Raw genomic sequence first — 144,179 nt, forward strand, 5'->3', positions numbered from 1 at the left:
TTTTCGAGATCCATCTAGATTCCGATTCGTGTTTCCTTGCCGGAGTAGGTTTCGGAAAAAAAAAAGAGTCGGGTAGCCACGCTCCGTTTAGGCCCAAAAATTTTCGAAAACGCATTTTTTGAAAAAAAATCTGGCTATCCTATTTTTAGGTGTTTCTGAGTGTTTTGAGACAGGTGCCATTATAGGAAGTTTTTTTTGACCCGTTTCCAGTTTTTGGGTCCGGGCAGTCGAAAAAAAAAATTTGTCGAAAAAAAAATTTCGTGCCCATCCTGTCAGTTTGACCTAGGAAGAGTTTTGAGACACTCGCAATTATAGTGATTTTTCGCAAAAAAAAAGCAGCGCAAAAAAAAAGAGCGCAAAAAAAAGAGCGAAAAAAGAAAATTTCAGAGTGTGCTTTTCCCTTGTTTACGTGCCGCGCCGTGATTTTGTTGGTGTTCTAGGCTCGCGTCTCTAGCACAGTCTAGCCTAGGACCAGCATAGTACCGTCGTTGAGCGTTTATTCAACTTTGCATCTCTGAATTGATTATTGCTGACCCTTTTTGCTACCATACTATAAGCCTTCCCAGCTCCACATACATCTACATCGTGTGTTTGACTCTCCCTGGTAATCGCTCTATCCAAGCTTTGAGAGTTTTTGACTACAACGGTTGCCGATCACCGCCTGCTGCTGGGTAAGAACTGGTAAGAATTTGAGATTTGCTTGACGGATTTGTGATACACCACCACCACTTCTTAGTAGTCTGTAGGATCATATTCTTGTGTGTTTCTATTGCTGCTAACCATGCCAGGATCACAAGCCGACGAGATTGACTGGGAGAACTTATCGAACAAGGAGCTTCATGATAAGTTTCAGCAAATGATGACTGAACAGGTGCAAGATGTGCTGAACAATTTTGAAGAGGCCATGGAGAAGATTACTGGCCTTGAGAAGACGTTCAAAACAAAGCTCGATAACAGATTTAATGAACTGCTTGCGCGTCTTCCACCACCGGCTGCACCTGTCGCACCTCTGCAACAACAACAACTACGCCCCCTTCCGAATCAGTATGGACGAGCACAGCGTGTTCCTATTGAGCTAGGACAAAATTCTGGTGCCACTGCTACTGCTGTTGGTGCTTCTTTGGCTCCTGCTACTGCTGCTGCTGGTACCCAGGAGGATGATGATTATGTGGGAGATTATGAGGATGAGGTTGATCAAAATCCGAACTACGTGCAGCCACCAGCACCACCACCACCAGGTCGACCTCAGGTATATATTCGTAATGGTAGGCCTGCACCACCACCTCAGGTACAATATCCCGAGGAGAGACGGGTAGCTGCTGCTGTTTGTGCTTTCACTAGTTTTGCATGTGTCTGGTGGTCTGAACATTGTAGATTATATCCTATTCCAACTACTTGGGCTGCTTTGAAAACTGCTATGCGTACGCGTTGGGTTCCACCATATTATCAACGTGAATTGCTTCAAAAATTGCAGCGTTTAAGACAAGGGAAAAATTCTGTAGAAGAATATTATCAGGAATTACAAACTGGCATGATTAGATGTGGTATTGTTGAGGAGAATGAAGCTATGCTTGCACGTTTTCTGGGTGGATTAAATAGAGAGATTCAGACCATTCTAGACTATAAGGAGTATACTAATATCACTCGTTTATTCCATCTTGCTTGTAAAGCTGAACGTGAAGTGGAGGATCGACAAGCATTGGGGCGAACTAACTTTTCTGCAGGCCGACCTTCATCATGGACACCACGTGCATCTTCTACTTCAACTGCACCAGCACCTCCATCCGGTGCCACCTCCAGCCGTGATACAAGAAAACAGGCACAACCACCATTATCTGCCAAGAGCGCACCTGCGGGGCCTGCACAGCGTTCGTCTTCTTCTATGGCATCAACAGGGCACACAAGTGATATTATTTGTCGTCGTTGTAAGGGAGGAGGTCATTATGCGAGAGAATGCAAATCTCCGCGTGTGATGATTGCTACCGCGGATAGTGGATATGAGTCCGCTAGTGACTATGATGAGGAGACTTTGGCTCTTATTACACGTGAAGAACATGGTGGAGATGATTCTGATCATGAGACGCAATACATGGCTCCTGGAGACACTGACAGGTATGAATGTTTAGTTGCTCAACGTGTTTTGAGTGTGCAGGTCACACAAGCTGAGCAAAATCAGAGGCACAATCTGTTCCATACCAAGGGAGTTGTGAAGGAACGTTTTGTGCGCGTCATCATAGACGGAGGTAGTTGCAACAACTTGGCTAGCATGGAGATGGTGGAGAAGCTTTCTCTCACCACAAGACCACATCCACATCCTTACTACATCCAATGGTTCAACAACAGCGGCAAGGTTAAGGTAACATGTATTGTTCGTGTGCATTTTAGTATCTCTACATATGCTGATTATGTTGATTGTGATGTTGTACCTATGCAAGCATGTTCCTTATTACTTGGTAGACCATGGCAATTTGATAAAAATTATGTACACCATGGTAGAAACAATCACTATACTCTTGTTCATAAGGATAAAAATATTACTTTGCTTCCTATGACTCCTGATTCCATTTTGAAAGATGATATTAATAGAGCTAATAAAGCAAAACAGGAGAAGAATAAGAGTGAAAATCAGATTGTGGCAAAAGAATTTGAGCAACAAATGAAGCCTAATAATAAACCATCTAGTGTTGCTTCTGAAATTAAATTGAAAAGTGCATGTTTATTTGCCACCAAATCTGATATTGATGAGCTAGATTTCAGCAAATCTGTTTGCTATGCTTTTGTGTGCAAAGAGGCATTATTTTCATTCGAGGACGTGCCTTCCTCTTTGCCTCCTGCTGTCACTAACATCTTGCAGGAGTTCGCTGACGTTTTTCCACAAGACGTGTGATGAGGACATCAATACAATTGTTACACCCACAGCCCCTGCTGCTATACATACTGGACCAATTACTAGAGCTCGTGCACGCCAACTAAATTACCAGGTACTTTCGTTTCTTGGTAATGATTCTAATGTTCATCAGAATATGATGCTGCCTAAATTGGATACATTTGTTTTGCTTACAAATGAAGGGCCTAGCTTGGAGAAGGATGAACATTGGAGCAAGAACAAGCATGGAGATGATGGCATGCGCAAGGGGAACAAGAACGGAGTTACAAGTGATGATTTCAGGACTTTGAAGCCACCATAATGGGTGCATGAAGCCTTGGACGAAATATACAAGATGCCACTTCATAAATTTCGTCCCGAGGCTATTTTAGGTGCTGCGTCACCTTATTATTGGGCCAGGCCCATGTAATTTAGAAATACATAAGTATAGGCTATTTTTAGAGTCCGTATGTGTGGGGAAACAAGAGATAGGGTTGATTTCGGACCCCTCCACCAAGGGCCACGAAATTCCCCCCTCTTCCTCCATATATACAGCCCTTAGGGCATCGTTTAGATTTTGGGTTTTGTTTAGATTAAAAGTTCGCCATAGCTGCAACTTCGCGTACTTCGTTTGTGTTCAACGACCAGACAAAGGCGTCACAGAACCCCACCTTGATCAATAAAGCTTTCATCTTATATTCGCAATATCCAGATTGCAATCTTAGTTTCTTGCTTGTTCTTCGTTTGCTCGCAGGAAACAGACCCTCGTGGTCAGGTTGATCGTGCTCCGGCGTGGTCAATAACCTCTCGGAGTTGGTTTAGCGATTGCTAAGGCGCGACGTCCTCGCACGTTCGTAGTCGGATCGTCAAAGTCGACTTCCACCAAAGCGAAATCCACCATCTCATCGAAAGACGGGACACCTTTGCCTCTATCAAGTAACAACATAGCCAAGAAAAGATACTCGGTCGGTGCAAAAGGTGCACTTCCCAAGGTTACCAAACAAACGTGCATCACGTAGAGCAATAAAAACAGCACGTAAATGTTCCAAATGTTCTTCCAAAGATCTGCTATAAATCAATATGTCATCAAAGTAAACTACCACAAATCGTCCAATGAAAGCACGTAAAACTTCGTTCATTAATCTCATGAAAGTACTAGGTGCATTAGTTAACCCAAAAGGCATGACTAACCACTCATATAATCCAAACTTAGTTTTAAATGCTGTTTTCCATTCATCTCCCAATTTCATACGAATTTGATGGTAGCCACTACGCAAATCAACTTTGGAGAATATTGTAGAGCCACTCAATTCATCAAGCATATCATCTAGCCTAGGAATAGGATGACGATAACGAATAGTAATATTATTAATGCCTCTACAATCAACACACATACGTGCTGTACCATCCTTTTTCGGCACTAGAATAATAGGAACAGCACAAGGACTAAGGGATTCGCGTATATAACCTTTGTCGAGAAGCTCTTGTACTTGACGCATAATCTCCTTCGTCTCCTCTGGATTGGTACGGTATGGTGCACGGTTTGGCAGTGAAGCACCGGGAATTAAGTCAATCTGATGCTCAATCCCTCGAATAGGCGGTAATCCCGGTGGCACATCTTGTGGAAAAACGTCAGCGAACTCCTGCAAAATGTTAGTGACAGCAGGAGGCAAAGAGGAAGGCACGTCCTCGAATGAAAATAATGCCTCTTTGCACACAAAAGCATAGCAAACAGATTTGCTGAAATCTAGCTCATCAATATCAGATTTGGTGGCAAATAAACATGCACTTTTCAATTGAATTTCAGAAGCAACACTAGATGGTTTATTCTTAGGCTTCATTTGTTGCTCAAATTCTTTTGCCACAATCTGATTTTCACTCTTATTCTTCTCCTGTTGTGCTTTATTAGCTCTATTAATATCATCTTTCAAAATGGAATCAGGAGTCATAGGAAGCAAAGTAATATTTTTATCCTTATGAACAAGAGTATAGTGATTGTTTCTACCATGGTGTACAGAATTTTTATCAAATTGCCATGGTCTACCAAGTAATAAGGAACATGCTTGCATAGGTACCACATCACAATCAACATAATCAGCATATGTAGAGATACTAAAATGCACACGAACAATACGTGTTACCTTAACCTTGCCGCTGTTGTTGAACCATTGGATGTAGTAAGGATGTGGATGTGGTCTTGTGGTGAGAGAAAGCTTCTCCACCATCTCCATGCTAGCCAATAAGAGTGAAAATCAGATTGTGGCAAAAGAATTTGAGCAACAAATGAAGCCTAATAATAAACCATCTAGTGTTGCTTCTGAAATTAAATTGAAAAGTGCATGTTTATTTGCCACCAAATCTGATATTGATGAGCTAGATTTCAGCAAATCTGTTTGCTATGTTTTTGTGTGCAAAGAGGCATTATTTCCATTCGAGGACGTGCCTTCCTCTTTGCCTCCTGCTGTCACTAACATTTTGCAGGAGTTCGCTGACGTTTTTCCACAAGACGTGCCACCGGGATTACCGCCTATTCGAGGGATTGAGCATCAGATTGACTTAATTCCCGGTGCTTCACTGCCAAACCGTGCACCATACCGTACCAATCCAGAGGAGACGAAGGAGATTATGCGTCAAGTACAAGAGCTTCTCGACAAAGGTTATATACGCGAATCCCTTAGTCCTTGTGCTGTTCCTATTATTCTAGTGCCGAAAAAGGATGGTACATCACGTATGTGTGTTGATTGTAGAGGCATTAATAATATTACTATTCGTTATCGTCATCCTATTCCTAGGCTAGATGATATGCTTGATGAATTGAGTGGCTCTACAATATTCTTCAAAGTTGATTTGCGTAGTGGCTACCATCAAATTCGTATGAAATTGGGAGATGAATGGAAAACAGCATTTAAAACTAAGTTTGGATTATATGAGTGGTTAGTCATGCCTTTTGGGTTAACTAATGCACCTAGTACTTTCATGAGATTAATGAACGAAGTTTTACGTGCTTTCATTGGACGATTTGTGGTAGTTTACTTTGATGACATATTGATTTATAGCAGATCTTTGGAAGAACATTTGGAACATTTACGTGATGTTTTTATTGCTCTACGTGATGCACGTTTGTTTGGTAACCTTGGGAAGTGCACCTTTTGCACCAACCGAGTATCTTTTCTTGGCTATGTTGTTACTCCACAGGGAATTGAAGTTGATAAAGCCAAGATTGAAGCTATTGAGAGTTGGCCGCAGCCCAAAACGATCACACAAGTGAGGAGTTTTCTTGGCCTCGCTGGATTCTATAGGCGTTTTGTGAGAGATTTCAGCACCATTGCTGCACCTCTCAACGAGCTTACAAAGAAGGATGTGCCTTTTGTTTGGGGTACCGCACAGGAAGAAGCCTTCACGGTATTGAAAGATAAGTTGACACATGCTCCTTTACTCCAACTTCCTGATTTTAATAAGACTTTTGAGCTTGAATGTGATGCTAGTGGAATTGGATTAGGAGGTGTGTTATTACAAGATGGCAAACCTGTTGCATACTTTTCTGAAAAATTGAGTGGGCCTAGTCTGAATTATTCTACTTATGATAAAGAATTATATGCTCTTGTTCGGACTTTAGAAACATGGCAACATTATTTATGGCCCAAAGAATTTGTTATACATTCTGATCATGAATCATTAAAACATATTAAAAGTCAAGCTAAACTGAATCGTAGACATGCTAAATGGGTTGAATTCATTGAGACTTTCCCTTATGTCATTAAACACAAGAAGGGAAAGGAAAATGTTATTGCTGATGCATTGTCTCGTCGCTATACTATGCTTTCACAACTTGACTTCAAAATATTTGGTTTGGAGACCATCAAAGATCAATATGTGCATGATGCTGATTTTAAAGATGTAATGCATAATTGTAAAGAAGGAAGAATGTGGAACAAGTTTGTTGTTAACGATGGATTTGTGTTTCGTGCTAACAAGCTATGCATTCCAGCTAGCTCCGTTCGTCTTTTGTTGTTGCAGGAGGCGCTTCCATCTTCGGAGAAGGTTAATTTCGATGCTAAACAACGTGCTGAATTGATTTTAAAAATGCATGAGTTAACTAAGGAAAACATTGAGCGCATGAATGCTAAATATAAACTTGCTGGAGATAAGGGTAGAAAACATGTTGTGTTTGCACCTGGAGATCTTGTTTGGTTACATTTGCGTAAGGATAGATTTCCTGATTTGCGCAAATCAAAGTTAATGCCACGTGCTGATGGTCCCTTTAAGGTGTTAGAGAAAATAAATGATAATGCATATAAACTTGAGCTGCCTGCAGATTTTGGGGTTAGTCCCACTTTTAACATTGCAGATTTGAAGCCTTATTTGGGTGAGGAAGATGAACTTCCGTCGAGGACGACTTCATTTCAAGAAGGGGAGGATGATGAGGACATCAATAGAATTGTTACACCCACAGCCCCTGCTGCTATACATACTGGACCAATTACTAGAGCTCGTGCACGCCAACTAAATTACCAGGTACTTTCGTTTCTTGGTAATGATTCTAATGTTCATGAGAATATGATGCTGCCTAAATTGGATACATTTGTTTTGCTTACAAATGAAGGGCCTAGCTTGGAGAAGGATGAACATTGGAGCAAGAACAAGCATGGAGATGATGGCATGCGCAAGGGAAACAAGAACGGAGTTACAAGTGATGATTTCAGGACTTTGAAGCCACCATAATGGGTGCATGAAGCCTTGGACGAAATATACAAGATGCCACTTCATAAATTTCGTCCCGAGGCTATTCTAGGTGCTGCGTCACCTTATTATTGGGCCAGGCCCATGTAATTTCGAAATACATAAGTATAGGCTATTTTTAGAGTCCGTATGTGTGGGGAAACAAGAGATAGGGTTGATTTCGGACCCCTCCACCAAGGGCCACGAAATTCCCCCCTCTTCCTCCATATATACAGCCCTTAGGGCATCGTTTAGACTTTGGGTTTTGTTTAGTTTAAAAGTTCGCCATAGCTGCAACTTCGCGTACTTCGTTTGTGTTCAACGACCAGACAAATGCGTCACAGAACCCCACCTTGATCAATAAAACTTTCATCTTATATTCGCAATATCCAGATTGCAATCTCAGTTTCTTGCTTGTTCTTCGTTTGCTCGCAGGAAACAGACCCTCGTGGTCAGGTTGATCGTGCTCCGGCGTGGTCAATAACCTCTCGGAGTTGGTTTAGCGATTGCTAAGGCGCGACGTCCTCGCACGTTCGTAGTCGGATCGTCAAAGTCGACTGCCACCAAAGCGATATCCATCATCTCATCGAAAGACGAGACACCTTTGCCTCTATCAGCAAGCATAGTAATCAAGTCGTGCAAACTAGTGGAGCGAAGATGCAACACACTAGAGTAAATCATGGCAATCATGTCATGTGAGCAAATAATAGGCATAGGGAATGCACATGACATATCACAAGCACGAACAAAAAGCAAGATGAAAGTATCATCATAGGAATGGTGCACAAAAGCAGCATGGCAAGAACAAGCAATATCTCTACCAACTTTGCAAATACACATACAAGTACTAGAAGCAATCATCATGTGTAATGCCAAGCATGGGTCACAAATGCATGTCAAAGGCATAGGAATGAGCATATCATGCAAAGTGAACATGGCAAGATGGGCATATGATATGTAATGAACAATAACCCATAGCTAAGTGAGGGCCATGTAGAATGAATGCGCGACATCTTTGCGCGAAGAGAGCGGTGGGAAAGACAATCCATGGGATCCCAAATCACCGTTGCTCTCTAGAGCTCGTTTTGTCAACCCGTCGGATTGCGAGGTTGACAAGTATTCATGGGTACCTACACAAAAGAGACACAAACCAAAGAAATTGTGCGCGTGGTAAATGTACACATCATCCATCATGATGTGTATGTGCACATGTGAGTTAGCACAAGATAAGCATCGCTCAAAGAAATTTGATGCATGGTATAAGAACATGTCATCCATCATGAAAGAATAGTTATTGTGTATGACACGATGGGGATGCAAATTGAGCATACAATTATATGGCACATCAATAGGATTTTCATTCATGGGGAGCATACGGTGCACACAAGTATGGGGATCATGCAATGAATGGGATGAATCAAAATCTCCTAAAATGCATGAGGAAACTATGGGGGTCTCCTCATTAGCAATATCACATGGAGAAAATGGACAACATCCAAAACAATGCATATCCGAAGCTATGTGGGCATGGCATGGCATATGAGATAAATGATGCAAAGGTAGCATATCAATATCATCATAAGAAAAACAAATGCCAATAACCATGGGCTTGTCATCTATGCCATAAGTGCAAATTGGGTTTATTTTAATGGCATATGCATAGTCACTATGAAGAGATTGCAAATATGACATATGATTGATCTCATGCATAGCATATGATAAGTCAAGCGGATTAGAAAACATGATGTGACCTAAAGAATTGTCACAAAAAATCCTATGTAACATGGCATCACTTGATAGAGGCAAAGGTGTCCCGTCTTTCGATGAGATGATGGATATCGCTTTGGTGGCAGTCGACTTTGACGATCCGACTACAAACATGCGAGGACATCGCGCCTTAGCAATCGCTAAACCAACTCCGAGAGGTTATTGACCACGCCGGAGCACGATCAACCTGACCACGAGGGTCTGTTTCCTGCAAGCAAACGAAGAACAAGCAAGAAACTGAGATTGCAATCTGGATATTGCGAATATAAGATGAAAGCTTTATTGATCAAGGTGGGGTTCTGTGACGCCTTTGTCTGGTCGTTGAACACAAACGAAGTACGCGAAGTTGCAGCTATGGCGAACTTTTAATCTAAACAAAACCCAAAGTCTAAACGGTGCCCTAAGGGCTGTATATATGGAGGAAGAGAGGGGAATTTCGTGGCCTTTGGTGGAGGGGTCCGAAATCAACCCTATCTCTTGTTTCCCCACACATACGGACTCTAAAAATAGCCTATACTTGATGAGGACATGACTACCTTGGATATGACCAAAAATATTGCATATATGCATATTTGTCAGGTGATTTCTAGTGCAAACTATTCAATAATCTATTTGTGTTATCCAGAACAAAAATACTTCACACACTTTTGTGTTTTGTCTAATTGCAGGTGTATGGGACATTTGTACAATCCACATATGAAGATAAGGAAGAAAGAGATGTTTATTTGCTGTCCAAAAAGTTCTCTCACGTCACTTTTGGCCCAAGAGAAGATAGAGTCCAAGTCTCTCACGTTCTGGATTCAGATACGGACTGCACAGACATACCTGACTCAAAACGCACACAAGTTTTTCATACGGACTCCGAATTGGGTGATTCTTTTTTTGTTGGAAACTAGATTTCGTGCACTTTCCAACCCAGTTGGAATCACCTTCAAATTCGTCCGGAGCGTTGAGTTGTGGACGAAACAATCTGATGCTGCAGCAGAATCCGAGTCAAACTACAAGTCCAAAGGTGTTACATCACCTCCACTTGGGCCCATTGGCCTTGTACGACCTAGATTTAGTTTTAGGCTGTCTTGGGACGTCCTCCCACCTCCTTGGCCGCCACCCCTTGCTCCTATATAAGTAGATCCATCTAGTAGCTTTTCCTTGGGATTAGTTTAGTTAAAAGTTAGCCATTGCAACTTCGTGTACTTCGTTTGTGTCCAACGATCAGACCAAGACCGCTTCCGGATCCCCACCATTATCAATACCTCATATATATTTGCAATATTCAGATTGCTTTATCATATTCTTGCTCGTTCTTCGATTGCTTGCAGGAATAGACCTTCGTGGTCAGGCTGACCGTGCTTCCGGCATCGTCAGTAACCTCAGGAGATTGGTTTAGCGATTGCTAAGGCGCAACATCGTGCACGTTTGTAGTCGGATCGTCAAAGTCGTCTCCACCAAATCGATAGTTATCATCTCATCGAAAGATCGGGACATCCTCGCCTCTATCAAGTGGTATCAGTTTTCAGGTTGCTCGGTGAGAATTTCCAGTTTTTCCTAGATTAGATTTATATTCTTACCTATTGTCCAAGAAAAAGCCACAAAACAAAAGTTAGATCTATTCATCCTTTGTCCTAGCCAGACTGAGCCTTTGCAATTTTCTTTTCATTGTTTGCATTATTGAATTATCGGTTGCATCGCCGTGTCGAGTTGCTGGTCTTAGTGTCTAGTTCCTTTAGAGTTTCGAGTTCTGTTCACATTAGTCACGCAGCCGCTGCATCATTATCCCATCCGCTGTCCACCATCCCATCCACCAATTTCCACCATGTGCTACGCACTGTTTATTGTCATAATCATAGTTGAGGTCACTCACATCTTCGCCTGATCGAATCTGCATCTTATCTAGTTTGTCTTGGAAAGAGGGAGAAAAAGAAGATAAAGAAAAAAAAAAGACAGAAAAAAGGAAAGAAAAAAAAAGAAAAAGAGGGAGAAGAAAAAGAAAAAAAAGCGTGAGAAAAAAAAAGAGAAGAAAAAAAATTGGATCTATCTAGAATCAATCTCGTACCTGAATTCGGATTGGAATCTGTTTTGTGCACTGTTCAATAAAACAGCTTGGCTATTGTTTCACATCATTATCTTTACTGCCGTTGTGATCTTCACTTATATCTTGCTGTCCAGAGCTACTTTGTATCCTTCATTGATGCTGGTTGTGCTACGACGTGACCTCATTAGTGTTCTAGGCTCGCGTCTCTAGTCCGGTCTAGCCTAGGACCAGCACAGTACCGTCGTTGAGCGTTTATTCAACATTGCATCTTTGAATTGATTATTGCTAATCTTTTGCTACCATATCTAGCCAACCCAGCTCCACATATTTCTACACCGTGTATATGTACGCTTCCCTGGCAATCGCTTTACTCAATATTTGGAGTTACTTGACACCGCTGGTTGCCGATCACCGCCTGCTGCATGGTAAGAACTTGTAAGACATTGATATTTGCTTTACTGTGAGCGTTTTACCACCACATCCCAGTAGTTATAGGAACATTATTTTTGGGTTTTGTTTCTTGTTCTACTAATCATGACAGGATCCAGAGTCAATTCATGGGCTTTGTCGATCGCGGGAGACGTGCCACCACCTTTGCAAATACCACAACCGTCACGAGAGGTGCACGAACATCCAAATGCACATGATCAGGTTAATGTATCTATACCACCATTTAATGGCCGTTTTAAACCTGCTTTATATATTGAATGGGAGTTCGACATAAAAAATATATTTGCTTCCCATAATTTCAATGAACATAAAAAGGTTAAGGTTGCGGTTGGTTCTTTCACTGGTTATGCTTTGGTTTGGTGGAGTGAATATTGTCGGTTACACCCTGATTATATACCTACTACTTGGGATGATTTGAAACTTGCCATGCGACATACTTTCGTCCCTGCTTATTATACTCGTGACATGATTAAGAAGTTGCAGCACTTAAAACAAGGTAGTGAAACTGTAACAAAATATTATGAAGATTTACAAACTACCTTGCTGCATTCCTCTTTAGAAGAAAGTGAAGATGATTTTATGGATAGATTTTGGGGAGGATTAAACCGTGATATTCAAGAGATACTAATTCATGAAGAGTGTTATCCTATGGACCATTTGTTTCATCTTGCTTGCAAAGCTGAACAGGAAATAAAACGACGTGTTGGCCACGAGGAGAACAAGCGCACGGTGCACATTCCAAGAGTTGATATGATTGTTCCTTCAACTACTAGGCATACTATGACAACCACATCCGTTGTTGTCAGGACTACATCACCTCCACCATGTGACACATCGCCCCCGAGAGTGGCTACATCATCTGAGTTGATCATAAGAGGTAATGACAAAGGTACTGATCTTCCATCTCTACATGAGAATGATGAATGACTTGTCAATTTGAATGCACCATCTGATGAGCTACCCACTACTTTGATCACACCACCTATTTTAGAGGACTACGTTGATAATTTGACTTTGCCATGTGATCAAACAACTGAAATACCAACAATTTTGAGTGCACCCATTGAAATAACTATTGATGCAAAAGAACCAATGTTTAATCATTTTGATATGACCTCTAATCTTGGTGATGATTCTGTGTTGAATGACTTATTGCATGTTTTCTTATTTAAGCATGTTGTAGCATGTAAATTTGATGCAAGTAAGGTTTATTCACCAATATTGGGATGGTTTAATGATGAACATTGTCAATCTTTTGAAATGAATAAGAGCTTCACTTATATGTGCAAACTGAGTTGCAATATTTTCATGCCTTCTACTTCTTGTGCTAATTTTTTGGCTTTAGATTTTATGAACTATGCAAGTTACTCATCTATTCATGTGTCATATATGCAAAAATCAAGGGAAGTAAAAATGGATGACATATACATATACAACATGTACACCTTGTCTCTTTTGTTAGCCACATTTCAGATTAAGCAACGCCGAGGACGGCTTTATTTTCAAGAAGGGGAGGATGATGAGGACATGACTACCTTGGATATGACCAAAAATATTGCATATATGCATATTTTTCAGGTGATTTCTAGTGCAAACTATTCAATAATCTATTTGTGTTATCCAGAACAAAAATACTTCACACACTTTTGTGTTTTGTCTAATTGCAGGTGTATGGGACATTTGTACAATCCACATATGAAGATAAGGAAGAAAGAGATGTTTATTTGCTGTCCAAAAAGTTCTCTCACGTCACTTTTGGCCCAAGAGAAGATAGAGTCCAAGTCTCTCACGTTCTGGATTCAGATTCGGACTGCACAGACATACCTGACTCAAAACGCACACAAGTTTTTCATACGGACTCCGAATTGGGTGATTCTTTTTTTGTTGGAAACTAGATTTCGTGCACTTTCCAACCCAATTGGAATCACCTTCAAATTCGTCCGGAGCGTTGAGTTGTGGACAAAACAATCCGATGCTGCAGCAGAATCCGAGTCAAACTACAAGTCCAAAGGTGTTACATCACCTCCACTTGGGCCCATTGGCCTTGTACGACCTAGATTTAGTTTTTAGGCTGTCTTGGGACGTCCTCCCACCTCCTTGGCCGCCACCCCTTGCTCCTATATAAGTAGATCCATCTAGTAGCTTTTCCTTGGGATTAGTTTAGTTAAAAGTTAGTCATTGCAACTTCGTGTACTTCGTTTGTGTCCAACGACCAGACCAAGACCGCTTCCGGATCCCCACCATTATCAATACCTCATATATATTTGCAATATTCAGATTGCTTTATCATATTCTTGCTCGTTCTTCGATTGCTTGCAGGAATAGACCTTCGTGGTCAGGCTGACCGTGCTTCCGGCATCGTCAGTAACCTCAGGAGATTGGTTTAGCGATTGCTAAGGCGCAACGTCGTGCACGTTTGTAGTCGGATCGTCAAAGTCGTCTCCACCAAATCGATAGTTATCATCTCATTGAAAGATCGGGACATCCTCGCCTCTATCAATACTTATGTATTTCGAAATTACATGGGCCTGGCCCAATAAAAAGGTGACGCAGCACCTATAATAGCCTCGGGACGAAATTAATGAAGTGGCATCTTGTATATTTCGTCCAAGGCTTCATGCACCCATTATGGTGGCTTCAAAGTCCTGAAATCATCACTTGTAACTCCGTTCTTGTTCCCCTTGCGCATGGCATCATCTCCATGCTTGTTCTTGCTCCAATGTTCATCCTTCTCCAAGCTAGGCCCTTCATTTGTAAGAAAAACAAATGTATCCAATTTAGGCAGCATCATATTCTCATGAACATTAGAATCATTACCAAGAAACGAAAGTACCTGATAATTTAATTGGCGTGCGCGAGCTCTAGTAATTGGTCCCGTATATGTAGCAGTAGGGGCTGTGGGTGTAACAATGGTATTGATGTCCTCATCATCCTCCCCTTCTTGAAATGAAGTCGTCCTCGACGGAAGCTCATCTTCCTCACCCAAATAAGGCTTCAAATCTGCAATGTTAAAAGTGGGACTAACCCCAAAATCTACAGGCAGCTCAAGTTTATATGCATTATCATTTATTTTCTCTAACACCTTAAAGGGACCATCAGCACGTGGCATTAGCTTTGATTTGCGCAAATCAGGAAATCTATCCTTACGCAAATGTAACCAAACAAGATCTCCAGGTGCAAACACAACATGTTTTCTACCCTTATCTCCAGCAAGTTTATATTTAGCATTCATACGCTCAATGTTTTCCTTAGTTAACTCATGCATTTTTAAAATCAATTCAGCACGTTGTTTAGCATCAAAATTAACCTTCTCCGAAGATGGAAGAGGGAACAAATCAATAGGTGCACGAGGTAGGAAACCATACACAACTTCAAAAGGGCACATCTTAGTAGTAGAATGCAATGAACGATTATAAGCAAATTCAATATGAGGCAAGCATTCCTCCCACATTTTCTTATTATTCTTCAAAACAGCCCTAAGCATAGTAGACAACGTTCTATTGACTAGTTCAGTTTGTCCATCAGTTTGGGGGTGACAAGTAGTACTAAAAAGCAGTTTAGTCCCCAACTTAGCCCATAAACATCTCCAAAAGTGGCTAAGAAATTTAGTATCACGATCTGAAACAATAGTATTTGGCACACCATGCAAACGAATAATTTCACGAAAGAACAAATCAGCAACATTAACAGCATCATCGCTTTTATGACATGGTATAAAGTGTGCCATTTTCGAGAATCTATCCACGACAACAAATATGCTATCCCTCCCCTTCTTTGTTCGAGGTAAACCTAAAACAAAGTCCATAGATATATCCTCCCAAGGAACACTAGGTACAGGCAAAGGCATATATAAACCATGAGGATTGAGTCGTGACTTAGCTTTTTGACATGTAGTGCAGCGAGCAATAAAACGCTCAACATCCCGTCTCATCTTTGGCCAAAAGAAATGTGTAGCAAGTACGTCCTCCGTCTTCTTCACGCCAAAGTGTCCCATTAATCCTCCTCCATGCGCCTCCTGCAACAACAAAAGACAAACGGAGCTAGCTGGAATGCATAGCTTGTTAGCACGAAACACAAATCCATCGTTAACGATGAACTTGTTCCACATTCTTCCTTCTTTACAATTCTGCATTACATCTTTAAAATCAGCATCATGCACATATTGATCTTTGATGGTCTCCAAACCAAAAATTTTGAAGTCAAGTTGTGAAAGCATAGTATAGCGGCGAGACAATGCATCAGCAATAACATTTTCTTTTCCCTTCTTGTGTTTAATGACATAAGGAAAAGTCTCAATGAATTCAACCCATTTAGCATGTCTACGATTCAGTTTAGCTTGACTTTTAATATGTTTCAAAGATTCATGATCAGAATGTATAACAAATTCTTTGGGCCATAAATAATGTTGCCATGTTTCTAAAGTCCGAACAAGAGCATATAATTCTTTATCATAAGTAGAATAATTCAGACTAGGCCCACTCAATTTTTCAGAAAAGTATGCAACAGGTTTGCCATCTTGTAATAACACACCGCCTAATCCAATTCCACTAGCATCACATTCAAGCTCAAAAGTCTTATTAAAATCAGGAAGTTGAAGTAAAGGAGCATGTGTCAACTTATCTTTCAATACCGAGAAGGCTTCTTCCTGTGCGGTACCCCAAAGAAAAGGCACATCTTTCTTTGTAAGCTTATTGAGAGGTGCAGCAATGGTGCTAAAATCTCTCACAAAATGCCTATAGAATCCAGCGAGGCCAAGAAAACTCCTCACTTGTGTGACCGTTTTGGGTTGCGGCCAACTCTCAATAGCTCCAATCTTGGCTTTATCAACTTCAATTCCCTGTGGAGTAACAACATAGCCAAGAAAAGATACTCGGTCGGTGCAAAAGGTGCACTTCCCAAGGTTACCAAACAAACGTGCATCACGTAGAGCAATAAAAACAGCACGTAAATGTTCCAAATGTTTTTCCAAAGATCTACTATAAATCAATATGTCATCAAAGTAAACTACCACAAATAGTCCAACGAAAGCACGTAAAACTTCGTTCATTAATCTGATGAAAGTACTAGGTGCATTAGTTAACCCAAAAGGCATGACTAACCACTCATATAATCCAAACTTAGTTTTGAATGCTGTTTTCCATTCATCTCCCAATTTCATACGAATTTGATGGTATCCACTACGCAAATCAACTTTGGAGAATATTGTAGAGCCACTCAATTCATCAAGCATATCATCTAGCCTGGGAATAGGATGACGATAACGAATAGTAATATTATTAATGCCTCTACAATCAACACACATACGTGATGTACCATCCTTTTTCGGCACTAGAATAATAGGAACAACACAAGGACTAAGGGATTCGCGTATATAACCTTTGTCGAGAAGCTCTTGTACTTGACGCATAATCTCCTTCGTCTCCTCTGGATTGGTACGGTATGGAGCACGGTTTGGCAGTGAAGCACCGGGAATTAAGTCAATCTGATGCTCAATCCCTCGAATAGGCGGTAATCCCGGTGGCACGTCTTATGGAAAGACGTCAGCGAACTCCTGCAAAATGTTAGTGACAGCAGGAGGCAAAGAGGAAGGCACGTCCTCGAATGAAAATAATGCCTCTTTGCACACAAAAGCATAGCAAACAGATTTGCTGAAATCTAGCTCATCAATATCAGATTTGGTGGCAAATAAACATGCACTTTTCAATTTAATTTCAGAAGCAACACTAGATGGTTTATTATTAGGCTTCATTTGCTGCTCAAATTCTTTTGCCACAATCTGATTTTCACTCTTATTCGTCTCCTTTTTTGCTTTATTAGCTCTATTAATATCATCTTTCAAAATGGAATCAGGAGTCATAGGAAGCAAAGTAATATTTTTATCCTTATGAACAAGAGTATAGTGATTGTTTCTACCATGGTGTACAGAATTTTTATCAAATTGCCATGGTTTACCAAGTAATAAGGAACATGCTTGCATAGGTACCACATCACAATTAACATAATCAGCATATGTAGAGATACTAAAATGCACACGAACAGTACGTGTTACCTTAACCTTGCCGCTGTTGTTGAACCATTGGATGTAGTAAGTATGTGGATGTGGTCTTGTGGTGAGAGAAAGCTTCTCCACCATCTCCATGCTAGCCAAGTTGTTGCAGCTCCCTCCGTCTATGATGAGCGCACAGAACGTTCCTTAACAACTCTTGATGAGGACATGACTACCTTGGCTATGACCAAAAATATTGCATATATGCATATTTGTCAGGTGATTTCTAGTGCAAACTATTCAATAATCTATTTATGTTATCCAGAACAAAAATACTTGACACACTTTTGTGTTTTGTCTAATTGCAGGTGTATGGGACATTTGTACAATCCACATATGAAGATAAGGAAGAAAGAGATGTTTATTTGCTATCCAAAAAGTTCTCTCACGTCACTTTTGGCCCAAGAGAAGATAGAGTCCAAGTCTCTCACGTTCTGGATTCAGATTCGGACTGCACAAACATACCTGACTCAAAACGCACACAAGTTTTTCATACGGACTCCGAATTGGGTGATTTTTTTTTGTTGGAAACTAGATTTCGTGCACTTTCCAACCCAATTGGAATCACCTTCAAATTCGTCTGGAGCGTTGAGTTGTGGACGAAACAATCTGATGCTGCAGCAGAATCCGAGTCAAACTACAAGTCCAAAGGTGTTACATCACCTCCACTTGGGCCCATTGGCCTTGTACGACCTAGATTTAGTTTTAGGCTGCCTTGGACGTCCTCCCACCTCCTTGGCCGCCACCCCTTGCTCCTATATAAGTAGATCCATCTAGTAGCTTTTCCTTGGGATTTGTTTAGTTAAAAGTTAGCCATTACAACTTCGTGTACTTCGTTTGTGTCCAACGACCAGACCAAGACCGCTTACGGATCCCCATCTTTATCAAAACTTCATATATACTCGCAATATTCAGATTGCTTTTGTCATATTCTTGCTTGTTCTTCGATTGCTTGCAGGAATAGACCTTCGTGGTCAGGTTGATCGTGCTTCCGGCGTGGTCAATAACCTCAGGAGATTGGTTTAGCGATTGCTAAGGCGCAACATCGTGCACGTTTGTAGTCGGATCGTCAAAGTCGTCTCCACCAAATCGATAGTTATCATCTCATGGAAAGATCGGGACACCCCGCCTCTATCAAGTGGTATCAGTTTTCATGTTGCTCGGTGAGAATTTCCAGTTTTTCCTAGATTAGATTTATTTTCTTACCTATTGTCCAAGAAAAAGCCACAAAACAAAAGTTAGATCTATTCATCCTTTGTCCTAGCCAGACTGAGCCTTTGCAATTTTCTTTTCATTGTTTGCATTATTGAATTATCGATTGCATCGCCGTGTCGAGTTGCTGGTCTTAGTGTCTAAGTCCTTTAGAGTTTCGAGTTCTGTTCACATTAGTCACGCAGCCGCTGCATCATTATCCCATCCGCTGTCCACCATCCCATACACCAATTTCCACCACGTGCTACGCACTATTTATTGTCATAATCATAGTTGAGGTCACTCACATCTTCGCCTGATCGAATCTGCATCTTATCTAGTTTGTCTTGGAAAGAGGGAGAAAAAGAATATAAAGAAAAAAAAGAGAGAAAAAAGGAAAGAAAAAAAAAGAAATAGAGGGAGAAGAAAAAGAAAAAAAAAGCGTGAGAAAAAAAGAGAGAAGAAAAAAAATTGGATCTATCTAGAATCAATCTCGTACCTGAATTCGGATTGGAATCTGTTTTGCGCACTGTTCAGTAAAACAGGTGTATCTTCCTGATACGAACTCCGTTTTGGCTCCGTGAGTACTCAAATTGAAGCTAGACACGAGCCGCATCTAAATAGTTGCAGAAGCTTGTTTAATATTTGACACCTCAAAATCGGCTTCTAAATAGGTCTTTTTGCCCTCTGAAGTTCGTGAACACAGCTTGTTCCAATTTTTCAGGCCAGTTTTAGAATTCTTTGACTCCTCATATCAACTCGGAATTGAGTGATTCTTTTTGCATTGGAAAGCTTGAGTTAGTAGCATTCTTTGCAAGAATTTACCAGAAAATTGGCTCAAACTTTTTAAGAGGAAAGTTGGAGAGAGAGTTGTTGTATATCCTGCTTGGCAGTTGTTTTTCATCATTATCTTAACTTATATCTTGCTATCAAGAGCTACTTAGTATGCTTCATTGATGCTAGTTGTGCTACGCCGTGACCTCATTAGTGTTCTAGGCTCGCGTCTCTAGTCCGGTCTAGCCTAGGACCAGCACAGTACCGTCGTTGAGCGTTTATTCAACATTGCATCTTTGAATTGATTATTGCTAATCTTTTGCTACCATATATAGCCAACCCAGCTCCACATATTTCTACACCGTGTATACGTACGCTCCCCTGGCAATCGCTTTACTCAATATTCGGAGTTACTTGACACCGCTGGTTGCCAATCACCGCCTGCTGCATGGTAAGAACTTGTAAGACATTGATATTTGCTTTACTGTGAGCGTTTTACCACCACATCCTAGTAGTTATAGGAACATTATTTTTGGGTTTTGTTTCTTGTTCTACTAATCATGACAGGATCCAGAGTCAATTCATGGGCTTTGTCGATCGCGGGAGACGTGCCACCACCTTTGCAAATACCACAATCGTCACGAGAGGTGCACAAACATCCAAATGCACATGATCAGGTTAATGTATCTATACCACCATTTAATGGCCGTTTTAAACCTGCTTTATATATTGAATGGGAGTTCGACATAAAAAATATATTTGCTTCCCATAATTTTGATGAACATAAAAAGGCTAAGGTTGCGGTTGGTTCTTTCACTGGTTATGCTTTGGTTTGGTGGAGTGAATATTGTCAGTTACACCCTGATTATATACCTACTACTTGGGATGATTTGAAACTTGCCATGCGACATACTTTCGTCCCTGCTTATTATACTCGTGACATGATTAAGAAGTTGCAACACTTAAAACAAGGTTGTGAAACTGTAACAAAATATTATGATGATTTACAAACTACCTTGTTGCATTCCTCTTTAGAAGAAAGTGAAGATGATTTTATGGATAGATTTTGGGGAGGATTAAACCGTGATATTCAAGAGATACTAATTCATGAAGAGTGTTATCCTATGGATCATTTGTTTCATCTTGCTTGCAAAGCTGAACAGGAAATAAAACGACGTGTTGGCCACGAGGAGAACAAGCGCACGGTGCACATTCCAAGAGTTGATATGATTGTTCCTTCAACTACTAGGCATACTATGACAACCACATCCGTTGTTGTCAGGACTACATCACCTCCACCATGTGACACATCGCCCCCGAGAGTGGCTACATCATCTGAGTTGATCATAAGAGGTAATGACAAAGGTACTGATCTTCCATCTCTACATGAGAATGATGAATGCCTTGTCAATTTGAATGCACCATCTGATGAGCTACCCACTACTTTGATCACACCACCTATTTTAGAGGACTACGTTGATAATTTGACTTTGCCAGGTGATCAAACAACTGAAATACCAACAATTTTGAGTGCACCCATTGAATTAACTATTGATGCAAAAGAACCAATGTTTAATCATTTTGATATGACCTATAATCTTGGTGATGATTCTGTGTTGAATGACTTATTGCATGTTTGCTTATTTAAGCATGTTGTAGCATGTAAATTTGATGCAAGTAAGGTTTATTCACCAATGTTGGGATGGTTTAATGATGAACATTGTCAATCTTTTGAAATGAATAAGAGCTTCACTTATATGTGCAAACTGAGTTGCAATATTTTCATGCCTTCTACTTCTTGTGCTAATTTTTTGGCTTTAGATTTTATGAACTATGCAAGTTACTCATCTATTCATGTGTCATATATGCAAAAATCAAGGGAAGTAAAAATGGATGACATATACATATACAACATGTACACCTTGTCTCTTTTGTTAGCCACATTTCAGATTAAGCAACGCCGAGGACGGCTTTATTTTCAAGAAGGGAGGATGATGAGGACATGACTACCTTGGATATGACCAAAAATATTGCATATATGCATATTTGTCAGGTGATTTCTAGTGCAAACTATTCAATAATCTATTTATGTTATCCAGAACAAAAATACTTCACACACTTTTGTGTTTTGTCTAATTGCAGGTGTATGGGACATTTGTACAATCCACATATGAAGATAAGGAAGAAAGAGATGTTTATTTGCTGTCCAAAAAGTTCTCTCACGTCACTTTTGGCCCAAGAGAAGATAGAGTCCAAGTCTCTCACGTTCTGGATTCAGATTCGGACTGCACAGACACACCTGACTCAAAACGGACACAAGTTTTTCATACGGACTCCGAATTGGGTGATTCTTTTTTTGTTGGAAACTAGATTTCGTGCACTTTCCAACCCAATTGGAATCACCTTTAAATTCGTCCGGAGCATTGAGTTGTGGACGAAACAATCTGATGCTGCAGCAGAATCCGAGTCAAACTACAAGTCCAAAGGTGTTACATCACCTCCACTTGGGCCCATTGGCCTTGTACGACCTAGATTTAGTTTTAGGCTGCCTTGGGACGTCCTCCCACCTCCTTGGCCGCCACCCCTTGCTCCTATATAAGTAGATCCATCTAGTAGCTTTTCCTCGGGATTTGTTTAGTTAAAAGTTAGCCATTGCAACTTCGTGTACTTCGTTTGTGTCCAACGACCAGACCAAGACCGCTTACGGATCCCCACCTTTATCAATACTTCATATATACTCGCAATATTCAGATTGCTTTTATCATATTCTTGCTTGTTCTTCGATTGCTTGCAGGAATAGACCTTCGTGGTCAGGTTGATTGTGCTCCGGCGTGGTCAATAACCTCACGGAGTTGGTTTAGCGATTGCTAAGGCGCAACGTCGTGCACGTTTGTAGTCGGATCGTCAAAGTCGTCTCCACCAAATCGATAGTTATCATCTCATCGAAAGATCGGGACACCCCCGCCTCTATCAAGTGGTATCAGTTTTCAGGTTGCTCGGTGAGAATTTCCAGTTTTCCTAGATTAGATTTATTTTCTTACCTATTGTCCAAGAAAAATCCATAAAAAAGAGTTAGATCTATTCATCCTTTGTACCTGATCATGTGCATTTGGATGTTTGTGCACCTCTCGTGACGGTTGTGGTATTTGCAAAGGTGGTGGCACGTCTCCCGCGATCGACAAAGCCCATGAATTGACTCTGGATCCTGTCATGATTAGTAGAACAAGAAACAAGGTAGTGAAACTGTAACAAAATATTATGATGATTTACAAACTACCTTGTTGCATTCCTCTTTAGAAGAAAGTGAAGATGATTTTATGGATAGATTTTGGGGAGGATTAAACCGTGATATTCAAGAGATACTAATTCATGAAGAGTGTTATCCTATGGACCATTTGTTTCATCTTGCTTGCAAAGCTGAACAGGAAATAAAACGACGTGTTGGCCACGAGGAGAACAAGCGCACGGTGCACATTCCAAGAGTTGATATGATTGTTCCTTCAACTACTCGGCATACTATGACAACCACATCCGTTGTTGTCAGGACTACATCACCTCCACCATGTGACACATCGCCCCCGAGAGTGGCTACATCATCTGAGTTGATCATAAGAGGTAATGACAAAGGTACTGATCTTCCATCTCTACATGAGAATGAAGAATGCCTTGTCAATTTGAATGCACCATCTGATGAGCTACCCACTACTTTGATCACACCACCTATTTTAGAGGACTACGTTGATAATTTGACTTTGTCATGTGATCAAACAACTGAAATACCAACAATTTTGAGTGCACCCATTGAATTAACTATTGATGCAAAAGAACCAATGTTTAATCATTTTGATATGACCTCTAATCTTGGTGATGATTCTGTGTTGAATGACTTATTGCATGTTTGCTTATTTAAGCATGTTGTAGCATGTAAATTTGATGCAAGTAAGGTTTATTCACCAATGTTGGGATGGTTTAATGATGAACATTGTCAATCTTTTGAAATGAATAAGAGCTTCACTTATATGTGCAAACTGAGTTGCAATATTTTCATGCCTTCTACTTCTTATGCTAATTTTTTGGCTTTAGATTTTATGAACTGTGCAAGTTACTCATCTATTCATGTGTCATATATGCAAAAATCAAGGGAAGTAAAAATGGATGACATATACATATACAACATGTACACCTTGTCTCCTTTGTTAGCCACATTTCAGATTAAGCAACGCCGAGGACGGCTTTATTTTCAAGAAGGGGAGGATGATGAGGACATGACTACCTTGGATATGACCAAAAATATTGCATATATGCATATTTGTCCGGTGATTTCTAGTGCAAACTATTCAATAATCTATTTATGTTATCCAGAACAAAAATACTTCACACACTTTTGTGTTTTGTCTAATTGCAGGTGTATGGGACATTTGTACAATCCACATATGAAGATAAGGAAGAAAGAGATGTTTATTTGCTATCCAAAAAGTTCTCTCACGTCACTTTTGGCCCAAGAGAAGATAGAGTCCAAGTCTCTCACGTTCTGGATTCAGATTCGGACTGCACAAACATACCTGACTCAAAACGCACACAAGTTTTTCATACGGACTCCGAATTGGGTGATTTTTTTTGTTGGAAACTAGATTTCGTGCACTTTCCAACCCAATTGGAATCACCTTCAAATTCGTCTGGAGCGTTGAGTTGTGGACGAAACAATCTGATGCTGCAGCAGAATCCGAGTCAAACTACAAGTCCAAAGGTGTTACATCACCTCCACTTGGGCCCATTGGCCTTGTACGACCTAGATTTAGTTTTAGGCTGCCTTGGACGTCCTCCCACCTCCTTGGCCGCCACCCCTTGCTCCTATATAAGTAGATCCATCTAGTAGCTTTTCCTTGGGATTTGTTTAGTTAAAAGTTAGCCATTGCAACTTCGTGTACTTCGTTTGTGTCCAACGACCAGACCAAGACCGCTTACGGATCCCCATCTTTATCAAAACTTCATATATACTCGCAATATTCAGATTGCTTTTGTCATATTCTTGCTTGTTCTTCGATTGCTTGCAGGAATAGACCTTCGTGGTCAGGTTGATCGTGCTTCCGGCGTGGTCAATAACCTCAGGAGATTGGTTTAGCGATTGCTAAGGCGCAACGTCGTGCACGTTTGTAGTCCGATCGTCAAAGTCGTCTCCACCAAATCGATAGTTATCATCTCATCGAAAGATCGGGACACCCCGCCTCTATCAACTCCCTTGGTATGGAACAAATTGTGCCTCTGATTTTGCTCAGCTTGTGTGATCTGCACACTCAAAACACGTTGAGCAACTAAACATTCATACCTGTCAGGTCTTCAGGAGCCATGTATTGCGTCTCATGATCAGAATCATCTCCACCATGTTCTTCACGTGTAATTAGAGCCAAAGTCTCCTCATCATAGTCACTAGCAGACTCATATCCACCATCCGCGGTAGCAATCATCACACGCGGAGATTTGCATTCTCTCGCATAATGACCTCCTCCCTTATAACGACGACAAATAATATCACTTGTGTGCCCTGTTGATGCCATGGAAGAAGAAGAACGCTGTGCAGGCCCCGCAGGTGCGCTCTTGGCAGATAATGGTGGTTGTGCCTGTTTTCTTGTATCACGGCTGGAGGTGGCACCGGATGGAGGTGCTGGTGCAGTTGAAGTAGAAGATGCACGTGGTGTCCATGATGAAGGTCGGCCTGCAGAAAAGTTAGTTCGCCCCAATGCTTGTCGGTCCTGCACTTCACGTTCAGCTTTACAAGCAAGATGGAATAAACGAGTGATATTAGTATACTCCTTATAGTCTAGAATGGTCTGAATCTCTCTATTTAATCCACCCAGAAAACGTGCAAGCATAGCTTCATTCTCCTCAACAATACCACATCTAATCATGCCAGTTTGTAATTCCTGATAATATTCTTCTACAGAATTTTTCCCTTGTCTTAAACGCTGCAATTTTTGAAGCAATTCACGTTGATAATATGGTGGAACCCAACGCGTACGCATAGCAGTTTTCAAAGCAGCCCAAGTAGTTGGAATAGGATATAATCTACAATGTTCAGACCACCATACACATGCAAAACTAGTGAAAGCACAAACGGCAGCAGCAACTCGTCTCTCCTGAGGATATTGTAAACATGTAAATCGTTGTTCAGTTTCTAACTCCCAAGTAAGATATATATCAGGAACATATCTACCCTCAAATGGTGGAATATTCAATTTCAGTTTAGGAATATGGACATCATCTCGTACCTGAGGTGGTGGTGCAGGCCTACCATTACGAATATATACCTGAGGTCGACCTGCTGGTGGTGGTACAGGTGGCTGCACGTAGTGTTGATTTTGATCAACCTCATCCTCATAGTCTCCCACATAATCATCCTCCTCCGCATCAGCAGCAGGAGCCACAGAAGTATCAACAGCAGCACCAACAGTTTGGCCAAACGCAAGAGGAACACGGCTTGCTCGGCGGAGGTCTGCTTCGCGACGTGGAGGTAGTCGTTGTTGTTGTTGTTGTTGTTGGAGAGGTGCGTTAGCTGCAGCGGGTGGTGGTGGTGGAAGACGCGCGAGCAATTCATTAAACTTGTTATCGAGCTATGTTTCGAACGTCTTCTCAAAGCTAGTGATCTTCTCCATGGCCTCTTCAAAATTGTTCAGCACATCTTGCACCTGTTCAGTCATCATTTGCTGAAACTTATCATGAAGCTCCTTGTTCGATAAATTCTCCCAGTCAATCTCGTCGGCTTGTGATCCTGGCATGGTTAGCAGCAATAGAAACACATAAGAATATGATCCTACAGACTACGAACAAGTGGTGGTGGTGGGTGTCACAAATCCGTCAAGCAAATCTCAAATTCTTACCAGTTCTTACCCAGCAGCAGGCGGTGATCGGCAACCGTTGTAGTCAAAAACTCTCAAAGCTTGGATAGAGCGAGTACCAGGGAGAGTCAAACGCACGACGTAGATGTATGTGGAGCTGGGAAGGCTTATAATATGGTAGCAAAAAGGGTCAGCAATAATCAATTCAGAGATGCAAAGTTGAATAAACGCTCAACGACGGTACTGTGCTGGTCCTAGGCTAGACTGTGCTAGAGACGCGAGCCTAGAACACTAACAAAATCACGGCGCGGCACGTAAACAAGGGAAAAGCACACTCTGGAATTTTTTTTTTGCTCTTTTTTTTTTCCGAAACCTACTCCGTCAAGGAAACACGAATCGGAATCTAGATGGATCTCGAAAACAAACCTAATATGACAAGAACTCGGATTGGTGGTGGATATATGGTGGCAGATGGCAGCGGTGGGGGTATATGACAGCTGTGGTGGTATATGGATACGGATTCGAAGCGGTGGCGGATAAGCGGTGGTGGTAGATGGCAGGGGTGATGATGATGGTGCGGCGGCGGCGTGACAACTTATGACCAGAACTCGAAACTCTAAAAGACTAGACTCTAAGACCAGCAACTAGACACGACGATGCAACCGCAAATTCAACAAAGCAAAACCCTAAAAAGATTATGCAAAGGCTCAGATTGGTTCGGATATGATGAACTAACCCTAATTTTTTTTGTGGCTTTTTCGTGGACTGTAGGTATGAAGAACAGACTCGATCTAAACTACGAAAAACTGTAAAATCTCACCGAGCAACCTGGAGCTCTGATACCACTTGATAGAGGCAAAGGTGTCCCGTCTTTCGATGAGATGATGGATATCGCTTTGGTGGAAGTCGACTTTGACGATCCGACTACGAACGTGCGAGGACGTCGCGCCTTAGCAATCGCTAAACCAACTCCGAGAGGTTATTGACCACGCCGGAGCACGATCAACCTGACCACGAGGGTCTGTTTCCTGCGAGCAAACGAAGAACAAGCAAGAAACTAAGATTGCAATATGGATATTGCGAATATAAGATGAAAGCTTTATTGATCAAGGTGGGGTTCTGTGACGCCTTTGTCTGGTCGTTGAACACAAACGAAGTACGCGAAGTTGCAGCTATGGCGAACTTTTAATCTAAACAAAACCCAAAGTCTAAACGGTGCCCTAAGGGCTATATATATGGAGGAAGAGAGGGGGAATTTCGTGGCCCTTGGTGGAGGGGTCCGAAATCAACCCTATCTCTTGTTTCCCCACACATACGGACTCTAAAAATAGCCTATACTTATGTATTTCGAAATTACATGGGCCTGGCCCAATAAAAAGGTGATGCAGCACCTATAATAGCCTCGGGACGAAATTTATGAAGTGGCATCTTGTATATTTCGTCCAAGGCTTCATGCACCCATTATGGTGGCTTCAAAGTCCTGAAATCATCACTTGTAACTCCGTTCTTGTTCCCCTTGCGCATGGCATCATCTCCATGCTTGTTCTTGCTCCAATGTTCATCCTTCTCCAAGCTAGGCCCTTCATTTGTAAGCAAAACAAATGTATCCAATTTTGGCAGCATCATATTCTCATGAACATTAGAATCATTACCAAGAAACGAAAGTACCTGATAATTTAATTGGCGTGCGCGAGCTCTAGTAATTGGTCCCGTATATGTAGCAGTAGGGGCTGTGGGTGTAACAATGGTATTGATGTCCTCATCAAGTGTGCTTGCGGTGGAGAAGCCTTGGCCTTCATGAGTTCTTGTTCCGCCTTGAGAGCACCAACGTAGTAGTCGTTGATGGACTTGTAGTTCTCGAGGAAGATTGTCTTGGAGATGTCATTGTGCAATCCCATCATGAAGTGGAACTTCATCCAAATGGGGTCGTCCACGCCGGCTCGTCGCAAGGCATTCTTCATCTCCTTGAAGTACGCGTCGATGGACTTGGATCCTTGGATGGTGTTCTCCAATTGGCGTTGAAGTTGTTCCATGTAGGTTGGAGGCACAAACTCTCGCCGAAAGCTCTCTTCGTCTTGGGCCAACTCATCTCGTAGCTCTCCGAAGGGGTGTGAAGCCACCATGCCAATGCGTAGTCGTGGAAGTTTCTTGTGGCGCACTTCACTTGATCTTCGGGATGAACTTGATGTAGCTTGAGGTAGTCGTCCATCAAATGCTCCCACTCGAGATACTCCTCGGGTTCTTGAGTTCCATAGAAAGGAATCGCTTGGTCGATGTCGAGGTCGTAGTAGCTCGTGGAAGTCGCAGACTTGAGCTTGGGGAGCTTCTCTTGAGCGTAGTCTTGAGGTGCTTGTTGGCGAAGATGCCGAATATCCGAAGGCGAAGATGCCTTGAAGTCGCTTGGCGAAGATGCCAAGGGAGATGGTGAAGTCTTTGAGCGGTTGTTGATGTAGAGCTCTTGACCTTCACATTCTTGTTGGTGATGGTGTCGATGCCGATGTGATCTTGCCTCAGATGGTCGCTCGGAAGGATGTGCTCTTGAGCATCTTCTCGAAGATGAGGAAGATCGCTTGTAGGACTTGATGAGGGCTTTGATCTCCTCCATTTTAGCTTGCATCTTGGCGTCGTAGTTGTTTTTCGTGGCATCGAACTCGTCGTTGTTGTTGTAGACCGAAGGTGAAATGCCTTGCCTATCCATCACAAGACTCGAGGAAAGGTGAGTAGGAAATGAGATAAACAATAGCAAGTTACCTTTTCCCAAAGTTGAGGATGTATCTCATTTCACTCAATGTGAGATGAAAGAATAGTGACTCAATGTGAGATGAAAGAATAGTGGACTTGGTACCAGACTTGTTCACTCACACCTATCAAGTAAAGCTTATGGTGTAGCTCGGTGAGGATAGTGGCACAAATATTTGATGCAAAATGTTAGCAAGAGTCAATAATGTTGAAAGAGATTCACAAATTCGCAAGTGAAACAAGTAGACCAATAGCAATATGTGGCACACGGAAACACACACACGGATAGATAAATGGGGTCGTGCAACCAAGGAATGAGCACAAAATGTCGAATCCACGGAAAACGCTCGTGTTGCACAACTCAAGAGAGAAGCTAGCACGATTGCTCAATAGGCGGATACGACACTTGTGCACAACCTATAAGATGCAAAATGGATAAACTTTCTATCCCAAGTATGCTATATATGTATGGTTCCTGGTGTTTCTCACACAATGATCCAAAATGATCAAGTATGATACCATATGGTATATTTTGATGCTCTGGCTATTGCTTACAAGCTTTTTGCTCTCTTTTTCTTTGCTTAAAAGCTTTTTTTTATATGTCCACTTTTGCACAATGCACAAATGATGAGGACATCAATACCATTGTTACACCCACAGCCCCTGCTGCTATACATACTGGACTAATTACTAGAGCTCGCGCACGCCAACTAAATTACCAGGTACTTTTGTTTCTTGGTAATGATTCTAATGTTCATGAGAATATGATGCTGCCTAAATTGGATACATTTGTTTTGCTTACAAATGAAGGGCCTAGCTTGGAGAAGGATGAACATTGGAGCAAGAACAAGCATGGAGATGATGGCATGCGCAAGGGGAACAAGAACGGAGTTACAAGTGATGATTTCAGGACTTTGAAGCCACCATAATGGGTGCATGAAGCCTTGGACGAAATATACAAGATGCCACTTCATAAATTTCGTCTCGAGGCTATTTTAGGTGCTGCGTCACCTTATTATTGGGCCAGGCCCATGTAATTTCGAAATACATAAGTATAGACTATTTTTAGAGTACGTATGTGTGGGGAAACAAGAGATAGGGTTGATTTCGGACCCCTCCACCAAGGGCCACGAAATTCCCCCCTCTTCCTCCATATATATAGCCCTTAGGGCATCGTTTAGACCTCGGGTTTTGTTTAGATTAAAAGTTCGCCATAGCTGCAACTTCGCGTACTTCGTTTGTGTTCAACGACCAGACAAAGGCGTCACAGAACCCCACCTTGATCAATAAAGCTTTCATCTTATATTCGCAATATCCAGATTGCAATCTTAGTTTCTTGCTTGTTCTTCGTTTGCTTGCAGGAAACAGACCCTCGTGGTCAGGTTGATCGTGCTCCGGCGTGGTCAATAACCTCTCGGAGTTGGTTTAGCAATTGCTAAGGCGCGACGTCCTCACACGTTCGTAGTCGGATCGTCAAAGTCGACTTCCACCAAAGCGATATCCATCATCTCATCGAAAGACGGGACACCTTTGCCACTATCAAGTGGTATCAGATTTCCAGGTTGCTCGGTGAGATTTTACAGTTTTTCGTAGTTTACATCGAGTCTGTTCTTCATACCTACAGTCCACGAAAAAGCCAAAAAAATTTAGGGTTAGTTCATCATATCCGAACCAATCTGAGCCTTTGCATAATCTTTTTAGGGTTTTGCTTTGTTGAATTTGCGGTTGCATCGTCGTGTCTAGTTGCTGGTCTTAGCGTTAGTCTTTTAGAGTTTCGAGTTCTGGTCATAAGTTGTCACGCCGCCACCGCACCATCATCATCGCCCCTGTCACCTACCACCACCGCTCCGAATCCGTATCCATATACCACCACCAATCCGTATCCATATACCACGACCGATCCATATCCATATATTACCACCGCTGCCATATACCACCACCGCTGCCATATACCACCACCATATATCCACCACCAATCCGAGTTCCTTGCATATTAGGTGTGTTTTTGAGATCCATCTAGATTCTGATTCGTGTTTCCTTCCCGGAGTAAGTTTTGGAAAAAAAAAGATGATAGAGGCAAAGGTGTCCCGTCTTTCGATGAGATGGTGGATTTCGCTTTGGTGGAAGTCGACTTTGACGATCCGACTACGAACGTGCGAGGACGTCGCGCCTTAGCAATCGCTAAACCAACTCCGAGAGGTTATTGACCACGCCGGAGCACGATCAACCAGACCACGAGGGTCTGTTTCCTGCGAGCAAACGAAGAACAAGCAAGAAACTGAGATTGCAATCTGGATATTGCGAATATAAGATGAAAGCTTTATTGATCAAGGTGGGGTTCTGTGACGCCTTTGTCTGGTCGTTGAACACAAACGAAGTACGCGAAGTTGCAGCTATGGCGAACTTTTAATCTAAACAAAACCCCCAAAGTCTAAACGATGCCCTAAGGGCTGTATATATGGAGGAAGAGGGGGGGAATTTCGTGGCCCTTGGTGGAGGGGTCCGAAATCAACCCTATCTCTTGTTTCCCCACACATACGGACTCTAAAAATAGCCTATACTTATGTATTTCGAAATTACATGGGCCTGGCCCAATAATAAGGTGACGCAGCACCTAAAATAGCCTCGGGACGAAATTTATGAAGTGGCATCTTGTATATTTCGTCCAAGGCTGCATGCACCCATTATGGTGGCTTCAAAGTCCTGAAATCATCACTTGTAACTCCGTTCTTGTTCCCCTTGCGCATGCCATCATCTCCATGCTTGTTCTTGCTCCAATGTTCATCCTTCTCCAAGCTAGGCCCTTCATTTGTAAGCAAAACAAATGTATCCAATTTAGGCAGCATCATATTCTCATGAACATTAGAATCATTACCAAGAAACGAAAGTACCTGGTAATTTAGTTGGCGTGCACGAGCTCTAGTAATTGGTCCAGTATGTATAGCAGCAGGGGCTGTGGGTGTAACAATTGTATTGATGTCCTCATCAATTAGGCTTCATTTGTTGCTCAAATTCTTTTGCCACAATCTGATTTTCACTCTTATTCTTCTCCTGTTGTGCTTTATTAGCTCTATTAATATCATCTTTCAAAATGGAATCAGGAGTCATAGGAAGCAAAGTAATATTTTTATCCTTATGAACAAGAGTATAGTGATTGTTTCTACCATGGTGTACAGAATTTTTATCAAATTGCCATGGTCTACCAAGTAATAAGGAACATGCTTGCATAGGTACCACATCACAATCAACATAATCAGCATATGTAGAGATACTAAAATGCACACGAACAGTACGTGTTACCTTAACCTTGCCGCTGTTGTTGAACCATTGGATGTAGTAAGGATGTGGATGTGGTCTTGTGGTGAGAGAAAGCTTCTCCACCATCTCCATGCTAGCCAAGTTGTTGCAACTCCCTCCGTCTATTATGACGCGCACAGAACGTTCCTTCACAACTCCCTTGGTATGGAACAAATTGTGCCTCTGATTTTGCTCAGCTTGTGTGACCTGCACACTCATAACACGTTGAGCAACTAAACATTCATACCTGTCAGCGTCTTCAGGAGCCATGTATTGCGTCTCATGATCAGAATCATCTCCACCATGTTCTTCACGTGTAATAAGAGCCAAAGTCTCCTCATCATAGTCACTAGCGGACTCATATCCACCATCCGCGGTAGCAATCATCACACGCGGAGATTTGCATTCTCTCGCATAATGACCTCCTCCCTTACAACGACGACAAATAATATCACTTGTGTGCCCTGTTGATGCCATGGAAGAAGAAGAACGCTGTACAGGCCCCGCAGGTGCGCTCTTGGCAGATAATGGTGGTTGTGCCTGTTTTCTTGTATCACGGCTGGAGGTGGCACCGGATGGAGGTGCTGGTGCAGTTGAAGTAGAAGATGCACGTGGTGTCCATGATGAAGGTCGGCCTGCAGAAAAGTTAGTTCGCCCCAATGCTTGTCGATCCTGCACTTCACGTTCAGCTTTACAAGCAAGATGGAATAAACGAGTGATATTAGTATACTCCTTATAGTCTAGAATGGTCTGAATCTCTCTATTTAATCCACCCAGAAAACGTGCAAGCATAGCTTCATTCTCCTCAACAATACCACATCTAATCATGCCAGTTTGTAATTCCTGATAATATTCTTCTACAGAATTTTTCCCTTGTCTTAAACGCTGCAATTTTTGAAGCAATTCACGTTGATAATATGGTGGAACCCAACGCGTACGCATAGCAGTTTTCAACGCAACCCAAGTAGTTGGAATAGGATATAATCTACAACGTTCAGACCACCAGACACACGCAAAACTAGTGAAAGCACAAACAGCAGCAGCAACCCGTCTCTCCTCGGGATATTGTAAACATGTAAATCGTTGTTCAGTTTCTAACTCCCAAGTAAGATATATATCAGGAACATATCTACCCTCAAATGGTGGAATATTCAATTTCAGTTTAGGAATATGGACATCATCTCGTACCTGAGGTGGTGGTGCAGTGATAGAGGCAAAGGTGTCCCGTCTTTCGATGAGATGGTGGATTTCGCTTTGGTGGAAGTCGACTTTGACGATCCGACTACGAACGTGCGAGGACGTCGCGCCTTAGCAATCGCTAAACCAACTCCGAGAGGTTATTGACCACGCCGGAGCACGATCAACCTGACCACGAGGGTCTGTTTCCTGCAAGCAAACGAAGAACAAGCAAGAAACTAAGATTGCAATCTGGATATTGCGAATATAAGATGAAAGCTTTATTGATCAAGGTGGGGTTCTGTGACGCCTTTGTCTGGTCGTTGAACACAAACGAAGTACGCGAAGTTGCAGCTATGGCGAACTTTTAATCTAAACAAAACCCAAAGTCTAAACGATGCCCTAAGGGCTGTATATATGGAGGAAGAGGGGGGAATTTCGTGGCCCTTGGTGGAGGGGTCCGAAATCAACCCTATCTCTTGTTTCCCCACCCATACGGACTCTAAAAATAGCCTATACTTATGTATTTCGAAATTACATGGGCCTGGCCCAATAATAAGGTGACGCAGCACCTAAAATAGCCTCGGGACGAAATTTATGAAGTGGCATCTTGTATATTTCGTCCAAGGCTTCATGCACCCATTATGGTGGCTTCAAAGTCCTGAAATCATCACTTGTAACTCCGTTCTTGTTCCCCTTGCTCATGCCATCATCTCCATGCTTGTTCTTGCTCCAATGTTCATCCTTCTCCAAGCTAGGCCCTTCATTTGTAAGCAAAACAAATGTATCCAATTTAGGCAGCATCATATTCTCATGAACATTAGAATCATTACCAAGAAACGAAAGTACCTGATAATTTAGTTGGCGTGCACGAGCTCTAGTAATTGGTCCAGTATGTATAGCAGCAGGGGCTGTGGGTGTAACAATTGTATTGATGTCCTCATCATCCTCCCCTTCTTGAAATGAAGTCGTCCTCGACGGAAGTTCATCTTCCTCACCCACATAATGCTTCAAATCTGCAATGTTAAAAGTGGGACTAACCCCAAAATCTGCAGGCAACTCTAGTTTATATGCATTATCATCTAGCCTAGGAATAGGATGACGATAACGAATAGTAATATTATTAATGCCTCTACAATCCACACACATACGTGATGTACCATCCTTTTTCGGCACTAGAATAATAGGAACAGCACAAGGACTAAGGGATTCGCGTATATAACCTTTGTCGAGAAGCTCTTGTACTTGACGCATAATCTCCTTCGTCTCCTCTGGATTGGTACGGTATGGTGCACGGTTTGGCAGTGAAGCACCGGGAATTAAGTCAATCTGATGCTCAATCCCTCGAATAGGCGGTAATCCCGGTGGCACGTCTTGTGGAAAGACGTCAGCGAACTCCTGCAAAATGTTAGTGACAGCAGGAGGCAAAGAGGAAGGCACGTCCTCGAATGAAAATAATGCCTCTTTGCACACAAAAGCATAGCAAACAGATTTGCTGAAATCTAGCTCATCAATATCAGATTTGGTGGCAAATAAACATGCACTTTTCAATTTAATTTCAGAAGCAACGCTAGATGGTTTATTATTAGGCTTCATTTGTTGCTCAACTTCTTTTGCCACAATCTGATTTTCACTCTTATTCTTCTCCTGTTGTGCTTTATTAGCTCTATTAATATCATCTTTCAAAATGGAATCAGGAGTCATAGGAAGCAAAGTAATATTTTTATCCTTATGAACAAGAGTATAGTGATTGTTTCTACCATGGTGTACAGAATTTTTATCAAATTGCCATGGTCTACCAAGTAATAAGGAACATGCTTGCATAGGTACCACATCACAATCAACATAATCAGCATATGTAGAGATACTAAAATGCACACGAACAGTACGTGTTACCTTAACCTTGCCGCTGTTGTTGAACCATTGGATGTAGTAAGGATGTGGATGTGGTCTTGTGGTGAGAGAAAGCTTCTCCACCATCTCCATGCTAGCCAAGTTGTTGCAACTCCCTCCGTCTATTATGACGCGCACAGAACGTTCCTTCACAACTCCCTTGGTATGGAACAAATTGTGCCTCTGATTTTGCTCAGCTTGTGTGACCTGCACACTCATAACACGTTGAGCAACTAAACATTCATACCTGTCAGCGTCTTCAGGAGCCATGTATTGCGTCTCATGATCAGAATCATCTCCACCATGTTCTTCACGTGTAATAAGAGCCAAAGTCTCCTCATCATAGTCACTAGCGGACTCATATCCACCATCCGCGGTAGCAATCATCACACGCGGAGATTTGCATTCTCTCGCATAATGACCTCCTCCCTTACAACGACGACAAATAATATCACTTGTGTGCCCTGTTGATGCCATGGAAGAAGAAGAACGCTGTACAGGCCCCGCAGGTGCGCTCTTGGCAGATAATGGTGGTTGTGCCTGTTTTCTTGTATCACGGCTGGAGGTGGCACCGGATGGAGGTGCTGGTGCAGTTGAAGTAGAAGATGCACGTGGTGTCCATGATGAAGGTCGGCCTGCAGAAAAGTTAGTTCGCCCCAATGCTTGTCGATCCTGCACTTCACGTTCAGCTTTACAAGCAAGATGGAATAAACGAGTGATATTAGTATACTCCTTATAGTCTAGAATGGTCTGAATCTCTCTATTTAATCCACCCAGAAAACGTGCAAGCATAGCTTCATTCTCCTCAACAATACCACATCTAATCATGCCAGTTTGTAATTCCTGATAATATTCTTCTACAGAATTTTTTCCTTGTCTTAAACGCTGCAATTTTTGAAGCAATTCACGTTGATAATATGGTGGAACGCAACGCGTACGCATAGCAGTTTTCAAAGCAGCCCAAGTAGTTGGAATAGGATATAATCTACAATGTTCAGACCACCATACACATGCAAAACTAGTGAAAGCACAAACGGCAGCAGCAACTCGTCTCTCCTCAGGATATTGTAAACATGTAAATCGTTGTTCAGTTTCTAACTCCCAAGTAAGATATATATCAGGAACATATCTACCCTCAAATGGTGGAATATTCAATTTCAGTTTAGGAATATGGACATCATCTCGTACCTGAGGTGGTGGTGCAGGCCTACCATTACGAATATATACCTGAGGTCGACCTGCTGGTGGTGGTACAGGTGGCTGCACGTAGTGTTGATTTTGATCAACCTCATCCTCATAGTCTCCCACATAATCATCCTCCTCCGCATCAGCAGCAGGAGCCACAGAAGTATCAACAGCAGCACTAACAGTTTGGCCAAACGCAAGAGGAACACGGCTTGCTCGGCGGAGGTCTGCTTCGCGACGTGGAGGTAGTCGTTGTTGTTGTTGTTGTTGGAGAGGTGCGTTAGCTGCAGCGGGTGGTGGTGGTGGAAGACGCGCGAGCAATTCATTAAACTTGTTATCGAGCTTTGTTTCGAACGTCTTCTCAAAGCCAGTGATCTTCTCCATGGCCTCTTCAAAATTGTTCAGCACATCTTGCACCTGTTCAGTCATCATTTGCTGAAACTTATCATGAAGCTCCTTGTTCGATAAATTCTCCCAGTCAATCTCGTCGGCTTGTGATCCTGGCATGGTTAGCAGCAATAGAAACACACAAGAATATGATCCTACAGACTACGAACAAGTGGTGGTGGTGGGTGTCACAAATCCGTCAAGCAAATCTCAAATTCTTACCAGTTCTTACCCAGCAGCAGGCGGTGATCGACAACCGTTGTAGTCAAAAAACTCTCAAAGCTTGGATAGAGCAATTACCAGGGAGAGTCAAACGCACGACGTAGATGTATGTGGAGCTGGGAAGGCTTATAATATGGTAGCAAAAAGGGTCAGCAATAATCAATTCAGAGATGCAAAGTTGAATAAACGCTCAACGACGGTACTGTGCTGGTCCTAGGCTAGACTGTGCTAGAGACGCGAGCCTAGAACACTAACAAAATCACGCCGCGGCACGTAAACAAGGGAAAAGCACACTCTGGAATTTTTTTTTCGCTCTTTTTTTTTGCGCTCTTTTTTTTTGCGCTGCTTTTTTTTTGCGAAAAATCACTATAATGGCGAGTGTCTCAAAACTCTTCTTAGCTCAAACTGACAGGATGGGCACGAAATTTTTTTGACCAATTTTTTTTTTGACTGTCCGGACCCAAAAACTGGAAACGGGTCAAAAAAAACTTCCTATAATGGCACCTGTCTCAAAACACTCAGAAACACCAAAAAATAGGATAGCCAGAAATTTTTTCGAAAAATGCGTTTTCGAAAATTTTTCCGAAACCTACTCCGGCAAGGAAACACGAATCGGAATCTAGATGGATCTCGAAAACAAACCTAATATGACAAGAACTCGGATTGGTGGTGGATATATGGTGGTAGATGGCAGCGGTGGTGGTATATGAGAGCTGTGGTGGTATATGGATACGGATTCGAAGCGGTGGCGGATAAGCGGTGGTGGTAGATGGCAGGGGTGATGATGATGGTGCGGCGGCGGCGTGACAACTTATGACCAGAACTCGAAACTCTAAAAGACTAGACTCTAAGACCAGCAACTAGAAACGACGATGCAACCGCAAATTCAACAAAGCAAAACTCTAAAAAGATTATGCAAAGGCTCAGATTGGTTCGGATATGATGAACTAACCCTAATTTTTTTTGTGGCTTTTTCGTGGACTGTAGGTATGAAGAACAGACTCGATCTAAACTACGAAAAACTGTAAAATCTCACCGAGCAACCTGGAAATCTGATACCACTTGATAGAGGCAAAGGTGTCCCGTCTTTCGATGAGATGGTGGATTTCGCTTTGGTGGAAGTCGACTTTGACGATCCGACTACGAACGTGCGAGGACGTCGCGCCTTAGCAATCGCTAAACCAACTCCGAGAGGTTATTGACCACGCCGGAGCACGATCAACCAGACCACGAGGGTCTGTTTCCTGCGAGCAAACGAAGAACAAGCAAGAAACTGAGATTGCAATCTGGATATTGCGAATATAAGATGAAAGCTTTATTGATCAAGGTGGGGTTCTGTGACGCCTTTGTCTGGTCGTTGAACACAAACGAAGTACGCGAAGTTGCAGCTATGGCGAACTTTTAATCTAAACAAAACCCAAGGTCTAAATGATGCCCTAAGGGCTGTATATATGGAGGAAGAGGGGGTGGATTTCGTGGCCCTTGGTGGAGGGGTCCGAAATCAACCCTATCTCTTGTTTCCCCACACATACGGACTCTAAAAATAGCCTATACTTATGTATTTCGAAATTACATAGGCCTGGCCCAATAATAAGGTGACGCGGCACCTAAAATAGCCTCGGGACGAAATTTATGAAGTGGCATCTTGTATATTTCGTCCAAGGCTTCATGCACACATTATGGTGGCTTCAAAGTCCTGAAATCATCACTTGTAACTCCGTTCTTGTTCCCCTTGCTCATGCCATCATCTCCATGCTTGTTCTTGCTCCAATGTTCATCCTTCTCCAAGCTAGGCCCTTCATTTGTAAGCAAAACAAATGTATCCAATTTAGGCAGCATCATATTCTCATGAACATTAGAATCATTACCAAGAAACGAAAGTACCTGATAATTTAGTTGGCGTGCACGAGCTCTAGTAATTGGTCCAGTATGTATAGCAGCAGGGGCTGTGGGTGTAACTGATGAGGACATGACTACCTTGGATATGACCAAAAATATTGCATATATGCATATTTGTCAGGTGATTTCTAGTGCAAACTATTCAATAATCTATTTATGTTATCCAGAACAAAAATACTTCACACACTTTTGTGTTTTGTCTAATTGCAGGTGTATGGGACATTTGTACAATCCACATATGAAGATAAGGAAGAAAGAGATGTTTATTTGCTGTCCAAAAAGTTCTCTCACGTCACTTTTGGCCCAAGAGAAGATAGAGTCCAAGTCTCTCACGTTCTGGATTCAGATTCGGACTGCACAGACACACCTGACTCAAAACGCACACAAGTTTTTCATACGGACTCCGAATTGGGTGATTTTTTTTTGTTGGAAACTAGATTTCGTGCACTTTCCAACCCAACTGGAATCACCTTCAAATTCGTCCGGAGCGTTGAGTTGTGGACGAAACAATCTGATGCTGCAGCAGAATCCGAGTCAAACTACAAGTCCAAAGGTGTTACATCACCTCCACTTGGGCCCATTGGCCTTGTACGACCTAGATTTAGTTTTAGGCTGCCTTGGGACGTCCTCCCACCTCCTTGGCCGCCACCCCTTGCTCCTATATAAGTAGATCCATCTAGTAGCTTTTCCGGGGGATTTGTTTAGTTAAAAGTTAGCCATTGCAACTTCGTGTACTTCGTTTGTGTCCAACGACCAGACCAAGACCGCTTACGGATCCCCGCCTTTATCAATACTTCATATATACTCGCAATATTCAGATTGCTTTTATCATATTCTTGCTTGTTCTTCGATTGCTTGCAGGAATAGACCTTCGTGGTCAGGTTGATTGTGCTCCAGCGTGGTCAATAACCTCTCGGAGTTGGTTTAGCGATTGCTAAGGCGCAACGTCGTGCACGTTTGTAGTCGGATCGTCAAAGTCATCTTCACCAAATCGATAGTTATCATCTCATCGAAAGATCGGGACACCCCGCCTCTATCAGTTAGTAGCCAATAGAAACACACAAGAATATGATCCTACAGACTACTAAGAAGTGGTGGTGGTGTATCACAAACCCGTCAAGCAAAACTCAAATTCTTACCAGTTCTTACCCAGCAGCAGGCGGTGATCGGCAACCGTTGTAGTCAAAACTCTCAAAGCTTGGATAGAGCGATTACCAGGGAGAGTCAAACGCACGACGTAGATGTACATGGAGCTGGGAAGGCTTATAATATGGTAGCAAAAAGGGTCAGCAATAATCAATTCAGAGATGCAAAGTTGAATAAAGGCTCAACGACGGTACTGTGCTGGTCCTAGGCTAGACCGTGCTAGAGACGCGAGCCTAGAACACTAACAAAATCACGGCGCTGCACGTAAACAAGGAAAAAGCACACTCTGGAAATTTTTTTTTCGCTCTTTTTTTTTGCGCTCTTTTTTTATTTTGCGCTGCTTTTTTTTTGCGAAAAATCACTATAATGGCGAGTGTCTCAAAACTCTCCCTAGGTCAAACTGACAGGATGGGCACGAAAGTTTTTCGACCAATTTTTTTTTTCGTTTTTTCGACTGCCCGGACCCAAAAACTGGAAACGGGTCAAAAAAAACTTCCTATAATGGCACCTGTCTCAAAACACTCAGAAACACCTAAAAAATAGGATAGCTAGATTTTTTTTTCGAAAAATGCGTTTTCGAAAAATTTTGGGCCTAAACGGAGGGTGGTTTCCGGACTCTTTTGATGAGGACATCAATACAATTGTTACTGATAGAGGCGGGGGTGTCCCGATCTTTCGATGAGATGATAACTATCGATTTGGTGGAGACGACTTTGACGATCCGACTACAAACATGCACGACGTTGCGCCTTAGCAATCGCTAAACCAATCTCCTGAGGTTACTGACGATGCCGGAAGCACGGTCAGCCTGACCACAAAGGTCTATTCCTGCAAGCAATCGAAGAACGAGAAGGAATATGATAAAGCAATCTGAATATTGCAAATATATATGAGGTATTGATAATGGTGGGGATCCGGAAGCGGTCTTGGTCTGGTCGTTGGACACAAACGAAGTACACGAAGTTGCAATGGCTAACTTTTAACTAAACAAATCCCCAGGAAAAGCTACTAGATAGATCTACTTATATAGGAGCAAGGGGTGGCGGCCAAGGAGGTGGGAGGACGTCCCAAGGCAGCCTAAAACTAAATCTAGGTCGTACAAGGCCAATGGGCCCAAGTGGAGGTGATGTAACACCTTTGGACTTGTAGTTTGACTCGGATTCTGCTGCAGCATCAGATTGTTTCGTCCACAACTCAACGCTCCGGACGAATTTGAAGGTGATTCCAGTTGGGTTGGAAAGTGCACGAAATCTAGTTTCCAACAAAAAAAAATCACCCAATTCGGAGTCCGTATGAAAAACTTGTGTGCGTTTTGAGTCAGGTGTGTCTGTGCAGTCCGAATCTGAATCCAGAACGTGAGAGACTTGGACTCTATCTTCTCTTGGGCCAAAAGTGACGTGAGAGAACTTTTTGGACAGCAAATAAACATCTCTTTCTTCCTTATCTTCATATGTGGATTGTACAAATGTCCCATACACCTGCAATTAGACAAAACACAAAAGTGTGTGAAGTATTTTTGTTCTGGATAACATAAATAGATTATTGAATAGTTTGCACTAGAAATCACCTGACAAATATGCATATATGCAATATTTTTGGTCATATCCAAGGTAGTCATGTCCTCATCAGTTACACCCACAGCCCCTGCTGCTATACATACTGGACCAATTACTAGAGCTCGTGCACGCCAACTAAATTATCAGGTACTTTCGTTTCTTGGTAATGATTCTAATGTTCATGAGAATATGATGCTGCCTAAATTGGATACATTTGTTTTGCTTACAAATGAAGGGCCTAGCTTGGAGAAGGATGAACATTGGAGCAAGAACAAGCATGGAGATGATGGCATGAGCAAGGGGAACAAGAACGGAGTTACAAGTGATGATTTCAGGACTTTGAAGCCACCATAATGTGTGCATGAAGCCTTGGACGAAATATACAAGATGCCACTTCATAAATTTCGTCCCGAGGCTATTTTAGGTGCCGCGTCACCTTATTATTGGGCCAGGCCTATGTAATTTCGAAATACATAAGTATAGGCTATTTTTAGAGTCCGTATGTGTGGGGAAACAAGAGATAGGGTTGATTTCGGACCCCTCCACCAAGGGCCACGAAATCCACCCCCTCTTCCTCCATATATACAGCCCTTAGGGCATCATTTAGACCTTGGGTTTTGTTTAGATTAAAAGTTCGCCATAGCTGCAACTTCGCGTACTTCGTTTGTGTTCAACGACCAGACAAAGGCGTCACAGAACCCCACCTTGATCAATAAAGCTTTCATCTTATATTCGCAATATCCAGATTGCAATCTCAGTTTCTTGCTTGTTCTTCGTTTGCTCGCAGGAAACAGACCCTCGTGGTCTGGTTGATCGTGCTCCGGCGTGGTCAATAACCTCTCGGAGTTGGTTTAGCGATTGCTAAGGCGCGACGTCCTCGCACGTTCGTAGTCGGATCGTCAAAGTCGACTTCCACCAAAGCGAAATCCACCATCTCATCGAAAGACGGGACACCTTTGCCTCTATCAGAGTGTGCAGATCACACAAGCTGAGCAAAATCAGAGGCACAATTTGTTCCATACCAAGGGAGTTGTGAAGGAACGTTCTGTGCGCGTCATCATAGACGGAGGGAGCTGCAACAACTTGGCTAGCATGGAGATGGTCGAGAAGCTTTCTCTCACCACAAGACCACATCCACATCCTTACTACATCCAATGGTTCAACAACAGCGGCAAGGTTAAGGAGTTCGCTGACGTTTTTCCACAAGACGTGCCACCGGGATTACCGCCTATTCGAGGGATTGAGCATCAGATTGACTTAATTCCCGGTGCTTCACTGCCAAACCGTGCACCATACCGTACCAATCCAGAGGAGACGAAGGAGATTATGCGTCAAGTACAAGAGCTTCTCGACAAAGGTTATATACGCGAATCCCTTAGTCCTTGTGCTGTTCCTATTATTCTAGTGCCGAAAAAGGATGGTACATCACGTATGTGTGTTGATTGTAGAGGCATTAATAATATTACTATTCGTTATCGTCATCCTATTCCTAGGCTAGATGATATGCTTGATGAATTGAGTGGCTCTACAATATTCTCCAAAGTTGATTTGCGTAGTGGCTACCATCAAATTCGTATGAAATTGGGAGATGAATGGAAAACCGCATTTAAAACTAAGTTTGGATTATATGAGTGGTTAGTCATGCCTTTTGGGTTAACTAATGCACCTAGTACTTTCATGAGATTAATGAACGAAGTTTTACGTGCTTTCATTGGACGATTTGTGGTAGTCTATTTTGATGATATACTGATTTATAGCAGATCTTTGGAAGAACATTTGGAACATTTACGTGCTGTTTTTATTGCTCTACGTGATGCACGTTTGTTTGGTAACCTTGGGAAGTGCAGCTTTTGCACCGACCGAGTATCTTTTCTTGGCTATGTTGTTACTCCACAGGGAATTGAAGTTGACAAAGCCAAGATTGAAGCTATTGAGAGTTGGCCTCAGCCCAAAACGGTCACACAGGTGAGGAGTTTTCTTGGCCTCGCTGGATTCTATAGGCGTTTTGTGAGAGATTTCAGCACCATTGCTGCACCTCTCAACGAGCTTACAAAGAAGGATGTGCCTTTTGTTTGGGGTACTGCACAGGAAGAAGCCTTCACGGTATTGAAAGATAAGTTGACACATGCTCCTTTACTCCAACTTCCTGATTTTAATAAGACTTTTGAGCTTGAATGTGATGCTAGTGGAATTGGATTAGGAGGTGTGTTATTACAAGATGGCAAACCTGTTGCATACTTGTCTGAAAAATTGAGTGGGCCTAGTTTGAATTATTCTACTTATGATAAAGAATTATATGATCTTGTTCGGACTTTAGAAACATGGCAACATTATTTATCGCCCAAAGAATTTGTTATACATTCTGATCATGAATCTTTGAAACATATTAAAAGTCAAGCTAAACTGAATCGTAGACATGCTAAATGGGTTGAATTCATTGAGACTTTCCCTTATGTCATTAAACACAAGAAGGGAAAAGAAAATGTTATTGCTGATGCATTGTCTCGTCGCTATACTATGCTTTCACAACTTGACTTCAAAATATTTGGTTTGGAGACCATCAAAGATCAATATGTGCATGATGCTGATTTTAAAGATGTAATGCAGAATTGTAAAGAAGGAAGAATGTGGAACAAGTTTGTCGTTAACGATGGATTTGTGTTTCGTGCTAACAAGCTATGCATTCCAGCTAGCTCCGTTCGTCTTTTGTTGTTGCAGGAGGCGCATGGAGGAGGATTAATGGGACACTTTGGCGTGAAGAAGACGGAGGACGTACTTGCTACACATTTCTTTTGGCCAAAGATGAGACGGGATGTTGAGCGTTTTATTGCTCGATGCACTACATGTCAAAAAGCTAAGTCACGACTCAATCCTCATGGTTTATATATGCCTTTGCCTCTACCTAGTGTTCCTTGGGAGGATATATCTATGGACTTTGTTTTAGGTTTACCTCGAACAAAGAAGGGTAGGGATAGCATATTTGTTGTCGTGGATAGATTCTCGAAAATGGCACACTTTATACCATGTCATAAAAGCGATGATGCTGTTAATGTTGCTGATTTGTTCTGTCGTGAAATTATTCGCTTGCATGGTGTGCCAAATACTATTGTTTCAGATCGTGATACTAAATTTCTTAGCCACTTTTGGAGATGTTTATGGGCTAAGTTGGGGACTAAACTGCTTTTTAGTACTATTGTCACCCCCAAACTGATGGCCAAACTGAAGTAGTCAATAGAACATTGTCTACTATGCTTAGGGCTGTTTTGAAGAGCAATAAGAAAATGTGGGAGGAATGCTTGCCTCCTATTGAATTTGCTTATAATCGTTCGTTGCATTCTACTACTAAGATGTGCCCTTTTGAAGTTCTGTATGGTTTCCTACCTCGTGCACCTATTGATTTGTTGCCTCTTCCATCTTCGGAGAAGGTTAATTTTGATGCTAAACAACGTGCTGAATTGATTTTAAAAATGCATGAGTTAACTAAGGAAAACATTGAGCGTATGAATGCCAAATATAAACTTGCTGGAGATAAGGGTAGAAAACATGTTGTGTTTGCACCTGGAGATCTTGTTTGGTTACATTTGCGTAAGGATAGATTTCCTGATTTGCGCAAATCAAAGCTCATGCCACGGGCTGATGGTCCTTTTAAGGTGTTAGAGAAAATAAATGATAATGCATATAAACTTGAGCTGCCTGCAGATTTTGGGGTTAGTCCCACTTTTAACATTGCAGATTTGAAGCCTTATTTGGGTGAGGAAGATGAGCTTCCGTCGAGGACGACTTCATTTCAAGAAGGGGAGGATGATGAGGACATCAATACCATTGTTACACCCACAGCCCCTGCTGCTATACATACTGGACCAATTACTAGAGCTCGCTGATGAGGACATGACTACCTTGGATATGACCAAAAATATTGCATATATGCATATTTGTCAGGTGATTTCTAGTGCAAACTATTCAATAATCTATTTATGTTATCCAGAACAAAAATACTTCACACACTTTTGTGTTTTGTCTAATTGCAGGTGTATGGGACATTTGTACAATCCACATATGAAGATAAGGAAGAAAGAGATGTTTATTTGCTGTCCAAAAAGTTCTCTCACGTCACTTTTGGCCCAAGAGAAGATAGAGTCCAAGTCTCTCACGTTCTGGATTCAGATTCGGACTGCACAGACATACCTGACTCAAAACGCACACAAGTTTTTCATACGGACTCCGAATTGGGTGATTCTTTTTTTGTTGGAAACTAGATTTCGTGCACTTTCCAACCCAATTGGAATCACCTTCAAATTCGTCCGGAGCGTTGAGTTGTGGACGAAACAATCTAATGCTGCAGCAGAATCCGAGTCAAACTACAAGTCCAAAGGTGTTACATCACCTCCACTTGGGCCCATTGGCCTTGTACGACCTAGATTTAGTTTTAGGCTGCCTTGGGACGTCCTCCCACCTCCTTGGCCGCCACCCCTTGCTCCTATATAAGTAGATCCATCTAGTAGCTTTTCCTTGGGATTTGTTTAGTTAAAAGTTAGCCATTGCAACTTCGTGTACTTCGTTTGTGTCCAACGACCAGACCAAGACCGCTTACGGATCCCCACCATTATCAATACTTCATATATATTCGCAATATTCAGATTGCTTTATCATATTCTTGCTCGTTCTTCGATTGCTTGCAGGAATAGACCTCCGTGGTCAGGTTGATCGTGCTCCAGCGTGGTCAATAACCTCTCGGAGTTGGTTTAGCGATTGCTAAGGCGCAACGTCGTGCACGTTTGTAGTCGGATCGTCAAAGTCGTCTCCACCAAATCGATAGTTATCATCTCATCGAAAGATCGGGACACCCCCGCCTCTATCAAGTGGTATCAGAGCAGGAATAAGCAGGGACGAAAGTATGTCGCATGGCAAGTTTCAAATCATCCCAAGTAGTAGGTATATAATCAGGGTGTAACCGACAATATTCACTCCACCAAACCAAAGCATAACCAGTGAAAGAACCAACCGCAACCTTAACCTTTTTATGTTCATTGAAATTATGGGAAGCAAATATATTTTTTATGTCGAACTCCCATTCAATATATAAAGCAGGTTTAAAACGGCCATTAAATGGTGGTATAGATACATTAACCTGATCATGTGCATTTGGATGTTTGTGCACCTCTCGTGACGGTTGTGGTATTTGCAAAGGTGGTGGCACGTCTCCCGCGATCGACAAAGCCCATGAATTGACTCTGGATCCTGTCATGATTAGTAGAACAAGAAATAAAACCCAAAAATAATGTTCCTATAACTACTAGGATGTGGTGGTAAAACGCTCACAGTAAAGCAAATATCAATGTCTTACAAGTTCTTATCATGCAGCAGGCGGTGATCGGCAACCAGCGGTGTCAAGTAACTCCGAATATTGAGTAAAGCGATTGCCAGGGGAGCGTACGTATACACGGTGTAGAAATATGTGGAGCTGGGTTGGCTATATATGGTAGCAAAAGATTAGCAATAATCAATTCAAAGATGCAATGTTGAATAAACGCTCAACGACGGTACTGTGCTGGTCCTAGGCTAGACCGAACTAGAGACGCGAGCCTAGAACACTAATGAGGTCACGTCGTAGCACAACCAGCATCAATGAAGGATACAAAGTAGCTCTGGACAGCAAGATATAAGTGAAGATCACAACGGCAGTAAAGATAATGATGTGAAACAATAGCCAAGCTGTTTACTGAACAGTGCACAAAACAGATTCCAATCCGAATTCAGGTACGAGATTGATTCTAGATAGATCCAATTTTTTTTTCTTCTCTCTTTTTTTTTCTCACGCTTTTTTTTTCTTTTTCTTCTCCCTCTTTTTCTTATTTTTTCTTTCCTTTTTTCTCTCTTTTTTTTCTTTATCTTCTTTTTCTCCCTCTTTCCAAGACAAACTAGATAAGATGCAGATTGGATCAGGCGAAGATGTGAATGACCTCAACTATGATTATGACAATGAACAGTGCGTAGCACATGGTGGAAATTAATAGATGGGATGGTGGACGGCGGAAGGGATAATGATGCAGGGGCGGCGTGACTAATGTGAACAGAACTCGAAACTCTAAAGGAACTAGACACTAAGACCAGCAACTGACACGACGATGCAACCGATAATTCAACTATGCAAGCAATGAATAGAAAATTGCAAAGGCTCAGACTGGCTTGGATAAAGGATGAACAGATCTAACTTTTTTTTTGTGGCTTTTTCTTGGACAATAGGTAAGAAAAAAATCTAATCTAGGAAAAACTGGAAATTCTCACCGAGCAACCTGAAAACTGATACCACTTGATAGAGGCGGGGGTGTCCCGATCTTTCGATGAGATGATAACTATCGATTTGGTGGAGACGACTTTGACGATCCGACTACAAACGTGCACGACATTGCGCCTTAGCAATCGCTAAACCAATCTCCTGAGGTTACTGACGATGCCGGAAGCACGGTCAGCCTGACCACAAAGGTCTATTCCTGCAAGCAATCGAAGAACGAGCAAGAATATGATAAAGCAATCTGAATATTGCAAATATATATGAGGTATTGATAATGGTGGGGATCCGGAAGCGGTCTTGGTCTGGTCGTTGGACACAAACGAAGTACACGAAGTTGCAATGGCTAACTTTTAACTAAACAAATCCCCAGGAAAAGCTACTAGATGGATCTACTTATATAGGAGCAAGGGGTGGCGGCCAAGGAGGTGGGAGGACGTCCCAAGGCAGCCTAAAACTAAATCTAGGTCGTACAAGGCCAATGGGCCCAAGTGGAGGTGATGTAACACCTTTGGACTTGTAGTTTGACTCGGATTCTGCTGCAGCATCAGATTGTTTCGTCCACAACTCAACGCTCCGGACGAATTTGAAGGTGATTCCAGTTGGGTTGGAAAGTGCACGAAATCTAGTTTCCAACAAAAAAAAAATCACCCAATTCGGAGTCCGTATGAAAAACTTGTGTGCGTTTTGAGTCAGGTGTGTCTGTGCAGTCCGAATCTGAATCCAGAACGTGAGAGACTTGGACTCTATCTTCTCTTGGGCCAAAAGTGACGTGAGAGAACTTTTTGGACAGCAAATAAACATCTCTTTCTTCCTTATCTTCATATGTGGATTGTACAAATGTCCCATACACCTGCAATTAGACAAAACACAAAAGTGTGTGAAGTATTTTTGTTCTGGATAACATAAATAGATTATTGAATAGTTTGCACTAGAAATCACCTGACAAATATGCATATATGCAATATTTTTGGTCATATCCAAGGTAGTCATGTCCTCATCACTAACCATGGTAGGATCACAAGCCGATGAGACTGATTGGGAGAACCTGACGAACAAACAGCTACATGATAAATTTCAGCAAATGATGAGTGGACAGGTGCAAGATGTGCTAAAAAGGTTTGACGAGGCCATGGAGAAGATAGATGGCATGGAGAAGACGTTCGAAACAAAGCTTGATAGCAAGTTTAATGAATTGCTCGCGCGTTTAGCACCACCACCGCCGGCTGCACCTATCGCACCTCTGCAACACCAACAACAACGCATCCTTCCGAATCAGTATGGACGAGCGAAGCGTGTTCCTATTGAGGATGGCCAAACTTCTGGTGCTGCTGTTCCTGTTATTGATGCTTCTTTGGCTCCTGCTACTGCTGCTGCTGGTACCTAGGAGGATGATGAGTATGCGGGCGATTATGAGGATGAGGTTGATCAAAATCAGAACTACGTGCACCCACCAGCACCACCACCAGCAGGTCGACCTCAGGTATATATTCGTAATGGTAGGCCTGCACCACCACCTCAGGTACAAGATGATGTCCATATTCCTAAACTGAAATTGAATATTCCACCATTTGAGGGTAGATATGTTCCTGATATATATCTTACTTGGGAGTTAGAAACTGAACAACGTTTTACATGTTTACAATATCCCGAGGAGAGACGGGTTGCTGCTGCTGTTTGTGCTTTCACTAGTTTTGCATGTGTATGGTGGTCTGAACATTGTAGATTATATCCTATTCCAACTACTTGGGCTGCTTTGAAAACTGCTATGCGTACGCGTTGGGTTCCACCATATTATCAACGTGAATTGCTTCAAAAATTGCAGAGTTTAAGACAAGGGAAAAATTCTGTAGAAGAATATTATCAGGAATTACAAACTGGCATGATTAGATGTGGTATTGTTGAGGAGAATGAAGCTATGCTTGCATGTTTTCTGGGTGGATTAAATAGAGAGATTCAGACCATTCTAGACTATAAGGAGTATACTAATATCACTCGTTTATTCCATCTTGCTTGTAAAGCTGAACGTGAAGTGCAGGATCGACAAGCATTGGCGCGATCTAACTTTTCTGCAGGCCGACCTTCATCATGGACACCGCGTGCATCTTCTAGTTCAACTGCACCAGCACCTCAATCAGGTGCCTCCTCCAGTCGTGATACAAGAAAACAGGCACAACCACCATTATCTGCCAAGAGCGCACCTGCTGGGCCTGCACAGAGTTCTTCTTCTTCCATGGCATCAACAGGGCACACAAGTGATATTATTTGTCGTCGTTGTAAGGGAGGAGGTCATTATGCGAGAGAATGCAAATCTCCGCGTGTGATGATTGCTACCGCGGATGGTGGATATGAGTCCGCTAGTGACTATGATGAGGAGACTTTGGCTCTTATTACATGTGAAGAACATGGTGGAGATGATTCTGATCATGAGATGCAATACATGGCTCCTGAAGACGCTGACAGGTATGAATGTTTAGTTGCTCAACGTGTTTTGAGTGTGCAGGTCACACAAGCTGAGCAAAATCAGAGGCACAATTTGTTCCATACCAAGGGAGTTGTGAAAGAACGTTCTGTGCGCGTCATCATAGATGGAGGGAGCTGCAACAACTTGGCTAGCATGGAGATGGTGGAGAAGCTTTCTCTCACCACAAGACCACATCCACATCCTTACTACATCCAATGGTTCAACAACAGCGGCAAGGTTAAGGTAACACGTACTGTTCGTGTGCATTTTAGTATATCTACATATGCTGATTATGTTGATTGTGATGTGGTACCTATGCAAGCATGTTCCTTATTACTTGGTAGACCATGGCAATTTGATAAAAATTCTATACACCATGGTAGAAACAATCAGTATACTCTTGTTCATAAGGATAAAAATATTGCTTTGCTTCCTATGACTCCTGATTCTATTTTGAAAGATGATATTAATAGAGCTAATAAAGCAAAACAAGAGAAGAATAAGAGTGAAAATCAGATTGTGGCAAAAGAATTTGAGCAACAAATGAAGCCTAATAATAAACCATCTAGTGTTGCTTCTGAAATTAAATTGAAAAGTGCATGTTTATTTGCCACCAAATCTGATATTGATGAGCTAGATTTCAGCAAATCTGTTTGCTATGCTTTTGTGTGCAAAGAGGCATTATTTTCATTCGAGGACGTGCCTTCCTCTTTGCCTCCTGCTATCACTAACATTTTGCAGGAGTTCGCTGACGTCTTTCCACAAGACGTGCCACCGGGATTACCACCTATTCGAGGGATTGAGCATCAGATCGACTTAATTCCCGGTGCTTCACTGCCAAACCGTGCGCCATACCGTACCAATCCAGAGGAGACGAAGGAGATTATGCGTCAAGTACAAGAGCTTCTCGACAAAGGTTATATACGCGAATCCCTTAGTCCTTGTGCTGTTCCTCTTATTCTAGTGCCGAAAAAGGATGGTACATCGCGTATGTGTGTTGATTGTAGAGGCATTAATAATATTACTATTCGTTATCGTCATCCTATTCCTAGGCTAGATGATATGCTTGATGAATTGAGTGGCTCTACAATATTCTCCAAAGTTGATTTGCGTAGTGGATACTATCAAATACGTATGAAATTGGGGGATGAATGGAAAACAGCATTTAAAACTAAGTTTGGATTATATGAGTGGTTAGTCATGCCTTTTGGGTTAACTAATGCGCCTAGTACTTTCATGAGACTAATGAACGAAGTTTTACGTGCTTTCATTGGACGATTTGTGGTAGTCTATTTTGATGATATACTGATTTATAGCAGATCTTTGGAAGAACATTTGGAACATTTACGTGCTGTTTTTATTGCTCTACGTGATGCACGTTTGTTTGGTAACCTTAGGAAGTGCACCTTTTGCACCGACCGAGTATCTTTTCTTGGCTATGTTGTTACTCCCCAGGGAATTGAAGTTGATAAAGCCAAGATTGAAGCTATTGAGAGTTGGCTGCAGCCCAAAACGGTCACACAAGTGGGGAGTTTTCCTGATTTTAATAAGACTTTTGAGCTTGAATGTGATGCTAGTGGAATTGGATTAGGAGGTGTGTTATTACAAGATGGCAAACCTGTTGCATACTTTTCTGAAAAATTGAGTGGGCCTAGTCTGAATTATTCTACTTATGATAAAGAATTATATGCTCTTGTTCGGACTTTAGAAACATGGCAACATTATTTATGGCCCAAAGAATTTGTTATACATTCTGATCATGAATCTTTGAAACATATTAAAAGTCAAGCTAAACTGAATCGTAGACATGCTAAATGGGTTGAATTCATTTAGACTTTCCCTTATGTCATTAAACACAAGAAGGGAAAAGAAAATGTTATTGCTGATGCATTGTCTCGTCGCTATACTATGCTTTCACAACTTGACTTCAAAATATTTGGTTTGGAGACCATCAAAGATCAATATGTGCATGATGCTGATTTTAAAGATGTAATGCAGAATTGTAAAGAAGGAAGAATGTGGAACAAGTTTGTCGTTAACGATGGATTTGTGTTTCGTGCTAACAAGCTATGCATTCCAGCTAGCTCCGTTCGTCTTTTGTTGTTGCAGGAGGCGCATGGAGGAGGATTAATGGGACACTTTGGCGTGAAGAAGACGGAGGACGTACTTGCTACACATTTCTTTTGGCCAAAGATGAGACGGGATGTTGAGCGTTTTATTGCTCGATGCACTACATGTCAAAAAGCTAAGTCACGACTCAATCCTCATGGTTTATATATGCCTTTGCCTCTACCTAGTGTTCCTTGGGAGGATATATCTATGGACTTTGTTTTAGGTTTACCTCGAACAAAGAAGGGTAGGGATAGCATATTTGTTGTCGTGGATAGATTCTCGAAAATGGCACACTTTATACCATGTCATAAAAGCGATGATGCTGTTAATGTTGCTGATTTGTTCTGTCGTGAAATTATTCGCTTGCATGGTGTGCCAAATACTATTGTTTCAGATCGTGATACTAAATTTCTTAGCCACTTTTGGAGATGTTTATGGGCTAAGTTGGGGACTAAACTGCTTTTTAGTACTATTGTCACCCCCAAACTGATGGCCAAACTGAAGTAGTCAATAGAACATTGTCTACTATGCTTAGGGCTGTTTTGAAGAGCAATAAGAAAATGTGGGAGGAATGCTTGCCTCCTATTGAATTTGCTTATAATCGTTCGTTGCATTCTACTACTAAGATGTGCCCTTTTGAAGTTCTGTATGGTTTCCTACCTCGTGCACCTATTGATTTGTTGCCTCTTCCATCTTCGGAGAAGGTTAATTTTGATGCTAAACAACGTGCTGAATTGATTTTAAAAATGCATGAGTTAACTAAGGAAAACATTGAGCGTATGAATGCCAAATATAAACTTGCTGGAGATAAGGGTAGAAAACATGTTGTGTTTGCACCTGGAGATCTTGTTTGGTTACATTTGCGTAAGGATAGATTTCCTGATTTGCGCAAATCAAAGCTCATGCCACGGGCTGATGGTCCTTTTAAGGTGTTAGAGAAAATAAATGATAATGCATATAAACTTGAGCTGCCTGCAGATTTTGGGGTTAGTCCCACTTTTAACATTGCAGATTTGAAGCCTTATTTGGGTGAGGAAGATGAGCTTCCGTCGAGGACGACTTCATTTCAAGAAGGGGAGGATGATGAGGACATCAATACCATTGTTACACCCACAGCCCCTGCTGCTATACATACTGGACCAATTACTAGAGCTCGCTGATGAGGACATGACTACCTTGGATATGACCAAAAATATTGCATATATGCATATTTGTCAGGTGATTTCTAGTGCAAACTATTCAATAATCTATTTATGTTATCCAGAACAAAAATACTTCACACACTTTTGTGTTTTGTCTAATTGCAGGTGTATGGGACATTTGTACAATCCACATATGAAGATAAGGAAGAAAGAGATGTTTATTTGCTGTCCAAAAAGTTCTCTCACGTCACTTTTGGCCCAAGAGAAGATAGAGTCCAAGTCTCTCACGTTCTGGATTCAGATTCGGACTGCACAGACATACCTGACTCAAAACGCACACAAGTTTTTCATACGGACTCCGAATTGGGTGATTCTTTTTTTGTTGGAAACTAGATTTCGTGCACTTTCCAACCCAATTGGAATCACCTTCAAATTCGTCCGGAGCGTTAAGTTGTGGACGAAACAATATGATGCTGCAGCAGAATCCGAGTCAAACTACAAGTCCAAAGGTGTTACATCACCTCCACTTGGGCCCATTGGCCTTGTACGACCTAGATTTAGTTTTAGGCTGCCTTGGGACGTCCTCCCACCTCCTTGGCCGCCACCCCTTGCTCCTATATAAGTAGATCCATCTAGTAGCTTTTCCTTGGGTTTTATTTAGTTAAAAGTTAGCCATCGTTGCAACTTCGTGTACTTCGTTTGTGTCCAATGACCAGACCAAGACCGCTTATGAAACCCCACTTTCATAAATACTTCATATATACTCGCAATATTCAGATTGCTTTATCATATTCTTGCTTGTTCTTCGATTGCTTGCAGGAATAGACCTTCGTGGTCAGGCTGATCGTGCTTCCAGCATCGTCAGTAACCTCTCGGAGTTGGTTTAGCGATTGCTAAGGCGCAACGTCGTGCACGTTTGTAGTCGGATCGTCAAAGTCGTCTCCACCAAATCGATAGTTAGCATCTCATCGAAGATCGGGACACCCTCGCCTCTATCAAGTGGTATCAGTTTTCAGGTTGCTCGATGAGAATTTCCAGTTTTTCCTAGATTAGATTTTTTATTACCTATTGTCCAAGAAAAAGCCAAAAAAAAGTTAGATCTGTTCATCCTTTATTCAAGCCAGTCTGAGCCTTTACAATTTTCTATTCATTGCTTGCATAGTTGAATTATCGGTTGCATCGTCGTGTCAGTTGCTGGTCTTAGTGTCTAGTTCCTTTAGAGTTTCGAGTTCTGTTCACATTAGTCACGCCGCCGCTGCATCATTATCCCTTCCGCTGTCCACCATCTCATCTATTAATTTCCACCACGTGCTATGCACTGTTCATTGTCATAATCATAGTTGAGGTCATTCACATCTTCGCCTGATCGAATCTGCATCTTATCTAGTTTGTCTTGGAAAGAGGAAGACAAAAAAGATAGAGAAAAAAAAGAGAAAAAAAGGAAAGAAAAAGAGAGAGAAGAAAAAGAAAAAAAAGAGTGAGAAAAAAAGAGATAAGAAAAAAAATTGGATCTATCTAGAATCAATCTCGTACCTGAATTCGGATTGGAATCTGTTTTGCGCACTGTTCAGTAAAACAGGTGTATCTTCCTCATACGAAGTCCGTTTTGGCTCCGTGAGTACTCAAATTGAAGCTAGCGACGAGCCGCATCTAAATAGTTGCAGAAGCTAGTTCAATATTTGACACCTCAAAATCGGCTTCTAAATAGGTCTTTTTGCCCTCCGAAGTTCGTGAACACAGCTTGTTCCAATTTTTCAGGCCTGTTTTAGAATTCTTTAACTCCTCATATCAACTCGGAATTGAGTGATTCTTGTTGCATTGGAAAGATTGAGTTAGTAGCATTCTTTGAAAGAATTTATCAGAAAATTGGCTCAAACTTTTCAAGAGGAAAGTTGGAGAGAGTTGTTGTATATCCTGCTTGGCAGTTGTTTTTCATCATTACCTTCACTACCGTTGTGATCTTCACTTATATCTTGCTGTCCAGAGCTACTTAGTATCCTTGATTGATTCTAGTTGTGCTACGCTGTGACCTCATTAGTGTTCTAGGCTCGCGTCTCTAGTCCGGTCTAGCCTAGGACCAGCACAGTACCGTCGTTGAGCGTTTATTCAACATTGCATCTCTGAATTGATTATTGCTAATCTTTTGCTACCATATATAGCCAACCCAGCTCCACATATTTCTACACCGTGTATACGTACGCTCCCCTGGCAATCGCTTTACTCAATATTCGGAGTTACTTGACACCGCAGGTTGCCGATCACCGCCTGCTGCATGGTAAGAACTTGTAAGACATTGATATTTGCTTTACTGTGAGCGTTTTACCACCACATCCTAGTAGTTATAGGAACATTATTTTTGGATTTTGTTTCTTGTTCTACTAATCATGACAGGATCCAGAGTCAATTCATGGGCTTTGTCGATCGCGGGAGACGTGCCACCACCTTTGCAAATACCACAACCGTCATGAGAGGTGCACAAACATCCAAATGCACATGATCAGGTTAATGTATCTATACCACCATTTAATGGCCGTTTTAAACCTGCTTTATATATTGAATGGGAGTTCGACATAAAAAATATATTTGCTTCCCATAATTTTGATGAACATAAAAAGGTTAAGGTTGCGGTTGGTTCTTTCACTGGTTATGCTTTGGTTTGGTGGAGTGAATATTGTCGGTTACACCCTGATTATATACCTACTACTTGGGATGATTTTAAACTTGCCATGCGACATACTTTCGTCCCTGCTTATTATACTCGTGACATGATTAAGAAGTTGCAACACTTAAAACAAGGTAGTGAAACTGTAACAAAATATTATGATGATTTACAAACTACCTTGTTGCATTCCTCTTTAGAAGAAAGTGAAGATGATTTTATGGATAGATTTTTGGGGAGGATTAAACCGTGATATTCAAGAGATACTAATTCATGAAGAGTGTTATCCTATGGACCATTTGTTTCATCTTGCTTGCAAAGCTGAACAGGAAATAAAACGACGTGTTGGCCACGAGGAGAACAAGCGCACGATGCACATTCCAAGAGTTGATATGATTGTTCCTTCAACTACTAGGCATACTATGACAACCACATCCGTTGTTGTCAGGACTACATCATCTCCACCATGTGACACATCGCCCCCGAGAGTGGCTACATCATCTGAGTTGATCATAAGAGGTAATGACAAAGGTACTGATCTTCCATCTCTACATGAGAATGATGAATGCCTTGTCAATTTGAATGCACCATCTGATGAGCTACCCACTACTTTGATCACACCACCTATTTTAGAGGACTACGTTGATAATTTGACTTTGCCATGTGATCAAACAACTGAAATACCAACAATTTTTAGTGCACCCATTGAATTAACTATTGATGCAAAAGAACCAATGTTTAATCATTTTGATATGACCTCTAATCTTGGTGATGATTCTGTGTTGAATGACTTATTGCATGTTTGCTTATTTAAGCATGTTGTAGCATGTAAATTTGATGCAAGTAAGGTTTATTCACCAATGTTGGGATGGTTTAATGATGAACATTGTCAATCTTTTGAAATGAATAAGAGCTTCACTTATATGTGCAAATTGAGTTGCAATATTTTCATGCCTTCTACTTCTTGTGCTAATTTTTTGGCTTTAGATTTCATGAACTATGCAAGTTACTCATCTATTCATGTGTCATATATGCAAAAATCAAGGGAAGTAAAAATGGATGACATATACATATACAACATGTACACCTTGTCTCTTTTGTTAGCCACATTTCAGATTAAGCAACGCCAAGGACGGCTTTATTTTCAAGAAGGGGAGGATGATGAGGACATGACTACCTTGGATATGACAAAAAATATTGCATATATGCATATTTGTTAGGTGATTTCTAGTGCAAACTATTCAATAATCTATTTATGTTATCCAGAACAAAAATACTTCACACACTTTTGTGTTTTGTCTAATTGCAGGTGTATGGGACATTTGTACAATCCACATATGAAGATAAGGAAGAAAGAGATGTTTATTTGCTGTCCAAAAAGTTCTCTCACGTCACTTTTGGCCCAAGAGAAGATAGAGTCCAAGTCTCTCACGTTCTGGATTCAGATCCGGACTGCACAGACATACCTAACTCAAAACGCACATAAGTTTTTCATATGGACTCCGAATTGGGTGATTCTTTTTTTGTTGGAAACTAGATTTCGTGCACTTTCCAACCCAATTGGAATCACCTTCAAATTCGTCCGGAGCGTTAAGTTGTGGACGAAACAATATGATGCTGCAGCAGAATCCGAGTCAAACTACAAGTCCAAAGGTGTTACATCACCTCCACTTGGGCCCATTGGCCTTGTACGACCTAGATTTAGTTTTAGGGTGCCTTGGGACGTCCTCCCACCTCCTTGGCCGCCACCCCTTGCTCCTATATAAGTAGATCCATCTAGTAGCTTTTCCTTGGGTTTTATTTAGTTAAAAGTTAGCCATCGTTGCAACTTCGTGTACTTCGTTTGTGTCCAACGACCAGACCAAGACCGCTTATGAAACCCCACTTTCATAAATACTTCATATATACTCGCAATATTCAGATTGCTTTATCATATTCTTGCTTGTTCTTCGATTGCTTGCAGGAATAGACCTTCGTGATCAGGCTGATCGTGCTTCCAGCATCGTCAGTAATCTCTCGGAGTTGGTTTAGCGATTGCTAAGGCGCAACGTCGTGCACGTTTGTAGTCGGATCGTCAAAGTCGTCTCCACCAAATCGATAGTTAGCATCTCATCGAAGATCGGGACACCCTCGCCTCTATCAAGTGGTATCAGTTTTCAGGTTGCTCGATGAGAATTTCCAGTTTTTCCTAGATTAGATTTTTTCTTACCTATTGTCCAAGAAAAAGCCACAAAAAAAAGTTAGATCTGTTCATCCTTTATCCAAGCCAGTCTGAGCCTTTACAATTTTCTATTCATTGCTTGCATAGTTGAATTATCGGTTGCATCGTCGTGTCAGTTGCTGGTCTTAGTGTCTAGTTCCTTTAGAGTTTCGAGTTCTGTTCACATTAGTCACGCCGCCGCTGCATCATTATCCCTTCCGCTATCCACCATCTCATCTATTAATTTCCACCACGTGCTATGCACTGTTCATTGTCATAATCATAGTTGAGGTCATTCACATCTTCGCCTGATCGAATCTGCATCTTATCTAGTTTGTCTTGGAAAGAGAAAGAAAAAAAAGATAGAGAAAAAAAAGAGAAAAAAAGGAAAGAAAAAGAGAGAGAAGAAAAAGAAAAAAAAGAGTGAGAAAAAAAGAGAGAAGAAAAAAAATTGGATCTATCTAGAATCAATCTCGTACCTGAATTCGGATTGGAATCTGTTTTGCGCACTGTTCAGTAAAACAGGTGTATCTTCCTCATACGAAGTCCGTTTTGGCTCCGTGAGTACTCAAATTGAAGCTAGTGACGAGCCGCATCTAAATAGTTGCAGAAGCTAGTTCAATATTTGACACCTCAAAATCGGCTTCTAAATAGGTCTTTTTGCCCTCCGAAGTTCGTGAACACAGCTTGTTCCAATTTTTCAGGCCTGTTTTAGAATTCTTTAACTCCTCATATCAACTCGGAATTGAGTGATTCTTGTTGCATTGGAAAGCTTGAGTTAGTAGCATTCTTTGAAAGAATTTATCAGAAAATTGGCTCAAACTTTTCAAGAGGAAAGTTGGAGAGAGTTGTTGTATATCCTGCTTGGCAGTTGTTTTTCATCATTACCTTCACTACCGTTGTGATCTTCACTTATATCTTGCTGTCCAGAGCTACTTAGTATCCTTGATTGATTCTAGTTGTGCTACGCTGTGACCTCATTAGTGTTCTAGGCTCGCGTCTCTAGTCCGGTCTAGCCTAGGACCAGCACAGTACCGTCGTTGAGCGTTTATTCAACATTGCATCTCTGAATTGATTATTGCTAATGTTTTGCTACCATATATAGCCAACCCAGCTCCACATATTTCTACACCGTGTATACGTACGCTCCCCTGGCAATCGCTTTACTCAATATTCGGAGTTACTTGACACCGCAGGTTGCCGATCACCGCCTGCTGCATGGTAAGAACTTGTAAGACATTGATATTTGCTTTACTGTGAGCGTTTTACCACCACATCCTAGTAGTTATAGGAACATTATTTTTGGATTTTGTTTCTTGTTCTACTAATCATGACAGGATCCAGAGTCAATTCATGGGCTTTGTCGATCGCGGGAGACGTGCCACCACCTTTGCAAATACCACAACCGTCACGAGAGGTGCACAAACATCCAAATGCACATGATCAGGTTAATGTATCTATACCACCATTTAATGGCCGTTTTAAACCTGCTTTATATATTGAATGGGAGTTCGACATAAAAAATATATTTGCTTCCCATAATTTCGATGAACATAAAAAGGTTAAGGTTGTGGTTGGTTCTTTCACTGGTTATGCTTTGGTTTGGTGGAGTGAATATTGTCGGTTACACCCTGATTATATACCTACTACTTGGGATGATTTTAAACTTGCCATGCGACATACTTTTGTCCCTGCTTATTATACTCGTGACATGATTAAGAAGTTGCAACACTTAAAACAAGGTAGTGAAACTGTAACAAAATATTATGATGATTTACAAACTACCTTGTTGCATTCCTCTTTAGAAGAAAGTGAAGATGATTTTATGGATAGATTTTGGGGAGGATTAAACCGTGATATTCAAGAGATACTAATTCCTGAAGAGTGTTATCCTATGGACCATTTGTTTCATCTTGCTTGCAAAGCTGAACAGGAAATAAAACGACGTGTTGGCCACGAGGAGAACAAGCGCACGATGCACATTCCAAGAGTTGATATGATTGTTCCTTCAACTACTAGGCATACTATGACAACCACATCCGTTGTTGTCAGGACTACATCATCTCCACCATGTGACACATCGCCCCCGAGAGTGGCTACATCATCTGAGTTGATCATAAGAGGTAATGACAAAGGTACTGATCTTCCATCTCTACATGAGAATGATGAATGCCTTGTCAATTTGAATGCACCATCTGATGAGCTACCCACTACTTTGATTACACCACCTATTTTAGAGGACTACGTTGATAATTTGACTTTGCCATGTGATCAAACAACTGAAATACCAACAATTTTGAGTGCACCCATTGAATTAACTATTGATGCAAAAGAACCAATGTTTAATCATTTTGATATGACCTCTAATCTTGGTGATGATTCTGTGTTGAATGACTTATTGCATGTTTGCTTATTTAAGCATGTTGTAGCATGTAAATTTGATGCAAGTAAGGTTTATTCACCAATGTTGGGATGGTTTAATGATGAAGATTGTCAATCTTTTGAAATGAATAAGAGCTTCACTTATATGTGCAAACTGAGTTGCAATATTTTCATGCCTTCTACTTCTTGTGCTAATTTTTTGGCTTTAGATTTTATGAACTATGCAAGTTACTCATCTATTCATGTGTCATATATGCAAAAATCAAGGGAAGTAAAAATGGATGACATATACATATACAACATGTACACCTTGTCTCTTTTGTTAGCCACATTTCAGATTAAGCAACGCCGAGGACGGCTTTATTTTCAAGAAGGGGAGGATGATGAGGACATGACTACCTTGGATATGACCAAAAATATTGCATATATGCATATTTGTCAGGTGATTTCTAGTGCAAACTATTCAATAATCTATTTATGTTATCCAGAACAAAAATACTTCACACACTTTTGTGTTTTGTCTAATTGCAGGTGTATGGGACATTTGTACAATCCACATATGATGATAAGGAAGAAAGAGATGTTTATTTGCTGTCCAAAAAGTTCTCTCACGTCACTTTTGGCCTAAGAGAAGATAGAGTCCAAGTCTCTCACGTTCTGGATTCAGATTCGGACTGCACAGACATACCTGACTCAAAACGCACACAAGTTTTTCATACGGACTCCGAATTGAGTGATTCTTTTTGCATTGGAAAGCTTGAGTTAGTAGCATTCTTTGAAAGAATTTATCAGAAAATTGTCTCAAACTTTTCAAGAGGAAAGTTGGAGAGAGAGTTGTTGTATATCCTGCTTGGCAGTTGTTTTTCATCATTATCTTCACTTATATCTTGCTGTCAAGAGCTACTTAGTATCCTTCATTGATGCTAGTTGTGCTACGCCGTGACCTCATTAGTGTTCTAGGCTCGCGTCTCTAGTCCGGTCTAGCCTAGGACCAGCACAGTACCGTCGTTGAGCGTTTATTCAACATTGCATCTTTGAATTGATTATTGCTAATCTTTTGCTACCATATATAGCCAACCCAGCTCCACATATTTCTACATCGTGTATACGTACGCTCCCCTGGCAATCGCTTTACTCAATATTCGGAGTTACTTAACACCGCTGGTTGCCGATCACCGCCTGCTGCATGGTAAGAACTTGTAAGACATTGATATTTGCTTTACTGTGAGCGTTTTACCACCACATCCTAGTAGTTATAGGAACATTATTTTTGGGTTTTGTTTCTTGTTCTACTAATCATGACAGGATCCAGAGTCAATTCATGGGCTTTGTCGATCGCGGGAGACGTGCCACCACCTTTGCAAATACCACAACCGTCACGAGAGGTGCACAAACATCCAAATGCACATGATCAGGTTAATGTATCTATACCACCATTTAATGGCCGTTTTAAACCTGCTTTATATATTGAATGGGAGTTTGACATAAAAAATATATTTGCTTCCCATAATTTCGATGAACATAAAAAGGTTAAGGTTGCGGTTGGTTCTTTCACTGGTTATGCTTTGGTTTGGTGGAGTGAATATTGTCGGTTACACCCTGATTATATACCTACTACTTGGAATGATTTGAAACTTGCCATGCGACATACTTTCGTCCCTGCTTATTATACTCGTGACATGATTAAGAAGTTGCAACACTTAAAACAAGGTAGTGAAACTGTAACAAAATATTATGATGATTTACAAACTACCTTGTTGCATTCCTCTTTAGAAGAAAGTGAAGATGATTTTATGGATAGATTTTGGGGAGGATTAAACCGTGATATTCAAGAGATACTAATTCATGAAGAGTGTTATCCTATGGACCATTTGTTTCATCTTGCTTGCAAAGCTGAACAGGAAATAAAACGACGTGTTGGCCACGAGGAGAACAAGCGCACGGTGCACATTCCAAGAGTTCATATGATTGTTCCTTCAACTACTAGGCATACTATGACAACCACATCCGTTGTTGTCAGGACTACATCACCTCCACCATGTGACACATCGCCCCCGAGAGTGGCTACATCATCTGAGTTGATCATAAGAGGTAATGACAAAGGTACTGATCTTCCATCTCTACGTAAGAATGATGAATGCCTTGTCAATTTGAATGCACCATCTGATGAGCAACACACTACTTTGATCACACCACCTATTTTAGAGGACTACGTTGATAATTTGACTTTGCCATGTGATCAAACAACTGAAATACCAACAATTTTGAGTGCACCCATTGAATTAACTATTGATGCAAAAGAACCAATGTTTAATCATTTTGATATGACCTCTAATCTTGGTGATGATTCTATGTTGAATGACTTATTGCATGTTTGCTTATTTAAGCATGTTGTAGCATATAAATTTGATGCAAGTAAGGTTTATTCACCAATGTTGGGATGGTTTAATGATGAACATTGTCAATCTTTTGAAATGAATAAGAGCTTCACTTATATGTGCAAACTGAGTTGCAATATTTTCATGCCTTCTACTTCTTGTGCTAATTTTTTGGCTTTAGATTTTATGAACTATGCAAGTTACTCATCTATTCATGTGTCATATATGCAAAAATCAAGGGAAGTAAAAATGGATGACATATACATATACAACATGTACACCTTGTCTCTTTTGTTAGCCACATTTCAGATTAAGCAACGCCGAGGACGGCTTTATTTTCAAGAAGGGGAGGATGATGAGGACATGACTACCTTGGATATGACAAAAAATATTGCATATATGCATATTTGTCAGGTGATTTCTAGTGCAAACTATTCAATAATCTATTTATGTTATCCAGAACAAAAATACTTCACACACTTTTGTGTTTCGTCTAATTGCAGGTGTATGGGACATTTGTACAATCCACATATGAAGATAAGGAAGAAAGAGATGTTTATTTGCTGTCCAAAAAGTTCTCTCACGTCACTTTTGGCCCAAGAGAAGATAGAGTCCAAGTCTCTCACGTTCTGGATTCAGATCCGGACTGCACAGACATACCTGACTCAAAACGCACATAAGTTTTTCATACGGACTCCGAATTGGGTGATTCTTTTTTTGTTGGAAACTAGATTTCGTGCACTTTCCAACCCAATTGGAATCACCTTCAAATTCGTCCGGAGCGTGAAGTTGTGGACGAAACAATATGATGCTGCAGCAGAATCCGAGTCAAACTACAAGTCCAAAGGTGTTACATCACCTCCACTTGGGCCCATTGGCCTTGTACGAACTAGATTTAGTTTTAGGCTGCCTTGGGACGTCCTCCCACCTCCTTGGCCGCCACCCCTTGCTCCTATATAAGTAGATCCATCTAGTAGCTTTTCCTTGGGATTTGTTTAGTTAAAAGTTAGCCAATACAACTTCGTGTACTTCGTTTGTGTCCAACGACCAGACCAAGACCGCTTACGGATCCCCACCATTATCAATACCTCATATATATTTGCAATATTCAGATTGCTTTATCATATTCTTGCTCGTTCTTCGATTGCTTGCAGGAATAGACCTTCGTGGTCAGGCTGACCGTGCTTCCGGCATCGTCAGTAACCTCATGATGAGGACATGACTACCTTGGATATGACCAAAAATATTGCATATATGCATATTTGTCAGGTGATTTCTAGTGCAAACTATTCAATAATCTATTTGTGTTATCCAGAACAAAAATACTTCACACACTTTTGTGTTCTGTCTAATTGTAGGTGTATGGGACATTTGTACAATCCACATATGAAGATAAGGAAGAAAGAGATGTTTATTTGATGTCCAAAAAGTTCTCTCACGTCACTTTTGGCCCAAGAGAAGATAGAGTCCAAGTCTCTCACGTTCTGGATTCAGATTCGGACTGCACAGACATACCTGACTCAAAACGCACACAAGTTTTTCATACGGACTCCGAATTGGGTGATTCTTTTTTTGTTGGAAACTAGATTTCATGCACTTTCCAACCTAATTGGAATCACCTTCAAATTCGTCCGGAGCGTTGAGTTGTGGACGAAACAATCTGATGCTGCAGCAGAATCCGAGTCAAACTACAAGTCCAAAGGTGTTACATCACCTCCACTTGGGCCCATTGGCCTTGTACGACCTAGATTTAGTTTTAGGCTGCCTTGGGACGTCCTCCCACCTCCTTGGCCGCCACCCCTTGCTCCTATATAAGTAGATCCATCTAGTAGCTTTTCCTTGGGATTTGTTTAGTTAAAAGTTAGCCATCGCAACTTCGTGTACTTCGTTTGTGTCCAACGACCAGACCAAGACCGCTTACGGATTCCCACCTTTATCAATACTTCATATATACTCGCAATATTCAGATTGCTTTTATCATATTCTTGCTTGTTCTTCAATTGCTTGCAGGAATAGACCTTCGTGGTCAGGTTGATTGTGCTCCAGCGTGGTCAATAACCTCTCGGAGTTGGTTTAGCGATTGCTAAGGCGCAACGTCGTGCACGTTTGTAGTCGGATCGTCAAAGTCATCCTCACCAAATCGATAGTTATCATCTCATCGAAAGATCGGGACCCCCGCCTCTATCGATTCCGATTCGTGTTTCCTTGCCGGAGTAGGTGCCATTATAGGAAGTTTTTTTTGACCCGTTTCCAGTTTTTGGGTTCGGGCAGTCGAAAAAAAAAAATTGGTCGAAAAAATTTCGTGCCCATCCTGTCCGTTTGAGCTAGGAAGAGTTTTGAGACACTCGCCATTATAGTGATTTTTCGCAAAAAAAAAAAGAAAAAGCAGCGCAAAAAAAAAGAGCACAAAAAAAAAGAGCGAAAAAAAAAATTCAGAGTGTGCTTTTCCCTTGTTTACGTGCCGCGCCGTGATTTTGTTGGTGTTCTAGGCTCGCGTCTCTAGCACAGTCTAGCCTAGGACCAGCACAGTACCGTCGTTGAGCGTTTATTCAACTTTGCATCGCTGAATTGATTATTGCTGACCCTTTTTGCTACCATACTATAAGCCTTCCTAGCTCCACATACATCTACGTCGTGTGTTTGACTCTTCCTGGTAATCGCTCTATCCAAGCTTTGAGAGTTTTTGACTACAACGGTTGCCGATCACCGCCTGCTGCTGGGTAAGAACTGGTAAGAATTTGAGATTTGCTTGACGGATTTGTGATACACCACCACCACTTCTTAGTAGTCTGTAGGATCATATTCTTGTGTGTTTCTATTGCTGCTAACCATGCCAGGATCACAAGCCGACGAGATTGACTGGGAGAACTTATCGAACAAGGAGCTTCATGATAAGTTTCAGCAAATGATGACTGAACAGGTACAAGATGTGCTGAACAATTTTGAAGAGGCCATGGAGAAGATCACTGGCCTTGAGAAGACGTTCGAAACAAAGCTCGATAACAGATTTAATGAACTGCTTGCGCGTCTTCCACCACCGGCTGCACCTGTCGCACCTCTGCAACAACAACAACTACGCCCCCTTCCGAATCAGTATGGACGAGCACATCGTGTTCCTATTGAGCCAGGACAAAATTCTGGTGCCGCTGCTACTGCTGTTGGTGCTTCTTTGGCTCCTGCTACTGCTGCTGCTGGTACCCAGGAGGATGATGATTATGTGGGAGATTATGAGGATGAGGTTGATCAAAATCCGAACTACGTGCAGCCACCAGCACCACCACCACCAGGTCGACCTCAGGTATATATTCGTAATGGTAGGCCCGCACCACCACCTCAGGTACGAGATGATGTCCATATTCCTAAACTGAAATTGAATATTCCACCATTTGAGGGTAGATATGTTCCTGATATATATCTTACTTGGGAGTTAGAAACTGAACAACGATTTACATGTTTACAATATCCTGAGGAGAGACGAGTTGCTGCTGCTGTTTGTGCTTTCACTAGTTTTGCATGTGTATGGTGGTCTGAACATTGTAGATTGTATCCTATTCCAACTACTTGGGCTGCTTTGAAAACTGCTATGCGTACGCGTTGGGTTCCACCATATTATCAACGTGAATTGCTTCAAAAATTACAGCGCTTAAGACAAGGAAAAAATTCTGTAGAAGAATATTATCAGGAATTACAAACTGGCATGATTAGATGTGGTATTGTTGAGGAGAATGAAGCTATGCTTGCACGTTTTCTGGGTGGATTAAATAGAGAGATTCAGACCATTCTAGACTATAAGGAGTATACTAATATAACTCGTTTATTCCATCTTGCTTGTAAAGCTGAACGTGAAGTGCAGGATCGACAAGCATTGGGGCGAACTAACTTTTCTGCAGGCCGACCTTCATCATGGACACCACGTGCATCTTCTACTTCAAGTGCACCAGCACCTCCATCCGGTGCCACCTCCAGCCGTGATACAAGAAAACAGGCACAACCACCATTATCTGCCAAGAGCGCACCTGCGGGGCCTGCACAGCGTTCTTCTTCTTCCATGGCATCAATAGGGCACACAAGTGATATTATTTGTCGTCGTTGTAAGGGAGGAGGTCATTATGCGAGGGAATGCAAATCTCCGCGTGTGATGATTGCTACCGCGGATGGTGGATATGAGTCCGCTAGTGACTATGATGAGGAGACATTGGCTCTTATTACACGTGAAGAACATGGTGGAGATGATTCTAATCATGAGACGCAATACATGGCTCCTGAAGACGCTGACATGTATGAATGTTTAGTTGCTCAACGTGTTTTGAGTGTGCAGGTCACACAAGCTGAGCAAAATCAGAGGCACAATTTGTTCCATACCAAGGGAGTTGTGTGATGAGGACATGACTACCTTGGATATGACCAAAAATATTGCATATATGCATATTTGTCAGGTGATTTCTAGTGCAAACTATTCAATAATCTATTTATGTTATCCAGAACAAAAATACTTCACACACTTTTGTGTTTTGTCTAATTGCAGGTGTATGGGACATTTGTACAATCCACATATGAAGATAAGGAAGAAAGAGATGTTTATTTGCTGTCCAAAAAGTTCTCTCACGTCACTTTTGGCCCAAGAGAAGATAGAGTCCAAGTCTCTCACGTTCTGGATTCAGATTCGGACTGCACAGACACACCTGACTCAAAACGCACACAAGTTTTTCATACAGACTCCGAATTGGGTGATTCTTTTTTTGTTGGAAACTAGATTTCGTGCACTTTCCAACCCAATTGGAATCACCTTCAAATTCGTCCGGAGCGTTGAGTTGTGGACGAAACAATCTGATGCTGCAGCAGAATCCGAGTCAAACTACAAGTCCAAAGGTGTTACATCACCTCCACTTGGGCCCATTGGCCTCGTACGACCTAGATTTAGTTTTAGGCTGCCTTGGGACGTCCTCCCACCTCCTTGGCCGCCACCCCTTGCTCCTATATAAGTAGATCCATCTAGTAGCTTTTCCTTGGGATTTGTTTAGTTAAAAGTTAGCCATTGCAACTTCGTGTGCTTCGTTTGTGTCCAACGACCAGACCAAGACCACTTTTCGGATCCCCACCATTATCAATATTTCATACATATTCGCGATATTCAGATTGCTTTTATCATATTCTTGCTTGTTCTTCGATTGCTTGCAGGAATAGACCTTCGTGGTCAGGTTGATCGTGTTCCGGCGTGGTCAATAACCTCTCGGAGTTGGTTTAGCGATTGCTAAGGCACAACGTCGTTGCACGTTTGCAGTCGGATCGTCAAAGTCGTCTCCACCAAATCGATAGTTATCATCTCATCGAAAGATCGGGACACCCCCGCCTCTATCAAGTGGTATCAGTTTTCAGGTTGCTCGGTGAGAATTTCCAGTTTTCCTAGATTAGATTTATTTTCTTACCTATTGTCCAAGAAAAAGCCACAAAAAAGAGTTAGATCTATTCATCCTTGGTCCAAGCCAGTCTGAGCCTTTGCAATTTTCTTTTCATTGCTTGCATAGTTGAATTATCGGTTGCATCGTCGTGTCGAGTTGCTGGTCTTAGTGTCTAGTTCGTTTAGAGTTTCGAGTTCTGTTCACATTAGTCACGCCACCGCTGCATCATTATCTCTTCCGCTGTCCATCACCCATCCATCAATTTCCACCCCGTGCTACTGATAGAGGCGGGGGTGTCCCGATCTTTCGATGAGATGATAACTATCGATTTGGTGGAGACGACTTTGACAATCCGACTACGAACGTGCACAACGTTGCGCCTTAGCAATCGCTAAACCAATCTCCTGAGGTTACTGACGATGCTGGAAGCACGGTCAGCCTGACCACGAAGGTCTATTCCTGCAAGCAATCGAAGAACGAGCAAGAATATGATAAAGCAATCTGAATATTGCAAATATATATGAAGTATTGATAATGGTGGGGATCCGGAAGCGGTCTTGGTCTGGTCGTTGGACACAAACGAAGTACACGAAGTTGCAATGGCTAACTTTTAACTAAACAAATCCCAAGGAAAAGCTACTAGATGGATCTACTTATATAGGAGCAAGGGGTGGCGGCCAAGGAGGTGGGAGGACGTCCCAAGGCAGCCTAAAACTAAATCTAGGTCGTACAAGGCCAATGGGCCCAAGTGGAGGTGATGTAACACCTTTGGATTTGTAGTTTGACTCGGATTCTGTTGCAGCATCAAATTGTTTCGTCCACAACTCAACGCTCCGGACGAATTTGAAGGTGATTCCAATTGGGTTGGAAAATGCACGAAATCTAGTTTCCAACGAAAAAAAGAATCACCCAATTCGGAGTCCGTATGAAAAACTTGTGTGCGTTTTGAGTCAGGTATGTCTGTGCAGTCCGAATCTGAATCCAAAACGTGAGAGACTTGGACTCTATCTTCTCTTGGGCCAAAAGTGACGTGAGAGAACTTTTTGGACAGCAAATAAACATCTCTTTCTTCCTTATCTTCATATGTGGATTGTACAAATGTCCCATACACCTGCAATTAGACAAAACACAAAAGTGTGTGAAGTATTTTTGTTCTGGATAACATAAATAGATTATTGAATAGTTTGCACTAGAAATCACCTGACAAATATGCATATATGCAATATTTTTGGTCATATCCAAGGTAGTCATGTCCTCATCATCCTCCCCTTCTTGAAAATAAAGCCGTCCTCGGCGTTGCTTAATCTGAAATGTGGCTAACAAAAGAGACAAGGTGTACATGTTGTATATGTATATGTCATCCATTTTTACTTCCCTTGATTTTTGCATATATGACACTTGAATAGATGAGTAACTTGCATAGTTCACAAAATCTAAAGCCAAAAAATTAGCACAAGAAGTAGAAGGCATGAAAATATTGCAACTCAGTTTGCACATATAAGTGAAGCTCTTATTCATTTCAAAAGATTGACAATGTTCATCATTAAACCATCCCAACATTGGTGAATAAACCTTACTTGCATCAAATTTACATGCTACAATATGCTTAAATAAGCAAACATGCAATAAGTCATTCAACACAGAATCATCACCAAGATTAGAGGTCATATCAAAATGATTAAACATTGGTTCTTTTGCATCAATAGTTAATTCAATGGGTGCACTCAAAATTGTTGGTATTTCAGTTATTTGATCACATGGCAAAGTCAAATTATCAACGTAGTCCTCTAAAATAGGTGGTGTGATCAAAGTAGTGGGTAGCTCATCAGATGGTGCATTCAAATTGACAAGGCATTCATCATTCTCATGTAGAGATGGAAGATCAGTACCTTTGTCATTACCTCTTATGATCAACTCAGATGATGTAGCCACTCTCGGGGGCGATGTGTCACATGGTGGAGGTGATGTAGTCCTGACAACAACGGATGTGGTTGTCATAGTATGCCTAGTAGTTGAAGGAACAATCATATCAACTCTTGGAATGTGCACCGTGCGCTTGTTCTCCTCGTGGCCAACACGTCGTTTTATTTCCTGTTCAGCTTTGCAAGCAAGATGAAACAAATGGTCCATAGGATAACACTCTTCATGAATTAGTATCTCTTGAATATCACGGTTTAATCCTCCCCAAAATCTATCCATAAAATCATCTTCACTTTCTTCTAAAGAGGAATGCAATAGGGTAGTTTGTAAATCATCATAATATTTTGTTACAGTTTCACTACCTTGTTTTAAGTGTTGCAACTTCTTAATCATGTCACGAGTATAATAAGCAGGGACGAAAGTATGTCGCATGGCAAGTTTCAAATCATCCCAAGTAGTAGGTATATAATCAGGGTGTAACCGACAATATTCACTCCACCAAACCAAAGCATAACCAGTGAAAGAACCAACCGCAACCTTAACCTTTTTATGTTCATTGAAATTATGGGAAGCAAATATATTTTTTATGTCGAACTCCCATTCAATATATAAAGCAGGTTTAAAACGGCCATTAAATGGTGGTATAGATACATTAACCTGATCATGTGCATTTGGATGTTTGTGCACCTCTCGTGACGGTTGTGGTATTTGCAAAGGTGGTGGCACGTCTTCCGCGATCGACAAAGCCCATGAATTGACTCTGGATCCTGTCATGATTAGTACAACAAGAAACAAAACCCAAAAATAATGTTCCTATAACTACTAGGATGTGGTGGTAAAACGCTCACAGTAAAGCAAATATCAATGTCTTACAAGTTCTTACCATGCAGCAGGCGGTGATCGGCAACCAACGGTGTCAAGTAACTCCGAATATTGAGTAAAGCGATTGCCAGGGGAGCGTACGTATACACGGTGTAGAAATATGTGGAGCTGGGTTGGCTATATATGGTAGCAAAAGATTAGCAATAATCAATTCAAAGATGCAATGTTGAATAAACGCTCAACGACGGTACTGTGCTGGTCCTAGGCTAGACCGGACTAGAGACGCGAGCCTAGAACACTAATGAGGTCACGGCGTAGCACAACTAGCATCAATGAAGGATACTAAGTAGCTCTTGACAGCAAGATATAAGTGAAGATCACAACAGCAGTGAAGATAATGAGGTGAAACAACAACCAAGCAGGATATATCAACAACTTTGTCTCCAACTTTCCTCTGAAAAAGTTTGTGCCGATTTTTTTGTTTTTTTTTCTTCTCTCTTTTTTTTCCTCACACTTTTTTTTCTTTCTCTCCTTTTTTTTCTCTGACTTTTTTTTCCTTTTTTTTCTCTCGTTTTTTTTTCTCTCTTTTTTTCTCCCTCTTTCCAAAACAAACTAGAGAAGATGCAGATTGGATCAAGTGAAGATGTGAACGATCTCAACTATTATTATGACAATGAATGGTGGGTAGCACGTGGTGGAAATTGATGGATGGGTGGTGGACAGCGGAAGAGATAATGATGCAGCGGTGGCGTGACTAATGTGAACAGAACTCGAAACTCTAAACGAACTAGACACTAAGACCAGCAACTGACACGACGATGCAACCGATAATTCAACTATGCAAGCAATGAATAGAAAATTGCAAAGGCTCAGACTGGCTTGGATAAAGGATGAACAGATCTAACTTTTTTTTTGTGTGGCTTTTTCTTGGACAATAGGTAAGAAAATAAATCTAATCTAGAAAAACTGGAAATTCTCACCGAGCAACCTGAAAACTGATACCACTTGATAATGATGAAAAACAACTGAAATACCAACAATTTTGAGTGCACCCATTGAATTAACTATTGATGCAAAAGAACCAATGTTTAATCATTTTGATATGACCTCTAATCTTGGTGATGATTCTGTGTTGAATGACTTATTGCATGTTTGCTTATTTAAGCATGTTGTAACATGTAAATTTGATGCAAGTAAGGTTTATTCACCAATGTTGGGATGGTTTAATGATGAACATTGTCAATCTTTTGAAATGAATAAGAGCTTCACTTATATGTGCAAACTGAGTTGCAATATTTTCATGCCTTCTACTTCTTGTGCTAATTTTTTGGCTTTAGATTTTATGAACTATGCAAGTTACTCATCTATTCATGTGTCATATATGCAAAAATCAAGGGAAGTAAAAATGGATGACATATACATATACAACATGTACACTTTGTCTCTTTTGTTAGCCACATTTCAGATTAAGCAACGCCGAGGACGGCTTTATTTTCAAGAAGGGGAGGATGATGAGGACATGACTACCTTGGATATGACCAAAAATATTGCATATATGCATATTTGTCAGGTGATTTCTAGTGCAAACTATTCAATAATCTATTTATGTTATCCAGAACAAAAATACTTCACACACTTTTGTGTTTTGTCTAATTGCAGGTGTATGGGACATTTGTACAATCCACATATGAAGATAAGGAAGAAAGAGATGTTTATTTGCTGTCCAAAAAGTTCTCTCACGTCACTTTTGGCCCAAGAGAAGATAGAGTCCAAGTCTCTCACGTTCTGGATTCAGATTCGAACTGCACAGACACACCTGACTCAAAACGCACACAAGTTTTTCATACGGACTCCGAATTGGGTGATTCTTTTTTTATTGGAAACTAGATTTCGTGCACTTTCCAACCCAATTGGAATCACCTTCAAATTCGTCCGGAGCGTTGAGTTGTGGACGAAACAATCTGATGCTGCAGCAGAATCCGAGTCAAACTACAAGTCCAAAGGTGTTACATCACCTCCACTTGGGCCCATTGGCCTCGTACGACCTAGATTTAGTTTTAGGCTGCCTTGGGACGTCCTCCCACCTCCTTGGCCGCCACCCCTTGCTCCTATATAAGTAGATCCATCTAGTAGCTTTTCCTTGGGATTTGTTTAGTTAAAAGTTAGCCATTGCAACTTCGTGTGCTTCGTTTGTGTCCAACGACCAGACCAAGACCACTTTTCGGATCCCCACCATTATTAATACTTCATACATATTCGCGATATTCAGATTGCTTTTATCATATTCTTGCTTGTTCTTCGTTTGCTTGCAGGAATAGACCTTCGTGGTCAGGTTGATCGTGTTCCGGCGTGGTCAATAACCTCTCGGAGTTGGTTTAGCGATTGCTAAGGCACAACGTCGTTGCACGTTTGCAGTCGGATCGTCAAAGTCGTCTCCACCAAATCGATAGTTATCATCTCATCGAAAGATCGGGACACCCCCGCCTCTATCATTGTGAAGGAACGTTCTGTGTGCGTCATAATAGACGGAGGGAGCTGCAACAACTTGGCTAGCATGGAGATGGTGGAGAAGCTTTCTCTCACCACAAGACCACATCCACATCCTTACTACATCCAATGGTTCAACAACAGCGGCAAGGTTAAGGTAACACGTACTGTTCGTGTGCATTTTAGTATCTCTACATATGCTGATTATGTTGATTGTGATGTGGTACCTATGCAAGCATGTTCCTTATTACTTGGTAGACCATGGCAATTTGATAAAAATTCTGTACACCATGGTAGAAACAATCAGTATACTCTTGTTCATAAGGATAAAAATATTACTTTGCTTCCTATGACTCCTGATTCCATTTTGAAAGATGATATTAATAGAGCTAATAAAGCAAAACAGGAGACGAATAAGAGTGAAAATCAGATTGTGGCAAACGAATTTGAGCAACAAATGAAGCCTAATAATAAACCATCTAGTGTTGCTTCTGAAATTAAATTGAAAAGTGCATGTTTATTTGCCACCAAATCTGATATTGATGAGCTAGATTTCAGCAAATCTGTTTGCTATGCTTTTGTGTGCAAAGAGGCATTATTTTCATTCGAGGACGTGCCTTCCTCTTTGCCTCCTGCTGTCACTAACATTTTGCAGGAGTTTGCTGACGTCTTTCCACAAGACGTGCCACCGGGATTACCGCCTATTCGAGGGATTGAGCATCAGATTGACTTCATTCCCGGTGCTTCACTGCCAAACCGTGCACCATACCGTACCAATCCAGAGGAGACGAAGGAGATTATGCGTCAAGTACAAGAGCTTCTCGACAAAGGTTATATACGCGAATCCCTTAGTCCTTGTGCTGTTCCTATTATTCTAGTGCCGAAAAAGGATGGTACATCACGTATGTGTGTTGATTGTAGAGGTATTAATAATATTACTATTCGTTATTGTCATCCTATTCCTAGGCTAGATGATATGCTTGATGAATTGAGTGGCTCTACAATATTCTCCAAAGTTGATTTACGTAGTGGATACCATCAAATTCGTATGAAATTGGGAGATGAATGGAAAACAGCATTCAAAACTAAGTTTCGATTATATGAGTGGTTAGTCATGCCTTTTGGGTTAACTAATGCACCTAGTACTTTCATGAGATTAATGAACGAAGTTTTACGTGCTTTCATTGGACGATTTGTGGTAGTTTACTTTGATGACATATTGATTTATAGCAGATCTTTGGAAGAACATTTGGAACATTTACGTGCTGTTTTTATTGCTCTACGTGATGCATGTTTGTTTGGTAACCTTGGGAAGTGCACCTTTTGCACCGACCGAGTATCTTTTCTTGGCTATGTTGTTACTCCACAGGGAATTGAAGTTGATAAAGCCAAGATTGAAGCTATTGAGAGTTGGCCGCAACCCAAAACGGACACACAAGTGAGGAGTTTTCTTGGCCTCGCTGGATTCTATAGGCGTTTTGTGAGAGATTTCAGCACCATTGCTGCACCTCTCAATGAGCTTACAAAGAAAGATGTGCCTTTTCTTTGGGGTACCGCACAGGAAGAAGCCTTCACGGTATTGAAAGATAAGTTGACACATGCTCCTTTACTCCAACTTCCTGATTTTAATAAGACTTTTGAGCTTGAATGTGATGCTAGTGGAATTGGATTAGGAGGTGTGTTATTACAAGATGGCAAACCTGTTGCATACTTTTCTGAAAAATTGAGTGGGCCTAGTCTGAATTATTCTACTTATGATAAAGAATTATATGCTCTTGTTCGGACTTTAGAAACATGGCAACATTATTTATGGCCCAAAGAATTTGTTATACATTCTGATCATGAATCTTTGAAACATATTAAAAGTCAAGCTAAACTGAATCGTAGACATGCTAAATGGGTTGAATTCATTGAGACTTTCCCTTATGTCATTAAACACAAGAAGGGAAAAGAAAATGTTATCGCTGATGCATTGTCTCGTCGCTATACTATGCTTTCACAACTTGACTTCAAAATATTTGGTTTGGAGACCATCAAAGATCAATATGTGCATGATGCTGATTTTAAGGATGTAATGCAGAATTGTAAAGAAGGAAGAATGTGGAACAAGTTTGTTGTTAACGATGGATTTGTGTTTCGTGCTAACAAGCTATGCATTCCAGCTAGCTCCGTTCGTCTTTTGTTGTTGCAGGAGGCGCATGGAGGAGGATTAATGGGACACTTTGGCGTGAAGAAGACGGAGGACGTACTTGCTACACATTTCTTTTGGCCAAAGATGAGACGGGATGTTGAGCGTTTTATTGCTCGCTGCACTACATGTCAAAAAGCTAAGTCACGACTCAATTCTCATGGTTTATATATGCCTTTGCCTGTACCTACTGTTCCTTGGGAGGATATATCTATGGACTTTGTTTTAGGTTTACCTCGAACAAAGAAGGGGAGGGATAGCATATTTGTTGTCGTGGATAGATTCTCGAAAATGGCACACTTTATACCATGTCATAAAAGCGATGATGCTGTTAATGTTGCTGATTTGTTCTTTCGTGAAATTATTCGCTTGCATGGTGTGCCAAATACTATTGTTTCAGATCGTGATACTAAATTTTTTAGCCACTTTTGGAGATGTTTATGGGCTAAGTTGGGGACTAAACTGCTTTTTAGTACTACTTGTCACCCCCAAACTGATGGCCAAACTGAAGTAGTCAATAGAACATTGTCTACTATGCTTAGGGCTGTTTTGAAGAGTAATAAGAAAATGTGGGAGGAATGCTTGCCTCATATTGAATTTGCTTATAATCGTTCATTGCATTCTACTACTAAGATGTGCCCTTTTGAAGTTGTGTATGGTTTCCTACCTCGTGCACCTATTGATTTGTTGCCTCTTCCATCTTCGGAGAAGGTTAATTTTGATGCTAAACAACGTGCTGAATTGATTTTAAAAATGCATGAGTTAACTAAGGAAAACATTGAGCGTATGAATGCTAAATATAAACTTCCTGGAGATAAGGGTAGAAAACATGTTGTGTTTGCACCTGGAGATCTTGTTTGGTTACATTTGCGTAAGGATAGATTTCCTGATTTGCGCAAATCAAAGCTAATGCCACGTGCTGATGGTCCCTTTAAGGTGTTAGAGAAAATAAATGATAATGCATATAAACTTGAGCTGCCTGCAGATTTTGGGGTTAGTCCCACTTTTAACATTGCAGATTTGAAGCATTATGTGGGTGAGGAAGATGAACTTCCATCGAGGACGACTTCATTTCAAGAAGGGGAGGATGATGAGGACATCAATACAATTGTTACACCCACAGCCCCTGCTGCTATACATACTGGACCAATTACTAGAGCTCGTGCACGCCAACTAAATTACCAGGTAGTTTCGTTTCTTGGTAATGATTCTAATGTTCATGAGAATATGATGCTGCCTAAATTGGATACATTTGTTTTGCTTACAAATGAAGGGCCTAGCTTGGAGAAGGATGAACATTGGAACAAGAACGGAGTTACAAGTGATGATTTCAGGACTTTGAAGCCACCATAATGTGTGCATGAAGCCTTGGACGAAATATACAAGATGCCACTTCATAAATTTCGTCCCGAGGCTATTTTAGGTGCTGCGTCACCTTATTATTGGGCCAGGCCCATGTAATTTCCAAATACATAAGTATAGGCTATTTTTAGAGTCCGTATGTGTGGGGAAACAAGAGATAGGGTTGATTTCGGACCCCTCCACCAAGGGCCACGAAATCCCCCCCCCCTCTTCCTCCATATATACAGCCCTTAGGGCATCGTTTAGACTTTGGGGGGGTTTTGTTTAGATTAAAAGTTCGCCATAGCTGCAACTTCGCGTACTTCGTTTGTGTTCAACGACCAGACAAAGGCGTCACAGAACCCCACCTTGATCAATAAAGCTTTCATCTTATATTCGCAATATCCAGATTGCAATCTTAGTTTCTTGCTTGTTCTTCGTTTGCTCGCAGGAAACAGACCCTCGTGGTCAGGTTGATCGTGCTCCGGCGTGGTCAATAACCTCTCGGAGTTGGTTTAGCGATTGCTAAGGCGCGATGTCCTCGCACGTTCGTAGTCGGATCGTCAAAGTCGACTTCCACCAAAACGAAATCCACCATCTCATCGAAAGACGGGACACCTCCGCCTCTATCAAGTAGTAGGTATATAATCAGGGTGTAACCGACAATATTCACTCCACCAAACCAAAGCATAACCAGTGAAAGAACCAACCGCAACCTTAACCTTTTTATGTTCATCGAAATTATGGGAAGCAAATATATTTTTTATGTCGAACTCCCATTCAATATATAAAGCAGGTTTAAAACAGCCATTAAATGGTGGTATAGATACATTAACCTGATCATGTGCATTTGGATGTTTGTGCACCTCTCGTGACGGTTGTGGTATTTGCAAAGGTGGTGGCACGTCTCCCGCGATCGAAAGCCCATGAATTGACTCTGGATCCTGTCATGATTAGTAGAACAAGAAACAAAACCCAAAAATAATGTTCCTATAACTACTAGGATGTGGTGGTAAAACGCTCACAGTAAAGCAAATATCAATGTCTTACACGTTCTTACCATGCAGCAGGCGGTGATCAGCAACCAGCGGTGTCAAGTAACTCCGAATATTGAGTAAAGCGATTGCCAGGGGAGCGTACGTATACACGGTGTAGAAATATGTGGAGCTGGGTTGGCTATATATGGTAGCAAAAGATTAGCAATAATCAATTCAAAGATGCAATGTTGAATAAACGCTCAACGACGGTACTGTGCTGGTCCTAGGCTAGACCGAACTAGAGACGCGAGCCTAGAACACTAATGAGGTCACGCCGTAGCACAACCAGCATCAATGAAGGATACAAAGTAGCTCTGGACAGCAAGATATAAGTGAAGATCACAACGACAGTAAAGATAATGATGTGAAACAATAGCCAAGCTGTTTACTGAACAGTGCACAAAACAGATTCCAATCCGAATTCAGGTACGAGATTGATTCTAGATAGATCCAATTTTTTTCTTCTCTCTTTTTTTTCTCACGCTTTTTTTGTCTTTTTCTTCTCCCTCTTTTTCTTTTTTTTTCTTTCCTTTTTTCTCTTTTTTTTTCTTTAGCTTCTTTTTCTCCCTCTTTCCAAGACAAACTAGATAAGATGCAGATTCGATCGGGCGAAGATGTGAGTGACCTCAACTATGATTATGACAATAAACAGTGCGTAGCACGTGGTGGAAATTGGTGGATGGGTGGTGGACAGCGAAAGGGATAACGGTGCAGCGGCGACGTGACTAATGTGAACAGAACTCGAAACTCTAAACGACCTAGACACTAAGACCAGCAACTCGACACGACGATGCAACCGATAATTCAACTATGCAAGCAATGAAAAGAAAATTGCAAAGGCTCAGACTGGCTTGGACAAAGGATGAATAGATCTAACTCTTTTTTGTGGATTTTTCTTGGACAATAGGTAAGAAAATAAATCTAATCTAGGAAAACTGGAAATTCTCACCGAGCAACCTGAAAACTGATACCACTTGATAGAGGCGGGGTGTCCCGATCTTTCGATGAGATGATAACTATCGATTTGGTGAAGATGACTTTGACGATCCGACTACAAACATGCACGATGTTGCGCCTTAGCAATCGCTAAACCAACTTCGAGAGGTTATTGACCACGCCGGAGCACAATCAACCTGACCACGAAGGTCTATTCCTGCAAGCAATCGAAGAACAAGCAAGAATATGATAAAAGCAATCTGAATATTGCGAGTATATATGAAGTATTGATAGATAAAGGTGGGGATCCGTAAGCGGTCTTCGTCTGGTCGTTGGACACAAACGAAGTACACGAAGTTGCAATGGCTAACTTTTAACTAAACAAATCCCAAGGAAAAGCTACTAGATGGATCTACTTATATAGGAGCAAGGGGTGGCGGCCAAGGAGGTGGGAGGACGTCCCAAGGCAGCCTAAAACTAAATCTAGGTCGTACAAGGCCAATGGGCCCAAGTGGAGGTGATGTAACACCTTTGGACTTGTAGTTTGACTCGGATTCTGCTGCAGCATCAGATTGTTTCGTCCACAACTCAACGCTCCGGACGAATTTGAAGGTGATTCCAATTGGGTTGGAAAACGCACGAAATCTAGTTTCCAACAAAAAAAGAATCACCCAATTCGGAGTCCGTATGAAAAACTTGTGTCCGTTTTGAGTCAGGTATGTCTGTGCAGTCCGAATCTGAATCCAGAACGTGAGAGACTTGGACTCTATCTTCTCTTGGGCCAAAAGTGACGTGAGAGAAGTTTTTGGACAGCAAATAAACATCTCTTTCTTTCTTATCTTCATATGTGGATTGTACAAATGTCCCATACACCTGCAATTAGACAAAACACAAAAGTGTGTGAAGTATTTTTGTTCTGGATAACATAAATAGATTATTGAATAGTTTGCATTAGAAATCACCTGACAAATATGCATATATGCAATATTTTTGGTCATATCCAAGGTAGTCATGTCCTCATCATCAGTGGGACTAACCCCAAAATCTGCAGGCAGCTCAAGTTTATATGCATTATCATTTATTTTCTCTAACACCTTAAAGGGACCATCAGCACGTGGCATTAACTTTGATTTGCGCAAATCAGGAAATCTATCCTTACGCAAATGTAACCAAACAAGATCTCCAGGTGCAAACACAACATGTTTTCTACCCTTATCTCCAGCAAGTTTATATTTAGCATTCATACGTTCAATGTTTTCCTTAGTTAACTCATGCATTTTTAAAATCAATTCAGCACGTTGTTTAGCATCAAAATTAACCTTCTCCGAAGATGGAAGAGGCAACAAATCAATAGGTGCACGAGGTAGGAAACCATACACAACTTCAAAAGGGCACATCTTAGTAGTAGAATGCAATGAACGATTATAAGCAAATTCAATATGAGGCAAGCATTCCTCCCACATTTTCTTATTATTCTTCAAAACAGCCCTAAGCATAGTAGACAACGTTCTATTGACTACTTCAGTTTGTCCATCAGTTTGGGGGTGACAAGTAGTACTAAAAAGCAGTTTAGTCCCCAACTTAGCCCATAAACATCTCCAAAAGTGGCTAAGAAATTTAGTATCACGATCTGAAACAATAGTATTTGATGAGGACATCAATACAATTGTTACACCCACAGCCCCTGCTGCTATACATACTGGACCAATTACTAGAGCTCGTGCACGCCAACTAAATTACCAGGTACTTTCGTTTCTTGGTATTGATTCTAATGTTCATGAGAATATGATGCTGCCTAAATTGGATACATTTGTTTTGCTTACAAATGAAGGGCCTAGCTTGGAGAAGGATGAACATTGGAGCAAGAACAAGCATGGAGATGATGGCATGCGCAAGGGGAACAAGAACGGAGTTACAAGTGATGATTTCAGGACTTTGAAGCCACCATAATGGGTGCATGAAGCCTTGGACGAAATATACAAGATGCCACTTCATAAATTTCGTCCCGAGGCTATTTTAGGTGCTGCGTCACCTTATTATTGGGCCAGGCCCATGTAATTTCGAAATACATAAGTATAGGCTATTTTTAGAGTCCGTATGTGTGGGGAAACAAGAGATAGGGTTGATTTCGGACTCCTCCACCAAGGGCCACGAAATTCCCCCCCTCTTCCTCCATATATACAGCCCTTAGGGCATCGTTTAGACTTTGGGTTTTGTTTAGATTAAAAGTTCGCCATAGCTGCAACTTCGCGTATTTCGTTTGTGTTCAACGACCAGACAAAGGCGTCACAGAACCCCACCTTGATCAATAAAGCTTTCATCTTATATTCGCAATATCCAGATTGCAATCTCAGTTTCTTGCTTGTTCTTCATTTGCTCGCAGGAAACAGACCCTCGTGGTCAGGTTGATCGTGCTCCGGCGTGGTCAATAACCTCTCGGAGTTGGTTTAGCGATTGCTAAGGCGCGACGTCCTCGCACGTTCGTAGTCGGATCGTCAAAGTCGACTTCCACCAAAGCGAAATCCACCATCTCATCGAAAGACGGGACACCTTTGCCTCTATCACAAATGTAACCAAACAAGATCTCCAGGTGCAAACACAACATGTTTTCTACCCTTATCTCCAGCAAGTTTATATTTAGCATTCATACGCTCAATGTTTTCCTTAGTTAACTCATGCATTTTTAAAATCAATTCAGCACGTTGTTTAGCATCAAAATTAACCTTCTCCGAAGATGGAAGAGGCAACAAATCAATAGGTGCACGAGGTAGGAAACCATACACAACTTCAAAAGGGCACATCTTAGTAGTAGAATGCAATGAACGATTATAAGCAAATTCAATATGAGGCAAGCATTCCTCCCACATTTTCTTATTATTCTTCAAAACAGCCCTAAGCATAGTAGACAACGTTCTATTGACTACTTCAGTTTGTCCATCAGTTTGGGGGTGACAAGTAGTACTAAAAAGCAGTTTAGTCCCCAACTTAGCCCATAAACATCTCCAAAAATGGCTAAGAAATTTAGTATCACGATCTGAAACAATAGTATTTGGCACACCATGCAAGCGAATAATTTCACGAAAGAACAAATCAGCAACATTAACAGCATCATCGCTTTTATGACATGGTATAAAGTGTGCCATTTTTGAGAATCTATCCACGACAACAAATATGCTATCCCTCCCCTTCTTTGTTCGAGGTAAACCTAAAACAAAGTCCATAGATATATCCTCCCAAGGAACAATAGGTACAGGCAAAGGCATATATAAACCATGAGGATTGAGTCGTGACTTAGCTTTTTGACATGTAGTGCATCGAGCAATAAAACGCTCAACATCCCGTCTCATCTTTGGCCAAAAGAAATGTGTAGCAAGTACGTCCTCCGTCTTCTTCACGCCAAAGTGTCCCATTAAGCCTCCTCCATGCGCCTCCTGCAACAACAAAAGACGAACGGAGCTAGCTGGAATGCATAGCTTGTTAGCACGAAACACAAATCCATCGTTAACGACAAACTTGTTCCACATTCTTCCTTCTTTACAATTCTGCATTACATCTTTAAAATCAGCATCATGCACATATTGATCTTTGATGGTCTCCAAACCAAATATTTTGAAGTCAAGTTGTGAAAGCATAGTATAGCGACGAGACAATGCATCAGCAATAACATTTTCTTTTCCCTTCTTGTGTTTAATGACATAAGGGAAAGTCTCAATGAATTCAACCCATTTAGCATGTCTACGATTCAGTTTAGCTTGACTTTTAATATGTTTCAAAGATTCATGATCAGAATGTATAACAAATTCTTTGGGCCATAAATAATGTTGCCATGTTTCTAAAGTCCGAACAAGAGCATATAATTCTTTATCATAAGTAGAATAATTCAGACTAGGCCCACTAAATTTTTTAGAAAAGTATGCAACAGGTTTGCCATCTTGTAATAACACACCTCCTAATCCAATTCCACTAGCATCACATTCAAGCTCAAAAGTCTTATTAAAATCAGGAAGTTGGAGTAAAGGAGCATGTGTCAACTTATCTTTCAATACCGTGAAGGCTTCTTCCTGTGCGGTACCCCAAACAAAAGGCACATCCTTCTTTGTAAGCTCGTTGAGAGGTGCAGCAATGGTGCTGAAATCTCTCACAAAACGCCTATAGAATCCAGCGAGGCCAAGAAAACTCCTCACTTGTGTGACCGTTTTGGGCTGCGGCCAACTCTCAATAGCTTCAATCTTGGCTTTGTCAACTTCAATTCCCTGTGGAGTAACAACATAGCCAAGAAAAGATACTCGGTCGGTGCAAAAGGTGCACTGCCCAAGGTTACCAAACAAACGTGCATCACGTAGAGCAATAAAAACAGCACGTAAATGTTCCAAATGTTCTTCCAAAGATCTGCTATAAATCAGTATATCATCAAAATAGACTACCACAAATCGTCCAATGAAAGCACGTAAAACTTCGTTCATTAGTCTCATGAAAGTACTAGGCGCATTAGTTAACCCAAAAGGCATGACTAACCACTCATATAATCCAAACTTAGTTTTAAATGCTGTTTTCCATTCATCTCCCAATTTCATACGAATTTGATGGTATCCACTACGCAAATCAACTTTGGAGAATATTGTAGAGCCACTCAATTCATCAAGCATATCATCTAGCCTAGGAATAGGATGACGATAACGAATAGTAATATTATTAATGCCTCTACAATCAACACACATACTTGATGTACCATCCTTTTTCGGCACTAGAATAATAGGAACATCACAAGGACTAAGGGATTCGCGTATATAACCTTTGTCGAGAAGCTCTTGTACTTGACGCATAATCTCCTTCGTCTCCTCTGGATTGGTACGGTATGGTGCACGGTTTAGCAGTGAAGCACCGGGAATTAAGTCAATCTGATGCTCAATCCCTCGAATAGGCGGTAATCCCGGTGGCACGTCTTGTGGAAAGACGTCAGCGAACTCCTGCAAAATGTTAGTGATAGCAGGAGGCAAAGAGGAAGGCACGTCCTCGAATGAAAATAATGCCTCTTTGCACACAAAAGCATAGCAAACAGATTTGCTGAAATCTAGCTCATCAATATCAGATTTGGTGGCAAATAAACATGCACTTTTCAATTTAATTTCAGAAGCAACACTAGATGGTTTATTATTAGGCTTCATTTGTTGCTCAAATTCTTTTGCCACAATCTGAATTTCACTCTAATTCTTCTCCTGTTTTGCTTTATTAGCTCTATTAATATCATCTTTCAAAATGGAATCGGGAGTCATAGGAAGCAAAGTAATATTTTTATCCTTATGAACAAGAGTATAGTGATTGTTTCTACCATGGTGTACAGAATTTTTATCAAATTGCCATGGTCTACCAAGTAATAAGGAACATGCTTGCATAGGTACCACATCACAATCAACATAATCAGCATATGTAGAGATACTAAAATGCACACGAACAGTACGTGTTACCTTAACCTTGCCGCTGTTGTTGAACCATTGGATGTAGTAAGGATGTGGATGTGGTCTTGTGGTGAGAGAAAGCTTCTCCACCATCTCCATGCTAGCCAAGTTGTTGCAGCTCCCTCCGTCTATTATGACGCGCACAGAACATTCCTTCACAACTCCCTTGGTATGGAACAAATTGTGCCTCTGATTTTGCTCAGCTTGTGTGACCTGCACACTCAAAACACGTTGAGCAACTAAACATTCATACGTGTCAGCGTCTTCAGGAGCCATGTATTGCGTCTCATGATCAGAATCATCTCCACCATGTTCTTCACGTGTAATAAGAGCCAATGTCTCCTCATCATAGTCACTAGCGGACTCATATCCACCATCCGCGGTAGCAATCATCACACGCGGAGATTTGCATTCCCTCGCATAATGACCTCCTCCCTTACAACGACGACAAATAATATCACTTGTGTGCCCTGTTGATGCCATGGAAGAAGAAGAACACTGTGCAGGCCCCGCAGGTGCGCTCTTGGCAGATAATGGTGGTTGTGCCTATTTTCTTGTATCACGGCTGGACGTGGCACCGAATGGAGGTGCTGGTGCAGTTGAAGTAGAAGATGCACGTGGTGTCCATGATGAAGGTCGGCCTGCAGAAAAGTTAGTTCGCCCAAATGCTTGTCGATCCTGCACTTCACGTTCAGCTTTACAAGCAAGATGGAATAAACGAGTGATATTAGTATACTCCTTATAGTCTAGAATGGTCTGAATCTCTCTATTTAATCCACCCAGAAAACGTGCAAGCATAGCTTCATTCTCCTCAACAATACCACATCTAATCATGCCAGTTTGTAATTCCTGATAATATTCTTCTACAGAATTTTTTCCTTGTCTTAAGCGCTGTAATTTTTGAAGCAATTCACGTTGATAATATGGTGGAACCCAACGCGTACGCATAGCAGTTTTCAAAGCGGCCCAAGTAGTTGGAATAGGATACAATCTACAATGTTCAGACCACCATACACATGCAAAACTAGTGAAAGCACAAACAGCAGCAGCAACTCGTCTCTCCTCAGGATATTGTAAACATGTAAATCGTTGTTCAGTTTCTAACTCCCAAGTAAGATATATATCAGGAACATATCTACCCTCAAATGGTGGAATATTCAATTTCAGTTTAGGAATATGGACATCATCTCGTACCTGAGGTGGTGGTGCAGGCCTACAATTACGAATATATACCTGAGGTCGACGTGCTGGTGGTGGTGCTGGTGGCTGCTCGTAGATCTGATTTTGATCAACCTCATCCTCATAATCGCCCGCATACTCATCATCCTCCTGGGTACCAGCAACAGCAGTAGCAGGAGCCACAAAAGTATCAACAGCAGCACCAACAGTTTGGCCAAACGCAAGAGGAACACGGCTCGCTCGGCGAAGGTCTATTTCGCGACGTGGAGGTAGTCGTTGTTGTTGTTGTTGGAGAGGTGCGTTAGGTGCAGCGGGTGGTGGTGGTGGAAGACGCGCGAGCAATTCATTAAACTTGTTATCGAGCTTTGTTTCGAACGTCTTCTCAAGGCCAGTGATCTTCTCCATGGCCTCTTCAAAATTGTTCAGCACATCTTGCACCTGTTCAGTCATCATTTGCTGAAACTTATCATGAAGCTCCTTGTTCGATAAATTCTCCCAGTCAATGTCGTCGGCTTGTGATACTGGCATGGTTAGCAGCAATAGAAACACACAAGAATATGATCCTATAGACTACGAACAAGTGGTGGTGGTGGGTGTCACAAATCCGTCAAGCAAAACTCAAATTCTTACCAGTTCTTACCCAGCAACAGGCGGTGATCGGCAACCGTTGTAGTCAAAACTCTCAAAGCTTGGATAGAGCGATTACCAGGGAGAGTCAAACGCACGACGTAGATGTATGTGGAGCCGGGAAGGCTTATACTATGGTAGCAAAAAGGGTCAGCAATAATCAATTCAGAGATGCAAAGTTGAATAAACGCTCAACGACGGTACTGTGCTGGTCCTAGGCTAGACTGTGCTAGAGACACGAGCCTAGAACACCAACAAAATCACGGCGCGGCACGTAAACAAGGGAAAAACACACTCTGAAATTTTTTTTTCGCTCTTTTTTTTTTGCGTTTTTTTTTGCGCTGCTTTTTTTTTTGCGAAAAATCACTATAATGGCGAGTGTCTCAAAACTCTTCCTAGCTCAAACTGACAGGATGGGCACGAAATTTTTCGACAATTTTTTTTTTCGACTGCCCGGACCCAAAAACTGGAAACGGGTCAAAAAAAAAACTTCCTATAATGGCACCTGTCTCAAAACACTCAGAAACACCTAAAAATAGGATAGCCAGAAAATTTTTCGAAAAATGCGTTTTCGAAAAATTTTGGGCCTAAACGGAGCGTGGCTACCCGACTCTTTTTTTTTTCCGAAACCTAATCCGGCAAGGAAACACGAATCGGAATCTAGATGGATCTCGAAAACAACCATAATAAGCAAGGAACTCGGATTGGTGGTGGATATATGGTGGTGGTATATGGCAGCGGTGGTGGTAGCGGTGGTAGTATATGGATATGGATCGGTGGTGGTATATGGACACGGATTGGTGGTGGTATATGGATACGGATTCGGAGCGGTGGTGGTAGATGGCAGGGGCGATGATGATGGTGCGGCGGCGGCGTGACAACTTATGACCAGAACTCGAAACTCTAAAAGACTAGACTCTAAGACCAGCAACTAGACACGACGATGCAACCGCAAATTCAACAAAGCAAAACCCTAAAAAGATTATGCAAAGGCTCAGATTGGTTCGGATATGATGAACTAACCCTAATTTTTTTTGTGGCTTTTTCGTGGACTGTAGGTATGAAGAACAGACTCGATCTAAACTACGAAAAACTGTAAAATCTCACCGAGCAACCTGGAAATCTGATACCACTTGATAGAGGCAAAGGTGTCCCGTCTTTTGATGAGATGGTGGATTTCGCTTTGGTGGAAGTCGACTTTGACGATCTGACTACGAACATGCGAGGACGTCGCGCCTTAGCAATCGCTAAACCAACTCCGAGAGGTTATTGACCACGCCGGAGCACGATCAACCTGACCACGAGGGTCTGTTTCCTGCGAGCAAACGAAGAACAAGCAAAAAACTGAGATTGCAATCTGGATATTGCGAATATAAGATGAAAGCTTTATTGATCAAGGTGGGGTTCTGTGACGCCTTTGTCTGGTCGTTGAACACAAACGAAGTACGCGAAGTTGCAGCTATGGCGAACTTTTAATCTAAACAAAACCCAAAGTCTAAACGATGCCCTAAGGGCTGTATATATGGAGGAAGAGGGGGGGAATTTCGTGGCCCTTGGTGGAGGGGTCCGAAATCAACCCTATCTCTTGTTTCCCCACACATACGGACTCTAAAAATAGCCTATACTTATGTATTTCAAAATTACATGGGCCTGGCCCAATAATAAGGTGACGCAGCACCTAAAATAGCCTCGGGATGAAATTTATGAAGTGGCATCTTGTATATTTCGTCCAAGGCTTCATGCACCCATTATGGTGGCTTCAAAGTCCTGAAATCATCACTTGTAACTCCATTCTTGTTCCCCTTGCGCATGGCATCATCTCCATGCTTGTTCTTGCTCCAATGTTCATCCTTCTCCAAGCTAGGCCCTTCATTTGTAAGCAAAACAAATGTATCCAATTTAGGCAGCATCATATTCTCATGAACATTAAAATCATTACCAAGAAACGAAAGTACCTGGTAATTTAGTTGGCGTGCACGAGCTCTAGTAATTGGTCCGGTATGTGTAGCAGCAGGGGCTGTGGGTGTAACACTTGTATTGATGTCCTCATCAACTTTCTTACCTATTGTCCAAGAAAAAGCCACAAAAAAGAGTTAGATCTATTCATCCTTGGTCCAAGCCAGTCTGAGCCTTTGCAATTTTCTTTTCATTGATTGCATAATTGAATTATCGATTGCATCATCGTGTCGAGTTGCTGGTCTTAGTGTCTAGTTCGTTTAGAGTTTCGAGTTCTGTTCACATTAGTCACGCCACCGCTGCATCATTATCTCTTCCGCTGTCCACCACCCATCCATCAATTTCCACCACGTGCTACCCACCATTCATTGTCATAATAATAGTTGAGGTCACTCACATCTTCGCCTGATCGAATCTGCATCTTATCTAGTTTGTCTTGGAAAGAGGGAGAAAAAGAATATAAAGAAAAAAAGAGAGAAAAAAGGAAAGAAAAAAAGAAAAAGAGGGAGAAGAAAAAGAAAAAAAGCGTGAGAAAGAGAGAAGAAAAAAAATTGGATCTATCTAGAATCAATCTCGTACCTGAATTCGGATTGGAATCTGTTTTGCGCACTGTTCAGTAAAACAGGTGTATCTTCCTCATACGAAGTCCGTTTTGGCTCCGTGAGTACTCAAATTGAAGATAGCAACGAGCCACATCTAAATAGTTGCAGAAGCTAGTTCAATATTTGACACCTCAAAATCGGCTTCTAAATAGGTCTTTTTGCCTTCCGAAGTTCGTGAACACAGCTTGTTCCAATTTTTTAGGCCAGTTTTAGAATTCTTTGACTCCTCATATCAACTCGGAATTGAGTGATTCTTTTTGCATTGGAAAGCTTGAGTTAGTAGCATTCTTTGAAAGAATTTATCAGAAAATTGTCTCAAACTTTTCAAGAGGAAAGTTGGAGAGAGAGTTGTTGTATATCCTGCTTGGCAGTTGTTTTTCATCATTATCTTCACTGCCATTGTGATCTTCACTTATATCTTGCAGTCAAGAGCTACTTAGTATCCTTCATTGATGCTAGTTGTGCTATGCCGTGACCTCACTAGTGTTCTAGGCTCGCGTCTCTAGTCCGGTCTAGCCTAGGACCAGCACAGTACCGTCGTTGAGCGTTTATTCAACATTGCATCTTTGAATTGATTATTGCTAATCTTTTGCTACCATATATAGCCAACCCAGCTCCACATATTTCTACACCGTGTATACGTACGCTCCCCTGGCAATCGCTTTACTCAATATTCGGAGTTACTTGACACCGCTGGTTGCCGATCACCGCCTGTTGCATGGTAAGAACTTGTAAGACATTGATATTTGCTTTACTGTGAGCGTTTTACCACCACATCCTAGTAGTTATAGGAACATTATTTTTGGGTTTTGTTTCTTGTTCTACTAATCATGACAGGATCCAGAGTCAATTCATGGGCTTTGTCGATCGCGGGAGACGTGCCACCACCTTTGCAAATACCACAACCGTCACGAGAGGTGCACAAACATCCAAATGCACATGATCAGGTTAATGTATCTATACCACCATTTAATGGCCGTTTTAAACCTGCTTTATATATTGAATGGGAGTTCGACATAAAAAATATATTTGCTTCCCATAATTTCAATGAACATAAAAAGGTTAAGGTTGCGGTTGGTTCTTTCACTGGTTATGCTTTGGTTTGGTGGAGTGAATATTGTCGGTTACACCCTGATTATATACCTACTACTTGGGATGATTTGAAACTTGACATGCGACATACTTTCGTCCCTGCTTATTATACTCGTGACATGATTAAGAAGTTGCAACACTTAAAACAAGGTAGTGAAACTGTAACAAAATATTATGATGATTTACAAACTACCTTGTTGCATTCCTCTTTAGAAGAAAGTGAAGATGATTTTATGGATAGATTTTGGGGAGGATTAAACCGTGATATTCAAGAGATACTAATTCATGAAGAGTGTTATCCTATGGACCATTTGTTTCATCTTGCTTGCAAAGCTGAACAGGAAATAAAGCGACATGTTGGCCACGAGGAGAACAAGCGCACGGTGCACATTCCAAGAGTTGATATGATTGTTCCTTCAACTACTAAGCATACTATGACAACCACATCCGTTGTTGTCAGGACTACATCACCTCCACCATGTGACACATCGCCCCCGAGAGTGGCTACATCATCTGAGTTGATCATAAGAGGTAATGACAAAGGTACTGATCTTCCATCTCTAGATGAGAATGATGAATGCCTTGTCAATTTGAATGCACCATCTGATGAGCTACCCACTACTTTGATCACACCACCTATTTTAGAGGACTACGTTGATAATTTGACTTTGCCATGTGATCAAACAACTGAAATACCAACAATTTTGAGTGCACCCATTGAATTAACTATTGATGCAAAAGAACCAATGTTTAATCATTTTGATATGACCTCTAATCTTGGTGATGATTCTGTGTTGAATGACTTATTGCATGTTTTCTTATTTAAGCATGTTGTAGCATGTAAATTTGATGCAAGTAAGGTTTATTCACCAATGTTGGGATGGTTTAATGATGAACATTGTCAATCTTTTGAAATGAATAAGAGCTTCACTTATATGTGCAAACTGAGTTGCAATATTTTCATGCCTTCTACTTCTTGTGCTAATTTTTTGGCTTTAGATTTTATGAACTATGCAAGTTACTCATCTATTCATGTGTCATATATGCAAAAATCAAGGGAAGTAAAAATGGATGACATACACATATACAACATGTACACCTTGTCTCTTTTGTTAGCCACATTTCAGATTAAGCAACGCCGAGGACGGCTTTATTTTCAAGAAGGGGAGGATGATGAGGACATGACTACCTTGGATATGACCAAAAATATTGCATATATGCATATTTGTCAGGTGATTTCTAGTGCAAACTATTCAATAATCTATTTATGTTATCCAGAACAAAAATACTTCACACACTTTTGTGTTTTGTCTAATTGCAGGTGTATGGGACATTTGTACAATCCACATAAGAAGATAAGGAAGAAAGAGATGTTTATTTGCTGTCCAAAAAGTTCTCTCACGTCACTTTTGGCCCAAGAGAAGATAGAGTCCAAGTCTCTCACGTTCTGGATTCAGATTCGGACTGCACAGACATACCTGACTCAAAACGCACACAAGTTTTTCAGACGGATTCCGAATTGGGTGATTCTTTTTTTGTTGGAAACTAGATTTCGTGCACTTTCCAACCCAATTGGAATCACCTTCAAATTCGTCCGGAGCGTTGAGTTGTGGACGAAACAATCTGATGCTGCAGCAGAATCCGAGTCAAACTACAAGTCTAAAGGTGTTACATCACCTCCACTTGGGCCCATTGGCCTTGTACGACCTAGATTTGGTTTTAGGCTGCCTTGGGACGTCCTCCCACCTCCTTGGCCGCCACCCCTTGCTCCTATATAAGTAGATCCATCTAGTAGCTTTTCCTTGGGATTTGTTTAGTTAAAAGTTAGCCATTGCAACTTCGTGTACTTCGTTTGTGTCCAACGACCAGACCAAGACCGCTTACGGATCCCCACCATTATCAATACCTCATATATATTTGCAATATTCAGATTGCTTTATCATATTCTTGCTCGTTCTTCGATTGCTTGCAGGAATAGACCTTCGTGGTCAGGCTGACCGTGCTTCCGGCATCGTCAGTAACCTCAGGAGATTGGTTTAGCGATTGCTAAGGCGCAACGTCGTGCACGTTTGTAGTCGGATTGTCAAAGTCGTCTCCACCAAATCGATAGTTATCATCTCATCGAAAGATCGGGACACCCTCGCCTCTATCAAGTGGTATCAGTTTTCAGGTTGCTCGGTGAGAATTTCCAGCTTTTCTTAGATTAGATTTATTTTCTTACCTATTGTCCAAGAAAAAGCCACAAAAAAAGTTAGATCTGTTCATCCTTTATCCAAGCCAGTCTGAGCCTTTGCAATTTTCTATGCATTGCTTGCATAGTTGAATTATCGGTTGCATCGTCGTGTCAGTTGCTGGTCTTAGTGTCTAGTTACTTTAGAGTTTCGAGTTCTGTTCACATTAGTTGATGAGGACATGACTACCTTGGATATGACCAAAAATATTGCATATATGCATATTTGTCAGGTGATTTCTAGTGTAAACTATTCAATAATCTATTTATGTTATCCAGAACAAAAATACTTCACACACTTTTGTGTTTTGTCTAATTGCAGGTGTATGGGACATTTGTACAATCCACATATGAAGATAAGGAAGAAAGAGATGTTTATTTGCTGTCCAAAAAGTTCTCTCACGTCACTTTTGGCCCAAGAGAAGATAGAGTCCAAGTCTCTCACGTTCTGGATTCAGATTCGGACTGCACAGACACACCTGACTCAAAACGCACACAAGTTTTTCATACGGACTCCGAATTGGGTGATTCTTTTTTTGTTGGAAACTAGATTTCGTGCACTTTCCAACCCAATTGGAATCACCTTCAAATTCGTCCGGAGCGTTGAGTTGTGGACGAAACAATCTGATGCTGCAGCAGAATCCGAGTCAAACTACAAGTCCAGAGGTGTTACATCACCTCCACTTGGGCCCATTGGCCTTGTACGACCTAGATTTAGTTTTAGGCTGCCTTGGGACATCCTCCCACCTCCTTGGCCGCCACCCCTTGCTCCTATATAAGTAGATCCATCTAGTAGCTTTTCCTGGGATTTGTTTAGTTAAAAGTTAGCCATTGCAACTTCGTGTACTTCGTTTGTGTCCAACGACCAGACCAAGACCGCTTCCAGATCCCCACCATTATCAATACTTCATATATATTTGCAATATTCAGATTGCTTTATCACATTCTTGCTCGTTATTCGATTGCTTGCAGGAATAGACCTTCGTGGTCAGGCTGACCGTGCTTCCAGCATCATCAGTAACCTCAGGAGATTGGTTTAGCGATTGCTAAGGCGCAACGTTGTGCACGTTTGTAGTCGGATCGTCAAAGTCGTCTCCACCAAATCGATAGTTATCATCTCATCGAAAGATCGGGACCCCCGCCTCTATCATCTAATCTTGGTGATGATTCTGTGTTGAATGACTTATTGCATGTTTGCTTATTTAAGCATGTTGTAGCATGTAAATTTGATGCAAGTAAGGTTTATTCACCAATGTTGGGATGGTTTAATGATGAACATTGTCAATCTTTTGAAATGAGTAAGAGCTTCACTTATATGTGCAAACTGAGTTGCAATATTTTCATGCCTTCTACTTTTTGTGCTAATTTTTTGGCTTTAGATTTTATGAACTATGCAAGTTACTCATCTATTCATGTGTCATATATGCAAAAATCAAGGGAAGTAAAAATGGATGACATATACATATACAACATGTACACCTTGTCTCTTTTGTTAGCCACATTTCAGATTAAGCAACGCCGAGGACGGCTTTATTTTCAAGAAGGGGAGGATGATGAGGACATGACTACCTTGGATATGACCAAAAATATTGCATATATGCATATTTGTCAGGTGATTTCTAGTGCAAACTATTCAATAATCTATTTGTGTTATCCAGAACAAAAATACTTCACACACTTTTGTGTTTTGTCTAATTGTAGGTGTATGGGACATTTGTACAATCCACATATGAAGATAAGGAAGAAAGAGATGTTTATTTGATGTCCAAAAAGTTCTCTCACGTCACTTTTGGCCCAAGAGAAGATAGAGTCCAAGTCTCTCACGTTCTGGATTCAGATTCGGACTGCATAGACATACCTGACTCAAAACGCACACAAGTTTTTCATACGGACTCCAAATTGGGTGATTCTTTTTTTTTGGAAACTAGATTTCATGCACTTTCCAACCCAATTGGAATCACCTTCAAATTCGTCCGGAGCGTTGAGTTGTGGACGAAACAATCTGATGCTGCAGCAGAATCCGAGTCAAACTACAAGTCCAAAGGTGTTACATCACCTCCACTTGGGCCCATTGGCCTTGTACGACCTAGATTTAGTTTTAGGCTGCCTTGGGACGTCCTCCCACCTCCTTGGCCGCCACCCCTTGCTCCTATATAAGTAGATCCATCTAGTAGCTTTTCCTTGGGATTTGTTTAGTTAAAAGTTAGCCATTACAACTTCGTGTACTTCGTTTGTGTCCAACGACCAGACCAAGACCGCTTACGGATTCCCACCTTTATCAATACTTCATATATACTCGCAATATTCAGATTGCTTTTATCATATTCTTGCTTGTTCTTCGATTGCTTGCAGGAATAGACCTTCGTGGTCAGGTTGATTGTGCTCCAGCGTGGTCAATAACCTCTCGGAGTTGGTTTAGCGATTGCTAAGGCGCAACGTCGTGCACGTTTGTAGTCGGATCGTCAAAGTCATCCTCACCAAATCGATAGTTATCATCTCATCGAAAGATCGGGACCCCCGCCTCTATCACCTCAGGAGATTGGTTTAGCGATTGCTATGGCGCAACGTCGTGCACGTTTGTAGTCGGATCGTCAAAGTCGTCTCCACCAAATCGATAGTTATCATCTCATCGAAAGATCGGGACCCTCGCCTCTATCACTCGCGCACGCCAACTAAATTACCAGGTACTTTCGTTTCTTGGTAATGATTCTAATGTTCATGAGAATATGATGCTACCTAAATTGGATACATTTGTTTTGCTTACAAATGAAGGGCCTAGCTTGAAGAAGGATGAACATTGGAGCAAGAACAAGCATGGAGATGATGGCATGCGCAAGGGGAACAAGAACGGAGTTACAAGTGATGATTTCAGGACTTTGAAGCCACCATAATGGGTGCATGAAGCCTTGGACGAAATATACAAGATGCCACTTCATAAATTTCGTCCCGAGGCTATTTTAGGTGCTGCGTCACCTTATTATTGGGCCAAACCCATGTAATTTCGAAATACATAAGTATAGGCTATTTTTAGAGTACGTATGTGTGGGGAAACAAGAGATAGGGTTGATTTCGGACCCCTCCACTGATGAGGACATTCCTTCACAACTCCCTTGGTACGGAACAAATTGTGCCTCTGATTTTGCTCAGCTTGTGTGATCTGCACACTCAAAACACTTTGAGCAACTAAACATTCATACCTGTCAGCGTCTTCAGGAGCCATGTATTGCGTCTCATGATCAGAATCATCTCCACCATGTTCTTCACGTGTAATAAGAGCCAAAGTCTCCTCATCATAGTCACTAGCGGACTCATATCCACCATCCGCGGTAGCAATCATCACACGCGGAGATTTGCATTCTCTCGCATAATGACCTCCTCCCTTACAACGACGACAAATAATATCACTTGTGTGCCCTGTTGATGCCATGGAAGAAGAAGAATGCTGTGCAGGCCCCGCAGGTGCGCTCTTGGCAGATAATGGTGGTTGTGCCTGTTTTCTTGTATCACGGCTGGAGGTGGCACCGGATGGAGGTGCTGGTGCAGTTGAAGTAGAAGATGCACGTGGTGTCCATGATGAAGGTCGGCCTGCAGAAAAGTTAGTTCGCCCCAATGCTTGTCGATCCTGCACTTCACGTTCAGCTTTACAAGCAAGATGGAATAAACGAGTGATGTTAGTATACTCCTTATAGTCTAGAATGGTCTGAATCTCTCTATTTAATCCACCCAGAAAACGTGCAAGCATAGCTTCATTCTCCTCAACAATACCACATCTAATCATGCCAGTTTGTAATTCCTGATAATATTCTTCTATAGAATTTTTCCCTTGTCTTAAACGCTGCAATTTTTGAAGCAATTCACGTTGATAATATGGTGGAACCCAACGCGAATGCATAGCAGTTTTCAAAGCAGCCCAAGTAGTTGGAATAGGATATAATCTACAATGTTCAGACCACCATACACATGCAAAACTAGTGAAAGCACAAACAGCAGCAGCAACTCGTCTCTCCTCAGGATATTGTAAACATGTAAATCGTTTTTCAGTTTCTAACTCCCAAGTAAGATATATATCAGGAACATATCTACCCTCAAATGGTGGAATATTCAATCTCAGTTTAGGAATATGGACATCATCTCGTACCTGAGGTGGTGGTGCAGGCCTACCATTACGAATATATACCTGAGGTCGACCTGCTGGTGGTGGTACAGGTGGCTGCACGTAGTGCTGATTTTGATCAACCTCATCCTCATAATCTCCCACATAATCATCCTCCTCCGCATCAGCAGCAGGAGCCACAGAAGTATCAACAACAGCACCAACAGTTTGGCCAAATGCAAGAGGAACACGGCTTGCTCGGCGGAGGTCTGTTTCGCGACGTGGAGGTAGTCGTTGTTGTTGTTGTTGGAGAGGTGCGTTAGGTGCAGCGGGTGGTGGTGGTGGAAGACGCGCGAGCAATTCATTAAACTTGTTATCGAGCTTTGTTTCGAACGTCTTCTCAAGGCCAGTGATCTTCTCCATGGCCTCTTCAAAATTGTTCAGCACATCTTGCACCTGTTCAGTCATCATTTGCTGAAACTTATCATGAAGCTCCTTGTTCGATAAATTCTCCCAGTCAATCTCGTCGGCTTGTGATCCTGGCATGGTTAGCAGCAATAGAAACACACAAGAATATGATCCTACAGACTACGAACAAGTGGTGGTGGTGGGTGTCACAAATCCGTCAAGCAAAACTCAAATTCTTACCAGTTCTTACCCAGCAACAGGCGGTGATCGGCAACCGTTGTAGTCAAAACTCTCAAAGCTTGGATTGAGCGATTACCAGGAGAGTCAAAAACGCATGACGTAGATGTATGTGGAGCTGGGAAGGCTTATAATATGGTAGCAAAAAGGGTCAGCAATAATCAATTCAGAGATGCAAAGTTGAATAAACGCTCAACGACGGTACTGTGCTGGTCCTAGGCTAGACTGTGCTAGAGACGCGAGCCTAGAACACCAACAAAATCACGGCGCGGCACGTAAACAAGGGAGGAGCACACTCTGAATTTTTTTTCTCTTTTTTTTGCCCTTTTTTTCCTCTTTTTTTTGCTCCGCAACAAATTTTTTTCGAAAAAGTCTACAAATGGTCTAAAAACTGCCTAGCCAGAATTTTCCAGACTTAGTTTTTTTTTTGAAATTGGAACTATTTTTCTTCTGCGGATGGCTCGAAAGTTGGGGAGTCCTTCTTTGTCACGACTCGGAGTGTCGCGTGATCTGGAAATCGAGAACAATGCAACAATTACTAGACTCGGACTAGGACTCGTGGCGGAGATGAATCTGGTGGAACTCGGACTGGTGGCGGAGATGAATCTGGTGGAACACGGACAGGTGGCGGATATATGTTGCAGGTGAACTCGGATTGGCGTGATGGCGGCGGATATGTGGTGGCGTATATGGATTCGGATTGGCGGTGAATATGTGGTGGTGGTATATGGCAACAACGACGATGATGATGCGGTGCTGATATATGGCAGCGGCGACGTGACAACCTGTGAACAGAACTCGAAACTCTAAAAGACTAGACGCTAAGACCAGCAACTGGACACGACGATGCAACCGCAAATTCAACAAAGCAAATACAGAAAAGATTATGCAAGGCTCAGATTGGTTCGGATGGGATGAACTAACCCTAATTTTTTTTTGGCTTTTTCGTGGACTATAGGTATGAAGAACAGACTCGATCTAAACTACGAAAAACTATAAAATCTCACCGAGCAACCTGGAAATCTGATACCACTTGATAGAGGCAAAGGTGTCCCGTCTTTCGATGAGATGATGGATATCGCTTTGTTGGAAGTCGACTTTGACGATCCGACTATGAACGTGCGAGGACGTCGCGCCTTAGCAATCGCTAAACCAACTCCGAGAGGTTATTGACCACGCCGGAGCACGATCAACCTGACCACGAGGGTCTGTTTCCTGCGAGCAAATGAAGAACAAGCAAGAAACTGAGATTGCAATCTGGATATTGCGAATATAAGGTGAAAGCTTTATTGATCAAGGTGGGGTTCTGTGACGCCTTTGTCTGGTCGTTGAACACAAACGAAGTACGCGAAGTTGCAGCTATGGCGAACTTTTAATCTAAACAAAACCCAAAGTCTAAACGGTGCCCTAAGGGCTGTATATATGGATGAAGAGAGGGGGAATTTCGTGGCCCTTGGTGGAGGGGTCCGAAATCAACCCTATCTCTTGTTTCCCCACACATACGGACTCTAAAAATAGCCTATACTTATGTATTTCGAAATTACATGGGCCTGGCCCAATAATAAGGTGACGCAGCACCTATAATAGCCTCGGGACGAAATTTATGAAGTGGCATCTTGTATATTTCGTCCATGGCTTCATGCACCCATTATTGTGGCTTCAAAGTCCTGAAATCATCACTTGTAACTCCGTTCTTGTTCCCCTTGCGCATGGCATCATCTCCATGCTTGTTCTTGCTCCAATGTTCATCCTTCTCCAAGCTAGGCCCTTCATTTGTAAGCAAAACAAATGTATCCAATTTTGGCAGCATCATATTCTCATGAACATTAGAATCATTACCAAGAAACGAAAGTACTTGATAATTTAATTGGCGTGCGCGAGCTCTAGTAATTGGTCCCGTATATGTAGCAGTAGGGGCTGTGGGTGTAACAATGGTATTGATGTCCTCATCAAGTGTGCTTGCGGTGGAGAAGCCTTGGCCTTCATGAGTTCTTGTTCCGCCTTGAGAGCACCAACGTAGTAGTCGTCCATGGACTTGTAGTTCTCGAGGAAGATTGTCTTGGAGATGTCATTGTGCAATCCCATCATGAAGTGGAACTTCATCCAAATGGGGTCATCCACGCCGGCTCGTCGCAAGGCATTCTTCATCTCCTTGAAGTACGCGTCGATGGACTTGGATCCTTGGATGGTGTTCTCCAATTGGCGTTGAAGTTGTTCCGTGTAGGTTGGAGGCACAAACTCTCGCCGCAAAGCTCTCTTCGTCTTGGGCCAACTCATCTCGTAGCTCTCCGAAGGGGTGTGAAGCCACCATGCCAATGCGTAGTCGTGGAAGTTTCTTATGGCGCACTTCACTTGATCTTCGGGATGAACTTGATGTAGCTTGAGGTAGTCGCCATCAAATGCTCCCACTCGAGATACTCCTCGGGTTCTTGAGTTCCATAGAAAGGAATCGCTTGGTCGATGTCGAGGTCGTAGTAGCTCGTGGAAGTCACAGACTTGAGCTTGGGGAGCTTCTCTTGAGCGTAGTCTTGAGGTGCTTGTTGGCGAAGATGCCGAATATCCGAAGGCGAAGATGCCTTGAAGTCGCTTGGCGAAGATGCCAAGGGAGATGGTGAAGTCTTTGAGCGGTTGTTGATGTAGAGCTCTTGACCTTCACGTTCTTGTTGGTGATGGTGTCGATGCCGATGTGATCTTGCCTCAGATGGTCGCTCGGAAGGATGTGCTCTTGAGCATCTTCTCGAAGATGAGGAAGATCACTTGTAGGACTTGATGAGTGCTTTGATCTCCTCCATTTTAGCTTGCATCTTGGCGTCGTAGTTGTTTTTCGTGGCATCGAACTCGTTGTTGTTGTTGTAGACCGAAGGTGAAATGCCTTGCCTATCCATCACAAGACTCGAGGAAAGGTGAGTAGGAAATGAGATAAACAATAGCAAGTTACCTTTTCCCAAAGTTGAGGATGTATCTCATTTCACTCAATGTGAGATGAAAGAATAGTGGAATTGGTACCAGACTTGTTCACTCACACCTATCAAGTAAAGCTTATGGTGTAGCTCGGTGAGGATAGTGGCACAAATATTTGATGCAAAATGTTAGCAAGAGTCAATAATGTTGAAAGAGATTCACAAATTCGCAAGTGAAACAAGTAGACCAATAGCAATATGTGGCACACGGAAACACACACACGAATAGATAAATGGGGTCGTGCAACCAAGGAATGAGCACAAAATGTCGAATCCACGGAAAACGCTCGTGTTGCACAACTCAAGAGAGAAGCTAGCACGATTGCTCAATAGGCGGATACGACACTTGTGCACAACCTATAAGATGCAAAATGGATAAACTTTCTATCCCAAGTATGCTATATATGTATGGTTCCCGGTGTTTCTCACACAATGATCCAAAATGATCAAGTATGATACCATATGGTATATTTTGATGCTCTGGCTATTGCTTACAAGCTTTTTGCTCTCTTTTTCTTTGCTTAAAAGCTTTTTTTATATGGCCACTTTTGCACAATGCACAAATGATGAGGACATCAATACCATTGTTACACCCACAGCCCCTGCTGCTATACATACTGGACCAATTACTAGAGCTCGCGCACGCCAACTAAATTACCAGGTACTTTTGTTTCTTGGTAATGATTCTAATGTTCATGAGAATATGATGCTGCCTAAATTGGATACATTTGTTTTGCTTACAAATGAAGGGCCTAGCTTGGAGAAGGATGAACATTGGAGCAAGAACAAGCATGGAGATGATGGCATGCGCAAGGGGAACAAGAACGGAGTTACAAGTGATGATTTCAGAACTTTGAAGCCACCATAATGGGTGCATGAAGCCTTGGACGAAATATACAAGATGCCACTTCATAAATTTCGTCCCGAGGCTATTTTAGGTGCTGCGTCACCTTATTATTGGGCCAGGTGATGAGGACAAGACTACCTTGGATATGACCAAAAATATTGCATATATGCATATTTGTCAGGTGATTTCTAGTGCAAACTATTCAATAATCTATTTATGTTATCCAGAACAAAAATACTTCACACACTTTTGTGTTTTGTCTAATTGCAGGTGTATGGGACATTTGTACAATCCACATATGAAGATAAGGAAGAAAGAGATGTTTATTTGCTGTCCAAAAAGTTCTCTCACGTCACTTTTGGCCCAAGAGAAGATAGAGTCCAAGTCTCTCACGTTCTGGATTCAGATTCGGACTGCACAGACACACCTAACTCAAAACGCACACAAGTTTTTCATACGGACTCCGAATTGGGTGATTCTTTTTTTGTTGGAAACTAGATTTCGTGCACTTTCCAACCCAATTGGAATCACCTTCAAATTCGTCCGGAGCGTTGAGTTGTGGACGAAACAATCTGATGGTGCAGCAGAATCCGAGTCAAACTACATGTCCAAAGGTGTTACATCACCTCCACTTGGGCCCATTGGCCTTGTACGACCTAGATTTAGTTTTAGGCTGCCTTGGGACGTCCTCCCACCTCCTTGGCCGCCACCCCTTGCTCCTATATAAGTAGATCCATCTAGTAGCTTTTCCTTGGGATTTGTTTAGTTAAAAGTTAGCCATTGCAACTTCGTGTACTTCGTTTGTGTCCAACGACCAGACCAAGACCGCTTACGGATCCCCACCATTATCAATATCTCATATATATTTGCAATATTCAGATTGCTTTATCATATTCTTGCTCGTTCTTCGATTGCTTGCAGGAATAGACCTTCGTGGTCAGGCTGACCGTGCTTCCGGCATCGTCAGTAACCTCAGGAGATTGGTTTAGCGATTGCTAAGGCGCAACGTCGTGCATGTTTGTAGTCGGATCGTCAAAGTCGTCTCCACCAAATCGATAGTTATCATCTCATCGAAAGATCGGGACCCTCGCCTCTATCACCAGGCCCATGTAATTTCGAAATACATAAGTATAGGCTATTTTTGAGTACGTATGTGTGGGGAAACAAGAGATAGGGTTGATTTCGGACCCCTCCATCAAGGGCCACGAAATTCCCCCCTCTTCCTCCATATATACGGCCCTTAGGGCATCGTTTAGACCTCGGGTTTTGTTTAGATTAAAAGTTCGCCATAGCTGCAACTTCACGTACTTCGTTTGTGTTCAACGACCAGACAAAGGCATCACAGAACCCCACCTTGATCAATAAAGCTTTCATCTTATATTCGCAATATCCAGATTGCAATCTTAGTTTCTTGCTTGTTCTTTGTTTGCTCGCAGGAAACAGACCCTCGTGGTCAGGTTGATCGTGCTCCGGCGTGGTCAATAACCTCTCGGAGTTGGTTTAGCAATTGCTAAGGCGCGACGTCCTCGCACGTTCGTAGTCGGATCGTCAAAGTCGACTTCCACCAAAGCGATATCCATCATCTCATCGAAAGACGGGACACCTTTGCCTCTATCAAGTGGTATCACATTTCTAGGTTGCTCGGTGAGATTTTACAGTTTTTCGTAGTTTAGATCGAGTCTGTTCTTCATACCTACAGTCCACGAAAAAGCCAAAAAAAAATTTAGGGTTAGTTCATCATATCCAAACCAATCTGAGCCTTTGCATAATCTTTTTAGGGTTTTGCTTTGTTGAATTTGCGGTTGCATCGTCGTGTCTAGTTGATGGTCTTAGCGTTAGTCTTTTAGAGTTTCGAGTTCTGGTCATAAGTTGTCACGCCGCCACCGCACCATCATCATCGCCCCTGTCACCTACCACCACCGCTCCGAATCCGTATCCATATACCACCACCAATCCGTATCCATATACCACCACCGATCCATATCCATATATTACCACCGCTGCCATATACCACCACCGCTGCCATATACCACCACCATATATCCACCACCAATCCAAGTTCCTTGCATATTAGGTGTGTTTTTGAGATCCATCTAGATTCCGATTCGTGTTTCCTTCCCGGAGTAGGTTTCGAAAAAAAAAGAGTCTGGAAACCACCCTCCGTTTAGGCCCAAAATTTTTCGGAAACGCATTTTTCGAAAAAAAATTCTGGCTATCCTATTTTTTAGGTGTTTCTGAGTGTTTTGAGACAGGTGCCATTATAGGAAGTTTTTTTTGACCCGTTTCCAGTTTTTGGGTCCGGGCAGTCGAAAAAATGAAAAAAAAATTGGTCAAAAAAATTTCGTGCCCATCCTGTCAGTTTGACCTAGGAAGAGTTTTGAGACACTCGCCATTATAGTGATTTTTCGCAAAAAAAAAAGCAGCGCAAAATAAAAAAAGAGCGAAAAAAAAATTTCCAGAGTGTGCTTTTTCCTTGTTTACGTGCAGCGCCGTGATTTTGTTAGTGTTCTAGGCTCGCGTCTCTAGCACGGTCTAGCCTAGGACCAACACAGTACCGTCGTTGAACGTTTATTCAACTTTGCATCTCTGAATTGATTATTGCTGACCCTTTTTGCTACCATATTATAAGCCTTCCCAGCTCCACATACATCTACGTCGTGCGTTTGACTCTCCCTGGTAATCGCTCTATCCAAGCTTTGAGAGTTTTGACTACAACGGTTGCCGATCACCGCCTGCTGCTGGGTAAGAACTGGTAAGAATTTGAGTTTTGCTTGACGGGTTTGTGATACACCACCACCACTTCTTAGTAGTCTGTAGGATCATATTCTTGTGTGTTTCTATTTGCTGCTAACCATGGTAGGATCACAAGCCGATGAGACTGATTGGGAGAACCTGACGAACAAACAGCTACATGATAAATTTCAGCAAATGATGAGTGGACAGGTGCAAGATGTGCTAAACAGGTTTGACGAGGCCATGGAGAAGATAGATGGCATGGAGAAGACGTTCGAAACAAAGCTTGATAGCAAGTTTAATGAAATTATCGCGCGTTTAGCACCACCACCGCCGGCTGCACCTATCGCACCTCTGCAACACCAACAACAACGCATCCTTCCGAATCAGTATGGACGAGCGAAGCGTGTTCCTATTGAGGATGGCCAAACTTCTGGTGCTGCTGTTCCTGTTATTGATGCTTCTTTGGCTCCTGCTACTGCTGCTGCTGGTACCTAGGAGGATGATGAGTATGCGGGCGATTATGAGGATGAGGTTGATCAAAATCAGAACTACGTGCACCCACCAGCACCAACACCAGCAGGTCGACCTCAGGTATATATTCGTAATGGTAGGCCTGCACCACCACCTCAGGTACGAGATGATGTCCATATTCCTAAACTGAAATTGAATATTCCACCATTTGAGGGTAGATATGTTCCTGATATATATCTTACTTGGGAGTTAGAAACTGAACAACGTTTTACATGTTTACAATATCCCGAGGAGAGACGGGTTGCTGCTGCTGTTTGTGCTTTCACTAGTTTTGCATGTGTATTGTGGTCTGAACATTGTAGATTATATCCTATTCCAACTACTTGGGCTGCTTTGAAAACTGCTATGCGTACGCGTTGGGTTCCACCATATTATCAACGTGAATTGCTTCAAAAATTGCAGAGTTTAAGACAAGGGAAAAATTCTGTAGAAGAATATTATCAGGAATTACAAAATGGCATGATTAGATGTGGTATTGTTGAGGAGAATGAAGCTATGCTTGCACGTTTTCTGGGTGGATTAAATAGAGAGATTCAGACCATTCTAGACTATAAGGAGTATACTAATATCACTCGTTTATTCCATCTTGCTTGTAAAGCTGAACGTGAAGTGCAGGATCGACAAGCATTGGCGCGATCTAACTTTTCTGCAGGCCGACCTTCATCATGGACACCGCGTGCATCTTCTACTTCAACTGCACCAGCACCTCAATCAGGTGCCTCCTCCAGTCGTGATACAAGAAAACAGGCACAACCACCATTATCTGCCAAGAGCGCACCTGCTGGGCCTGCACAGAGTTCTTCTTCTTCCATGGCATCAACAAGGCACACAAGTGATATTATTTGTCGTCGTTGTAAGGGAGGAGGTCATTATGCGAGAGAATGCAAATCTCCGCGTGTGATGATTGCTACCGCGGATGGTGGATATGAGTCCACTAGTGACTATGATGAGGAGACTTTGGCTCTTATTACATGTGAAGAACATGGTGGAGATGATTCTGATCATGAGACGCAATACATGGCTCCTGAAGACGCTGACAGGTATGAATGTTTAGTTGCTCAACGTGTTTTGAGTGTGCAGGTCACACAAGCTGAGCAAAATCAGAGGCACAATTTGTTCCATACCAAGGGAGTTGTGAAAGAACGTTCTGTGCGCGTCATCATAGATGGAGGGAGCTGCAACAACTTGGCTAGCATGGAGATGGTGGAGAAGCTTTCTCTCACCACAAGACCACATCCACATCCTTACTACATCCAATGGTTCAACAACAGCGGCAAGGTTAAGGTAACACGTACTGTTCGTGTGCATTTTAGTATATCTACATATGCTGATTATGTTGATTGTGATGTGGTACCTATGCAAGCATGTTCCTTATTACTTGGTAGACCATGGCAATTTGATAAAAATTCTGTACACCATGGTAGAAACAATCACTATACTCTTGTTCATAAGGATAAAAATATTACTTTGCTTCCTATGACTCCTGATTCCATTTTGAAAGATGATATTAATAGAGCTAATAAAGCAAAATAGGAGACGAATAAGAGTGAAAATCAGATTGTGGCAAAAGAATTTGAGCAACAAATGAAGCCTAATAATAAATCATCTAGTGTTGCTTCTGAAATTAAATTGAAAAGTGCATGTTTATTTGCCACCAAATCTGATATTGATGAGCTAGATTTCAGCAAATCTGTTTGCTATGCTTTTGTGTGCAAAGAGGCATTATTTTCATTCGAGGACGTGCCTTCCTCTTTGCCTCCTGCTGTCACTAACATTTTGCAGGAGTTCGCTGACGTCTTTCCACAAGACGTGCCACTGGGATTACCGCCTATTCGAGGGATTGAGCATCAGATTGACTTAATTCCCGGTGCTTCACTGCCAAACCGTGCACCATACCGTACCAATCCAGAGGAGACGAAGGAGATTATGCGTCAAGTACAAGAGCTTCTCGACAAAGGTTATATACGCGAATCGCTTAGTCCTTGTGCTGTTCCTATTATTCTAGTGCCGAAAAAGGATGGTACATCACGTATGTGTGTCGATTGTAGAGGCATTAATAATATTACTATTCGTTATCGTCATCCTATTCCTAGGCTAGATGATATGCTTGATGAATTGAGTGGCTCTACAATATTCTCCAAAGTTGATTTACGTAGTGGATACCATCAAATTCGTATGAAATTGGGAGATGAATGGAAAACAGCATTCAAAACTAAGTTTGGATTATATGAGTGGTTAGTCATGCCTTTTGGGTTAACTAATGCACCTAGTACTTTCATGAGATTAATGAACGAAGTTTTACGTGCTTTCATTGGACGATTTGTGGTAGTTTACTTTGATGACATATTGATTTATAGCAGATCTTTGGAAGAACATTTGGAACATTTACGTGCTGTTTTTATTGCTCTACGTGATGCACGTTTGTTTGGTAACCTTGGGAAGTGCACCTTTTGCACCGACCGAGTATGTTTTCTTGGCTATGTTGTTACTCCACAGGGAATTGAAGTTGATAAAGCCAAGATTGAAGCTATTGAGAGTTGGCCGCAGCCCAAAACGGTCACACAAGTGAGGAGTTTTCTTGGCCTCGCTGGATTCTATAGGCGTTTTGTGAGAGATTTCAGCACCATTGCTGCACCTCTCAATGAGCTTACAAAGAAAGATGTGCCTTTTCTTTGGGGTACTGCACAGGAAGAAGCCTTCACGGTATTGAAAGATAAGTTGACACATGCTCCTTTACTCCAACTTCCTGATTTTAATAAGACTGTTGCATATTTTTCTGAAAAATTGAGTGGGCCTAGTCTGAATTATTCTACTTATGATAAAGAATTATATGCTCTTGTTCGGACTTTAGAAACATGGCAACATTATTTATGGCCCAAAGAATTTGTTATACATTCTGATCATGAATCTTTGAAACATATTAAAAGTCAAGCTAAACTGAATCGTAGACATGCTAAATGGGTTGAATTCATTGAGACTTTCCCTTATGTCATTAAACACAAGAAGGGAAAAGAAAATGTTATTGCTGATGCATTGTCTCGTCGCTATACTATGCTTTCACAACTTGACTTCAAAATATTTGGTTTGGAGACCATCAAAGATCAATATGTGCATGATGCTGATTTTAAAGATGTAATGCAGAATTGTAAAGAAGGAAGAATGTGGAACAAGTTTGTCGTTAACGATGGATTTGTGTTTCGTGCTAACAAGCTATGCATTCCAGCTAGCTCGTTCGTCTTTTGTTGTTGCAGGAGGCGCATGGAGGAGGATTAATGGGACACTTTGGCGTGAAGAAGACGGAGGACGTACTTGCTACACATTTCTTTTGGCCAAAGATGAGACGGGATGTTGAGCGTTTTATTGCTCGCTGCACTACATGTCAAAAAGCTAAGTCACGACTCAATCCTCATGGTTTATATATGCCCTTGCCTGTACCTAGTGTTCCTTGGGAGGATATATCTATGGACTTTGTTTTAGTTTTACCTCGAACAAAGAAGGGGAGGGATAGCATATTTGTTTTCGTGGATAGATTCTCGAAAATGGCACACTTTATACCATGCCATAAAAGCGATGATGCTGTTAATGTTGCTGATTTGTTCTTTCGTGAAATTATTCGCTTGCATGGTGTGCCAAATACTATTGTTTCAGATCATGATACTAAATTTCTTAGCCACTTTTGGAGATGTTTATGGGCTAAGTTGGGGACTAAACTGCTTTTTAGTACTATTGTCACCCCCAAACTGATGGCCAAACTGAAGTAGTCAATAGAACATTGTCTACTATGCTTAGGGCTGTTTTGAAGAGTAATAAGAAAATGTGGGAGGAATGCTTGCCTCATATTGAATTTGCTTATAATCGTTCGTTGCATTCTACTACTAAGATGTTCCCTTTTGAAGTTGTGTATGGTTTCGTACCTCGTGCACCTATTGATTTGTTGCCTCTTCCATCTTCGGAGAAGGTTAATTTTGATGCTAAACAACGTGCTGAATTGATTTTAAAAATGCATGAGTTAACTAAGGAAAACATTGAGCGTATGAATGCCAAATATAAACTTGCTGGAGATAAGGGTAGAAAATGATGATGACATGACTACCTTGGATATGACCAAAAATATTGCATATATGCATATTTGTCAGGTGATTTCTAGTGCAAACTATTCAATAATCTATTTATGTTATCCAGAACAAAAATACTTCACACACTTTTGTGTTTTGTCTAATTGCAGGTGTATGGGACATTTGTACAATTCACATATGAAGATAAGGAAGAAAGAGATGTTTATTTGCTGTTCAAAAAGTTCTCTCACGTCACTTTTGGCCCAAGAGAAGAGAGAGTCCAAGTCTCTCACGTTCTGGATTCAGATTCGGACTGCACAGACACACCTGACTCAAAACGCACACAAGTTTTTCATACGGACTCCGAATTGGGTGATTCTTTTTTTGTTGGAAACTAGATTTCGTGCACTTTCCAACCCAATTGGAATCACCTTCAAATTCGTCTGGAGCGTTGAGTTGTGGACGAAACAATCTGATGCTGCAGCAGAATCCGAGTCAAACTACAAGTCCAAAGGTGTTACATCACCTCCACTTGGGCCCATTGGCCTTGTACGACCTAGATTTAGTTTTAGGCTGCCTTGGGACGTCCTCCCACCTCCTTGGCCGTCACCCCTTGCTCCTATATAAGTAGATCCATCTAGTAGCATTTCCTTGGGATTTGTTTAGTTAAAAGTTAGCCATTGCAACTTCGTGTACTTCGTTTGTGTCCAACGACCAGACCAAGACCGCTTCCGGATCCCCACCATTATCAATACCTCATATATATTTGCAATATTCAGATTGCTTTATCATATTCTTGCTCGTTCTTCGATTGCTTGCAGGAATAGACCTTCGTGGTCAGGCTGACCGTGCTTCCGGCATCGTCAGTAACCTCAGGAGATTGGTTCAGCGATTGCTAAGGCGCAACGTCGTGCACGTTTGTAGTCGGATCGTCAAAGTCGTCTCCACCAAATCGATAGTTATCATCTCATCGAAAGATCGGGACACCCTCGCCTCCATCAAGTGGTATCAGTTTTCAGGTTGCTCGGTGAGAATTTCCAGTTTTCCTAGATTAGATTTATTTTCTTACCTATTGTCCAATAAAAAGCCACACACAAAAAAAAGTTAGATCTGTTCATCCTTTATCCAAGCCAGTCTGAGCCTTTGCAATTTTCTATTCACTGCTTGCATAGTTGAATTATCGGTTGCATCGTCGTGTCAGTTGCTGGTCTTAGCGTCTAGTTCCTTTAGAGTTTTGAGTTCTGTTCACATTAGTCACGCCGCCGCTGCATCATTATTCCTTCCGCTGTCCACCATCCCATCTATTAATTTCCACCACGTGCTACGCACTGTTCATTGTCATAATCATAGTTGAGGTCATTCACATCTTCGCCTGATCCAATCTGCATCTTATCTAGTTTGTCTTGGAAAGAAAAAAAAGATAGAAAAAAAGAGAAAAAAGGAAAGAAAAAGAGAGAGAAGAAAAAGAAAAAAAAGAGTGAAAAAAAAGAGAGAAGAAAAAAAAATTGGATCTATCTAGAATCAATCTCGTACGTGAATTCGGATTGGAATCTGTTTTGCGCACTGTTCAGTAAAACAGGTGTATCTTCCTCATACGAAGTCCGTTTTGGCTCCGTGAGTACTCAAATTGAAGCTAGCGACGAGCTGCATCTAAATAGTTACGGAAGCTAGTTCAATATTTGACACCTCAAAATCGGCTTCTAAATAGGTCTTTTTGCCCTCCGAAGTTCGTGAACACAACTTGTTCCAATTTTTCAGGCCAGTTTTAGAATTCTTTGACTCCTCATATCAACTCGGAATTGAGTGATTCTTTTTGCATTGGAAAGCTTGAGTTAGTAGCATTCTTTGAAATAATTTATCAGAAAATTGTCTCAAACTTTTCAAGAGGAAAGTTGGAGAGAGAGTTGTTGTATATCCTGCTTGGCAGTTGTTTTCCATCATTATCTTCACTGCCGTTGTGATCTTCACTTATATCTTGCTGTCAAGAGCTACTTAGTATCCTTCATTGATGCTAGTTGTGCTACGCCGTGACCTCATTAGTGTTCTAGGCTCGCGTCTCTAGTCCGGTCTAGCCTAGGACCAGCACAGTACCGTCGTTGAGCGTTTATTCAACATTGCATCTTTGAATTGATTATTGCTAATCTTTTGCTACGATACATAGCCAACCCAGCTCCACATATTTCTACACCGTGTATACGTACGCTCCCCTGGCAATCGCTTTACTCAATATTCGGAGTTACTTGACACGGCTGGTTGCCGATCACCGCCTGCTGCATGGTAAGAACTTGTAAGACATTGATATTTGCTTTACTGTGAGCGTTTTACCACCACATCCTAGTAGTTATAGGAACATTATTTTTGGGTTTTGTTTCTTGTTCTACTAATCATGACAGGATCCAGAGTCAATTCATGGGCTTTGTCGATCGCGGGAGACGTGCCACCACCTTTGCAAATACCACAACCGTCACGAGAGGTGCACAAACATCCAAATGCACATGATCAGGTTAATGTATCTATACCACCATTTAATGGCCGTTTTAAACCTGCTTTATATATTGAATGGGAGTTCGACATAAAAAATATATTTGCTTCCCATAATTTCAATGAACATAAAAAGATTAAGGTTGCGGTTGGTTCTTTCACTGGTTATGCTTTGGTTTGGTGGAGTGAATATTGTCGGTTACACCCTGATTATATACCTACTACTTGGGATGATTTGAAACTTGCCATGCGACATACTTTTGTCCCTGCTTATTATACTCGTGACATGATTAAGAAGTTGCAACACTTAAAACAAGGTAGTGAAACTGTAACAAAATATTATGATGATTTACAAACTACCTTGTTGCATTCCTCTTTAGAAGAAAGTGAAGATGATTTCATGGATAGATTTTGGGGAGGATTAAACCGTGATATTCAAGAGATACTAATTCATGAAGAGTGTTATCCTATGGACCATTTGTTTCATCTTGCTTGCAAAGCTGAACAGGAAATAAAACGACATGTTGGCCACGAGGAGAACAAGCGCACGGTGCACATTTCAAGAGTTGATATTATTGTTCCTTCAACTACTAGGCATACTATGACAACCACATCCGTTGTTATCAGGACTACATCACCTCCACCATGTGACACATCGCCCCCGAGAGTGGCTACATCATCTGAGTTGATCATAAGACGTAATGACAAAGGTACTGATCTTCCATCTCTACATGAGAATGATGAATGCCTTGTCAATTTGAATGCACCATCTGATGAGCTACCCACTACTTTGATCACACCACCTATTTTAGAGGACTACGTTGATAATTTGACTTTGCCATGTGATCAAACAACTAAAATACCAACAATTTTGAGTGCACCCATTGAATTAACTATTGATGCAAAAGAACCAATGTTTAATCATTTTGATATGACCTCTAATCTTGGTGATGATTCTGTGTTGAATGACTTATTGCATGTTTGCTTATTTAAGCATGTTGTAGCATGTAAATTTGATGCAAGTAAGGTTTATTCACCAATGTTGGGATGGTTTAATGATGAACATTGTCAATTTTTTGAAATGAATAAGAGCTTCACTTATATGTGCAAACTGAGTTGCAATATTTTCATGCCTTCTACTTCTTGTGCTAATTTTTTGGCTTTAGATTTTATGAACTATGCAAGTTACTCATCTATTCATGTGTCATATATGCAAAAATCAAGGGAAGTAAAAATGGATGACATATACATATACAACATGTACACCTTGTCTCTTTTGTTAGCCACATTTCAGATTAAGCAACGCCGAGGACGGCTTTATTTTCAAGAAGGGGAGGATGATGATGACATGACTACCTTGGATGTGACCAAAAATATTGCATATATGCATATTTGTCAGGTGATTTCTAGTGCAAACTATTCAATAATCTATTTATGTTATCCAGAACAAAAATACTTCACACACTTTTGTGTTTTGTCTAATTGCAGGTGTATGGGACATTTGTACAATCCACATATGAAGATAAGGAAGAAAGAGATGTTTATTTGCTGTCCAAAAAGTTCTCTCACGTCACTTTTGGCCCAAGAGAAGATAGAGTCCAAGTCTCTCACGTTCTGGATTCAGATTCGGACTGCACAGACACACCTGACTCAAAACGCACACAAGTTTTTCATACGGACTCCGAATTGGGTGATTCTTTTTTTGTTGGAAACTAGATTTCGTGCACTTTCCAACCCAATTGGAATCACCTTCAAATTCGTCTGGAGCGTTGAGTTGTGGACGAAACAATCTGATGCTGCAGCAGAATCCGAGTCAAACTACAAGTCCAAAGGTGTTACATCACCTCCACTTGGGCCCATTGGCCTTGTACGACCTAGATTTAGTTTTAGGCTGCCTTGGGACGTCCTCCCACCTCCTTGGCCGTCACCCCTTGCTCCTATATAAGTAGATCCATCTAGTAGCATTTCCTTGGGATTTGTTTAGTTAAAAGTTAGCCATTGCAACTTCGTGTACTTCGTTTGTGTCCAACGACCAGACCAAGACCGCTTCCGGATCCCCACCATTATCAATACCTCATATATATTTGCAATATTCAGATTGCTTTATCATATTCTTGCTCGTTCTTCGATTGCTTGCAGGAATAGACCTTCGTGGTCAGGCTGACCGTGCTTCCGGCATCGTCAGTAACCTCAGGAGATTGGTTCAGCGATTGCTAAGGCGCAACGTCGTGCACGTTTGTAGTCGGATCGTCAAAGTCGTCTCCACCAAATCGATAGTTATCATCTCATCGAAAGATCGGGACACCCTCGCCTCCATCAAGTGGTATCAGTTTTCAGGTTGCTCGGTGAGAATTTCCAGTTTTCCTAGATTAGATTTATTTTCTTACCTATTGTCCAATAAAAAGCCACACACAAAAAAAAGTTAGATCTGTTCATCCTTTATCCAAGCCAGTCTGAGCCTTTGCAATTTTCTATTCACTGCTTGCATAGTTGAATTATCGGTTGCATCGTCGTGTCAGTTGCTGGTCTTAGCGTCTAGTTCCTTTAGAGTTTTGAGTTCTGTTCACATTAGTCACGCCGCCGCTGCATCATTATTCCTTCCGCTGTCCACCATCCCATCTATTAATTTCCACCACGTGCTACACACTGTTCATTGTCATAATCATAGTTGAGGTCATTCACATCTTCGCCTGATCCAATCTGCATCTTATCTAGTTTGTCTTGGAAAGAAAAAAAAGATAGAAAAAAAGAGAAAAAAGGAAAGAAAAAGAGAGAGAAGAAAAAGAAAAAAAAGAGTGAAAAAAAAGAGAGAAGAAAAAAAAATTGGATCTATCTAGAATCAATCTCGTACCTGAATTCAGATTGGAATCTGTTTTGCGCACTGCTCAGTAAAACAGGTGTATCTTCCTCATACGAAGTCCGTTTTGGCTCCGTGAGTACTCAAATTGAAGCTAGCGACGAGCTGCATCTAAATAGTTGCAGAAGCTAGTTCAATATTTGACACCTCAAAATCGGCTTCTAAATAGGTCTTTTTTCCCTCCGAAGTTCGTGAACACAACTTGTTCCAATTTTTCAGGTCAGTTTTAGAATTCTTTGACTCCTCATATCAACTCGGAATTGAGTGATTCTTTTTGCATTGGAAAGCTTGAGTTAGTAGCATTCTTTGAAATAATTTATCAGAAAATTGTCTCAAACTTTTCAAGAGGAAAGTTGGAGAGAGAGTTGTTGTATATCCTGCTTGGCAGTTGTTTTCCATCATTATCTTCACTGCCGTTGTGATCTTCACTTATATCTTGCTGTCAAGAGCTACTTAGTATCCTTCATTGATGCTAGTTGTGCTACGCCGTGACCTCATTAGTGTTCTAGGCTCGCGTCTCTAGTCCGGTCTAGCCTAGGACCAGCACAGTACCGTCGTTGAGCGTTTATTCAACATTGCATCTTTGAATTGATTATTGCTAATCTTTTGCTACGATATATAGCCAACCCAGCTCCACATATTTCTACACCGTGTATACGTACGCTCCCCTGGCAATCGCTTTACTCAATATTCGGAGTTACTTGACACCGCTGGTTGCCGATCACCGCCTGCTGCATGGTAAGAACTTGTAAGACATTGATATTTGCTTTACTGTGAGCGTTTTACCACCACATCCTAGTAGTTATAGGAACATTATTTTTGGGTTTTGTTTCTTGTTCTACTAATCATGACAGGATCCAGAGTCAATTCATGGGCTTTGTCGATCGCGGGAGACGTGCCACCACCTTTGCCAATACCACAACCGTCACGAGAGGTGCACAAACATCCAAATGCACATGATCAGGTTAATGTATCTATACCACCATTTAATGGCCATTTTAAACCTGCTTTATATATTGAATGGGAGTTCGACATAAAAAATATATTTGCTTCCCATAATTTCAATGAACATAAAAAGGTTAAGGTTGCGGTTGGTTCTTTCACTGGTTATGCTTTGGTTTGGTGGAGTGAATATTGTCGGTTACACCCTGATTATATACCTACTACTTGGGATGATTTGAAACTTGCCATGCGACATACTTTCGTCCCTGCTTATTATACTCGTGACATGATTAAGAAGTTGCAACACTTAAAACAAGGTAGTGAAACTGTAACAAAATATTATGATGATTTACAAACTACCTTGTTGCATTCCTCTTTAGAAGAAAGTGAAGATGATTTCATGGATAGATTTTGGGGAGGATTAAACCGTGATATTCAAGAGATACTAATTCATGAAGAGTGTTATCCTATGGACCATTTGTTTCATCTTGCTTGCAAAGCTGAACAGGAAATAAAACGACGTGTTGGCCACGAGGAGAACAAGCGCACGGTGCACATTCCAAGAGTTGATATGATTGTTCCTTCAACTACTAGGCATACTATGACAACCACATCCGTTGTTGTCAGGACTACATCACCCCCACCATGTGACACATCGCCCCCGAGAGTGGCTACATCATCTGAGGTGATCATAAGAGGTAATGACAAAGGTACTGATCTTCCATCTCTACATGAGAATGATGAATGCCTTGTCAATTTGAATGCACCATCTGATGAGCTACCCACTACTTTGATCACACCACCTATTTTAGAGGACTACATTGATAATTTGACTTTGCCATGTGATCAAACAACTGAAATACCAACAATTTTGAGTGCACCCATTGAATTAACTATTGATGCAAAAGAACCAATGTTTAATCATTTTGATATGACCTTTAATCTTGGTGATGATTCTGTGTTGAATGACTTATTGCATGTTTGCTTATTTAAGCATGTTGTAGCATGTAAATTTGATGCAAGTAAGGTTTATTCACCAATGTTGGGATGGTTTAATGATGAACATTGTCAATCTTTTGAAATGAATAAGAGCTTCACTTATATGTGCAAACTGAGTTGCAATATTTTCATGCCTTCTACTTCTTGTGCTAATTTTTTGGCTTTAGATTTTATGAACTATGCAAGTTACTCATCTATTCATGTGTCATATATGAAAAAATCAAGGGAAGTAAAAATGGATGACATATACATATACAACATGTACACCTTGTCTCTTTTGTTAGCCACATTTCAGATTAAGCAACGCCGAGGACGGCTTTATTTTCAAGAAGGGGAGGATGATGAGGACATGACTACCTTGGATATGACCAAAAATATTGCATATATGCATATTTGTCAGGTGATTTCTAGTGCAAACTATTCAATAATCTATTTATGTTATCCAGAACAAAAATACTTCACACACTTTTGTGTTTTGTCTAATTGCACGTGTATGGGACATTTATACAATTCACATATGAAGATAAGGAAGAAAGAGATGTTTATTTGCTGTCCAAAAAGTTCTCTCACGTCACTTTTGGCCCAAGAGAAGATAGAGTCCAAGTCTCTCACGTTCTGGATTCAGATTCGGACTGCACAGACACACCTGACTCAAAACGCACACAAGTTTTTCATACGGACTCCGAATTGGGTGATTCTTTTTTTGTTGGAAACTAGATTTCGTGCACTTTCCAACCCAATTGGAATCACCTTCAAATTCGTCTGGAGCGTTGAGTTGTGGACGAAACAATCTGATGCTGCAGCAGAATCCGAGTCAAACTACAAGTCCAAAGGTGTTACATCACCTCCACTTGGGCCCATTGGCCTTGTACGACCTAGATTTAGTTTTAGGCTGACTTGGGACGTCCTCCCACCTCCTTGGCCGTCACCCCTTGCTCCTATATAAGTAGATCCATCTAGTAGCATTTCCTTGGGATTTGTTTAGTTAAAAGTTAGCCATTGCAACTTCGTGTACTTCGTTTGTGTCCAACGACCAGACCAAGACCGCTTCCGGATCCCCACCATTATCAATACCTCATATATATTTGCAATATTCAGATTGCTTTATCATATTCTTGCTCGTTCTTCGATTGCTTGCAGGAATAGACCTTCGTGGTCAGGCTGACCGTGCTTCCGGCATCGTCAGTAACCTCAGGAGATTGGTTCAGCGATTGCTAAGGCGCAATGTCGTGCACGTTTGTAGTCGGATCGTCAAAGTCGTCTCCACCAAATCGATAGTTATCATCTCATCGAAAGATCGGGACACCCTCGCCTCCATCAGAAAACATGTTGTGTTTGCACCTGGAGATCTTGTTTGGTTACATTTGCGTAAGGATAGATTTCCTGATTTGCGCAAATCAAAGCTCATGCCACGGGCTGATGGTCCCTTTAAGGTGTTAGAGAAAATAAATGATAATGCATATAAACATGAGCTGCCTGCAGATGTTGGGGTTAGTCCCACTTTTAACATTGTAGATTTGAAGCCTTATTTGGGTGAGGAAGATGAGCTTCCGTCGAGGACGACCTCATTTCAAGAAGTGGAGGATGATGAGGACATCAATACCATTGTTACACCCACAGCCCCTGCTGCTATACATACTGGACCAATTACTAGAGCTCGCGCACGCCAACTAAATTACCAGGTACTTTCGTTTCTTGGTAATGATTCTAATGTTCATGAGAATATGATGCTGCCTAAATTGGATACATTTGTTTTGCTTACAAATGAAGGGCCTAGCTTGGAGAAGGATGAACATTGGAGCAAGAACAAGCATGGAGATGATGGCATGCGCAAGGGGAACAAGAACGGAGTTACAAGTGATGATTTCAGGACTTTGAAGCCACCATAATGGGTCCATGAAGCCTTGGACGAAATATACAAGATGCCACTTCATAAATTTCGTCCCGAGGCTATTTTAGGTGTTGCGTCACCTTATTATTGGGCCAGATCCATGTAATTTCGAAATACATAAGTATAGGCTATTTTTAGAGTACGTATGTGTGGGGAAACAAGAGATAGGGTTGATTTCGGACCCCTCCACCAAGGGCCACGAAATCCCCCCCCCCTCTTCCTCCATATATACAACCCTTAGGGCATCTTTTAGACCTCGGGTTTTGTTTAAATTAAAAGTTCGCCATAGCTGCAACTTCGCGTACTTCGTTTGTGTTCAACGACCAGACAAAGGCGTCACAGAACCCCACCTTGATCAATAAAGCTTTCATCTTATATTCGCAATATCCAGATTGCAATCTTAGTTTCTTGCTTGTTCTTCGTTTGCTCGCAGGAAACAGACCCTCGTGGTCAGGTTGATCGTGCTCCGGCGTGATCAATAACCTCTCGGAGTTGGTTTAGCGATTGCTAAGGCACGACGTCCTCGCACGTTCGTAGTCGGATCGTCAAAGTCGACTTCCACCAAAGTGATATCCATCATCTCATCGAAAGACGGGCACCTTTGCCTCTATCAACAAACCAAGATAGCTATTGTGTATATGCGGGAACAAACTTGTGACACGAGATATGATACCAATATGATATGGTATGTATGCAATGGATGGTGTAGATCACTAATGTGCACAAGTAACGTGGCCTGACAATACTCAAATGGCTAGTCTCGATAGGCAAGTAACGCAAAATGGGCTAGGGGTTAACAATGCAATTGCAAGGGAATATACAATGGTGTCATCGAGGTTACCGTCCTTGGTGATGATGAGAGGTGGTGTTGCCGATGTCGACCCGTTCCTAGTTAGCCGAAACACCCTAGGAAACGGAAAAACCGCAAACTCAAAATCTCAAAGGCAAATGTCAAATGGTGGTAGCGGAAAAGCGGTGGTGGTTTGCACTTGGCAATGCAGAAGTGGTGGTGGTGATTGATGAAGAAGCAATTGTCCCTAAGTAGCCGAAACACTTAGGAGACTCGAATCACTACTCAAGCAACCACTAATTCTATGGCAAGCAATATGGGTTAGGTTGCGGAAGTCGGTGCTGGCTATGCGGATGATATGGTGGAAGGCCTTGGCAAACTTGCCAAATTTTCAAAACTTTGATGGACTCAAATTGTGTTGGTGGTATTTTTGTGGGAAGGGGGATGTCAAGAGCTTCAAAACGAGCTAAAGAACGTCAAAATCTGAGTTCGGATGAATTAGTTATGGCCGAAACGAGAATCAGCCGAAGTCTGAAACTACAGGTTACGGACGTCCGTAAAGGTCGGATGTCCGAAGCGTCGGACGTCCGAGAAAGTCAGAAATCCGTAAATTCGGTTCGGGTTAGGGGTTCCGGTCGTCCGGAAAAGGTGGGACGTCCAGTGCTTCGTGGGGGTCCGGACGTCCGTAAATTGTCGGTCGCCTGGTGGGTCGGTGATGAGGACATGACTACCTTGGATATGACCAAAAATATTGCATATATGCATATTTGTCAGGTGATTTCTAGTGCAAACTATTCAATAATCTATTTATGTTATCCAGAACAAAAATACTTCACACACTTTTGTGTTTTGTCTAATTGCACGTGTATGGGACATTTGTACAATCCACATATGAAGATAAGGAAGAAAGAGATGTTTATTTGCTGTCCAAAAAGTTCTCACACGTCACTTTTGGCCCAAGAGAAGATAGAGTCCAAGTCTCTCACGTTCTGGATTCAGATTCGGACTGCACAGACACACATGACTCAAAACGCACACAAGTTTTTCATACGGACTCCGAATTGGGTGATTCTTTTTTTGTTGGAAACTAGATTTCGTGCACTTTCCAACCCAATTGGAATCACCTTCAAATTCGTCCGGAGCGTTGAGTTGTGGACGAAACAATCTGATGCTGCAGCAGAATCCGAGTCAAACTACAAGTCCAAAGGTGTTACATCACCTCCACTTGGGCCCATTGGCCTTGTACGACCTAGATTTAGTTTTAGGCTGCCTTGGGACATCCTCCCACCTCCTTGGCCGCCACCCCTTGCTCCTATATAAGTAGATCCATCTAGTAGCTTTTCCTTGCGATTTGTTTAGTTAAAAGTTAGCCACTGCAACTTCGTGTACTTCGTTTGTGTCCAACGACCAGACCAAGACCGCTTACGGATCCCCACCATTATCAATACCTCACATATATTTGCAATATTCAGATTGCTTTATCATATTCTTGCTCGTTCTTCAATTGCTTGCAGGAATAGACCTTCGTGGTCAGGCTGACCGTGCTTCCGGCATCGTCAGTAACCTCAGGAGATTGGTTTAGCGATTGCTAAGGCGCAACATCGTGCACGTTTGTAGTCGGATCGTCAAAGTCGTCTCCACCAACTCGATACTTATCATCTCATCGAAAGATCGGGACACCCTCGCCTCTATCAAGTGGTATCAGTTTTCAGGTTGCTCGGTGAGAATTTCCAGTTTTTCCTAGATTAGATTTATTTTCTTACCTATTGTCCAAGAAAAAGCCACAAAACAAAAGTTAGATCTATTCATCCTTTGTCCTAGCCAGACTGAGCCTTTGCAATTTTCTTTTCATTGTTTGCATTATTGAATTATCGGTTGCATCGCCGTGTCGAGTTGCTGGTCTTAGTGTCTAGTTCCTTTAGAGTTTCGAGTTCTGTTCACATTAGTCACGCAGCCGCTGCATCATTATCCCATCCGCTGTCCACCATCGCATCCACCAATTTCCACCATGTGCTACGCACTGTTTATTGTCATAATCATAGTTGAGGTCACTCACATCTTCGCCTGATCGAATCTGCATCTTATCTAGTTTGTCTTGGAAAGAGGGAGAAAAAGAATATAAAGAAAGAAAAGAGAGAAAAAAGGAAAGAAAAAAAAAGAAAAAGAGGGAGAAGAAAGAAAAAAAAAGCGTGAGAAAAAAAGAGAGAAGAAAAAAAATTGGATCTATCTAGAATCAATCCCGTACCTGAATTCGGATTGGAATCTGTTTTGCGCATTGTTCAGTAAAACAGGTATATCTTCCTCATACGAAGTCCGTTTTGGCTCCGTGAGTACTTAAATTGAAGATAGCGACGAGCCGCATCTAAATAGTTGCAGAAGCTAGTTCAATATTTGACACCTCAAAATCGGCTCCTAAATAGGTCTTTTTGCCCTCCGAAGTTCGTGAACACAGCTTGTTCCAATTTTTTAGGCCAGTTTTAGAATTCTTTGACTCCTCATATCAACTCGGAATTGAGTGATTCTTTTTGCATTGGAAAGCTTGAGTTAGTAGCATTCTTTGAAAGAATTTATCAGAAAATTGTCTTAAACTTTTCAAGAGGAAAGTTGGAGAGAGAGTTGTTGTATATCCTGCTTGGCAGTTGTTTTTCATCATTATCTTCACTGCCGTTGTGATCTTCACTTATATCTTGCTGTCAAGAGATACTTAGTATCCTTCATTGATGCTAGTTGTGCTACGCCGTGACCTCATTAGTGTTCTAGGCTCGCGTCTCTAGTCCGGTCTAGCCTAGGACCAGCACAGTACCGTCGTTGAGCGTTTATTCAACATTGCATCTTTGAATTGATTATTGCTAATCTTTTGCTACGATATATAGCCAACCCAGCTCCACATATTTCTACACCGTGTATACGTACGCTCCCCTGGCAATCGCTTTACTCAATATTCGGAGTTACTTGACACCGCTGGTTGCCGATCACCGCCTGCTGCATGGTAAGAACTTGTAAGACATTGATATTTGCTTTACTGTGAGCGTTTTACCACCACATCCTAGTAGTTATAGGAACATTATTTTTGGGTTTTGTTTCTTGTTCTACTAATCATGACAGGATCCAGAGTCAATTCATGGGCTTTGTCGATCGCGGGAGACGTGCCACCACCTTTGCAAATACCACAACCGTCACGAGAGATGCACAAACATCCAAATGCACATGATCAGGTTAATGTATCTATACCACCATTTAATGGCCGTTTTAAACCTGCTTTATATATTGAATGGGAGTTCGACATAAAAAATATATTTGCTTCCCATAATTTCAATGAACATAAAAAGGTTATGGTTGCGGTTGGTTCTTTCGCTGGTTATGCTTTGGTTTGGTGGAGTGAATATTGTCGGTTACACCCTGATTATATACCTACTACTTGGGATGATTTGAAACTTGCCATGCGACATACTTTTGTCCCTGCTTATTATACTCGTGACATGATTAAGAAGTTGCAACACTTAAAACAAGGTAGTGAAACTGTAACAAAATATTATGATGATTTACAAACTACCTTGTTGCATTCCTCTTTAGAAGAAAGTGAAGATGATTTCATGGATAGATTTTGGGGAGGATTAAACCGTGATATTCAAGAGATACTAATTCATGAAGAGTGTTATCCTATGGACCATTTGTTTCATCTTGCTTGCAAAGCTGAACAGGAAATAAAACGACATGTTGGCCACGAGGAGAACAAGCGCACGGTGCACATTCCAAGAGTTGATATTATTGTTCCTTCAACTACTAGGCATACTATGACAACCACATCCGTTGTTATCAGGACTACATCACCTCCACCATGTGACACATCGCCCCCGAGAGTGGCTACATCATCTGAGTTGATCATAAGAGGTAATGACAAAGGTACTGATCTTCCATCTCTACATGAGAATGATGAATGCCTTGTCAATTTGAATGCACCATCTGATGAGCTACCCACTACTTTGATCACACCACCTATTTTAGAGGACTACGTTGATAATTTGACTTTGCCATGTGATCAAACAACTGAAATACCAACAATTTTGAGTGCACCCATTGAATTAACTATTGATGCAAAAGAACCAATGTTTAATCATTTTGATATGACCTCTAATCTTGGTGATGATTCTGTGTTGAATGACTTATTGCATGTTTGCTTATTTAAGCATGTTGTAGCATCTAAATTTGATGCAAGTAAGGTTTATTCACCAATATTAGGATGGTTTAATGATGAACATTGTCAATCTTTTGAAATGAATAAGAGCTTCACTTATATGTGCAAACTGAGTTGCAATATTTTCATGCCTTCTACTTCTTGTGCTATTTTTTTGGCTTTAGATTTTATGAACTATGCAAGTTACTCATCTATTCATGTGTCATATATGCAAAAATCAAGGGAAGTAAAAAAGGATGACATATACATATACAACATGTACACCTTGTCTCTTTTGTTAGCCACATTTCAGATTAAGCAACGCCGAGGACGGCTTTATTTTCAAGAAGGGGAGGATGATGAGGACATGACTACCTTGGATATGACCAAAAATATTGCATATATGCATATTTGTCAGGTGATTTGTAGTGCAACTATTCAATAATCTATTTATGTTATCCAGAACAAAAATACTTCACACACTTTTGTGTTTTGTCTAATTGCAGGTGTATGGGACATTTGTACAATCCACATATGAAGATAAGGAAGAAAGAGATTTTATTTGCTGTCCAAAAAGTTCTCTCACGTCACTTTTGGCCCAAGAGAAGATAGAGTCCAAGTCTCTCACGTTCTGGATTCAGATTCGGACTGCACAGACACACCTGACTCAAAACGCACACAAGTTTTTCATACGGACTCCGAATTGGGTGATTCTATTTTTGTTGGAAACTAGATTTCGTGCACTTTCCAACCCAATTGGAATCACCTTCAAATTCGTCCGGAGCGTTGAGTTGTGGACGAAACAATCTGATGCTGCAGCAGAATCCGAGTCAAACTACAAGTCCAAAGGTGTTACATCACCTCCACTTGGGCCCATTGGCCTTGTACGACCTAGTATTAGTTTTAGGCTGCCTTGGGACGTCCTCCCACCTCCTTGGCCGCCACCCCTTGCTCCTATATAAGTAGATCCATCTAGTAGCTTTTCCTTGGGATTTGTTTAGTTAAAAGTTAGCCACTGCAACTTCGTGTACTTCGTTTGTGTCCAACGACCAGACCAAGACCGCTTACGGATCCCCACCATTATCAATACCTCATATATATTTGCAATATTCAGATTGCTTTATCATATTCTTGCTCGTTCTTCGATTGCTTGCAGGAATAGACCTTCGTGGTCAGGCTGACCGTGCTTCCGGCATCGTCAGTAACCTCAGGAGATTGGTTTAGCGATTGCTAAGGCGCAACGTCGTGCACGTTTGTAGTCGGATCGTCAAAGTCGTCTCCACCAAATCGATACTTATCATCTCATCGAAAGATCGGGACACCCTCGCCTCTATCAGTCGGGGTCAACGCGAAATCCGAGTTTGGGGGCGCGATTTTGAGCGGAAAATAGAGATTTCAGGGTCAAAATTCGCGGGATTTTGAGGATGAAAGATGGGGAAACTTGGGGAGATGCTAGATCCACTTGAAACCAAGCAAATCCATGGATTAAAATCAACAAAACATCATCAAGCTAACAAATCACAAAAAAAATTGGGGCTACTTTTTGGTGGGGATTTTTGGCTTTTCGGACGAAATCAACAAAATCAAGCTAGAAAAGAGGGGTCGGGGCTCCAAAAACGTGATCAACGTGGCTCATGATACCATATGATACGGGGCTAACCCGGTGTAGGCCGATCTTTCACGTTTGGAGTGGGATCCCTCGAAGAGCACGAAGAACACGGGGAAGAACGGGGAGAAATCACAAGGGGAAACACTCAAGAACAAGTCCAAATCACACATCCACTAGACAATCAAACACACAAGATCACAAGGTACATGAACAATCAAAGGGAAACAAGATACATTGTAGAGTTCATCCCAAATCCTATGAAGGAGATGAGGGCTTGAATCCTAGAAGGATCTTCCCATGAAGGGGGTCTTGAATCCCGCGGGATCTTCTCACGTGGAGGTCTTCAACTCCATGGAAGTGGTAGTCTCTCTCTCTCTCTCTCTCTTTCTCTCTCAAGAGTAGAGGCAGGAGCAAAGCTCACCTAAGAATGAGCTATCATATTTGCTAACCCTAGAAAGGAGGTGGAGGTGGTCTATTTATAGTCTAAGCCACGAAGGGGTAAGTGGGAGAGGGATACAAGGCCAAAGGCCCGCGGCTGCGCACACAGGCGTCGGACGTCCGGTGGGGGTCGGACGTCCGGAAGCTCGGGACGGTTCGAACGTCCGGAAGACTTCGGACTTCTGTAAATTCTTCTCTGTCGCCGTAGCTCCGGACGTCCGGCCGCTGTAGCTTTCGTCGGCAGGTGTCTTGGGCTGGCTAGAGCTCCAGGTGTCGGACGTCCGGTGTAGTCCGGTCGTCCAGGCGCTGTAGGTGTGTCGGACGTCCGGTGGCTTCCGGTCGTCCGGTCGCTGTAGACTCCGCAGCTCCTTCTTCTTCCATCTTCGCTTCCATGCCTCCCTCGCGGATGGTGTAGTTGTTCCTTGGCGCTTGCAGTCCTCCTCAACATCCGTGAAGCTCCGACAATACCTATGCATGCACACGGGAGAAGTGTCAAGTAGTACACCATCCTCGAAGGGGTCAAGTGAGCACGTGTAAAGGAGAAGATTCACCTTTGTGTATGTGAAGTAGAGGTTGCACGTGTCACTTGCCAAATGAACTCTTGACATGGTGATGACCGTAGGATGCTCCGCCTCAGTCGGCCTGCAGAAAAGTTAGTTCTTGCCAATGCTTGTCGATCCTACACTTCACGTTCAGCTTTACAAGCAAGATGGAATAAACGAGTGATATTAGTATACTCCTTATAGTCTAGAATGGTCTGAATCTGTCTATTTAATCCACCCAGAAAACGTGCAAGCATAGCTTCATTCTCCTCAACAATACCACATCTAATCATGCCAGTTTGTAATTCCTGATAATATTCTTCTACAGAATTTTTCCCTTGTCTTAAGCGCTGCAATTTTTGAAGCAATTCACGTTGATAATATGGTGGAACGCAACGAGTACGCATAGCAGTTTTCAAAGCAGCCCAAGTAGTTGGAATAGGATATAATCTACAATGTTCAGACCACCATACACATGCAAAACTAGTGAAAGCACAAACAGCAGCGGCAACCCGTCTCTCCTCGGAATATGGTAAACATGTAAATCGTTGTTCAGTTTCTAACTCCCAAGTAAGATATATATCAGGAACATATCTACCGTCAAATGGTGGAATATTCAATTTCAGTTTAGGAAGATGGTCATGATCTCGTACCTGAGGGAGAGCCCTACCATTGTCATTATTTGCATGTGGACGACCTGGTGGTTGTGGTGCAGGTGGTTGCACGTAGTTTTGATTTTGATCAACCTCATCCTCGTAATCTCCCACATAATCATCCTCCTCCGCATCAGCAGCAGGAGCCACAGAAGTATCATCAGCAGCACCAACAGTTTGGCCAAACACAAGAGGGACACGGCTCGCTCGTTGGAGGTCTGTTTTGCGACGTGGAGGTAGTCGTCGTTGTTGTTGTTGGAGAGGTGCGTTAGGTGCAGCGGCTGGTGGTGGTGGAAGACGCGCGAGCAATTCATTAAACTTGTTATCGAGCTTTGTTTCGAACGTCTTCTCCATGCCATCTATCTTCTCCATGGCCTCTTTGATGAGGACATGACTACCTTGGATATGACCAAAAATATTGCATATATGCATATTTGTCAGGTGATTTCTAGTGCAAACTATTTAATAATCTATTTATGTTATCCAGAACAAAAATACTTCACACACTTTTGTGTTTTGTCTAATTGCAGGTGTATGGGACATTTGTACAATCCATATATGAAGATAAGGAAGAAAGAGATGTTTATTTGCTGTCCAAAAAGTTCTCTCACGTCACTTTTGGCCTAAGAGAAGATAGAGTCCAAGTCTGATGAGGACATGACTACCTTGGATATGACCAAAAATATTGCATATATGCATATTTGTCAGGTGATTTCTAGTGCAAACTATTCAATAATCTATTTATGTTATCCAGAACAAAAATACTTCACACACTTTTGTGTTTTGTCTAATTGCAGGTGTATGGGACATTTGTACAATCCACATATGAAGATAAGGAAGAAAGAGATGTTTATTTGCTGTCCAAAAAGTTCTCTCACGTCACTTTTGGCCCAAGAGAAGATAGAGTCCAAGTCTCTCACGTTCTGGATTCAGATTCGGACTGCACAGACACACCTGACTCAAAACGCACACAAGTTTTTCATACGGACTCCGAATTGGGTGATTCTTTTTTTGTTGGAAACTAGATTTCGTGCACTTTCCAACCCAATTGGAATCACCTTCCAATTCGTCGGGAGCGTTGAGTTGTGGACGAAACAATCTGATGCTGCAGCAGAATCCGAGTCAAACTACAAGTCCAAAGGTGTTACATCACCTCCACTTGGGCCCACTGGCCTTGTACGACCTAGATCTAGTTTTAGGCTGCCTTGGGACGTCCTCCCACCTCCTTGGCCGCCACCCCTTGCTCCTATATAAGTAGATCCATCTAGTAGATTTTGCTGGGGATTTGTTTAGTTAAAAGTTAGCCATTGCAACTTCGTGTACTTCGTTTGTGTCCAACGACCAGACCAAGACCGCTTCCGGATCCCCACCTTTATCAATACTTCATATATACTCGTAATATTCAGATTGCTTTTATCATATTCTTGCTTGTTCTTCGATTGCTTGCAGGAATAGACCTTCGTGGTCAGGTTGATTGTGCTCCAGCGTGGTCAATAACCTTTCGGAGTTGGTTTAGCGATTGCTAAGGCGCAACGTCGTGCACGTTTGTAGTCGGATCGTCAAAGTCATCTTCACCAAATCGATAGTTATCATCTCATCGAAAGATCGGGACACCCCCGCCTCTATCAAGTGGTATCAGAGCCAGGTTGCTCGGTGAGAATTTCCAGTTTTTCCTAGATTAGATTTTTTTTCTTACCTATTGTCCAAGAAAAAGCCACAAAAAAAAGTTAGATCTGTTCATCCTTTATCCAAGCCAGTCTGAGCCTTTGCAATTTTCTTTTCATTGCTTGCATAGTTGAATTATCGGTTGCATCGTCGTGTCGAGTTGCTGGTCTTAGTGTCTAGTTACTTTAGAGTTTCGAGTTCTGTTCACATTAGTCACGCAGCCGCTGCATCATTATCCCATCCGCTGTCCACCATCCCATCCACCAATTTCCACCACGTGCTACGCACTGTTTATTGTCATAATCATAGTTGAGGTCACTCACATCTTCGCCAGATCGAATCTGCATCTTATCTAATTTGTCTTGGAAAGAGGGAGAAAAAGAATATAAAGAAAAAAAAGAGAGAAAAAAGGAAAGAAAAAAAAGAAAAAGAGGGAGAAGAAAAAGAAAAAAAAGCGTGAGAAAAAAAAGAGAGAAGAAAAAAAATTGGATCTATCAAGAATCAATCTCGTACCTGAATTCGGATTGGAATCTGTTTTGCGCACTGTTCAGTAAAACAGGTGTATCTTCCTCATACGAAGTCCGTTTTGGCTCCGTGAGTACTCAAATTGAAGATAGCGACGAGCCGCATCTAAATAGTTGCAGAAGCCAGTTCAATATTTGACACCTCAAAATCGGCTTCTAAATAGGTCTTTTTGCCCTCTGAAGTTCGTGAACACAGCTTGTTCCAATTTTTCAGGCCAGTTTTAGAATTCTTTGACTCCTCATATCAACTCGGAATTGAGTGATTCTTTTTGCATTGGAAAGCTTGAGTTAGTAGCATTCTTTGAAAGAATTTATCAGAAAATTGTCTCAAACTTTTCAAGAGGAAAGTTGGAGAGAGAGTTGTTGTATATCCTGCTTGGCAGTTGTTTTTCATCATTATCTTCACTGCCGTTGTGATCTTCACTTATATCTTGCTGTCAAGAGCTACTTAGTATCCTTCATTGATGCTAGTTGTGCTACGCCGTGACCTCATTAGTGTTCTAGGCTCGCGTCTCTAGTCCGGTCTAGCCTAGGACCAGCACAGTACCGTCATTGAGCGTTTATTCAACATTGCATCTTTGAATTGATTATTGCTAATCTTTTGCTACCATATATAGCCAACCCAGCTCCACATATTTCTACACCGTGTATACGTACGCTCCCCTGGCAATCGCTTTACTCAATATTCGGAGTTACTTGACACCGCTGGTTGCCGATCACCGCCTGCTGCATGGTAAGAACTTGTAAGACATTGATATTTGCTTTACTGTGAGTGTTTTACCACCACATCCTAGTAGTTATAGGAACATTATTTTTGGGTTTTGTTTCTTGTTCTACTAATCATGACAGGATCCAGAGTCAATTCATGGGCTTTGTCGATCGCGGGAGACGTGCCACCACCTTTGCAAATACCACAACCGTCACGAGAGGTGCACAAACATCCAAATGCACATGATCAGGTTAATGTATCTATACCACCATTTAATGGCCGTTTTAAACCTGCTTTATATATTGAATGGGAGTTCGACATAAAAAATATATTTGCTTCCCATCAATGAACATAAAAAGGTTAAGGTTGCGGTTGGTTCTTTCACAGGTTATGCTTTGGTTTGGTGGAGTGAATATTGTCGGTTACACCCTGATTATATACCTACTACTTGGGATGATTTGAAACTTGCCATGCGACATACTTTCGTCCCTGCTTATTATACTCGTGACATGATTAAGAAGTTGCAACACTTAAAACAAGGTAGTGAAACTGTAACAAAATATTATGATGATTTACAAACTACCTTGTTGCATTCCTCTTTAGAAGAAAGTGAAGATGATTTTATGGATAGATTTTGGGGAGGATTAAACCGTGATATTCAAGAGATACTAATTCATGAAGAGTGTTATCCTATGGACCATTTGTTTCATCTTGCTTGCAAAGCTGAACAGGAAATAAAACGACGTGTTGGCCACGAGGAGAACAAGCGCACGGTGCACATTCCAAGAGTTGATATGATTGTTCCTTCAACTACTAGGCATACTATGACAACCACATCCGTTGTTGTCAGGACTACATCACCTCCACCATGTGACACATCACCCCCGAGAGTGGCTACATCATCTGAGTTGATCATAAGAGGTAGTGACAAAGGTACTGATCTTCCATCTCTACATGAGAATGATGAATGCCTTGTCAATTTGAATGCACCATCTGATGAGCTACCCACTACTTTGATCACACCACCTATTTTAGAGGACTACGTTGATAATTTGACTTTGCCATGTGATCAAACAACTGAAATACCAACAATTTTGAGTGCACCCATTGAATTAACTATTGATGCAAAAGAACCAATGTTTAATCATTTTGATATGACCTCTAATCTTGGTGATGATTCTGTGTTGAATGACTTATTGCATGTTTGCTTATTTAAGCATGTTGTAGCATGTAAATTTGATGCAAGTAAGGTTTATTCACCAATGTTGGGATGGTTTAATGATGAACATTGTCAATCTTTTGAAATGAGTAAGAGCTTCACTTATATGTGCAAACTGAGTTGCAATATTTTCATGCCTTCTACTTCTTGTGCTAATTTTTTGGCTTTAGATTTTATGAACTATGCAAGTTACTCATCTATTCATGTGTCATATATGCAAAAATCAAGGGAAGTGAAAATGGATGACATATACATATACAACATGTACACCTTGTCTCTTTTGTTAGCCACATTTCAGATTAAGCAACGCCGAGGACGACTTTATTTTCAAGAAGGGGAGGATGATGAGGACATGACTATCTTGGATATGACCAAAAACATTGCATATATGCATATTTGTCAGGTGATTTCTAGTGCAAACTATTCAATAATCTATTTATGTTATCCAGAACAAAAATACTTCACACACTTTTGTGTTTTGTCTAATTGCAGGTGTATGGGACATTTGTACAATCCACATATGAAGATAAGGAAGAAAGAGATGTTTATTTGCTGTCCAAAAAGTTCTCTCACGTCACTTTTGGCCCAAGAGAAGATAGAGTCCAAGTCTCTCACGTTCTGGATTCAGATTCGGACTGCACAGACACACCTGACTCAAAACGCACACAAGTTTTTCATACGGACTCCGAATTGGGTGATTCTTTTTTTGTTGGAAACTAGATTTCGTGCACTTTCCAACCCAATTGGAATCACCTTCCAATTCGTCGGGAGCGTTGAGTTGTGGACGAAACAATCTGATGCTGCAGCAGAATCCGAGTCAAACTACAAGTCCAAAGGTGTTACATCACCTCCACTTGGGCCCATTGGCCTTGTACGACCTAGATTTAGTTTTAGGCTGCCTTGGGACGTCCTCCCACCTCCTTGGCCGCCACCCCTTGCTCCTATATAAGTAGATCCATCTAGTAGCTTTTGCTGGGGATTTGTTTAGTTAAAAGTTAGCCATTGCAACTTCGTGTACTTCGTTTGTGTCCAACGACCAGACCAAGACCGCTTCCGGATCCCCACCTTTATCAATACTTCATATATACTCGCAATATTCAGATTGCTTTTATCATATTCTTGCTTGTTCTTCGATTGCTTGCAGGAATAGACCTTCGTGGTCAGGTTGATTGTGCTCCAGCGTGGTCAATAACCTTTCGGAGTTGGTTTAGCGATTGCTAAGGCGCAACGTCGTGCACGTTTGTAGTCGGATCGTCAAAGTCATCTTCACCAAATCGATAGTTATCATCTCATCGAAAGATCGGGACACCCCCGCCTCTATCAAAGTCTCTCACGTTCTGGATTCAGATTCGGACTGCACAGACATACCTGACTCAAAACGCACACAAGTTTTTCATACGGACTCCGAATTGGGTGATTCTTTTTTGTTGGAAACTAGATTTCGTGCACTTTCCAACCCAATTGGAATCACCTTCAAATTCGTCCGGAGCGTTGAGTTGTGGACAAAACAATCTGATGCTGCAGCAGAATCCGAGTCAAACTACAAGTCCAAAGGTGTTACATCACCTCCACTTGGGCCAATGAGCCTTGTACGACCTAGGGTTAGTTTTAGGCTGCCTTGGGACGTCCTCACACCTCCTTGGCCGCCACCCCTTGCTCCTATATAAGTAGATCCATCTAGTACCTTTTTCCTTGGGATTTGTTTAGTTAAAAGTTAGCCATTGCAACTTCGTGTACTTCGTTTGTGTCCAACGACCAGACCAAGACCGCTTCCGGATCCCCACCATTATCAATACCTCATATATATTTGCAATATTCAGATTGCTTTATCATATTCTTGCTCGTTCTTCGATTGCTTGCAGGAATAGACCTTCGTGGTCAGGCTGACCGTGCTTCCGGCGTCGTCAGTAACCTCAGGAGATTGGTTTAGCGATTGCTAAGGCGCAACGTCGTGCACGTTTGTAGTCGGATTGTCAAAGTCGTCTCCACCAAATCGATAGTTATCATCTCATCGAAAGATCGGGACCCTCGCCTCTATCAAGTGGTATCAGATTTCCAGGTTGCTCGGTGAGATTTTACAGTTTTTCGTAGTTTAGATCGAGTCTGTTCTTCATACCTACAGTCCACGAAAAAGCCAAAAAAAATTTGGATCTATCTAGAATCAATCTCGTACCTGAATTCGGATTGGAATCTGTTTTGCGCACTGTTCAGTAAAACAGGTGTATCTTCCTCATACGAAGTCCGTTTTGGCTCCGTGAGTACTCAAATTGAAGATAGCGACGAGCCGCATCTAAATAGTTGCAGAAGCTAATTCAATATTTGACACCTCAAAATCGGCTTCTAAATAGGTCTTTTTACCCTCCGAAGTTCGTGAACACAGCTTGTTCCAATTTTTCAGGCCAGTTTTAGAATTCTTTGACTCCTCATATCAACTCGGAATTGAGTGATTCTTTTTGCATTGGAAAGCTTGAGTTAGTAGCATTCTTTGAAAGAATTTATCAGAAAATTGTCTCAAACTTTTCAAGAGGAAAGTTGGAGAGAGAGTTGTTGTATATCCTGCTTGGCAGTTGTTTTTCATCATTATCTTCACTGCCGTTGTGATCTTCACTTATATCTTGATGTCAAGAGCTACTTAGTATCCTTCATTGATGCTAGTTGTGCTACGCCGTGACCTTATTAGTGTTCTAGGCTCGCGTCTCTAGTCCGGTCTATTCTAGGACTAGCACAGTACCGTCGTTGAGCGTTTATTCAACCTTGCATCTTTGAATTGATTATTGCTAATCTTTTGCTACCATATATAGCCAACTCAGCTCCACATATTTCTACACCGTGTATACGTACGCTCCCCTGGCAATCGCTTTACTCAATATTCGGAGTTACTTGACACCGCTGGTTGCCGATCACCGCCTGCTGCATGGTAAGAACTTGTAAGACATTGATATTTGCTTTACTGTGAGCGTTTTACCACCACATCCTAGTAGTTATAGGAACATTATTTTTGGGTTTTTTCTTGTTCTACTAATCATGACAGGATCCAGAGTCAATTCATGGGCTTTGTCGATCGCGGGTGACGTGCCACCACCTTTGCCAATACCACAACCGTCACGAGAGGTGCACAAACATCCAAATGCACATGATCAGGTTAATGTATCTATACCACCATTTAATGGTCGTTTTAAACCTGCTTTATATATTGAATGGGAGTTCGACATAAAAAATATATTTGCTTCCCATAATTTCGATGAACATAAAAAGGTTAAGGTTGCGGTTGGTTCTTTCACTGGTTATGCTTTGGTTTGGTGGAGTGAATATTGTCGGTTACACCCTGATTATATACCTACTACTTGGGATGATTTGAAACTTGCCATGCGACATACTTTCGTCCCTGCTTATTATACTCGTGACATGATTAAGAAGTTGCAACACCTAAAACAAGGTAGTGAAACTGTAACAAAATATTATGATGATTTACAAACTACCTTGTTGCATTCCTCTTTAGAAGAAAGTGAAGATGATTTTATGGATAGATTTTGGGGAGGATTAAACCGTGATATTCAAGAGATACTAATTCATGAAGACTGTTATCCTATGGACCATTTGTTTCATCTTGCTTGCAAAGCTGAACAGGAAATAAAACGACGTGTTGGCCACGAGGAGAACAAGCGCACGGTGCACATTCCAAGAGTTGATATGATTGTTCCTTCAACTACTAGGCATACTATGACAACCACATCCGTTGTTCTCAGGACTACATCACCTCCACCATGTGACACATCGCCCCCGAGAGTGGCTACATCATCTGAGTTGATCATAAGAGGTAATGACAAAGGTACTGATCTTCCATCTCTACATGAGAATGATGAATGCCTTGTCAATTTGAATGCACCATCTGATGAGCTACCCACTACTTTGATCACACCACCTATTTTAGAGGACTACGTTGATAATTTGACTTTGCCATGTGATAAAACAACTGAAATACCAACAATTTTGAGTGCACCCATTGAATTAACTATTGATGCAAAAGAACCAATGTTTAATCATTTTGATATGACCTCTAATCTTGGTGATGATTCTGTGTTGAATGACTTATTGCATGTTTGCTTATTTAAGCATGTTGTAGCATGTAAATTTGATGCAAGTAAGGTTTATTCACCAATGTTGGGATGGTTTAATGATGAACATTGTCAGTCTTTTGAAATGAATAAGAGCTTCACTTATATGTGCAAACTGAGTTACAATATTTTCATGCCTTCTACTTCTTGTGCTAATTTTTGGCTTTAGATTTTATGAACTATGCAAGTTACTCATCTATTCATGTGTCATATATGCAAAAATCAAGGGAAGTAAAAATGGATCACATATACATATACAACATGTACACCTTGTCTCTTTTGTTAGCCACATTTCAGATTAAGCAACGCCGAGGACGGCTTTATTTTCAAGAAGGGGAGGATGATGAGGACATGACTACCTTGGATATGACCAAAAATATTGCATATATGCATATTTTTCAGGTGATTTCTAGTGCAAACTATTTAATAATCTATTTATATTATCCAGAACAAAAATACTTCACACACTTTTGTGTTTTGTCTAATTGCAGGTGTATGGGACATTTGTACAATCCACATATGAAGATAAGGAAGAAAGAGATGTTTATTTGCTGTCCAAAAAGTTCTCTCACGTCACTTTTGGCCCAAGAGAAGATAGAGTCCAAGTCTCTCACGTTCTGGGGTCAGATTCGGACTGCACAGACATACCTGACTCAAAACGCACACAAGTTTTTCATACGGACTCCGAATTGGGTGATTCTTTTTTTGTTGGGAACTAGATTTCGTGCGCTTTCCAACCCAATTGGAATCACCTTCAAATTCGTCCGGAGCGTTGAGTTGTGGACGAAACAATCTGATGCTGCAGCAGAATCCGAGTCAAACTACAAGTCCAAAGGTGTTACATCACCTCCACTTGGGCCCATGAGCCTTGTACGACCTAGGGTTAGTTTTAGGCTGCCTTGGGACGTCCTCACACCTCCTTGGCCGCCACCCCTTGCTCCTATATAAGTAGATCCATCTAGTACCTTTTTCCTTGGGATTTGTTTAGTTAAAAGTTAGCCATTGCAACTTCGTGTACTTCGTTTGTGTCCAACGACCAGACCAAGACCGCTTCCGGATCCCCACCATTATCAATACCTCATATATATTTGCAATATTCAGATTGCTTTATCATATTCTTGCTCGTTCTTCGATTGCTTGCAGGAATAGACCTTCGTGGTCAGGCTGACCGTGCTTCCGGCGTCGTCAGTAACCTCAGGAGATTGGTTTAGCAATTGCTAAGGCGCAACGTCGTGCACGTTTGTAGTCGGATTGTCAAAGTCGTCTCCACCAAATCGATAGTTATCATCTCATCGAAAGATCGGGACCCTCGCCTCTATCACTCTTCAAATTTGTTTAGCACATCTTGCACCTGTCCACTCATCATTTGCTGAAATTTATCATGCAAATCCTTATTCGTCATGTTCTCCCAGTCAGTCTCGTCGGCTTGTGATCCTGGCATGGTTAGCAGCAATAGAAACACACAAGAATATGATCCTACAGACTACTAACAACAGGTGGTGGTGGGTGTCACAAATCCGTCAAGCAAATCTCAAATTCTTACCAGTTCTTACCAAGCAGCAGGCGGTGATCGGCAACCGTTGTAGTTAAAACTCTCAAAGCTTGGATAGAGCGATTACCAGGGAGAGTCAAACGCACGACGTAGATGTATGGGGAGCTGGGAAGGCTTATAATATGGTAGCAAAAAGGGTCAGCAATAATCAATTCACAGATGCAAAGTTGAATAAACGCTCAACGACGATACTATGCTGGTCCTAGCTAAACTGTGCTAGAGACGCGAGCCTAGAACACCAACAAAATCACGGCGCGACACGTAAACAAGGGAGGAGCACACTCTGAATTTTTTGTCTCTTTTTTTCATTTTTTTGCACTTTTTTTCTTTTTCTTTTTTTTTGCTCCGCAACAATTTTTTTTCGAAAAAGCCTACAAATGGTCTAAAAACTGCCTAGCCAGAATTTTCCGGACTTCATTTTTTTTTTGAGTTTGGAACTATTTCTCTACTGCGGGTAGCATGGAAGTTGGGGAGTCCTTTTCTGTCACGACTTGGAGTACTGCGTGATCTGGAAATCCAAAACAGAGTAACAAAATACTGGACTCGGAATAGGACTGCTGGCAGAGATAAAACTGGTGGAACTCGGACTGGTGGCGGAGATGAATCTGGTGGAACTCGGACTGGTGGCGGATATATGTTGCAGGTGGACTCGGATTGGCGTGATGGCGGCGGATATGTGGTGGCGTATATGGACTCGGATTTACGGTGAATATGTGGTGGTGGTATATGGCAGCAGCGATGATGATGATGCGATGGTGATATATGGCAGCGACGACGAGACAACCTGTGAACAGAACTCGAAACTCTAAAGGACTAGACGCTAAGACCAGCAACTTGACACGACGATGCAACCGCAAATTCAACAAAGCAAATACAGAAAAGATTATGCAAAGGCTCAGATTGTTTCAGATGAGATGAACTAACCCTAAAAAAATTTTGGCTTTCTCGTGGACTATAGGTATGAAGAACAGACTCGATCTAAACTACGAAAAAATGTAAAATCTCACCGAGCAACCTGGAAATCTTATACCACTTGATAGAGGCAAAGGTGTCCCGTCTTTCGATGAGATGATGGATATCGCTTTGGTGGAAGTCGACTTTGACGATCCAACTACGAACGTGCGAGGACGTCGCGCCTTAGCAATCGCTAAACAAACTCCGAGAGGTTATTGACCACGCCAGAGCATGATCTACCTGACCACGAGGGTCTGTTTCCTGCGAGCAAACGAAGAACAAGCAAGAAACTGAGAATGCAATCTGGATATTACGAATATAAGATGAAAGCTTTATTGATCAAGGTGGTGTTCTGTGACGCCTTTGTCTGGTCGTTGAACACAAACGAAGTACGGGAAGTTGCAGCTATGGCGAACTTTTAATCTAAACAAAACCCGAAGTCTAAACGATGCCCTAAGGGCTGTATATATGGAGGGAGAGGGGGGAATTTCGTGGCCCTTGGTGGAGGGGTCCGAAATCAACCCTATCTCTTGTTTCCACACACATACGGACTCTAATAATAGCATATACTTATGTATTTCGAAATTACATGGGCCTGGCCCAATAATAAGGTGACGCAACACCTAGAATAGCCTCGGGACGAACTTTATGAAGTGGCATCTTGTATATTTCGTCCAAGGCTTCATGCACCCATTATGGTGGCTTCAAAGTCCTGAAATCATCACTTGTAACTTCGTTCTTGTTTCCCTTGCGCATGCCATCATCTCCATGCTTGTTCTTGCTCCAATGTTCATCCTTCTCCAAGCTAGGCCCTTCATTTGTAAGCAAAACAAATGTATCCAATTTAGGCAGCATCATATTCTCATGAACATTAGAACCATTACTAAGAAACGAAAGTACCTGGTAATTTAGTTGGCGTGCGCGAGCTCTAGTAATTGGTCCAGTATGTATAGAAGCAGGGGTTATGGGTGTAACAATTGTATTGATGTCCTCATCATCATCCCCTTCTTGAAATGAAGTCGTCCTCGACGAAAGTTCTTCTTCCTCACTCAAATAAGGCTTCAAATCTGCAATGCTAAAAGTGGGACTAACCCCAAAATCTACAGGCAGCTCAAGTTTATATGCATTATCATTTATTTCTCCAACACCTTAAAGGGACCATCAGCACGTGGCATTAGCTTTTTTGTGCAAATCAGGAAATCTATCCTTACGCAAATGTAACCAAACAAGATCTCCAGGTGCAAACACAACATGTTTTCTACCCTTATCTCCAGCAAGTTTATATTTAGCATTCATACGCTCAATGTTTTCCTTAGTTAACTCATGCATTTTTAAAATCAATTCAGCGCGTTGTTTAGCATCAAAATTAACCTTCTCCAAAGATGGAAGAGGCAACAAATCAATAGGTGCACGAGGTAGGAAACCATACACAACTTCAAAAGGGCACATCTTAGTGGTAGAATGCAATGAACGATTATAAGCAAATTCAATATGAGGCAAGCATTCCTCCCACATTTTCTTATTATTCTTCAAAACAGCTCTAAGCATAGTAGACAAAGTTCTATTGACTACTTCAGTTTGTCCATCAGTTTGGGGGTGACAAGTAGTACTAAAAAGCAGTTTAGTCCCCAACTTAGCCCATAAACATCTCCAAAAGTAGCTAAGAAATTTAGTATCACGATCTGAAACAATAGTATTTGGCACACCATGCAAGCGAATAATTTCACGAAAGAACAAATCAGCAACATTAACAGCATCATCGCTTTTATGACATGGTATAAAGTGTGCCATTTTCGAGAATCTATCCACGACAACAAATATGCTATCCCTCCCCTTCTTTGTTTGAGGTAAACCTAAAACAAAGTCCATAGATATATCCTCCCAAGGAACACTAGGTACATGCAAAGTGATATAGGCAAAGGTGTCCCGTCTTTCGATGAGATGATGGATATCGCTTTGGTGGAAGTCGACTTTGACGATCCGACTACGAACGTGCGAGGACGTCGCGCCTTAGCAATCGCTAAACCAACTCCGAGAGGTTATTCACCACGCCGGAGCACGATCAACCTGACCACGAGAGTCTGTTTCCTGCGAGCAAACGAAGAACAAGCAAGAAACTAAGATTGCAATCTGGATATTGCGAATATAAGATGAAAGCTTTATTGATCAAGGTGGGGTTCTGTGACGCCTTTGTCTGGTCGTTGAACACAAACGAAGTACGCGAAGTTGCAGCTATGGCGAACTTTTAATCTAAACAAAACCCAAAGTCTAAATGGTGCCCTAAGGGCTGTATATATGGAGGAAGAGAGGGGGAATTTCGTGGCCCTTGGTGGAGGGGTCCGAGATCAACCCTATCTCTTGTTTCCCCACACATACGGACTCTAAAAATAGCCTATACTTATGTATTTCGAAATTACATGGGCCTGGCCCAATAAAAAGGTGACGCAGCACCTATAATAGCCTCGGGACGAAATTTATGAAGTGGCATCTTGTATATTTCGTCCAAGGCTTCATGCACCCATTATGGTGGCTTCAAAGTCCTGAAATCATCACTTGTAACTCCGTTCTTGTTCCCCTTGCGCATGGCATCATCTCCATGCTTGTTCTTGCTCCAATGTTCATCCTTCTCCATGCTAGGCCCTTCATTTGTAAGCAAAACAAATGTATCCAATTTAGGCAGCATCATATTCTCATGAACATTAGAATCATTACCAAGAAACGGAAGTACCTGATAATTTAATTGGCGTGCGCGAGCTCTAGTAATTGGTCCCGTATATGTAGCAGTAGGGGCTGTGGGTGTAACAATGGTATTGATGTCCTCATCATCCTCCCCTTCTTGAAATGAAGTCGTCCTCGACGGAAACTCATCTTCCTCACCCAAATAAGGCTTCAAATCTGCAATGTTAAAAGTGGGACTAACCCCAAAATCTGCAGGCAGCTCAAGTTTATATGCACTATCATTTATTTTCTCTAACACCTTAAAGGGACCATCAGCACGTGGCATTAGCTTTGATTTGCGCAAATTAGGAAATCTATCCTTACGCAAATGTAACCAAACAAGATCTCCAGGTGCAAACACAACATGTTTTCTACCCTTATCTCCAGCAAGTTTATATTTAGCATTCATACGCTCAATGTTTTCCTTAGTTAACTCATGCATTTTTAAAATCAATTCAGCATGTTGTTTAGCATCAAAATTAACCTTCTCCGAAGATGGAAGAGGCAACAAATCAATAGGTGCACGAGGTAGGAAACCATACACAACTTCAAAAGGGCACATCTTAGTAGTAGAATGCAATGAACGATTATAAGCAAATTCAATATGAGGCAAGCATTCCTCCCACATTTTCTTATTATTCTTCAAAACAGCCCTAAGCATAGTAGACAACGTTCTATTGACTACTTCAGTTTGTCCATCAGTTTGGGGGTGACAAGTAGTACTAAAAAGCAGTTTAGTCCCCAACTTAGCCCATAAACATCTCCAAAAGTGGCTAAGAAATTTAGTATCACGATCTGAAACAATAGTATTTGGCACACCATGCAAGCAAATAATTTCACGAAAGAACAAATCAGCAACATTAACAGCATCATCGCTTGTATGACATGGTATAAAGTGTGCCATTTTCGAGAATCTATCCACAACAACAAATATGCTATCCCTCCCCTTCTTTGTTCGAGGTAAACCTAAAACAAAGTCCATAGATATATCCTCCCAAGGAATACTAGGTACAGGCAAAGGCATATATAAACCATGAGGATTCAGTCGTGACTTAGCTTTTTGACATGTAGTGCATCGAGCAATAAAACGCTCAACATCCCGTCTCATCTTTGGCCAAAAGAAATGTGTAGCAAGTACGTCCTCCGTCTTCTTCACGCCAAAGTGTCCCATTAATCCTCCTCCATGCGCCTCCTGCAACAACAAAAGACGAACGGAGCTAGCTGGAATGCATAGCTTGTTAGCACGAAACACAAATCCATCGTTAACGACAAACTTGTTCCACATTCTTCCTTCTTTACAATTCTGCATTACATCTTTAAAATCAGCATCATGCACATATTGATCTTTGATGGTCTCCAAACCAAATATTTTGAAGTCAAGTTGTGAAAGCATAGTATAGCGACGAGACAATGCATCAGCAATAACATTTTCTTTTCCCTTCTTGTGTTTAATGACATAAGGGAAAGTCTCAATGAATTCAACCCATTTCGCATGTCTACGATTCAGTTTAGCTTGACTTTTAATATGTTTCAAAGATTCATGATCAGAATGTATAACAAACTCTTTGGGCCATAAATAATGTTGCCATGTTTCTAAAGTCCGAACAAGAGCATATAATTCTTTATCATAAGTAGAATAATTCAGACTAGGCCCACTCAATTTTTCAGAAAAGTATGCAACAGGTTTGCCATCTTGTAATAACACACCTCCTAATCCAATTCCACTAGCATCACATTCAAGCTCAAAAGTCTTATTAAAATCAGGAAGTTGGAGTAAAGGAGCATGTGTCAACTTATCTTTCAATACCGTGAAGGCTTCTTCCTGTGCGGTACCCCAAACAAAAGGCACATCCTTCTTTGTAAGCTCGTTGAGAGGTGCAGCAATGGTGCTGAAATCTCTCACAAAATGATAGAGGCAAAGGTGTCCCGTCTTTCGATGAGATGGTGGATTTCGCTTTGGTGGAAGTCGACTTTGACGATCCGACTACGAACGTGCGAGGACGTCGCGCCTTAGCAATCGCTAAACCAACTCCGAGAGGTTATTGACCACGCCGGAGCACGATCAACCTGACCACGAGGGTCTGTTTCCTGCGAGCAAACGAAGAACAAGCAAGAAACTGAGATTGCAATCTGGATATTGCGAATATAAGATGAAAGCTTTATTGATCAAGGTGGGGTTCTGTGACGCCTTTGTCTGGTCGTTGAACACAAACGAAGTACGCGAAGTTGCAGCTATGGCGAACTTTTAATCTAAACAAAACCCAAGGTCTAAACGATGCCCTAAGGGCTGTATATATGGAGGAAGAGGGGGTGGATTTCGTGGCCCTTGGTGGAGGGGTCCGAAATCAACCCTATCTCTTGTTTCCCCACACATACGAACTCTAAAAATAGCCTATACTTATGTATTTCGAAATTACATGGGCCTGGCCCAATAATAAGGTGACGCAGCACCTAAAATAGCCTCGGGACGAAATTTATGAAGTGGCATCTTGTATATTTCGTCCAAGGCTTCATGCACACATTATGGTGGCTTCAAAGTCCTGAAATCATCACTTGTAACTCCGTTCTTGTTCCCCTTGCGCATGCCATCATCTCCATGCTTGTTCTTGCTCCAATGTTCATCCTTCTCCAAGCTAGGCCCTTCATTTGTAAGCAAAACAAATGTATCCAATTTAGGCAGCATCATATTCTCATGAACATTAGAATCATTACCAAAAAACGAAAGTACCTGATAATTTAGTTGGCGTGCACGAGCTCTAGTAATTGGTCCAGTATGTATAGCAGCAGGGGCTGTGGGTGTAACAATTGTATTGATGTCCTCATCATCCTCCCCTCCTTGAAATGAAGTCGTCCTCGACGGAAGTTCATCTTCCTCACCCACATAATGCTTCAAATCTGCAATGTTAAAAGTGGGACTAACCCCAAAATCTGCAGGCAGCTCAAGTTTATATGCATTATCATTTATTTTCTCTAACACCTTAAAGGGACCATCAACACGTGGCATTAGCTTTGATTTGCGCAAATCAGGAAATCTATCCTTACGCAAATGTAACCAAACAAGATCTCCAGGTGCAAACACAACATGTTTTCTACCCTTATCTCCAGCAAGTTTATATTTAGCATTCATACGCTCAATGTTTTCCTTAGTTAACTCATGCATTTTTAAAATCAATTCAGCATGTTGTTTAGCATCAAAATTAACCTTCTCCGAAGATGGAAGAGGCAACAAATCAATAGGTGCACGAGGTAGGAAACCATACACAACTTCAAAAGGGCACATCTTAGTAGTAGAATGCAATGAACGATTATAAGCAAATTCAATATGAGGCAAGCATTCCTCCCACATTTTCTTATTATTCTTCAAAACAGCCCTAAGCATAGTAGACAAGTAGTACTAAAAAGCAGTTTAGTCCCCAACTTAGCCCATAAACATCTCCAAAAGTGGCTAAGAAATTTAGTATCACGATCTGAAACAATAGTATTTGGCACACCATGCAAGCGAATAATTTCACGAAAGAACAAATCAGCAACATTAACAACATCATCGCTTTTATGACATGGTATAAAGTGTGCCATTTTCGAGAATCTATCCACGACAACAAATATGCTATCCCTCCCCTTCTTTGTTCGAGGAAAACCTAAAACAAAGTCCATAGATATATCCTCCCAAGGAACACTAGGTACAGGCAAAGGCATATATAAACCATGAGGATTGAGTCGTGACTTAGCTTTTTGACATGTAGTGCATCGAGCAATAAAACGCTCAACATCCCGTCTCATCTTTGGCCAAAAGAAATGTGTAGCAAGTACGTCCTCCGTCTTCTTCACGCCAAAGTGTCCCATTAAGCCTCCTCCATGCGCCTCCTGCAACAACAAAAGATGAACGGAGCTAGCTGGAATGCATAGCTTGTTAGCACGAAACACAAATCCATCGTTAACGACAAACTTGTTCCACATTCTTCCTTCTTTACAATTCTGCATTACATCTTTAAAATCAGCATCATGCACATATTGATCTTTGATGGTCTCCAAACCAAATATTTTGAAGTCAAGTTGTGAAAGCATAGTATAGCGACGAGACAATGCATCAGCAATAACATTTTCTTTTCCCTTCTTGTGTTTAATGACATAAGGGAAAGTCTCAATGAATTCAACCCATTTAGCATGTCTACGATTCAGTTTAGCTTGACTTTTAATATGTTTCAAAGATTCATGATCAGAATGTATAACAAATTCTTTGGGCCATAAATAATGTTGCCATGTTTCTAAAGTCCGAACAAGAGCATATAATTCTTTATCATAAGTAGAATAATTCAGACTAGGCCCACTCAATTTTTCAGAAAAGTATGCAACAGGTTTGCCATCTTGTAATAACACACCACCTAATCCAATTCCACTAGCATC

This window comes from Triticum dicoccoides, chromosome 2B, assembly GCF_002162155.2.
Source record: "Triticum dicoccoides isolate Atlit2015 ecotype Zavitan chromosome 2B, WEW_v2.0, whole genome shotgun sequence".
Classification (NCBI taxonomy): Eukaryota; Viridiplantae; Streptophyta; class Magnoliopsida; order Poales; family Poaceae; genus Triticum; species Triticum dicoccoides.